The following is a 122607-nucleotide window of genomic DNA, read 5'->3' as shown; positions in this document are numbered from 1 at the left end:
CTTTGACAAGGCAACTGGAATGAATGAATCTTGCATTTGTGCCATCAGAAACACCAAAGCCTAAAGCTTTCACTTCGTTTGTACATTAGAACTGTTGCTTGGGTCACATACATCCTTCCAGCTCATTCACAGGAAACCAAGTTGCCCCCAAAGCCACCATGGTTCCTTGGTCAGAAAAAGCTTTGCTAAAAACCATATGCAACGGATAAACAAAAAGAAATGAAATCTTAGAACCATAAATCCTAAGAGTGAAGTCACCCAGAATTAGGAAACAGCATGGGACAAAATTCATTTTGATACTGTTTTTACCACTAACTGGCACACAGTTTTTCTATTCTTTTTTAAAGTTTCCCATGCCTGCTAAAGCTGACTTCCCAGAAATAGCAAAATCTCAACTTTCACTATTGTAATAGAATATCAGCACTAAAAACACCTCCATGGTTACTCAATTCAGCCTACACTTATCATCTGGCTTGGTTAATTTTAATTGAAAACCACTTAGGGTCTCACTAATGTCTGCCAGAAGCTTAGAACCTAGAAATTCAAGTTAAGAGATTATGTTGCTTAAAATCATTGCCTTTTAGGGGCGCCTGGGTGCTTCAGTTAGTTAAGTGCCCAACTTCAGCTCAGGCCATGATCTCCCAGTTCATGGATTCAAGCCCTGCGTCAGGCTCTGTGCTGACAACTCAGAGCCTGGAGCCTGCTTTGGATTCTGTGTCTCCCTCTCTGCTCCTCCCCCTCTCACGCTCTCTTTCTCTCAAAAATAAACATTAAAAAAAATTTTTTAAGAAGTCATTGTCTTTTAAAAATCATATTAAAAATATTTTCAACCACCCCATTATAGAATTCTAATAAAGCTGTAAAGACAATTGTCATAAAATTCACCCTGCAATATTTTTAGGCTTTATATTTTTGTTCCTCACTTAAAAATTTACCATATGCTTTTACCATAAGCAATTTCACTATGCTTATAAGTTTTCAAAATGTCTAAGACACTGAAGAAGTAAGCTCCTAAAAACCAGGAAGTTGCTATTTATTGTCCCTGTTCTTGAAGGACCCAGCATCCTTTGCAGGACATTCACATTCCTTCAGGCAACCAGAATTAGGTAATTGTGTTCTACTAATTTAGGTTAATCTCCTAGACCCTACAAAATCAGACTATATTCTCAATAAGCAAGGGTCTTTTGTCTAATTTGCAAAAATGAATCACCAAAATTCCACTAAACATTCAATCTGAAGCTATCAACTTCCAATGTGAATAGATGACAATTTTATTAACCAGGTCCTAATTCTGAAGTTCAGGTACTATGTACCTGCAGCTGTAACTTAAAAAAACAATGCAAAACAAAAACACACAACATCAGCTCATCCCACTTTCCCCATCCACCGAAAATGGGGCAATTTCAATATTGCAAGCATTTTATACAAAAAGCCATATTCACACAAAGGAAATCACTTACATGTGGTTAAGGAAACAGGAAGTTTTCATATTGGCTTTAATGTTTATAATTTTACCAAAATTTTCCTGAACTTGGTAATCGTTACTAACATTTCTTGTAGTACTAGTCGCTGCATCTTAAAAATAAAAAATAAAAACTAGGCAGAAAACATACAGTTGAAGAAAACTGGATGTCAGTCTATACAATGATTTTTTTTTACTTTCAGCATGACAGACTTTATTTTGGCACTTTAACAAATATTTTGCTTTACAGCAGTGACAAAATATTTGCCAGAAACTTTCTTTTCTTGGCACGGATATTCCAAGCAGTTGTTATTCTACAAACTCAATTTCACTATGCTTTTGCACAGTTAGAGGTATACCCACTACATTCTTAACCTCTGTAATCGAGGGATATTGTGCAACTTTAGAAGGTGCTAGAACTTCCTTTTAATCACTCCAAAGTGGATTGACTCTGTAAGTGATGGGACAGGAATTTGAGAATTAAGGCCATTAAGAATTTAAGTAAACACTGTTCCGAGTGCTGTTTAAAAAAACTTTTTTAATGAGTTATGTGGTAATTCCAGGAAACGGTCTCTAAATGAAGCAGTATTCATACTTTATTAAAAGTACATTATGTATTGAAAGGGTTGCTGTTTTTGCGGTGTTCTTCCTACTTGGGCGGCTCACACGTTAAAACAAAACTTATGGTTAAAACAGAAAAGGAAATGTTCAGTTCGAAGGAAATACCCAGCCGGGTACCCTCATACTTCCATCTCCTCCTCAGGAACCCCTGCTTTGCAGCTATTTCAGTGTCCAGCAGTGAGGCCCTCCTTTTAATGCACAGAGCCTCCCTGCCCTTCTTCCCTTCCCTATGGTGTGAACTATGGCATTCCGTCTATTGGTTCTTCCGTTAAGCTTCAGGAGAGATTTGGAGCACAGTTTCCAAGGTAAATCAGTCTTCAGTCTATAGGACAAAACCTTAGATACTGACATCAGGAGAGTCCCCTTCGGTTCTTTGGAATTTAACTCCTAAAAATTATTTGCAAAAGCAGGCATCCCTCTCAACGTTGCCGTCAGCTATCCTACAAAGGCTGCCAACTTCACTATTCCTTCCCTGGCAGTCTTCCAATATCTACACCCGAACACACACAGGATACATTCAGATTTCCTCTGGCCAATTCGGAAGTGAATCTGGTAATAAACAGCCTCATCGATGAGCTCTTTGGTTTTGATTTACAGACACTCTATGGAACACTCAGAAATCAAACCCACATCATCCTTGAGAGCAGATGGTCATTTGCAAAGGGTAGATGTACATTTGATCGAAAATGTACAAAATTTATAACAGTGACATTTTCAATATTAGGCCACATGATTTATTCAGTAGTTTTTATGTTCCCAAATTACAATTGATGTCTATTCGTAAGACTACAAAAGTTACCATTAGAATTGTCTGTGCTTATAAAATACCAACTTTTTTTTAAACTGTTATATATACTCATTAACACCAGTCTGCAACGAGTTACATAGAATCATAGGCACTTCAAAGGCTTAAAAAGACGTTTACAACTTAAATGCATTTTTAAGAACAAAAACTGATTTTTCCTTAAACCCCTACTCGTACCTTCAAATTGCAAGAAATTAACAAATACAGTGGCCAAAGGAATCTGCAGCAACTTCTCAAAATACTGTTAGCATCTTTGGGTTTGCTGAGGCTCGTCAGTAACTCACATCAAATCCTCCCAAAAGAAGATCTGATTAGATAGCTATGACTGAACAGTTTTGTGGTAATAATCCAATTTTACACATTAATTTGCTGTTGCAAATCTGCCTGAAGCTACAGGTAATGAAAAACAAAGCAAGTGTAAAATGGATAGTCTGACACTTAAAAATTTATACAAAGTGGAGGTTAAAGTTTACATATCTGAAAATCACATATACACTAAATTACCATTATCTGAATTATCCAAAGACAAATTGCACCGTAACAGCTACAAAAGGCATAGAGTTTTGTTTTGTTTTCAAGGGACAAGAGGGAAAGTGCAGAGGAGAGGGGAACAGATAAATTAACAAAGTAAGACCACTTGGTAAGGTCAATCAGAGACACGCGGACACAAATTAAACAGCTTTCATCTTCGAACCGTAGGATAAAAACGATCATTTTGTATTTGCGCATAAAAGTTTAAACCGATTCCATGAACATAGAGGGTTTTCATAACATAATATTTTGCCACTGCTATTCACAGAACACTGCAGATGTTAAGTTTTAATTTTATGTTGTTCTAAAGAAATACATGAAAAGTTTTAAATACAATGGGATTTTATCATTAAAGTGCCAGAATGGCTCTTTAATGAGAAAAACAAAAAACAAAGATCTTCATTATTCTATGCAAAAGCTTTATTTTTAAAAGTTCAGTGATCTCATAAATAGAGACACTAAGTGGGAGTTTCACGCGTAAAACTCCTTAGTAGGTGCCTTCTGATAAGCAGCACTGGATGGTTTACGTTCTCCAAGGTCGTAACTTCCTTCATCCTTCTTCCTCATGCGATACACCAACAGCAGGATAAGGAAAATTGCAAAGAGAAAGCCAATAACTCCGCCAGCAATGACAGCTGAAACACGCCAAAAAGGAAGATTACTTTTAGGACGGATTCAAAGGTTGCAGAAATTAACTCTTTCAGGCCCAATCTGTTTACACTTTTATAAAAGGCTCCATTTGAAAAACCCCAAAACATTTAGAAACGACATTCAATGAAACAACCGGGTCATTACACCAATCTGACATTCCCAAGGAAGGTACAATACTTTCTTTGATTAGTATTAATATCATCCAAAAGCCTCAGCAGGAAAAAATCTGGCTGGGGCCTCAAATGACTCCATACTCTAAAATTCCTTAGTGTTCTCAGTACTCACATTTCATAGTCTAATCTTCTAATTGCTTTTTCACCGAAGACATATAACAGGATATAACTGACTTAAGTTTTGGAAGGGTAAATATGAAAAAAAGCGAGCAAATTTCCTTTCTAGTCTTGGCTTTGGGACTACCCTTTCGAGGACTAAGTGTTCTTAAATCTTGCAAATCTTCCCCTTTAAAATCAAATAATACTTCCATCAGGTAAGCTCTGATTCGAGATAGCATTCTTGATGCCTTGGGCATTATCTGTGTCAACTGCCCTCCCCATAAAGAACTTTTCCTTCTCTTGAATTTATTTTGGCATCAGGATGACTTGGAGCAGGACTGATAGAGCTGCAATCCCACCATCTCCCACACCCGGTTGTTCTGGACCAATTCAGTTCTGAACTTTCCTCTTCTTGCATCAGGCGGTAGGATGAAGGAGCTGACAGAAAATAAAGACAACATTTGCCTAACTCCTGTCCCTTAAGACTGCTCTCAGCAGGAAGGTGACATTCAGCAAGCTTGGCCTACACCTCTGAATATCACTTAGCCAAACAGGCCTATTTAAGGACCTTCCCACCAGGCCCCCACTGGGTTACTCACCTGCCAGGACTTCTGTTCGTTTAAACAGATTGTCTGAGTGTTTCTCAGTATACACATTTGTATCGTCTTCAGCTGGGTCCATCTTCCTTTCTGAGTCAGACAGGTGAACTTTTTCCTTATCAATTTCTTCAGGTGACTGATATTGGAAAAAGGAAAAGATTAAAAAAAAATCTGTATAATGTGCTGGAAAGAAGATACAATAGATATATTCCAAGGTTTGAAAAAAAAATGTGGGAAATAATTGGAATAAACACCAATGGGCAAGTTTTATGATGGACCCACGCTGTTCATGGTTTCATATAACACCCATCACAGGTATAGGCAAAGACACTCACTCATAAGATCTGTTTTCTTACCACTCTTCAGGCTACAAGTCTCTCTCGCTACACCAACCCAAGAGCATGGCCCCAGGCCTCCTTATTCCTTCATCTCTTTGCCACATGGGGCTCTGTGATGACAGCTTCCTCCCAGGCTTTCTCTCCAGGTGTTCTCCAAGGCTCTCCCTGCTACCACTCTGCAGACTAGCTCCCCAGGCTTACTCCGTAATGCTCCCCTCTACTTATTCACTCTTACACTTTCAGCAAACCCTGAACTAGAACTTCAGGAGTCTGGGTTCTATAAGCAGCTCCCGTGTGATCCACACCAAGTCATACCACTTTCTCGCACCTTGGTGTCCGTGGCCGTTCAGTGACGTGCACTCCCAGCTTCTTGGGTATCCCACAATTCTAAAGCTCAAATCCAAGATGGTAACTCTCAGAAGCTCATCTCCAGCCAGCATTAATCCCAACCCCCCAGCAGCCTGCAGGACACTAACCCCTGGCTGTAGCACTGAATAACACTGATCTTCTTTTCTATGTCTATTAATGGTACCAGCTATTCTTTTGGGGCCCCCAAAGTTATTTGAGCACATTTCAAATCCTATGTTTTGCCATGTCACAGTCCTGCCAACTTGCCTTTCACCATTCTCTCATATTAAGTATCTTCCTCGGCTCCCCATTTCCACAGCCCTGTTCAGGTGTTTATCACATCACACCCACGTTCTTGCAGCAAACTCTACCTACCAGGCTGAAGTTCTACTTGACCGACACTACTGATGAAAACACTGTCAACTGCATTGGCTATTATTATAGACAATAATCCTTATCAGCTCTACTAGTCTGCCTACAAACAGCCAAGTCCATGTTCATTAGGACTCTCAGCTATGGTCCAGTTAAGTGACTGATTGCTTTCTGAAGGCCAGAGTTCATCCAAAATGGGAGCCAGCTACTCGTCTACTCAAGTCTAAATATAAAAAGGAAAGACCTCACCTTTGTGGGATGGCTTAAGGTCACTGGTATATCCAGGAAGGACCACTAACCAGACCAGGTAGATCCATCTGAACTCCAGAGTATGTGAGGTCATGGGTCCCTGCCTCAGTGAACTGAACACTAGGCTTCCAAAGAAACTAAACTGGGGCCGCCATCTTCTTACAAGGACAGTCCATCAGTGCACAAACTTCCAGGTGTTCTGGATGGAACATTTATCCTTTAAATTGAAATGTCTTATTGTATAGAAGGAGGGGTTTGATTCAGAAGGATTATTTCTACAGGATGGAACTAATCTGAAATACCTTAACTCTTGTGGATATGTGCAAAATGAAATTACAAAAAGGCAACACAGATGATTAAATGAAGTCAAAGATCTGTTGCATCCACGTCTGGTTGTTGGGATGCCTTGGAAATGTATCCGAAGTAAAAGATGATGAGTAATGCTCTGCTTCAACAAACACCTGGGTTCTTTTCATTGCTGTCACATACATTTACAACAAACCAGATAGGATATCTGTAACAGTGACGCTGATGCCACTGTCAGACCCATTCAAAAGTTGACATTAATGGTATCCTAGAGGCAATGCTTAACTAAGCCGTACCATGGAACTATAAGAAAATTAAATCATTAATTATCAATAGTATCATTATCAGTACCTAGGATGAGGAGTAGCATGCCATAAATCTCTCATGAAGCAATGAATAATCACTCCATTGAACATAAATGATACTAGGAATATACATATATTAAAATGTTTGGAGATTCTTAATTTCTGAGCTCATCTGCCAAACATCTATCTATCTTCTTTATCTAGACCTGACACAATTAATTCCTTAAGGCCAATTTTTAAAAATTGAAATCAATTTTAAATTCGTTCTTGTCAACTGACCAGAACTCGATTGTCACATTAGATTTTGTTTAGGGTACAATTTTTATCACTGAAAGCCAAAACTGGGTTTCTTGCCTCAAGCTAGTGGGTCCTAATGGTCACAAGAGATTCAGCCATGACAAGCGGTCAAATAAAACCGCGGAACGCCAAATGCATCTTTCAACAGTCACACTGGAGAACTGTGCCACCCACACTGAGGGCCCCCTCCCCATCCTCCCATCAATGGCAACAGTTACCCTGCATTCCTCCCCTTCTTCCTTCTTCTCTCATTCGTTCAACTCCATGCACTGACAGAGCAGCTCCCGCACATGGAGCCAGCACACACTAGTATGTCTGCCCGTGTTCAGGGACCTTCTTTTTTCCTCTCGCCTGGCCTGTGAAGTCAGTCTGCTACTGACAGTATTTGGTTCTTCTTAATCCTACAGAGCATCCTCCAGTGTGAGGAGGGTTGGCCACGGCCCCTCCACATCTGCAGAAACGCATCCAGCTCTGTCACTCACTGTCCTATTCCCATGCAGCAGGGACACAGAGGGAGGGACATGAAAGTGTGGGAAGCTGTCATGCGTTCCTGCCTGTAGAGGGGCACTTCTTACTCCAGACGAGACGTGTCACTACCTTCAGGGGACAGCCCTCTACATCTTGTCTCCTACTAAAGCTTGGCAGCAGCTCGTTTCTGACCAACAGATGGAGGAGCTCTCAAAGGGGACACTTGTGTTTCTAAGTTTTCATAAGCAGTCTGCGAGCCCTGGGCCATCTACAAAGCCTCCTACTGCAGTTATAAGGCTTATCTGGTGATTGCTCTAACCAAATTCAGTCAAGGCTTACAGAATGCTTCCTGGGTCTCAGGGGCCATACTATAGGCACCCACCCACATTTAATCTTCTCACGGACCCATGAGGAATGGCTCAGAGAAGGTAAGAAATTTGACCAGATCCAGGATTTAAAGCCTAGGCCTTCTTCAGACTTTCATATGCATTTTCCAACTTAAATAGCTTACCCACTAGTAGGTGGTCGGCTAATTACAATATAATGATAATAAGGCCAAAATCACCAGTCTCATAGTTTTCAACAACTAGTACTTTGGCTCTAAATCCAAAGACCTTATTTCTTAATAACTCAGCCCTCAAAATGAATATATTGAGATGCAACCACGTTCATCATCCCTGAAAGAGGTCAAGTCTGTATTCTGCCGATGACAGGCCTGAGGAGACTTTAAGAAGTAACTGAATGAGACAGCAACCTGGAGTTTCCTTATTCCAGAACCTGTTTCATCATGTGTAAAGTTCACAATGGTTTTAACTCAGAAAAAAATTCTTTATGAACTGAAAACAAATTTTCTTAGCTTAAGCCCAAATAAACAGAAAAAATTTTGTTTCTTAACTGGGTTTTGAGACCCTTAGCACCCTATAAAAAATATCCATATATAAGCTAGGCCGGGGTGATAAAAGTAGTAGGTAGTAGTAGGTAGCTGAGTGAGCTACTGAGCTATGAAGAGACGCGGAGGAACCTTAAATGCATATTGCTAAGCGAAAGAAGCCTATTTCAAAAGGCTACATACTGTATGGTGATAACTCTATTACATTCTGGAAAAACCCAACCATGAAGACAGTAAAAAGATCAGTACTTTCCGGGGGGGGGGGGGGGGGGGGCAGGAGAGATAAAGAGGCAGCACAAGGTACATCTGTCAGAACCCACAGAAGGTACAACACCATGAGTGAATCCTAAGGTTAACTATGGACTCTGGGTAAAAATAATGTATCAATTAGGTTCATCAATTGTAATAAATGTACCACTCTGGGGGGTAGGTGGTGTCTGTGTGAGGGCAGGGGGCACATGGGAACTTTCCACTCAATTTTGCTATGAACCTATAACTGCTCTGAAGAAAAACGTTTATTTAAACAACAATGAAGGAGTCGGTGGGTAAACGTCAAAACGATCATAAAGAGTAAGAAAGAGCCATTTACAGCAAGATGATGAAAGACCATTTGTCCTCACATAATTTTAAGTGGGGCTTCTCAAAAGGAACATTCTGTGCAATTTTTAAACTGAAACACTTACAACAACCCGGTAATGCAATGCAAAACAAACACACCTTCGTCTGAGCAGGTATCTTGTTCTGGATCTCCCATGTCGTGGTTTCCACTTTGGGAACAGCACTAGTGAACCCTATCTTTGGAAGTGGTCGGGATGTGGTCATCTCCGGGCTCTCTACGTCCTCATCAGCTCCTGGAAAAAAACAAGCAAAGAGAAGCTGAGCACATGAATCACAACACAGATTTCTATATCATCAGATGGTACTGTTGAGGATGGACACTGACAGGGCCATGTGTTTTCAAAATACCTGTTCCTCAGGAATTTGGCATTTAAGGGATGCCAGGTGGCTCAGTCGGTTGAGCCTCTGACTCTTGATTTTGGCTCAGGTCATGATCTCATGGTCAGTGAGTTCAAGCCCCTGCATTGGGCTCCATGCTGACAGCACGGAGCCTGCTTGGGATTCTCTCTCCCTTTTTGTGCCCCTCCCCTGCTTGTGCTCTCTCTCTCCCCAAATAAACTTAAAAAACGAATTCCACACTTAACTTTCCTGCAGTTTTCACTGCGATGAATTGATTTCCAAGGGATCCATGGACAGCCTGGCATTTTTTGTAATATTATCCTGAACACTCTCAAGGCTCTCCTCTTTTACTTGAATGTTCAAACTCTTCTGTGCATGAGATTTCTTCCTTTCCTATGTTGAAACATGCTACATTTTCCATTTCATTTTATTTAAAAATTTTTTTAACATTTATTTTTGAGAGAGAGAGAGAGAAAGAGAGACAGAACACCAGCAGAGGAGGGGCAGAGAGAGAGAGGGAGACACAGAATCCGAAACAGGCCCCAGGCTCCGAGCTGTCAGCACAGAGCCTGATGCAGGGCTTGAACTCACAAACTGCGAGATCGTGACCTGAGCTGAAGTCGTACATTTAACCGACTGAGCCACCACGCAGGCACCCCTACATTCTCCATTTTAAAACACAACAAAACAACAGAGAGAGAAGACTCTCCCACAGTAGGCCCTTTATTCTCTGAGGGGAACTGCTGCTCTCTCTCTCTGCTTTTTTTACAGCCAAGACTTTTCCAGTGGTGCTGTGGGTCCTCATCAGCATCCCTGCTCACCAGCTATCTGTACCCCCTCTAGTCAGACCTTCCCTGTCATCACGCTCTCAGTGCTGCTTGTTAATCAGGTCACCAGTGTCCTCCACGCTGCCATATCCAAAGGCATCTTCCAGAGTGGTCCTCATATAATTGAGCCTCCTAGCACCACTGGACACTGGTCAGCTATCGTCTCCTTCTTGATATACTATCTTTGGGCTTCTAGGACTTGACTTCCCGGCTTTCCCCCTCACCTCTTGGGCTATTTCTAAGTCTCCTCTGCGGGCTCAGGCTTTTTTGACCTAGAGTTTAAATATCAGAGTTCCTTGAGCATCAGCCCCAGGCTGCTTCTTACTCTACACTTTCTGCCTCACCTACAGCCACGGCTTCAATTACCATCTAAATACAAACAAAACCTAAGTTTATATCATTAGCTTAACTGCTCCTCTGAAATTCAGACCTACACATCCACTGGCCTACTTGACATTTTCACTCCAGTGACTCGAAGATGCCATCCACCTCTAACGTGTTCAAAACAGAGCTCACAATCTCCCTCTGCCCCTACAGACGTGGCGGTCATCTGGTGTTAACGGGCAGCAAACAGAACCCCCCATTCCTGGAAGTCACCACTCTGCCTTCCTCTTCCTTACCCCACACTGAATCCATCCCCTAGTTTTACCAATTTTATTTTCTTAATATGTCTTCACTCTAACAGCTTTTCACAGTCCCAGGGCCACCACTCTCATCCAATGCCACCATAAACTGTCCACAAGCCACCGTACCTGCCTTCTTTCTGAGAGCCCCCTTTTCAGTCCACTGCCCACAAAGTGGCTGTCACCCCATCATCCTCCTGTTTAATATAATGCCATTATAATGGCACTCCACTGCTCAAGATGTATAGGAAATGCCTCAGCCCAGCCTTGCAGGGTCCAGCCCTGGCCCACTTTTCCAGCCTCCTTGAGCCTCATTTTCCCCTGTTGTCCCTGATCTCTTGGCAGAAGCCCTCACCTGGCTAGTTCCTAATTCACCTCCAGACATTAGCACCAAGGTCATTCCCCATGTTATCCTCCCTCTCTTCCATATTACCTCAGTGTCCTCTGTTAAATGGTTTTTAGTACCACTTTTCTTACCGTAATTGCATTTATCACAAATTTGTAATCCTGCATTTATTTACACAACTATTGATTGAAATCTCCACTAGTAGACTAGAAGCTCTGTAAGGCCAAGAATTGCAACTGTTTGCTCCCCGATTGCCTAATAGAATCCCCAACAGCCACAGGCTCCAATCCAGTATTTGTTCAATGAGTAACTAACCGCCAACTGCCTGCGACCTGGACACTATTTTTATTTTTATTTTTGCCTTTTACCAGAATAGCATTTAAGAATTTCTGACATTCAAATACAATATTCTTTTTTAAGGTGATCATCTGTCAAATGTGTAACAAACTCAAACTCAAAACTCTGCAACTCTAACCTGCTTCCTCAGACAGGAGCGAAAGACAAATACCTCTAAATTCCTCACAGGATCCTGGTAAAATGAAATAAGTAGTTCGGAAGAGGTGCTGTGTTGGAAACATGGCAAGAGGCTAGGACGCTTTTGTTTTTGTTTTTCAATTTTGCATTTTAAAATATTTTATTCTATCAACTATCTCCTTCAACTTTAGCACGTACACTCATCATACAGAGAAGAAATGGTAGAGTATATCTGAAATACATATGGGATTTGGCATTGAAAACAAACCTAGGACTGGTTCTGGCATCTTTAGCTTTGACCTTTGGCAAGGAATGCTGGCGTCAGTGTCTTCGTGTGTGAAGTGGGGACAGGAACGAACTCTCAGAGGTCTGAATGGGATATATTTTGGAAGCACCGTACATATAAAATGGTATGTAAATGTGTCATTAATAATGATGGTTCTAGAAACACACTTCTCGTTTCTAACAGCCTACCTGATTTTCTGTCAAAGTTTGACACATAATATGCTTGATTTGCTCCTACAATGAATCATTTCCTTGCAAAAAAATGTTTTTCAATGCCAAATGAAAAATTTTCCATTAACGGCTTTCAAGACCCCCCTTTGTTCACAGCAGTTACAAATATGACTCACTGAATTAGGAGAATCTGTTTTGAGAAGAGAGGAGATTGTGTAAAGTAGAAAACTCCCTCAAGCTAACACTTCTTATGTTAGAGACAGAGGAGTGAACTGCCTCGGGTGGTTCTTCTACTGTATTTATTATCTTTATTAAAGTACATTGACCCTCTTGCCCGAACCAGAGACCCGGGAGCCCCCTTGATCACATCTCTGTCATCCCTGACTTTCAAACTCTCACTGTTCTCTCTGGCCTGAGACATCCCAGCCCAGAGCCCGTTTCCACCTGGGAAACTACTGCTCACACTGTCTTTCTCAGAATCAACATCATCCCCTCTCTCCATTACAAGACCATCTGCTTTCCAGCTTTCAAAACATCATGGCTATTGTCTCCTCTACTGTTTTATGTGTCCTTGTGAGTTAGGACCAATTCCTTTATTGATGGTTTAGTTGGACATTGGATGGTATGTGTGTTCCCTTGTTTTTTGTTGTTGTTTTTTGGGGTGTTTTTGTTTTTTGAGAGAGGGAGGGAGGGAGGGAGGGAGGGAGGCAGGCACGCAGGCAGAGGGGGAGAGAGAGAATCTTAAGCAGGCTCCAACCCAGGGCTCAATCTCACCACTCTGAAATCATGACCTGAGCTGAAATCGAGAGTCAGACACTTAACTGACCGAGCTGCCCAGGTGCCCCAAGGTACGTATGTTCCATAGCACCAGAATACTATGTTTACCTCTCAAATTTTTGTTGTACAGCATTTTCCTATATTATATCACTCCTGACATGGTGTTATAATTGTTTTTTTCTCATTTTTACATTTTTCTCAGGCGCTTGGTCCCCTGAAGACAGGGACCAAGTCTTCCTCATCTGTGTCCCAAGAACAAGGCACTATGTCTGGCATACAGTGAATGCCTATGAAATATTTAAGTGAGTGGTCGGAGTGTTCATATTCATTAATGCCCATTCTTGAGTCCACACATATAGCATGGCCCCATCTCTTCATCTTTAGGCCCTTTAGGCCTCCAGCCATTTCCTCCAGTCCATTTGCTTTGCCATTAGATAGTTAAGATAGGAGTGAGGACAGAAGGAACAATGGCCAAAACCCTGGAGAGGATCCCAGTTTCCAGCTGGGATTGGGCATCAGCTAGGCAGGGTGGCCTAATTCTAGAGTGGGGTATTATGACACAAGAAGGCAGGACAACAAAAGAGCAAAAAAGAACACACTCTCAAGCCCAACTCCCCAGTCCCTACCCCAGCTCCATTACTCTGACAGTGCGATCTGAGGCAAGTTACTCAATCCTTCTGTGCCTCAGGCTTTCTCATGTGAAAAGTGGAGACAATAACAATCTGCCCTTACGTAGATGTTGTAAGTATAGGAACAGCACCTGACACACAGGAAGTGCTTTATAAATTTTGGTTACAACTTCTACCACCTTTAAGCTGCAAATCAATATACCTTTAAGCAGCATAAGGAGGTTTCCAAAGTCCAGAATGATGCACTTCTTTGCAGCAGTGATCTGCCCGGGGCTGGAGCCGAGGTGGAAGCAAGCCTTAGCTCGATCCATCTGATTAATGTATTCAGGATTTCAAATGACCCACTCCAGACCCCTTTCATCTGCAAGGGTGGCAGAGAAGCAGGACTATGTACCTGTTTTCTTTACATTAAACTTCAGCACAATCTTGGCAGAAGTCAGCAAAGTGATTGAACAATAGCTACAAATCTAACAACTCTTGGGTTCTAAGATCTGTGAAATGGGGGCAAAAAGGGGTCCATAGTTATTATTTCCTGGGATACTCTGATGATGACAGTTACAAAGCACTTTTGAGGTGCTAGAGGAAAAAAAGAGGTGCCATGAGTGAAAGATATTAATAGTGTTGTGGGCCATGGAGAACAACTCTTTCCACACTCATTCTGCATGTGTGATATATATCACTTCCCCAAGAATAACGAGGGCTATTTTTACATTCAGATTGCATTGTAAGCTCATTGTTACTAGGTCAGCCACCACCTCTCTTGTCTTTCTCAGATTTGCTTTTTTCCAACTTAAAACACTCACTCCTATATAGGTAGATCTCTACCAAAGATACAATTGATTTTAGTTTGTTCTTGGTCATTCTGAAGCCCAGGCTAATCTGATTACAGACATCCACATTCAGGGTAACTTTTGCCATCTGTTGAACCTACAGTGAAAACTCAAAACAAGAAGGGTCTTGGAGAAGACTTTTCTAGCATACTGCTGACCACAATTTCCTGACTTGATTGTTAGTTGATATATGCACAAGCTCTTCCTCCTTCCCAGCTTCTTGGAGGGGGGTGCATTCCTGGTACAGGTGAAACATTTATCACTACGGTAGATTGCAAAAATGGCCAGAATCTTTTACTACCCACCCCCCCACCCCATATCCACATCCTCTGCAATGTGACTTTGTACATCCTTTCATTAAGCGTTGGAGTCTGGCCTGGACCTATGACTTACTTTGACCAATAAAACGTGGTAGTGATGCTGTGCCAATTCTAAGCTTAGTGTGCAAGAGGCTTTGCACACTTGTACTTGCCCTCTTGGGATCTCTGCTTCCTCCTCTGAACAAATGGCTGGCCCACTGGAGGATGAGAGACTGTGTAGACCAGAGCCAAGTCTGCCCCAAAGACATGTTAGAGCCCAGTGCAGATCAGCAAAGCTGCATACCCAACCTACAGTTGGCCACTGACACATGAGGGAACCCAGTTAGCCCAGCCTAAATTGCCATCTACAGAATAATAAGCTAAATAAATGATTGTTGTTTTTAGCCACTATGCTTCGGGGTGGTTTGTTATGCAGCATTACTGAGCTACTAGATAACTGATACACCAGAGGAGTAAGGATATCACTGTATCATGATTTTATTTGGCTGCCACATTCTCCCTCCCACTTTTGAGTAAGAAGGCATAACTCTTCTTGGTCCCGCCCATAATCTATAACACAGGATTGGTAGTTTCATGAAACTAGCATTTGAGGGATTTAAGGGTAGATTCCACTTTTATCACTCTGAAAGCCTTCATAATAAAATCAAAACTAATGTTAACAGGACACTGACTACTTGCCAAGCACCAAACTCCTAGAGCTGTAGATATGTTAACCCCGTTAATCCTCACAACCTACGTGATAGAGCTATTACTACCTCCCATTTTATGAATGAGGAAATGGAGGCTCAGCTAAGTCAAATACGTTCCCAAGATCTCACAGCTTAAGTGGCAGAGAGCTAGAATATGCTGCCAGGCATTTTGACGTTTTAACCACCCTGCAACCTGCCTGCCTCCTTGAAATGAGTTCCAGTAGAATGTGTGTGTGTGTGTGTGTGTGTGTGTGTGTGTGTGTGCGCGCGCGCGCGCGCGCGCACACGTGTGCACCTATGCATGTGCATGGGTGTGGGTGCACGTGCAAGCACAAAGAATGGAGGTGGGCATGGAAGTAGCCAGCCTTACCTGAGCCTGATGCAGAAGCATAGTCATCATCATCAATAGGATACACTCCTGAAGCTTCTTCAACAGAGCTGTTGTCGAGGTACATGTCTTTATCAGATGTCGGCTCTGCTCTCTGAGAGAAGAATGAGAAGGGATTCAGGATGGTGAGAGATCAAGAAACATGCTCATTTATCTTACTTGTTCAGGTTTACACCACAGTGACTATCTCTCTCTCCTCCATTCCTCTGAACCCGCATTTCCACCCTCCCCTTCCTCAGGACATCCTGGTAAGTCACAGGCTAACCACAGGCAAAAGCCCCCCAAGGAAGCAAGCCTATGTAGCCTAAAATCCAGGAGAACCAAACAGCTCAGAGACCTAAGCACCTATCAGGGGCTTATTTCATTATATTCCACTAAAGCTGCCTGAGTTTGGTGGTCCCAGGGCTAGTTATAAGCCAGCTCAGGCATTCTCTTTGTTACAGGGTCACCAGCTCAGGCATTCTCTTTGTCACAGGGTCACTGTGAGGCTTCCTTACCGGGAAACTTACCAACCATTCAAATTATTTAAGACTTTCTTGGGGATGAATACAATAGTATTACCACACTTCTGCCAAATCATGACCCAAGGATCCATCAAGGCCCTGCAAATATTCGCAGGCTTGGCCACACTCAGACCTTTATCACTACACCCAAGAGCTTCCCAGTTGTCCAGGCAGCCCAGATCCATGCCGACGCCAGGCAGGACACCCTGTGAGCAGCAGTGCCTGTGGGGTTCATCTGACAAGGGCAAAAGCCGCCACAAGCCCGCTTCTAGGGCTCACTGGCTTAGCAGAGCCTTAATGACAAATGCAGATAAACCCACACGAGCACATTCTTTTTATATTACTGGCACTTGGAAACAGCAAATCACACACTTCATATGGAGAGGGATCGTTCGCTAAGTATACCAGCTCCCCAGCTTCTTAGCTCTTCGGTAAGAGTTTTAGTATTAAAATTCACCCTAATCTTGCCAGAAGAGTACTCGCATGAATTGGAGGCAGAGTAGACGTATAATTTTTTTTTAAATGGTTTCAGTAAACTGATATTTTACCACCAGTATCTCATGAAAACCGAGAAACAAAGCAGACTGTCAGATTCTAAACAACATTTGTGTTTAGAAACGGGCAACACTCGTTATTGTCCTATTTTTAAATATAAATTGAATGTTCCTAACAGGAATTATAAAAAAAAAAAAAAAAAAAACGTTTCCCTTACTACACTGGCTTTCATTAGATTTCCTCTTAAAATAAAACTTTGTGTTCCAGCGGTCGCCGTGACTGGAACCTTCCTAAGAGGGCAGATGGGTCCAGCCCTCCGTAACAGGACCAACTTTATTCTCTCGGGTTTCAGCGGCTGCTTCAAGAAGCTGAAGCATTTTAAACCTGAGCCCATGTTCTCCACCAGGCTTCAGTGCCAACTGATGGAAAAGTATGGGAACTCGTTTTGTGTGAGCCACAACACCGGCACATCGAGAACTAAAACCTTAGGGACTGGTTTTCCAGTGGGTTGGCTTGTAGGCATCGAGTGACCACCCTGAGCCAAGAGCGTGCTGGAATTTTTCTGGTAGAATGGTCAGAGCTGAACTCTGCAATCTGAGGCCATCCTGCATCCTACTGGCTTCCAAGGCCATCATCACCCTTCCAGGCAGTCATTCCCAAAGCTTGTGAAGCGTGTCAGGAGGCCCACATTCCTCAGCTCTACAATCCACCCAACTGACCCCTATCAGACTCTCGGCGGCTTTGAGGCAAGGGCAGTGCCACGCTCCTCTTTAATCCACCCCGGCTCCCTGCAATCACAGCTCCTGGCATACACTAGGTGCTCAGCAAATGTTGCTTAGGCTGTTTGTGCTCACACCGAAGAACAGTTTTCAGTCCTGCTTATGTTAAACTCTGTCCTGTGAACATCGTCTGGAGGACCCTCTCATTCTTTCTCTCAAATCCTGTCTATGAAAAAGGTTCTGACTTCCCCGTCCCTGTACGGCATCTAGCTAGAAGCTGCTAGAGGATTTTATAGGGTATGAACAGTTTAAGCCCTAAACTCTTACTGCCATTTCTCACTGTTTCATGTACACTTTCTCTTGTGCCTCAGCTGGGTCCAACTTGCTGAAGGCAGGTCTTCAATGACCCAGCATGCTCCCTGCCTCTCTCAAAGTACATGGGCACTCAATAAATATTTGTCCATTGAGATTACCTAAAACAAATTGGCCTTTGACTCAGGTTTCAGAGTTTACACATGTCACAAGACCTCCAGGATTCCTAAGGTTAAAAATCTCTCGATTCTAAGCCTGGGCGATCATCTGCCCCCAAACTTCCCATACATGTTGCACTGCATCTACTTAAGTAGCCCAGAGTCTAAAAAGTAAGTAAAAGTATCTTTTCACATCTTAGAGACCTGTCTTTTGTTCATATTGATTTCATTTTCCTCTTGGCTCTGTCAAAGAAGTTTGATGGGGCATGGGTCACACTAAGATATTTAACCCCTATGGGTAAACTGCGTTTCTATTCATTAGGTGCGTGCGGTGGCTGTCCGGACTAATACATCTGTCACAACGAACAGACAGTTGGGCCAAAAACGTCTCCAGGGGATTCTGGCCACCTCACAGTTCAGCCACACTGGGTACCCTGACGAGCAACAGACTTCCCCAGGACAACCCTTACGAGGAAGTTGTCAGGCCCGAGTCGCCACAGGACTTGGGGTAGAAGTCTGGGCGCATTTGGAGAAGCTGGCTTGCCTTCAGCCAATCGGGGTCTGTGGGGCTCCAGCATGGTCGTGGGGCCAATGGGATGTTTAATGTGCTCGAGGGCAGCTACGTGTATGTTCTCCTCCATCCTCCAGTGTGGTGCCCGTAATTATGACAACAAACTAAAAGTTATCACCTGCTCTGATGTCAGGGGCGCCAAGCGCATAGGAGGAATTACCAAAATCCTTCCACAAAGTCCACTGAACAATAAGCAGGGCCCTTTTCACACTGCAGCAGATGATGCTCAAAGAATACCTCCACTGTCTTTCCTTTAAATAAAAAACACCTTCCCAAACATGACAAATGTCTTTTGTGAAGACTCCACACTGCAGAAGACTTCCGCAGTCAACATGCCTGGGGAGAGAAATGGATTATGCACCACCACTCCCCTGGGGCAAGAAGATGTGCATCTCTCGAAAGCCAGGGAAAGGGGTCACGTGACTCAAGAGGACTTCTTTTTACACCTAGCCAAATGTGGTCCGCCTCACTAAGCAGAAAACCCCAGGACATACTCTGAATACTTTCTTGCTCAACGAGACAGAGCCACTGGACAAAAGGAATGGGGAGAGAATGTACGTAGACACAGCCCGGCAGCTCGGAGCAGCCGGCCAACTGGAGGATTTCATAACGAGGCTGTTTAATTTGGGACTGACCATTTCTGTGAGGCTGTGCCAATGATGTTGGCTAAGAGGGCTCAGAGTACGAGCTGCAAGAAAAATAGAGCTGGTCTTTCAGACCTTTTCCCCCTCGGCTGATGCAAGATGTGAACACAGGAGAGCAAAGGGAAGTTGTGGAAAGCCGCCTGGTATACTGACGGGGGGGCGGGGAGTCTACTGCAAACCGAGATAGAGGTTGATACTTTACGCCACCTTCAGCCACCGAACCTGGAGCACCGAACTGCCTGCGGAGAGGAGGCAGTTCTTCCCAGAGGAGAATGCGCATCGGACTCCGTTTTGTATCCCCAAAATGCCTCAGGGAAGGCAAGATACATACCTGCCTCCACCCTAACTCCATCCCTCCCCTGGCCCCCACAACACAGCAACCTCATCATACCAGGCCTGGACCATTAACTACTAAGGCCTCCTTACTTGGTCACTGCTTATGTCTTTGTGTTTGGATCCATTCTCTGCAGAGGGACCACCCTTAAATGTGACTGTGTCACTCCCAGCTGAAAACCTTTTATTGGCTCCCTGTCACCTACAGGATGAAATAAAAACTCCTTAGCCTTGAAAGAAGTGCTTTCACCACATGGCCTCACCTGCACTTCAGTATCAGCTGCTGCCACTTCCTCTACCCAACCCCAGGCTCCACGACATACTCAAGAGACGCGGTCACACCGATTTCCTTTAGGTAACGCCTCTAAGAGGAAATAAACTCCTTTCAGGATGGCAAATCGAGGAAAGCAATGGTGACCTAGGTCTTACATGCCTGAGGATGATGAAAACCAGTATTTTGAGAACACGATTCAGCCCAAACTTGTAACTGTATCTAGAATATAAATGAACAGAGAAATGTTAATTCAACACATAAAAGACCATCCAGTGGACCAGTCTTGGTTTTAGTAATATCACCAACCTGTCTACTTTCTCAGCAAAGAAAATTTGTGACATAGCAACTGAACAAATCTACGCACTGGATTTTCTCACGTAGATAAAGCCTACTTTGAACAAATACTACGTTTCAAACTGCCAGTGTGGAAATCAGTTATTTAGAAATCTGAGGTCTTCCTTGAAAGATACACTGCCTTATCTACTAGATGAATGTTCTCTAAGTACCTTAAACTAGTGCAAGCGATAAACAGGGGTCAAGATAATTAGAGCTCAAAGCAGCAGGTGTTAAATTCACTTTACGGTTTAAACTTAGGTTAATACCAAAGTCAGAAAGTAGAAAACCTGACTATTCATGGATACCAAACATCCCAGAACTGACCTTCAGAAAAGTAGCCTTCGGATATAAAAATAAAATATTCATGTGGCCTAATATTACATTCTGTATCATACCATAGAAAACAAACACTTAGATGATACTCTTAGTTTTAGGATAAGGGCACATTTGTCCCAATTTAGACTCAAATGTATATTAATTTTTATGGTGACTATAAAGTGCCAAACTGGCTGTTAACTTTAGCTTATCTTTCCAGAGATGACTCAATAAACTATTTTATTAATAGCTAACAAACACCGTAAATGAAATCATAATTAAAATTTTCTCCCATACAGTCACTCAGAGATGGTATACTTGTCCTTAAGGTGAACTTGCCAATTCTGGCTTAGGTAAAGCCCAAAGGGACATTAATCTTAGAGCATGACTGGACACTATAGGCATCAAGATCATCTATTTGCTTCAAAAGTGAAGAAACAGAGTACCACAGTGGCAAAGTAGCTGAAAATCGTTCAGTCTAGTTGGTGGCCAAAGATAAATCCAAGACTTCAGACACCTAATTCTAGGTTCTTTCTATTACACTGTAATTCCCCAGAACATGAAGATATCAGACCCATTCAGCCTGGAGTTCAAAAGGATTAGCTGTAGGTGACTGTTATGTGTTTATTATGTGCCAGGCATTTTGTGCTAAGTTTTTTTTATAAGCATTGGCACATTTAATCATCTCAACAATCTCCACTGCAGACCAAGGACCCGAGGCTTGCCCAAAGACCTACAGCTCAGAGGTGGGGAGCAGGCTTCATATCCAAGTCTGGACTTCAAATTGTATGCTGAGAGTGCTGGCCATGCTGTGCCTAACGTCTCACCTGCTTTTCTTGTGATTCACACCTAATCATAATAAAGGTCACGAGAAGAACTCCAATAGAGTCACGTTGAACCCTGCTTGATCCGGCACTTACAAACCTTAGCCATGGAAATCCTCCCTCCAGGGTATCTATTTAACATCTTTCAGAACTAGTATTCTTGGCATCATAGATAGGGAGAAAATTCTATGTTAAGAGTTAGAGTTCGAGCTTAACAGTTTCTTCTCTGCCTAATGTCCTGTAAGTTTCCCATATGAAGGATCCCTGGAGTCGTGACCATCAATTGCCATTCATTTTCAGTAATACCTTCATCTTCCTCAAGTGTCCCATCCAAACCAAAGATGTAATAGAAGGAAAGAGCCCTATGTTTATTGTTGGGAAAAGATACTGCTGTCCTTGAGTATGTGACATTTGCTTGTTACATAAGCTTACAAGCAAATACTGTTGTATTTACAAGCACTTATTTTAAGGGTTTGTTTACAGACAACTAACTACCTGGTACCCAATCATGTCCCGTGCTTACTCTACAATCCTGTATATAATTCATACAAAAGCCAAGGTTAAAGGTGAGGACACACATGAAAGAAAATTCGTAAATCCCCTACTTAAGAAATCCTTAAGAAAGGTCTTTAGTTTAGAACTGCTTCAAACACCTATACTAGTCCTTAATTACTTACCCAGAAAGCTAATGCCTTTTACTTTAAGAAAAACCTTAGGGTACCTTCCATAAAGTGAGGAATGGATTCACAGACATACCTCAGAAATATTGTAGGTCCGGTTCCAGACCACCGCAATAAAGCAAATATCACAATAAAGAGAGTCAAATGAATTTTTTGGTTTCCCAGCGCATATAAAAGGTTTACACTAGAGTCTAGTAAGTGTGCAGTAACATTATGTCTAAAACAATGTACATATCTTAATTACAAAGTACTTGATTGCTAAAAAATGCTAACCATCATCTGAGCTTTCAATGAATTCTAATCACTGATCACAGATCACCATAATAATAATGAAAAGTGTGAAATATTGTAAGAATTACCAAAATGTGACAGGGACAAAAAGTGAGCAAATGCTGTTAGAAAAGTGGTGATGATAAATTTGCTCAATGCAGAGGTGCCACAAACTTCGATTCATAAAAAAACAAAAACAAAAAACCCCGTAATACCTGCAAAGCATAATAAAACAAGGTATGCCTATAAATTATTTACTTGTGCCTATTAGGAAAATAAACCCAAATTCTGAAAATCATTAGCTTTTATGAAGGAAGAATCACATGAAGGTATGAAGTGTGAGGCAGGATGTTGCTCATAAAAATGGCAAATTTAAAACAAATTAACGTAAAATCATAGACAACTATGGAGAAATCCAACTTGTTCCATGAACCTTCTGAAACAAACCAAGCCATAGCATATGACAGAATTCCTACGGTATCTATTTACAGTTCTTCAAGTTCCAACCACTCATTTGGAATTACCACTCTGGTTGGGATTTTCCTGTTGGATGCCTCACAGAGTGGGAATCTGATCTCACTCCTTAGAACGTACATTCCTTGAAGCCGTCTGAGAATCGGGACCCGGTCTGCTGTTTTCTGCATCCTCTACCAGACCTATCATTGTGCTCCAAGAGACAACACGTGATAAAGGCTCAACAGAGGAAGATGTCACATTTTTCAGAAAGGCTGAACCCAAGCTTACAGCCACTTGGGGAAAGGAAATAACCATGCTTTTTAATGACATTACCTGGTTACCTCACATCTGGGAAAACTAGATCAACATTCTCTTACCTGGTTTCTTTAAAAATGGCAATCTGCACTTCTGCCTTATACTGTGAGAAAAGCCATAAAGGTTAGTATGACCTTAGAAGAAACCACCAACTCATTAGGGATGCCTCCAATGAGCCAGAGACAGTGTTGATCTGTGGAGAACATTTAAAATGGCTGAAGAGCATTTAAAAAGTAACACTGAGTGGGGCACCTGGGTGGCTCAGTTGGTTAAGCTCCAACTTCGGCTCAGGTCACAATCTCACAGTTTGTGGGTTCAAACCCCACTTCGGGTTCTGTGCTGACAGCTTGGAGCCTGCTTCAGATTCTGAGTCTCCCTCTCTCTCTCTGCCCCTCCCCCGCTCATGCTGTCTCTCTCTCTCAAAAATAAACATTAAAAAAAAATGTTTTTACAGTAACACTGAGTTCGTGTACTTAATGGTAGAAATTTTCTTCTTAAAAAAAAAACAAACTGAAAGTGGTTCAAAGCAGTTAGATTTTCTAGCTTTTGAATTCTGAAACACTGGAATTACAAAAATTCAATCAATATGTCTTTAAAAAATACTCTTCCTGCAATTGGTTTTTTGCTAATGCTAAACAAAAACCAGTCCTCCTCTTAGGCAACAAGGAAGTGAAGGGGGGCACGGCAGAGGAGGGGAGGGAAGTCGGACACACCGACAATTTTTTTTTTTAAGTTTTTATTTTAATTTACACACCAACAATTCTTCCTTCTGTTTGTGGTAAAGGGTTCATATTCCTAATCCAGAGAGAGAAGGGAAGAAGCTTTGTCCTGAATTAAATCTGTTGGCAACAAAAATAGGGCTCTACGAAGCAATGTATATTAAAGCAATGCTGGGATTTTGAGTGGGATTATGTTGAATATGCATGATACACAAAAGGAAAATGTTCATTACTTACAGATGTGTTCCAAGTTGTACTTTCTTCCTTTTTTGGAATATCAAACAGAGGAAAGCAAGAGGTTTGTAGCCATGTTATTATAAGCATTGCTGCCTCTCCCCCTCTAAACTAGAATATTCCAGTATTTATTTTGTTATCCATATGACCACAGTTTAGACTAGAGTAAAAATAGAAGCCGTGTGATCCTAACCTGAAAAGTCCCAACTGCTGGAGAGGGTCAGTATTAATATATTCTAACTGAAATAACGAGATTCTGTTTCCTGGTGGAGTTTGGCAAGAGACGGGGAAAAAAAGATTTGGAATTTATTTCTTACTCAGAAGTGTTTTGTAAAAACTACCATAACGAAACAGACTCCCAGTCAAGCACAAGAAGCCAACAGGCTCTGGTTTAGATTTAATAATTCACTCTAAGGGTTTTCAACTGTTACAATTTTAGGTCCCAAGGCACAAACACATATATTCTCCACCCTACACGGGGGCTGACAGAATGCCACAGGAAGCCTATGGGACAGGAAATTGGGAAAGACCTTTTGTCCAGAGGGTAGGCCACACCCTCCCAGGCTCCAGCTGATGCCCAGGACCAACCTGCATTGAGGCTAGCTAGCAACAGCTGATGGATGGAATTTCCAGCTCAGCCTGTACTTCAGAGGGCTCACCTAGCCCTGAGTTTGAATGTTACTAGGAATACGGGACACTTGAGTACTGGCCTGTAAAGAGACACTTTGACGATTTAAAAGATGCCAACCAACAGGGGTGTCTAGGTGGCTCAGTCGGTTGAGCGGCCAACTTTGGCTCAGGTCATGATCTCACGGTTCCATAAGTTCGAGCCCCGTGTCAGGTTCTGTGCTGACAGCTCAGAGCTTGGAGCCTGTTTTGGATTCTGGGTCTCCCTCACTCTCTGCCCCTCCCCCACTCACATTCTGTCTCCCCCCCCCCCTCAAAAATAAACATTTAAAAAATTAAAAGATGCCAACTAACAGAAATTGGCACAGGCCCTTTGGGAAGCACACAGGTAATGTGTTTTAAGAAGATAGAAAATCTTGGGGTGCCTGGATGACTCAGTTGGTTAAGCATCCAACTCTTGGGTTTGGTTCAGGTCATGACCTCATGGTTTGTGAGTTCGAGCCCCATATTCGGGCTCTCTGCTGTCAGCGCAGAACCTGCTTGGGTTCCTCTGTCCTCTTCTCACTTTGCCCCTCGATTGTGCGTGTGTGCGTGCACACACACACACACACACACACACACTCTCTCTCTCTCTCAAAAGTAAACATTAAAAAAAAGATACAAAATCTAGATATTTCTCCTCTCAGGCATTATCCTAAGGAAATATCCTAAGAAGAAAAAAAGTTAGGGTGTTTACTACTGCATTAAAGGTAAAATCACTGAGACAACCTAAAGGCCAACTGTAGCAGGGGAGCTCTGTAAATTACGTGTGCTAGATTAACTTTCTCAGCATAGCCATTAAAAATCATATACCACAGAGCAACAAAGAAAAATCTTTAGACAACACATTAAATTTCGAAAGCACATATTGTTTTAATTTTTCCTAATATTACAACTCCGTTAAAGTTTCATATCATTTGGCCAAACACTGGCAGGGGAATGAAAAATGAAGAGAGTTCATTGGTGAGAGTATGGTGGTGGCTTATGAGTGATTTCTTTCCTAAATGATATTATTGTGCATTTTTACATATATATGTATGGTGCTAAGTGCTCAGAAAGCACAAAACCAGTGAGTCACAGTCACAAATAACCAGGGGCTAGTTTCTAAACATCAATACTACAAATGAACTTCTGAAAACAAACTTATTACTTAATAGTTCACGCATTCAAACATTGACAAGTGCATATGCATGTGTGTGCATATATATCTGTATATCTATATTTAGAATCTAAAGAAAGAAACATGGAATTATATAGGTGTATAAGTGACAAGCATTAAAAAGAAAACTTCACACTTCAGAAAAGTGCCACAGAATGACACAACAGTGCTTGGTCTACACCCGATCCATTTCATCAGGGGTCACAATAGCAAAAGGTCTAGCACAATGGATATTCAATTACAAGATTCCAGGTTCTAAAGTTTCCTGGGTTTAATTACCCATCTCATTAGCTACTCTTGGCTCCTAGGTTAAAGCAAGGAAGCCACTCCATGTCAAAGTGAGGTTGCCCAGCTTCCCAGTGCACAAGCTTCCATTCCAGCTTAGGCCCTGCCTATGGAGGACAAAACCTAAACTTGGAACACTGAGCCCTGACATGCCTACGGGGCCGACAGGCCAAGTGCACCCCTGAATATTCCACATCGCTCCTGGTTTTCAGAGTCTGTTCTACCACACTTGTCTGTCTGTCTGTAAGGGAAGCCTTGCATTCTGCTTCTCCTGCTAATTCCAGAAAGCCTTTGGGTTGACACAATGATTGCCTGATCTAGGAGGACTTTTTCAATAACGACATTTGTTGCTGGTTTCTTATCTTGGAAGACTGAAAGTGTGTCCACACTTCTCTAAATAAAAGTAACAAAACAAGAAAGAAGGGGATAAATCCAAAGGCGGTAAGACCACCGATTTCACTCTAGAGCCAAGCTGTTCTGAATAGCTGGCTTTTAAGACCCAGGGCCAAGTTCAAAGCAGCAGCTGTACTGTATGCCCAAGGGATTATTCACATTCCTGATACCTGCTAGAAAAAAACACCCTGATTCTGCCCAAGACTCATAGCCCCAGGCCCCATATTTCTTTTTATTATATAAAGGAATTGTTCTTGACCAAACTTTTTAACCAAGTAGGGGGAAAAAAAAAAAAAAAGCGAGGGCCAAGCAGCTTTTAAAGAAATGGTTTCCTTGACAGAGAAACCAGGATAAGATTTAAAGATATTGGGGCGCCTGGGTGGTTCAGACAGTTAAGCGTCCGATTTCAGCTCAGGTCATGACCTTGCGGTTCGTGAGTTCAAACCCAGAGCCTGAAGCCTGCTTCAGATTCTGTGTCTCGCTCTTTCTCTGCTCCTCCGCTGCTCACTCGCTCTCTCAAAAATAAATAAATGTTAAAGTAAATTTAAAAAAAAGATTTAAGAATATCATCAGAGTCTATTATGAAATCCGTCATAGACCCTGCATGAAATTTTCCAAGAAATGGAGCCTCCCCAGGCTATACCATAGCACTTGAGGCAGGAGCATGAGCTCCTGGACACAAGCATGTGCCTCACGGAGTGCGTTTATGTGTGTCACATGACCTGCACCACCTCTAAGCAAACACATTTTAGAAAGTGCTCCTGTTGGTATGCTGAAGTGTTGTATTTGAGTCATTTACGTGAAGATGACATTTGCGGACTTGCCAAATGACGAGGAAGAAAGAGTCCTATTCTTTCCCCACCAACAATAAACACTTTATTGGCTTTGTAAACGGACATCTGACCAAAGCTCCCCAAATTCCAAAAGGTAACCTAGAGCTGCCTTCTGTCTTTCTGATCTACGTCTATGAGAATCTAGATGGGAAAAGACATTCTGACATTTTGCTGATGGAACTGTGCACTACTGTTCGGAGGGGTGTGGAAGATGAGGCAGAAGACAGCCTGAAGGACGGTTAAATTACCTGCTCAATTAAAAAATAATATTTAAGAAGGGCTTTTGTATCTATTTAAAAAGAGCATACCGTTATTATTTTTTGCCCCCACAGGAGGCCGATTCACTAGTGATCATTAAAAGTCTCAGCTGGAACACACATTCATAAGCACCATTTCATAAGAGACATAGCACTTAGTTTTCTAAAAATATGGTAGATAAAGAAGAGAAATAGTTGTGAGTTAAAATACATCAGACCATCTCAAGGAAATCTGTTTTTTCTCCAAGTGAATCCAGTAGGAAAAGCAGCCCACCAGCTGATTCCATCATTCCAAAGCAAGCCATACCAAAGGCCTCTGTGGTGATTTAGCACCCAAGAATACCAAATAAAACTTGGCATTCTTGATGATGCTACACCTAATACTAGTTTCTAAAAATTCCCACATTCCCCAGGATCTTCAAGTCTCCCCAAATTAGTGGACCACCCCATTCCCATAAATGCCCCTGTAAAACAACCAATGACAAAGTCTATATAAAAAGTCTGTCCCACTCCTTTCAGGATGCAAGCCACCAGGGCTATCTGTACCTCTTCATTTCCTAGAGAGTGTAGTCTCACGGACAATGAAAAACACCGGGGGCCGGGTCCACATTAATGGTCTCTCACTTGGGTTCCATCACAAACCTTTTGAGATGGGACCAATTTCTAATAGATTGGACTGTTCCAGGCACCCTGCCTCCAGACCCTGCCTCTGCCCGCAGAGTGTTTATTATTTAATTGGTAGGAGATCCGTGTGCAGTCCTGGAATAACTCAGTCATGGCACATATGTATAGATGCCCAATGAAGACATGTCCATGGGCCTCAGGGAAACAGCTGGGGATATGGAGTGCTGTGGAGATCTCAGTTTCTATGATTCCCAACTTCAGCTGGACATACCTGCCTTTGGCCGGTGCTCTGGAATAAAAGCAGACCTGCTGATTCTCTTTTTCTGATGCTTAACCTTACACACCACTTGTCGAAAAATTACTCACTTCTTGCCCCTCCTGCATTGGAGGCTGCAGAATCCAGGCCTGAATGACTGCAGCTGCCGGGGCAACCTCTTTGGCATGCATGCCAGCAACTCCTCACCTAATAGCCTTCCTCTGCCTCGCTGCCCTGGCCCGCCGGGGACGGCCACAATCCCTTCAAGCAGTCACATTGCAGCACAGCCCCCATGGAAACCCATTTGGAACTGTGCAAGCTCGTACCAAAGATGATGTTTTTAATACAGATTGTTCTTTTTAAATCTCTTACAAAAGCAGCTGTAATCAATCGTGCTGCGGGGGGGGGGGGGGGTGCTCTGTAAAAAGCTGCCACTCAGAAAGCCCTAATATTGATTCCTTCCCCTTTCACGGCTTTTAAGAAAACAATCCTGTGCTAAGAACCCATAATCAATTTCTCTAGACTTGGCTAACATGAAACAGTATCTAAATTACAATATATTTTTTCAAATTAAATAAAAACCATAGCAGATATAAGAAACCCATCTGTTATCCTGCCCTTCATTCTAGGGCAAACATTTTTTTTTTGTAAAGGAAAGTCAGTTGAACGAATTTGATAATTATTAAATACTGATTAAACATCAGGAACTAAGAGTCTTTTAGCAGGTGACACTAACTTAAAGATTAAAGGGAAATCTGTCTTCATTTGAGTTCTAGCATTTCCCAATTCTTTATTTGCAAGACAATATATGCTGTTTTCCCTATGCCTATTCTTAGAGAAAACTATCAATTTTAAGCCTGTGTTTATAGACAGTCATGATTCCAAAGCGGTCACATCCTGACTGAACTTCCAAATACCAGAATATTTCAAGTCTTTTCCCAGGAATTATGGTAGATCTATTATTCTGTCAAATCTGCCTTTCCACATTAGGCCTCTTAGAAACTCAAATATTCCAAAAAATGAAAAGTCAATGTTTAGAACTATAATGTGCAGATAGGACAACTTGGCATTTCATTTAAAAATTATATTAAAAATTCTCAACAGCCAATTTCTAGATTAGACATTAAGGAAAAGCACAGTTTAATGTAACATCCTGTTATCTGTACTTCTGTTTAGAAGGAAAAAAAAAACCCCAGACTTTATTAAAACGCCTTACATAAAATGAATACAGAACTGGAATCCAAGCAGACAGCCCATAACACTGTGTCAGCGTGGCACTTACCACGTGAATGAAATGAGATCTGGTCAAATCCAAAGAGCTGGCAATAAAGCCAAAAAAACAAGAAAACTTAGCTGCCCTTTGCTTTGCTCCCAAGGAAGTATAATTTTAATTTCAAGGGAGTGAACCATGATTCTGTGGTAAGTATCTGATCTTCATTCAGGTTTCCTGTTCCCAGCATCCAACGACCACAGGGGTTTACTGAAGGGATGGGTATACGCTTTGCAAATTTATTAGTTGAGAAGTTTACCTCCCTCTCCACACCCACCCCAACCCTTCAAATTAGAGAGGGCCCCTGCTTTTTCACCAAACTAAATAAGCAAGAGCTGAGGGTTCTGTAAAACTCCTTAACACTGGCTGATCAAGGGCCTAAACCTTTGTCAAGCCATACCTCCCAGGCCTTCCACACAAGGAGGGTCTCACAGCTTCACTGGCCTGGGCAGCCTTTTTATCCCCAGTCTGTTATTTAGAGCAACTTTCCTCCAGCAAAGAAATCTCTGGCCTTCCTCTCCTCCATTGTAAAACCGTTGCAGCACAAAACACTCAGGCATTAAATAGAAACCAGAATTAGAGTCAGTCTCCTGGTCAGCTAATGCCAATCCCATCCTTTTATTTGGATGTCCTAGATTAGGGCTATCTGATGAAATTTACTACGGTTAACAGAAATGTTCTATACATGCCTGGTCCGAAATGGTAGCCACTAGCCACACATGGCTATCAGGCAGTGGAAACATGGCTAGTGCAACGGAGGCACTGAGGGTTTTATTTTATTTACTTTTAATCGATTTAAATTCAAATAGCCACATGTGGCTAATGGCTACCATATTGGAGAGTGCAGTTCTAGACAGAATTTTTAAGCTGCTGTTGGAAGCCATCTACTGCTGCCAGGCTAAGCCACTGAGGGACAAGTGCTCTCCTTAAATAATCACTGCACATTAGGAGAAACCAGGGCCCTAACAACATAATTGCCTTTTCCATCACGACTCTCCCTGGGCACTATACACCTGTCAGAAGAATTAAGGATTCGCTCTAACTAGGTCATTTAATGACTATTTATCAAATACCTACTATGCACTGAAATGTGTTACCATTTGTTTAAAAATAGAACATCAAGGCTTGTGAATGGATAAACAAAATATGGTCCAGCCCAACAATGAAATGAGCTCTGAAGCCACTAAAAGACATGGAGGAAACTTCCATGCATATTACTAAGGGAAAGAAGCCAATGTGAAAGGGCTACATACTACAAGATTTCAACTATAGGACATTCCGGAAAAGGCAAAACTATGGAAACGGTAAAATGATCAGGAGTTGCCAGAGAAGGAGGGAGGAAACACAGGGGATTTTTAGGGCAGTGAACCTATCCTGTATGAATGTAGATACATGATGCCCTTATGTATTTGTCAAAAGCCACAGAACTATAAGACACAAAGTGTGAACTTTAGCATAAACTGTGGACTATAGCTAACAATAACGTACCAACACCAGCTCCATGATGACTGCATACACAAAGGTACCCAATAATAAGGTAAAAGGGAAGGCTGGAGGAGTCTGTGCACCAAAATTATTCTACAAATTTTAAAGAGTCCTCCCCTGCCCCCTCCCCCTAAATAAGAAAGTCTATTAATTATCATGAAGTCCCTATCCCTGGAGAACTCCTGAAGCCTGCCCAAATATTCTGCCCGGAGCTAAGCCTCCTGCTAGAGTGACAACAGGTTTTTGGCAAACCAGCACACAAGAGATGGCTCCTAGTTGCTAACAATGTGTGTACCTGGCTGCCTCACCCCCATGGCATCAAACTCAATTAGCTTCACCAAACAAATGAGACATTCCCAGATTTCTAGAAGTTATAAGGCCCATTCACAGTAGTGACAGTGTTATGAATTCATTCCCATTCGTCCATTCTTGCCATCAAGCAAGGAAGCAAACTGCCAAGAACAGGCGGCCAAGTGCAGTCCTCTCCTGGGAGGATGGCTTGTTTGTGTTCATGTATTAAGTAATGAGCTGCACCATTTCGCCCCTGCCCATCTTCGTGGTCAAAATCATTGGGGTATTCTCTGATGCATTAATAAATTGCAGGGGATAAAAACTCCAATGCATTCTGGTTTAAAAGCAAGAACTGAAAGAGACATACTTAGGGCAACTGGGGAAATCTGAATCCAGACTGGCTATTAGAAAATAGCCTAGACTCATCATTAACTTTCCTAGAGAAGATACTGTCCTTAAAGGGGCTGAATGCTGAAGTATTCAGGGGTGCAGTATCCAGATGACTAACATTTGCTATCAACAGCACAACTCAGAAAAATCTCTATATAAAAGAGAGTTTAGCAAATACGGTAAAATACTACCAATTATTGAATGTAGGTGGAAGAGACTGTCCTACTCTTTCAAGTCTTCTGTGTGTTTTAGAATTTTCATAATGAAAAAGTTGGGGAGGAGAGGGAATGCTAACTGAAAAAACTTCCAGGGGATACTAAGGCTGATCACAAGACAAACAGTTCTTCACTAATGGGACAAGAAAACGTGCTTTTCATGCCAGACGGAAGAGTGAGCTGAACTTCACTGAAAATTAAACCAGCCTGTTTTTAGGTGGTTTAAACTACCTGGATCCACAAAAGACTACACGGGAAGGGAGACAGGTGATCAGACGGTCTTCTAGAAGAAAAGGCAGCTATGAACTTGAAAGATAAACTACAGTTCCAAAGGGAAAGGGTTTCCACCTTTGAAGATATACGAGTAAGGGGAGAAAACAAAACCAATCAAGGTAAGGGACTTACCAGAACAGCATGTACAGCTAGACTCTTAGGTGATCCTTCACTGGACAAATAAGCATCTGACACACAGAGATGGGAACAGGCCATTTTTACGTGTAAGGATTTAATGGAATTCATTCAAGAAACAGGATTGGAGGTAAAAATTACAGGCTGTGAGTAACTCAGATATTACCACCAGGAAAACAAAATTCTGCCTCTTGAGCATGTGAATAACAGGAAAGTCGCTGAACAGTTGTGTCAGAAGAACAGAATTCAGAACTTCCTTCCTATCTCCATTCTCACAGCCCCTTATTAATCAAACAAGAAATTGGTGGTAGCACCAAACACTAAATGATTAATGTATTACATACTTATATGTTAAAAGGGCTCCTTGAAAATTCAAGCCATATACTCCTGATTTGTGTACTTTTCTGATTATGTTCTACTTCAGTAGATACTACATAAAGGGAGCAACAAACATAAAGGGAGCAACCAGAGTCTTATAAAACCCTTTTCCCTGGTCACATCATTCTCTGTGACACAGGTTTGCAGGTACGTACATTTACAAGACACAAAGCCAAGGTCACGTGGCTTTTTTTCAGGCACATCTATAATCTGAGCACTAAAGTCAGATACATCAACACTCACCCAGGAAACATATTTAGCAGGCTTTGCATCTTATGGGAGCAAAGCAAATCCCCCAGGTTTGGATTTCGAGTTGTTTAGAACATACATGTAATGCAATAATTTTCCCATGGTTCTTGAGTTTCCCCAAGAAGTAAAGCGTAACATAGAGATGGGAGGTGTTAAATGTCCTCTCACAGAACAACAGTAAGACCAGACTAGTGCCTCAAAACCTTCCACAGAAAGCTGTCAGATGACTAGAGACAGGTGTGGTTCCTAGCACAACAGGATAGGACCCTACAGCCTGTGTGGACAGTAGGTCAGGCTTTGCTACTTTTCAGCTATCAGAGCTTTTGTACCCGGTAACCACAGATAACCACTCTTAGCTGGATGTTGCTTGGGGGGAAAGACGATTGCTTTTGCATGAGGTATTTAGGGGCCATTATGGTTTAAATTTTGAATAGCCACATGGCAACTCTGGATAAATCCCTGATGGGACAGTTGCTGCTGATAAGGCAAAGTGTGGTGACAGTCTCGTTTCTCTTCACCTCAAGTTCCTGAGTGCACACTCCACATCTCCTGGTGGCTCAGCCACCAACCCAGAGTCTTCCCCTGAAGACCCAGACTGTGTCTACCCTAGCCAACCCTCCAGAGAGGCTACAGACTTGAGACGCGGGGCCCATGAGGCTAAAGATGCTGGCCACTCTGTATCTACTTAAGCCAAGAGTTAACTCATTCACTTACTGAACACCTGCTACGTGCAGGGTGCTGTGCCGGGTGCTGAGACCACAGAGCTAAAGGCGAGTTGGTCTAGCTAGGCAGAAGGGAGGAGATGCGGAGGGAATGAGGAAGACAGGAGAAACAGGCACAGAAAACACTGGCATTTAAGAGTCCAAGACAGGATGGAGAACCCAGGGGAGTCCCAGGCCTGCACCATGGAGGGGAGAGTATGTGTGCTGGAACAGAAATGATAGCGTGAGAAGAGGCTGTAGAAAGGGTTGATCATGGAGGGCCTTTGGGGAGCAACTAGGGGATTTCTATTTATTCTGTAAAGGAAATGAGGGACTTCAAGGAGAAGTTTAAATCTGTGCTTTTGGAAAGATCTGCCTGGTGTATTGTAGACAATGCACTGGAGGGCCTGGATTGCAGTCAGGGTGATGAGTTCGATTATGGCAATAATTTGGGAAGAGATCTAAGGCAGACGGACTGCAAAGGAGAGGACGAAGTCAACAGTATTAATGTGGATAAAATCTACAGGGTGTCCAAACTGGCAGAATAAGGGGTAAGTGAGGGGACGTAAGGTTGGTTTTTTTTCTTTTTATGACAACATTAGCTTCTGTCCTTATAGAGTATTTGTGTGTTGATAAGACCCCAAAATAATCTCTATACCCAGCAAGGCAGGACAATCATATTATCCTCATTTCACAGCTCCCTGAGCCTTGGGATCACATGGTTTGCCCACCATCAGCCACATAAGTAAGTCTGAGAAGAACACCCAGGTTTCTGATTTGGACCCCCAAGTAAGGGTAGGTCCTTCACGGACTCAGGAATGTAGGAAGAGGCAGGGGTGTGGTCAGACGTTAAGTTGTGTTTGAGACATGAGACATTTGGAGAATGAGCAAGGAGGATGTGCCAGTAGGGGTTACTAAAGTAAGAACTGGAAAGGATACTTGAGAGATGATAGTTTTCTCCTCTTTTGTTGAATGACTGGGTTCATGTAGCCCTTTGGCCATGTGCCGGAAAGTTCGGCAACGTGGTAGCAGTGGGGAGGTGGAAGAGAATCCATGTGGACTGAAACTCTGAAGACAAGTCTCCTTGTGGGTAAAAGGAGAAAATAATCAAGCCACCAGTGCCGGGGTTTCACGGGAAGACCAAGGAGATGCACTCTGTGAAACGGCCAGTGTAAGCCGACAAATAAAAACCCAACACAAATGATTATTTATGTTTGTGTAGACGCATTCGCTCTTTTGGGAAGGTCAGGTGCCATGTTAAAAAAGCCACTGACTGCTCCCCAAATACAAGCCACCTGCAGGAAGGTCACACAGCTTTGTTAGTCAGTGTCACAGCTAAGCCAGTGGTCACAACGATCCGGCAAACCTTCGCTAGAGCAAAACCAAACAAAAACAAACGAAGCTGATCAGGGCTGAGAAATAAATGAAGAAAGGATTTGTAGGCTTTGTAATTAAGTCTTAACCTCACTCCACCTCCATAAAAAAACTCTCGGAATAAGGAGTTCTTCATGAGATTAGGAAGTGTTGAATTAATTAATGACTTCTGTTAATTGACCTTTTGATGGTAAACAGATAACAGTAATCCCACAGAAATGGAACACAATATACACAGAGCTGAAAAATCCAGAGAGATTTCTGGTTTGTGGCTCAGATATCAATAATTACACAATAAAGGGACAGAACACACCTCTACTAGTTTTAGAAAATCAGCCCACATGGCACCTAGGCTCTCGGGAAATGAGAGGTCTAGTCATCTCAGGGGAGCACAAAGTATCCAGTCAACTTTTAAACTCCAAACAGCCTTGGGAAGCCACAGTCATGACCTCCCCTCCTCATGCCACCTGAGATGCCCAGAGCCACTAGGACCATTTCACTGAGGAGTTCAAATAGGACACAGAACTCCTCCACCAAAGAACAGAGCACAAGGTGATAAATCATCATCACTGGCTGGACTCACTCCCCAGCAGGTGGCTAGAGATGTTTCAAAGCCCAGAAAATGTTTCCATGAAAGATTTTAGGCATTAACCACCTTCCCCTTTAATATGAACAAACATTTTCCACCAGGGGCTCTGGAGTCAAGGACTATTAAGAAAAAGATTCATTCTGCAGCACTTCCAATGGGGTCACCTCTCATTGTCTCAGGCCCCCTGCTCGGGCAAAGGCAGTAATAACACACAATGAGGCTGGCAAGCTGGACCTGGGAAACAGAACACGGCCTCAAGACTACCTGAGCCAGCACCGATGGCCTTTAAGGCAAGGACAACCCCCAACTTACCTTCCTTCCTAACGACCCTCCCCCTACTGAGAATGCTAACCCTTCCATTTGTCCTGAGCCAAAACCTTTCCAGAAGAAAAAGTCTACCTGTGCAATAATAATAAATGCCGCCGTGACCTGACAGAGACAAGATCCAAACGTGCTAACAACACTATTATCTCTCCCTCTGGGTTCCAAATAACCACCAAGCTGACAAAGAGGGAGGTTTATGAGATAGGAAATGTTCAAGGTACTACAAGATTTTTTATTATTTTTGACAGTTTTAGTTTGTGGTCAGCTAGGTTTTCTTCTGTTTCAACACAGATTTGTTGCTAGGCATGGTGATCCACAAGCCAATGGGGTGGGGGTAGGGGGTGCTGTCTTCTGAGATGCCTAGCAATGCAAAAATTATTAGAAAACAATAAAGTGTGTTCTTTGCTAGCAGACCAGGCATATAAAAGATCAAATCTCCAAACTACAAACACAATATCAGGTTTAATCAGATGAAATTGCCATTTTGTAGGTCAAAAACATCAGCAATTCTGTATGATTTAGTTTATACAGAATTTATGGTTTGTTTTTTTTTTTCATTGCTTTGTTCTCAAGTTGAGCTGAAGTAGTATCTGAACTCTTCACCATGGCCTGTTAGACTGCATTATCTAGAACTCCCCACTTTCCATCCTTTTCTCACCCTATCTCCCCAAACATACAAACTTGTTCCCACCCCAGGGCCTTTGCAGCAGCTCTTCATCTACCTACAACTTCCCTCAAGCTTCTGTCTGCTCAATTCCTTCTCAGTTCAGAGGACTCATTTCTCTTTTTGAGGATATCCTCAAAAAAGCCTTTCCTGACCATCTTACCCATCCCTCTTTCCCAGCACAGTCTCATAAAAGTAGAACACAAGCCACATCTGGAATTTTGAGTTTTCTAGTAGTCCAATTTTAAGTTAAATTCATTTTTTGTTTTTAAGAATTGTGGTAACGCATACATGAATTTTACCATTTTCACGTTCACAATTCAGTAGCATTAAGTACATCCATATTGTTGGGTAACCATAACCACCATCCATCTCCGGGACCTTTTTCATCATCCCACACTGAAACTCTACCCATCAAACCATAACCCCCGGGCACCTGAGAACCACCATTCTACTGCCTGTCTCTAGCAATCTGACAATTCCTCCCATAAGTGAAATCATACAGTATTTGTCTCCTAGCTTACTTCACTTATTTCTTGTAAGTTTTATTTAATCTGATATATAAAAATTTAATTTAACACAATGTAAGAACCGAGAGATTTATAATTTTCTTTTCATACTAAGTCTTTGAATTCCAGTGTACTTTTTACACTTACAAAAGGCTTCAATATGGACTGGCCAAATTTCCAGTGTTCAATGGACACGTGTGGCAGGCAAGTGGCTACCGTAGTGGATAGCACTACGTAACAGGATATGTACCTACCAGGTTACTTTGTCTTTTTCACTTATCTTTCTCTATATGAAAAAAAAAAAAATTTTTATATGTCTGTTTTCCTATGTCCCCTTAGCAGAATAGAAGTTCCTCAAGGGCAAGACCAGTGTCTGTGTGTATGTGTATGTTTTCCTTCTAAACCAACCATAGATTAAATAGAATATAATCACATATATATTTCTAGACAAAGATCTGTGGAGCAGATTCTTCTGGAAATGGAAAGATCGGTCTCCAAAATATCACTGAGATCCTGTACTATCTGTGATGGAAACATCACCAGCGACTACTTAGTAATCATTCCCTTTAACAAGACGACTCAGTGGCAGCATGAGAGAAACTGGGTAAGAGCCTGGAACCAGACTTGCCTGGCCCTGCCACCTCACCCACCAGCTGTGGGGCGTCTCTGAACCTCAGGTTCCTCCTCTACAAAAGGGAAATGATAGTAACCGTGCCCACCTCAGAGTTTAATATTTGCAAAGTCCTTGGAACAGTGTCTGATGCATAGTAAGTGCTCTGTTAGGTCAATAAATCACACTAATATGTCTTGTCGTTGCCATTTTAGGAGTGACTTCACTGCTCCAGGCATCTCTCTTCTTCGAACAGTTCATCTACACAGCAATACCATGATTACTTTACCACAGGGGGCATGGGCTCACACACTCTCCTGCTTACAGCAGTAACAGCCCCAACGCCTCCAGAAGCCGGTCTAAATTCCCCCGCAGGGCAAGCCAGAGACTGACAGGAAGCCAGAAAGAGCCAGATTCCAGATCCAAATGGTAAGGGTTGAGCCAGGCCCTGCACTTACAAGCTGAGTGACCTTGAGAACACATTCAACTTTCTGTGCCTCAGGTTCTTCATCCATAAAATGGAATGACAACACTTATTTTCCAGTTTGTTAAAAAATTAAATGAGTTAATACCTGCCAAGCACTTTTTACAGTGCCTGGCACATAGTAAACTATCAATAAATATCTATTATTACAGGGCCCTCCCTGTAATAACAACTAAACTTCACCCTTAAGAGCTTCATTTCATTTAGCCAATATTTTAAGCACCTATTAAGTGCTGGGCGCTGTGTCAACACGGTTCTTCCACTCATGGGAACTTAGGTAGGAGCCAGTTATAATCGAGGGGGTAGATGATGTGCCAAGGGTGACCCATTGTATGCTCTGACCCACAACAGGAGAACCTACCCCAGTCTTGGGGCAGAGGTCAGGGAAAGGGCTTCATGGGGGAAAGACTATCTAGGCTGAGACTACAAGAAGGGGGAATGGGCATGAAAGAACATTCTACCACTCTTACCCAAGCACCAGCCACATGAAACTTCTCACCCTTTCGTGCTTGCATAATGACTTTTCCCATTTCTCTTTATGCCTCTTACTTGTATTACCCTGTGACTTATATCTGCCTACCCCAAAGAGATGAATGCTTCCCCATGCCACCTGTTTCTCTACTGAGCACAGAAAATGTTCAATAATTGTCTACTGAATGAATTTGCTTTTCTCCTCCTTTCCCTTGTGACTAAAGACCCACATTTTCAAAATGGTGACTTGAGCTATGGTGCTAGACCAGGGCTGTACGAACCAGCTCCTGGCTCCCGCAGACCCAGGCTCAACTCATAGCATCCGATCAGTTCACATTCTACAAACTTGCAGATACAAGAAAAGAGGGCTCCAATTCAGTCCCTGTGGAATTCATTTCCCATCTATGAACCGGGAACCGCAAGCACCAGTCCCACCTCCAGGTTTTCCCTTATGCAAGTCATTGAACTTTCTGACCCACATGTATTACCCACCCCTCCGGCCACCTTACCTGCCTAGCTAACACAGGCGGAGCTTCAGGGCTCTAACGCCAAGTACTAATCCAACCGTTTCAGCAACCGGACAATTGTTTAGGATCTCCAAGAGGTTCTGGTTATGTTTTAAAGGCCCATTATGAAAAACAAATTCATTCGCACTGCTCCACCTTTTGTTTAAAAACCAACTCTTTGGGCTGGCCAACAAGTTTATTCATTACAGTTAACATTTCATTTTCCACCCCCACAAGATGTATTCTTTCACCACAAGATGTGCCAGGATTAATTAAGAACTTCTGAGGAAGAGAGGAAAAACCCACATGCTTCGCTGCAGACAGAGGGTTTACCTGGCTCCTTTCTCGATAACTCTGTAAGACAAAGCAAAGAAAACAGAGGCAACCCTAAGTTTAGAATAAGCTCCACTGGCATGTTAGATAAGAGTCAGTAATTATGCCTCTATAAGGAAGCAGTGGGAAAAACATGGACTTTCCAACGTGCAGCAGACTTAGGTTCAAACAACTACACCACCTTATAGGAGTTCCTTCTTCTAAAAAGCGAAGATTAGACCACCCATCCAGGAAATAACGGTGCCTAGCACACAGTAGGTGTTCAATAGATGTTATTCCCACTCCACTTCTCAGAATACAGTTGGGTAATGAGGCTTTTTGGTAAAAATAAGTTATCTATGACAACTAAATTATTCTTGTGAATACTCTTAAAGATGACAGAGAACATGCCAAAACTTAAGACTTTCATAAGACTCCATTTTCTCTTCAAAGTGCAATTGAGAAATAAGAATTCTTCCTGATCTTCTTGCTACCAGAATTCTGGGAAGTCAGACTTTGATGACATTCGATACAACGTGTTATAGTCATGAGGTCTTACTGAAACATTTTCAGTTGTGTAAACTTTAGAAAATAAATAGACACACTTACACACACACACACACACACACAGCCCTCCCAAAATATAAATGCTCACAATGGGATTAAAGTATAAAAATTATGAACATGCTTCTCATATTGCAAGGTCAGAATGACTTAAGAAAAAAAAAAATAGAGACCACCAATCTCAGGGAAACTAAGCACAACCAGCTAAAACACTTTTTGGTATCATATATATACTTGTTAGTTGTATCTCATATAAAAGTAGTGAGTACAATAGTTATTATAGGAACTTCTTTAGACAGGTAAAACATGCCCAATTAGAACCTGTTACGGGGGCACCTGGGTGGCTCAGCCGGTTGAGAGCGTTTGACTCCTGATTTTGGCTTAGGTCATGATCCCAGGGTCGTGGGATCTAGCCCCACGCTCAAAGTGGAGCCTGCTTGAGATTCTCTCTCCCCCTCCCTCCCCTGCTGGCTCTCTCTCAACAGAAAAAAAAAAAAAAAAAAATCTGTTATTATTCACATTTCATTATTTTCCCAGAAATACTGTGAATAGAATTCTTGAAAACACTTTCACACGAATCCTTACCATTCTAACAAATTAGCTGCAGCCTTTGCTTCTGGAGCTACAATACCATTAACGGTTTCCTAACTCTACAGCATTAGGACAAATTAAACTCCCTTAAATAGTCAGGAAATATTTAAAGGCCATGAGAGAGTTTAAGTGTTTAAGTTCATTTATCAAAGTCAACTCCAATGTTCTTGCACGAAATGTGTTTTTAAAGTAAAATTCCATATATTTTTAAGAGAAGAATCTAAGAAACCCACAATAAAAATTAGTCAATATAACAGTCAAAATAATAGAACTATGATAATCATGATAAAACACCAGACATCTCCTTTTGCTGCTTTATGTCTGTGACACACGTTTATGTCATCCGGGGAAAGTGGGTGCTCACTGCACCCAGGTAAGGTAGACCAGGTAGTCAACATTATCAATGTCAAAAAGGATGTGAGTCGAGGGTCCTACTCAAGATGACACAGCTACTAAGTGGCATAAGGGGGCATAAAAGAAGACTGAGGCTCAGTTCTTGTGGTTGGGATGCCCACTGCATTTTCACTAACAGTATGACTCTTTTGTGGGGTAGCAACTCAGGCATTTCAACCGGTTGCAGAATTTCAACTCCAAAACTTCCAACTCATCGATTCCTCAATTATCCATCCCTAGGCCCCTCCTTCCCACCTGCAGGGGAAACACCATTACATTTCAAATGTCTACAATTTCTTCATAGCAGTTGGCCGTGTGTCCTTTCCAATCAGTTATTTCTAGCCCTTGTTGAAGAAAATGCAGTATTTCCCAATCTATGTGTGATGTAGGTATTACTGGGGTCAGGGAAAATTGAGACACAGCCACGAGGCACCACTCAACACTGTAGTCACAGAAGAGGCTGCTGCCAGGGTCACAGATGTTCAATTCTCTACCCTCGCCACCCTATTTCCCACTTTGTCTCTATCCTCATAGACAAGACCACATATGCATACACTTGTTGAGATTTATATGTTATATTTTTACATATGTATATCTATCCAAAACTTACTAAGACTTAACATAAATTCACTTCTTCAGCACAGAAAAACAATGAAGATTCGATATTCCCACAAGACCCCAAGATCTCCTCTAAATCAAAACCTAAGTCAGATTCAAGGTGGTTTTGGGGGTCGGTATGATTTATCAGGACCTCACTGCTCTCACCTATAAAACAAGAGATTGGATTGTAACATCTCTAATAAAACTTTCATCTCTAGAAAAAAATGAAAACATTTTTAAAAAATTGATAATTCACAAATGGCAAATATCGACTCACTTAACCAGACCAATATTAAATGGGCATCTCCTTTCTAAAACAAACTTCAGAAAAGAGGGCTTAGTGTATTCATGCATAATATTCATATAATTTGCTCATATGGTATCTGTTCATAATGAACTATAACTAAAATACCTGATACATCTCATACCTTTAATGCACATGCTTAATGCATTACAATTTTCCTAAAAATTCCTTTGCTCAATGCATGACTTTAAAAGAATAAATAAATACGCCTGGGCAGAAAAGGATATCTTATTGTTAACTTATCGAAGTGTATGATGCAGAGTGAAGAAGGTACAGAGAATGAATTCAGATATGGCAACAGACAAGTCAGTTCCAGCTTTCACTTCAGAATCCTTCACGAAAGAAGCCCTGTTAAGTTACAGGTCCTTTCCCTCTCTGAGGCTAGGCCATAGGCAACCAACACACGGAGTTCTGTGTGCAAGGGGCTGTAGTTGAGGCCAGGAGAATGCAACCCGAATGAGCACAGAAGCGAAAGCTCTTCTATGAGGTACTGATTACCTTCTAAGGAGTCCCAAATGCCCTACTCAAATCACATTGATGCTTGAACATGCCCTTGCAAAGTTAAAAAACACAAAAGTGCCTCTAATAGCCTATAGGCCTAGGCAGGAGCCACGGACCTATGGCCACAGTGCCCTCCCGGCCCTCCTCTCCTAGCCCCACTGGGGGGTACAGGTGGCTTGCATTTCCATTTTGAATGAGACAGGGAAATGCCGCCTACATTTAACAATAAAACTACAATGTAAGCCTTCTCACCAGGACAACTGGGGACACCTGAGTCTTAAAAAAAAGGTCATAATTACCAAGTCATCAAGCTACAACATGCTACAAGACTATGCCTAGGCTGGTCACAGAAGGAACCACCAAGATGCTGGCACAGGTTGGCTAAACCGCTTTTGAAACACAGGCCTGTAGTTTGGTAATTGGCAGTTGACTGGCTGTACGGCCCATTGGTCTGTAATGACAGAGTGTGGTCATCGGTGGCTCACGGATAAATATGGCAAGTATCCTCATCCAATATGTAGAGAGGAAACACAAGTATAACCCTTAATTTAACAATGCTTTTACAGGCAAAGGGCCTGTCAGCTGGCACAGATTAAGAGCTTAAAGTATATATATTTTTTTGAGCTCAAAAACATAATTTTAGCACTTTTGTACATAAACTCCAATGCACAGATCTGAATAACTAATGGCCTCCTTAGGAATTAAATTTATCCCTTAGCCTAAATGTATTAAGTATGAACTATCGTACTTCTACATCCAGCTTTGCAAAACTGCTTAGAACAGCGGTTCTCAAGATGCAAGGTAGGGTTACTGGACCACCAACATCAGCATCACACAGACACCTATTAGGACTTAATTCTCAGACCCCACCCTAGACCTGCTGAATCAAAATCTGGGGATGGGGCCCAGCCATCTGTGTGGTCATAAGCCTTCCATGTGGGCCCAATGCACACTAAAGTTTGAGGACCACTAGCTTAGAAGTCTGAGAACAAAGATAGAAGAGTGAAAACACAGAAGATATTTACAGGAAATGGAAGGACTATGAGAACACGAAGAGAACTTGGCTTAGTTAGGAAGCCAAGAGCATGAGGGCGGAGGGCGGGGGGCACTAGAAAAGATGAAGGTTGCTGAAAGCCAGGAGACTGAGTGCCAGCCTGGGAACCCCAAACTTTAACTGGAAATTTTGAGCTCTTGAAAATTTGGGGAGCAAGAAAGAGACCCTAGAAGGTTGGGTTTGGCAGGCCAGATGGAAGACTGTCAAGACGGCTAATCTAGAGCAAGGCAACAGAATATGGCCAAGGGAGAGATTTATAAAATGTCAGCAGTGGAAACTCCAATACGACTTGGCAACAGAGACTTCTTGCTGATACCATTTACAGACACAGCAATGGAAATTAAGTTTGGGAGAAGACGGGCAGATTTTTGCATTTGGTATTTGAGGTACCCACAGGGTGTCCAAGGGAAAATGTCCATCAGGTGGCTGGAATGGTGCGAGAGAAAAGAACACAGAGCCAGAAAAACAAATTGGGGTGACAGGTGTGAAAACGATGGTCTGAAGCCACAAAGTTAAGTGTTATTACCGGGGAGAAATATAAAGAAAGAAAGGAATGGAACTCTACTGTGAACATGTCCCCTCTCCCAGTCACTAACACATCACTAAATTAACCTTGGCCTCTACAGGAGAACTATCCAAGTCCCCCACTGGGAAAGAGGGAATTTAGGTTAGCCTACAGCTAAGGAAAGAGAAATGGGGTAATTTAAGCACAAAAGCTCTGCTTGAAAACATCCCTAATTTTATTGTAGGTTTCACTAGAAGGAAGAATTGAAGGTGAGGATTACCAATTATATTTGTTTCAATGGAATCCCTGGTTCCAGTGGTTACACAAAATTTTGCTCTAATTATCTTATCAGTTAGAATGAGTGTTTTAGGGCCAAGGAACCTGCAGAAGAGGAGGAGGTGAGGACTGGACTCACCGTTATTCCAGTAATGCAGACCCTCTCCCTTTCACTCTGAAAACAAGGACTCCTTTTCTCAAACTTGCAGAGCTACTGACACCCACAGGGAGTGCCCTCCATGCCAGCCCCCTACCATCCAGGCTCCCCAGGCAGACCATCACCTTCAGAAACCCTGCCAAGGGCAAGCGAGGCAGCAGCCCCATTGGAGATGCCACCTCTGTCCAGTTGGTAATCTTTACATCACGAAAAGGCTGCGGCCCAGGCATGAACCCACATAAACACAGTCAACCAATCTTTGAGAAAGGACTAAAGGCAATATAATGGAGAAAAAAGTAGTCTTTTTGACAAATGGTGCTGGAACAGCTGGACACCCACTTGCAAAAAAAAAAAAAAAACAAAAACAAAACAAAAACCCCCAAAACAAAACAAAACACCAACAAAACAAGTCCAGATAATTTTTATAAAGGGTGTAAAGTCTAACTCAAAATGGATCAAAGACCTAGGGGCACCTGAGTGGCTCAGTTAAATGCCTGACTCTGGATTTCAGTTCAGGTTATGATCTCAGAGTTCGTGAGTTCAAGCCCCCCAAGTCGGGCTCTTAGCTGACAGTGTGGAGTCTGCTTGGGATTCTCTGTCTCCCTCTCTCTGTCCCTTCCCTGCTCGCACCCTATCTCTCACTCTCAAAAATAAATAAACATTAAAAAAAATGGATCGGGGTGCCTACGTGCCTCAGTCGGTTAAACTTCCAACTCTTGATTTTGGCTCAGGTCATGATCTCAAAGTCATGAGATCAAGTTCCACATCAGGCTCTGTGCTCGTTCTCTCTTTCTCTCAATAAATAAGTAAACTTTTTTTTTTTTTTTAACGGATCACAGACCTAAATGTAAAACACAAAACTATAAAACTCCTAGAAAATAACATTGGACAATATCTAAATGACCTTGGGTATGACAATGACATCTTATTTTTAATGTTATTTAAGCATAGTAGACACACAATTTATATCAGTTTTAGGTGTACAACATAGTGATTTGACACATCTATAATGTTATGCCATGCTCACCTCAAGTGTAGCTACTGTCTGTCACCATGCAATGCCATGACAATATCACGGACGGTAGTCCCTATGCTGTGGTTTATTCCTGTGACTCAGTCATCCCACAGCTGAAAGCTTCAGCCTCTCCCCTTCACCCATTTTGCCCAACCCTTCGTCCCCCTTCCTTCTGACAACCATCAGTTTGTTCTCTGTACTTATAGGTCTGATTCTGTTTTTTGTTTATTCATTTGTTTTGTTTTTTTTAGATTCCACACAAGTGAACTCATATGGTCTAGGATGATGACTTTTTAGATACAACACTAAAAGCAGGATCCACTGCTTAGGAATAACTGATAAGATAGACTTCATTAAAATTAAAAACTTCTGCTCTGCAAAAGACACTGCCAGGAAAATAAGAAAACAAACCACATACTGAAAGAAAATATTTGCAGAAGACAGATCTGATAAAGGACTGTTCTCTCAAGGCTGTGCAGCATGTGGGATCTTCCTTCTTATTTGACAGGGGCCACCTGGCCACTCTTCGTTTGGCTTTCACCTTTTCTTCCTGTCCCAAACCTCTGAGATCTGTTCTTAGTTTGATCCTTTTACCACGGGTGCCCAAACAACTTCCCATAACAGTGCATTTCAAATTAAGGAAAGTAAGCAGGAAACCAGAACTGGTAAGGAAGAAATCTGCTTTGTAGACACGGTAAGAACTTCTCTATTAAATCTATTGAGAAGGGGCGCCTGGGTGGCTCAGTCAGTTGAGCATCTGACTTTGGCTCAGGTCATGATCTCACAGTTGGTCAGTTTGAGCCCCACATCGGGCTCTGTGCTGACAGCTCAGAGCATGAAGCCTGCTTCAGATTCAAGGTCTCCCCCTCTCTCTGCCCTCCCCCCGCTTGTGCTCGGTCTCTCTGCCTCTCAAAAATGAATAAATGTTAAAAAAAAAAAAAACAACTTAAAAAAAGAATCCATTGAGGGATGCTGCACCATCGGGCCATTTAACAGGTATGAGATAAAGAGCAGTGTTATCGAGTGGCCTGTGAGTAACAGCTATCTGGAGAATCAACTCAATCAAGGCCATCCCACTCACCTTGTAAGTGAGGCTGTTGTGAATTCCCACTTCCCACTGGTCCTTTCGGAATGTGATGCTAATTTATACAAGGGTTCTAAGATGTGCAGGCTGGAGGGGCATTACCTGCAATATGAAAGATACTCTGGTTGCTTGTTCTTCCTCTTGCCAGCTCTTCCAGAGATTACTTCTCGATGTGAGATGTAGGTGCATTTCTGTGCCTCGATCAGTATCCACCTTGCTTGGCCAAACACATGTACGCTTTTACATGGATGTTATGAACCGGACAGTAAACAAACACACTTCTGGCTGATGGCTGTGTTTTCCTGTCAATGTGCCGGACTGCTCGCTCCAGCTCTAAAGCGTCATTTTATCTCTCTTTTAAAAGACCAAGGGCCCTTAACCTGGTAGGTAGGGAGTGGAGGGATGGTTTTAAGGGATCCACGAACCTCCTGATTTTTAAAAAATAAAATCAAGTGTGCGTGCATAGCTTTCATCAGATTCTCCAAGGGGCTTGTGATCCAAAAATAGTTTAAGTACTACCATCCTGGGTTATACCTGGAAACACAAATATGTCTTCCATCCTGAAAGTCAAACCCTGAAGTCACAGGAACAACAACAAAAAATCTACCCCGTCACATCCAAACATTTGTTATGCATTCTATTATGTCCCACCAACTATTTTAAAGGATTAATATTTGATACCCTTTAATAATTCAGTGGAACAATTAACTGTGGAGCAATTAACTCCTGTAGCACTTCACAAAACACACCTACATAAATATCCTTTAGTCTTCACCAATTGGGAAGTAGATATTATCCACATTTTAAAGAGATGCAAGCAGACTTCTCAAAGTTAAGAAATTTTCTCAAGGTCACGGTACTAGTAAACTGGGGTTTGAACCTAGGTTGCCTGATGCCAAAGTCCGTGGTAACATTTGGTATACTGGTTAAAAAAAAAAAAAAAAATCAAGTGGACTATAGAAACAGAAATTTTATTAGTGGTTGCCCAGAGCTAGAGGGGTGGGGGGAAAAGAGGTGAAAACTGCAGGGCGGGGTGTGGGGGGCAGCGACTGCTAATGGATACAGGGATTTGGGAGGGGTGGGGAGGGGAACTTTGATGGAAAAATTCTAGAATTAGATTGTGGTGATGGCTGCATAGCTCTGAATATATTAAGAAACACTGAGTTGTATACTTTTTGAATGGCGAGATTGTATGGTATGTGAATTATATCTCAAAGAGGCTATTAAACCAACTGAAAATTGAGTGGGGGGAATGAATGATACTTTGTCATCTTTAAGATCAAAACTAATACCAACTCAAAAACTCGCATTTGGTCCTATGTGAAGCTATAAAGGCTTCATATAAGTCCAGGTGCTTTGTTTCCCCAAGTATTTGATTCATTTCACACTGGAAAGTTTGGTAATAACTGGAAGAGAAAAGTTGGCTTAGTAATCCGGGACTAGAGCCAACGTGGTGAGAATTCAGCTGAAGAACTCTCGAGTTTCACAATCTCCCTTCCTATAAAACAGGGATGATTGCACTGCTTATTTGCACTCTAACTTAGAGAAGTATGAACCATGGTTTCATTCTCCACTTCTCTCTTCAGAGATCTTCAATAGCCTCTTATTACTTATCTTATTAAATCCCAAACCCCCTCCCTGGCCCCATACTCCACCTCATTTCCCACCTTCTACCAACAACTCCACAAGGTGGTCACCCACGCTCACTGTCCACACTCAACTGCATCTCCAAGTGAACAGAGATTCTCCAGCAGTCCCTTCCTTTCTCCCGGCTAGCTGTCAAAATCCTAGATCCCTTAAGCCCCACCTCAGATTTCCCCTCCTCCTTGGCCATTCAGCCTTGACTCCCCTCTCCTGTCATCATATCCCACCTGGTCCCCACTGGCTCTTGTGTCAAATGATGCAACCTTGTTTCCACTGTTATTCCTTGGGGAGACCCCACATAGCAGCAGTTACCCCCAGACTGAGCATAAAGTAGATAACTTTAGCCATTAGACTACCATGAGGAGGTTTAACTCCACAGCTCCAAGAAGTCATGGAGAAACAGTCTAAAAAAAAAAACCAGTTCCTCCACTAGCAATTCATAAAATACTCTGGACGTTGCCTTTATATGGGACTTTGAAGATAATGAATGCACTGATTTCAGAGTTTTCCACTGAACTGCTTGACTAATTTATATCACTTAGTTATTCACACAGTAAGAAGTTTCATTAGATTTGTGGAAATGCTTCAAAAATGGGTATTTGGTTTACATGGACTTATCCCATTGAAAAATTACATTCAGTCATTCAGTCACTAAATATTTCAGAGCACCCACTAAGTGTCAGGAACGTTCATCAACAAACCCTAAGCCCATCTCAGGAGATAAAATCCAGAAATTCTTTGTCATGTTTACTTTGAAAAGAACTCTTCCACACACGTCAAGGGTGTAGGTGAAGACCACGGCCAACACAAGCATTCATAGAGGCAATGATACCTACCCACTGAAGGCCCGTCAGTTGTCTGCCACAAGACCATCAGCCATCTCTTTAGCCTAAGCATTGTTCCTACTTACCCAACTCTTGAGCTGGAATTGCAGATTCCCTTCTCCCTTCCCAAGAACCAGGGCCAATCTAGTTATTTTCCTCTCAACCCCATCTCCACCCACCAGAAAAACAGCATGTCTGAACCCTAGCAAACCATTTCTAAATGACACACAGCTCTACACTACACTTATAATCTCTTCAACCGCCAAAAACAGAATGGTCCCTTCTCTCAGACGGGTTTCAAGCAATTAGAACAGCTCTAACTACTCATGCATACCAATTACGGGCTTTATTTACAAAGTACACTGAGTGTAGAAAAAGTTTAGACATGCCCTGACATCTATCCTCAGGATCAGTTTAATGTATTTGTATTCTTCCTGTACTTATGTATCTTCTTTAAAAAAAAAAAAAAATCCAGCCTGGCATTTCAGGACCTTCCTACTACACAACACAGGTATCACGTTCTTGGTTGGGTTTGGGGCAAGTATCAAACAGATAAAAATACCATGCAGCAAGAAACAGCACCGTTCTTCTATGAAGACACCAACTGACCAGACACATGGCAAAACCGATACTAAAATAATCCTAAAATTGCTTAAAAGTGTGTGTGCACGGGGGGTGGGGGGGATTGCATAACCAAACAGGAAGGAGCATTTTTCTTTTAAACATAATAAAATGTCTTACCACAGCTGGTTTATATATAGTTAACTTCTCAAATCAGCCCCAAAGAAGAGAACGTAATGGCGAGAAATCGGAAATAACATTACAAAAATAACTCACATCATAAGCTTTCTAGTTCAAGTTGGATGTCCACGCATGTCACCTAATCACATTTGAATATATGTGTATGATAGTCTGAGAATTCACTCCAAACAAACTATATTTTAACAAGCAAGCCCAGGAGGAAGTTGAGAGGTCTAGCTTTTACTAGGTTTGACGATTTATTATAGCTCAACCTGGAAATATACTATTCTTAGACCAAGAGAAAACTTATACTATCTCAAACCTTTCTTTGCAGCAAAGAAGTATGCAGATTTGTACAGATGCCTCAACTTGTAGGGTCAATAAAGGGAGTTTGAAAGATGAACAAAGGAAGGTGACTGGTGCAGAAAATGCTATTAAATCTGAAGAGTAAGTTTTGTCCAGAGTAACTGAGAAGTGGCCTCATTCTTGAAAATTTCTAAGACTGGAAAGCATTATACACCAAAGAGAACAACTTTAAGTCTAGCCCACTTTATTAAACTCCACCAGTGACACACATTCACGTTTCAATGTTTATGCAGCTGCCCTAAATAAATACTAATATTTGTTATCTGTGTGCTTTTACCTGGGGGCTTCCAGTAACTAATTAAATCATCCTCGTTGCTCTGTAAACATGAAGCAATGCTAAGATGGAGAACCAAGAGCCACAGCACTTCACGCCCTGTCCCCCACTCAATAAATATCGGTTAAGTGATTGGTATTAGGACTAAGCAAAATAAAGGAGTTCTACTTTGGTCAAATCTGAGTGTTCTACCAGTTCCTCTTAATGGACATTAACGGAAGCTCACAGGCTCCCCATTATTCTAATGGCTTAAGAAAGGAGACAAAGTCTCTATCATTCATTCATCGGTCCATTCATCCAGACACGTGAGCCCTCTTATGTGCCAAGTACCGTGCCAGGGTTGAGAACAGAATAGGAGTGCACTGTAGATTTTTAAAACTAGAGTTTTGTTTTCCCCATGCTTCTGCATCCCTACAAATAGGATGTCGGTATCCTGGCTCAGGCGTCCAGTGAAGAGTGTGATGAGGCTGGTCCCTGCCACAAGTTCTCCTTCTTGCATTCCACTCTGACCCAGTGACATCCAAATGCACCAGTGAAATCTCCTCAAGCCTTTGCTTGTACGCTCCATCCTGAGTCCAATGAAGGCGCTTGCCCAGGGGACCTCATTCTCTCCAGCTCCCCACCTGCTTGGCTGAGCTTGCTTCCTGGGCACTCACATGGCCCTCTGCATGGCACGTCTTGCCACCCCTAAGACCCGTGAGTGTAACAACTTCTTTAGTTGCATCTGTATCTCCGAGTATAATTTCTGTAGTCACGTTGGAATGAATTTCATTTACAACACAGGGTGCAAAACTGGACAAAGTCCCCATGGTTCTCAAGCTTGCTCTAATCAGGGAGGCAACCAAATGCCAGAAAAATAGCCCATAGAGGTAACTGCTTTCATGGAGAGAGGCGTGGAGTTAAGACCATGCAGAGTGGGGGTGGGGGGCTGGAGGGTTGGTCAAAAAAACATTTGCAGAGGCCTGAAGGACAACCAGCCTTCAGTGGGGGAGGAAGGAAAGGGAGAAGGACGCACAAGGAGAGAGAAGAGAGCTACAGGTAGACAGAGCCACTTATGCAAACCACCCTTTGCCCCCTTCCCCCGCCCCACTGGAGGAAGTGGAATCTGCAGGAGAAGCTCAGGAAAGCTGTCAGGCTGCCCCTGGCTACTGAATGGCGGGAGGGCAGGGTACACATGGGGTGGGGAGACAGGGACCAGTAGTGCCTTGAGGATATGTCTTTATCTTAGCATTAAAAAGAGGAAAATCAAAACCACAGAGCTTTGCAGGGCACATTAGAAAGTGGACTGGATCCCAAATCAACCCAAGGCCCAAGTTTCAGTTCAAAAACAGGCTGGTGGCATTTAACCTGGCCTCTGTCCCACTCAGAGTTCGTGAAAACACGAACACCCATATCCGAGCACCTCTGTGAGGAATGAACTAGGTAAAAGTATGTGAAACTGCTTTGTAAAGTATCTGGAAAATTAACAGCATTGTAAGATTAAAGATTATTTTTAATTAAGGGCTGGAACATAAACCACGATCTGCACAAAGTCTACTTTTTTCCTTTTAATTAGGAAACATGTGGCCAAAGATGATATCATTTTAAGAGTAATGCTCTCATATTTGTGCTTCAATGAAGGGAATGATATTCACAGAACTCAAGACTTTAATAAAGTTTGGATTTTAATCTGCATGATGACCCTTTACAAATGGAGGGCAGGCTGCTCAGATACTCCTATATATTATATTTCAATACACCAGAATCTTGTATCTTAAATAATCACCACGTAAAGCTCCTTAGGAAAAATATCCTGGGTAAAAATCCAGAATTGTGGGTAATCAATCAATTACCTCATTATATAGAGAGCTTGGAGCCAAACCAGACAGATTATGAATCTTTATATAAAATTAAACGCAAATAAGTTGAAAATACAAGTAGCTCTCATGGTCTGAAGGCAATATTCTAAAGTAGAGCAATAAAGCATAAAGAGAAGAATAGATTTGTGACTCTTTATGATGGACAAACGGCTGTATTATCTACTCTGTTATTGGTGTGTGCAGTTCTTGCTTCCAAAAAAATACCAAGGGGGAAAAAAAAGAGGAAAGTGCTTTAAAACTGATGTTGGTAGAAGTGTAGCTTATCTCTACAACTTCCTACTACCCTGATCTCTTCTGAAAAGGAAGTTACTAAAGCAATCAAACTTGGCAAGAGTAATGACTCAAAACACAAACAAAAAACAAAAACAAAAGCAAGAACTAGGCTACTTATATATTAAAACATATACCTTCCAGTCATTTATAGTTACAACTGCTGGAGGTCTCTTCAATTTTAAAAATTTTTTAAATTTTAAATTTTAAATTTTAAAAATTTAAAAATTTTAAAAATCAAAATAACCAAACCGTATACAATTTTATAAAAATGCATTCTCCTATACAACCTATTTGGATACATATACTTATAGATTACTTATATCAAAATCAAATGCCTGTGATATTTTCTGAAATTCATCCTGGTTTATAGGGCTTGAGTCTATTTTCAAAGGATGCCTCACAAAACACATTTTTCTCCCAAATATTCATCAAATGAAACTTATTTTATGTTTTTTGGCAAATTCCCCCCTCAGTGTAAAAGCATTTTAGAAAATCAGGCTGTCAGATGTCTGCATCATTTTAAAATCTGAAACTTGTAGTTTATACAACCCCCCCAAGATGAGAACTGGTTTCTCTTCATCAGTCTGATTATAAAAATAGCTAATCAAGAATTCCTGAAATACCTACAATTCCTTTTCATTCAATACCAGAAAACTCTTATAAGCTTAATGACTAGAGAAGCATTACTCCGTAACAAAGGCAAGATGCTTCAAGACTCCACAGGAATTTCATCATTCCAATTCTCTGAACACGGCAGGGAGGGGATACCATGCTCTATGAAAAGTTAACCAAATATACTAAACACCTGTAAAGTGTCTCTCCTAAAGAACAGAACCAAGAAAAAAAAAAATGGAGAGGGTTCAAAAACAGTAGAACACTATTTTTAATCCCATTAGAATTCAGTGACAAAAACCTAAAACCTCCTTTGTCCTTTTCAGTCTTGAATGAAGAGGAAGACAGTCTGTAAGTGGAACTACTAGAAAAGTCTGTTCAAGAAAAACTTACGACTTGACAATGATACTGAATCAGAACAGACATGGCGCACACCAAATGGATTGAATGAATCAATCAATTTTTTAAAAAGGCAAAGCACAAACTGATTTTATGTCAAAAGACTGGCTTGATAGGATTCCTTCCTTGGAGACGTTGGATAGAATTCAAACAAATGTACAGTAACAACAAAGCACCATTTACTTCTCTCTCAATTTCAAAACCCACACTTGCCAAGATCAATAATGTGGAATATAATTCAAGAACTTTAATATATCAAAACAAAAGAGGGAAAGAAGTTTCTCGGGGCTTCTGGATAGAATATAATCCCAAGACGGAGCTCAGAGTAAAAACAAGCCAGTTACATATTAGATAGTAGAATCTGAATCTCATTCCTCATTTCACCTAGAGCCTCAAACATTAACTGGAACAGGGTCTGGCTAAAGCAGGGGTTTGGGCCACACCTAGCGGGAGAAGCAAGCCAAAAGTACATACCAATGTGGCCCAGCTTCTTTGATTTTGATATAAACGGCCCAGATTCTGAAGTAGGTAATTTGTTACTTTCCCCCAAACCAGAAGACATCCAAGCCCTCCAGGGAGGCAGCAAGAACTGGCATCTCTTCCCACCAATCAAGTCCTGACTCATGGGGCATATATCCTGCACCCTAAGAATGAACACAGGCTGATCTTGTTCAAGAAAAAGGAAAGAGGAAAAGAAGATTTGAAGGAAGATGAAGATATCTGAGAACACCTATTCCAAGAAAAAGGAAATGGTCACAAGAGGGCTTGGCATCCGAGCTCACAGCATTGGATTCAGAGGGCAAGAAGAGAAAGTCCCAGAGCACTAGGGTCTGCCAAATGCCCTGTGTAAGTCATCTTTTTCCTTGGCAGCTCTCCTCCGAAGATTCAGAAATGACCTTCCTATCTCATAAATGATGAAATTCAATCACCTGAAAAGCCCATCAGAATCCAAAATTAAGCACCCTGAAACTAGCCTACACTTGCTAATGAGAAGTACAGTAGGTAAAGGGCCAGATTTTGGAGCCCTTTTTAGATGGGTTAATTTCTGGTTCCATCAGACCTGGGCGAGTTACTTAACCACTCTGTGTCTCTCTGGTTAATTCACCTATAAACTGGGGCTAAAAATAGTATACCTGCCTTCTAAGATGGCCAGGAGGACTCCATGAACTAACAAACACAGATTGCTTAGAATAGCAGTTTGGCACAAAGTAAGCAATACATCGTGTTAGTTATTAGTAACTACTTACTGAGGAAATGGTCTGTTTTAAACTGTTTTATACTGTCCCATGAAGAAGAGATGGGTTTAATTAGGAAAATTATAACCACGGGCAGATTTGTTCACTTAATCTCAATTAGTGGGTGAGATGTGAATTTCTGGGGGCTTATAGAAAGAAGGTGATGCAGACCAGAGCAAGGGGATGACAAGGCTCTTCTGCATGTACACCACCTGCCTAGGCTAGGAATAGGCCAAAGAAACGCCCCCTGGGAGAAGGGCCTGAATGAAGTAGAAGCTCCCCACGGACAGTTAGCCACCGTTCCAACAGCCCTGCTCACCTGCAGGACTTGGGTGAGCACGGTAATCCCCGGCTGAGCAAGTTCCAAGTCTTCCTCAACAGGGACTTGTGAGCTGTGTACACCTGGGGGCCTTGTCAGACACAGGATCATGGACACTGTGGGTAGGAACCAAGAGCTGACTTGTCAAACCAGGACTAGAAAAAAGATCAGGACACCCATCAACAGGAAGCAATTGGACTCTTCTCACCCATCAGTGAAAGCTACACACGAGGCTTCTGGGGGCTCTAGAGACTGAAGAGGAATAATCACAGAGGGCACTAGATGGTCACAATTGGCCAGTTTAAGAATCACGGCGGCATACTTCAATCGAACATTTTTTGTTTTCTAATAAAATGTGCCTAGAAAAGGGAGGTCAGGGGCCTTGTTTCAGGCTGTCTTACTAAATTATTTCCCCTGGACCTGTGTGTTGGGTGGGAATCAGCCCAAGTCAACAGACATGTGATACACACGTAAAGGAGGAGTATTGAAACTCCTTTTTCATGAGCATTTTTGACACAAGTGCTGTGTCAGTAACGATGAACTGTCAGCCATTAAACATTCATTGTCAGTGGAATTTCTCTCTCTCTGGGAATGATGGTCAGCATTCTCCATACATCAACTGTTTGAATTAAACTATCTTCTATCCAAAATCCTAGACTCAGACTGGGACAGCCATCCAATCTTCCACTTTTATTTCAACTTTTACATCATACGGCATATTTACTCATCAATATTGGTCTTTGCCGAACTTTTTAGGTTCCCATTTTCATATAAACAGAGAGGTCCCCACACCGTGCTGCCTGTATCTGAAAGTACCACACTGGGGAGACCCAGAAAGCCCGAGTGTAAGTTTCAAACCTAAAAGAGAAAACCATCTCCAAAGGGGAACCGGATTTCAAAACTGATGAATTTGAAAAGTTATTCTATTTTCACCTGAAAGGATAGTATACGTGTCACTACATTTACAAAGGTTTCTAGGCTCTGGTTCCACATAAAGAAATAGATATTGTTTTTAACAATGCTCATTAAATTTCGAGAAATCAAATTCAATGGTAAACACTTCTTGAATCCCTACACAAAGGCATTTCAGGGTGTGCAGACATGTGACTGATTGTTCCAGCTCTCAGAAGAGAGACTGACAGGATTTTTAAAGCCCTATTTTCCTTGACGGGAGGCACAAAGATCAGCCCAATAAGATCCTCTAAACAAGGAGAAACAAAGGGCCAATAATAAACATCCCCCCAAATTACTGGCTTCAAAGACCTACTAGGTGAAGAACGACTGGTTCTATCTGCCAGCTATAGTAGTTATATACCTATAATTGGTTCTATTTCCTACCTAGAACTGGTTCTGCATACCAGCTATATTAAGCTAGATTAGTGCTTCTCAGTGTTCCTGTTACTAGGAAGGAACTTCCTCTCTCTCAGTAGCTGATAGGCCACTCATTTCTCTAAGAGCTGCTCAGTTCCTGGCAGCTGCTGGACAGTTCTCCGAGATCAAGGCTTCAGTCCCATATTCAGAGTTAACAGGTACGATTTTTGTTATTCACATCAACCTCTCCCATATCCTGCAAGACACCCTCAAAGTCCGAGTCTTCAGAGCTTCTCAGGGGGCTTGTAATTCAAGAACAGGAAACACAGGCAAACCTAAGGGAAAAAAGGTTGTGTCTGTTCTTCCCCCAACTTCCCCCCCCCCATCACACACACACCCCCCTATGTCAAGTCCTCTGGTTGGAGGAGGGTGAGCAATGCAAAGAAGGAAAATAGGGGGAAAGTTTGGAAATTCCCCAAATTGTTCGTAAAGAACACGTTTTCCTAAAATTTGCTTAAGAAACTAAGTGTCTCGATTTCAGTATCAGGGTGTTCTGTTAAACACTCAGTTTTAGATTCATATACTTGGACTACCAAAGAAATGTTTCTGACAGATGTAATTTGCTATATGTGAGATAAAAGATACATAGGCACATTTGATTTCTATTTGCCAGAACGGTGATAAGAGAAAATTTTATACAAACACAATCTGCTGCAAAAACTCATTAAATAGAATGCTTGCTTCACATGTGCACTGTTTTCTAGGACATTCTAGGAAGTTATGTCTCCCACGCAGAGTTGGGGTCAGAGCTCTTTTACTGCCACGGTCCTACTTACCAACCAAAATGGACACCAAGACAGTGAGGTGCGCAGCCTTCAAAGTCTGCAAGTTCCTTGTTTTGTGTTCGCTGCAAAGCAGATTCTCAATGCTAAAACTGGCAGTCTATTAAAGAGAAGGCTCAGACCAGGAATTTCATTCCTCCATTTCTAGTCCTAGCTACTTCCAGTAGGTCCTTAATATTCAGGAATATCCCTGCCACTTCAAGAACTAAAAAAGGAAGCCCTAACATGAGGGGCTAAAACAGAGGTTAAAGCAGGTGGAAGGTGACACCAGGCTCACTCCAGTGTGAAGACTGCCTTGAGGTGAGAAGAATTCCCTCGGTCAGGATGAATCACATCAGAAATCTGCAACAAAAAGCACTTGGGACTCTTAGAACTTTCTTCCTCCTTGACCTTTCATGTTTGGGGAAACACAAATACTTCATATCTCAACTATCTTTATTACCACTACTAGTAATAAACATCTATAAAAGCTGCATTAAAACTTTGCATAGAAATTCAAACCAGGACCCACACCAAATCCACTGAGATATTAAGAAAAGAAGGCATCTTTTAAGCCCAGACGCCACACTTTTACGTAACAGTCACCCTGATATCCTGAATCAGCAGGCAAGAACCATACTCTACCCAGATACATCTGACACAGTTTATCACCATCTGCAAGTCTTAAGAAGAGCCCAGATTGGCTGCAGGACTGATTAGCATGGTGAGGCAAATGAATCCAGGCCCTGTTGTCCGGGCTGACACCTAACAATTGCTGTTGGCTTCTTCCATAAATAGCACAGTGGAGCGCGTTGGCGGGGAGGTGGTCCCCAAGTGTATGGGTGAGCTTGAGTCATCATTAGGCATTCTAGATCCATACATACTGACTGACTCACACTGTGTAAGTGACTGTAGAAGTCTTTTAGAGGTAAGCTAATGAACCAGATTTTTACATGTCTAACCAAGGCATAAGATGCCAGTAGACCTCTACTGCCACTGAAACATGGTCAAATCAAACTTTTAAGACACAATAATAAATTGAAAATAGGCTGCATTTTCCCCTCAACTCAGATATGAGACCATTCAATCTGACACAAAAAGGTTTTGCAAATCAAAAGGCCATTTCGAAATGGCCCATTTTCATTCTGCACTGTGGCTTTTTAAAAATGGTCACACCCAATATAGCAGCCTACAGGCTGTGTGGAAAGTGCCAGTTCAGGAAAAGCGTTGCTCTTTGTGATGGTTACCATCATCAGCAGAGGGAATTCACAGCAGGATACTTTGCTGGGCCCATTAATCAATATATGGAAATTCAAACAAAAGGCTTGTTTAGTCCTTCTTCCCAAAAGCATTTCTTAATTCCACAAAGGAATCAGAAGGAAGAAGAGGCTCTAGGATGGTTAGAGGGCTAACCATTCCGACGAATCTTTAATGAAACACTTGAGAAATCCATTCACACGTAGCTCTGTTTCACACACCAGCTTTTTTCCTCAGCTCCAAACTTGATAGTAATAACCGGTAATTCGCCTCCTTGCTGTTAAAATAGCCCTTTCTTTGTACTTCGGCGGAGACCACCGAAATTGCTCCATGAGGAACAGAAAAATTCATCACACATTCTACAGAAAGCTCCCTGTTCCTTTCTTCCTCTGATTTATTATTAATGATGGCATGCCCACCCACACAAAAACAAATGGAAGGGCTTCTGTAGGTAAATCTAGGGCTCCACTATCGCTCCATCCAACAGACTTGAGCCTTCTTTGTTCTTCTGGCTAATCTTTTCCACTACCAGGAATTGGTTTTAGATTTTTAAAAAGAGACAGGAGAGAGAAAGCAAGCCAACCCATCAGCCAAATATTAAATTATCTTACCCAAGATCCCAGTAAGGGCTCCTTTGAGATTGTGACCAAGACTATAGACCCTCTCCCCAGAAAATGTGTGTCCACACAAAACACTGCAGTTTCTGGGAGTTGATATGTGAAGTCCTTGGGGCCATTCAGGGTTCATGGATTCCAAGTCAAACCCCAAGACTCTACCAGTCTTTGACTGGGCTATTTTGGATGACTATGTGGAACCTCCTACAGGGGTAGATTAAAAAGGCTAACTTACTAAAAAATTTCAACAGATTATTTAAATGGAAATTTTCTCTACAATCTCTTAGCGGTTTACAGAAGAGGAAACTCCTTTTAAAGCTGTCTGTGCCTTCTTGTGAGAAAAGTTCTACCCTTTAATTCCTGATCCTCCCTTCTCCCAGTCCCCTCAGGCATGTGTCACCACACCAGGGGCATCAGTGACCAGCAGCCTTGGACAGACGTTCCAGCTGGAGCTCTAGTCTCCCCACCATAAATCCAAAAATGGAAGGACCGCCTAAACGTAGTCCCCACCACCCTGCCAGCTTATCCTCTTTTACTCCATGAAGCAAGGGTTCCATCCCTCCGGGGTGTTCAAGATCAGTGGGATGTTTAGAAATGCAGATGCACAGGCCACACCCTAATCCTCAGAACACCCCAAATTGACAGAATTTCAGGGTGGGGTAGAATGCAGGAATATGAACATTTCAGAAGTTCACTGGACACTTATGTACCCACAGTTTGAGAACCATTGCTCTCAAGCAGTCTTCCATGGAAGCCTGGTTAGGATCCTCCTTGCCCACCCTCACTAACAGGACACACTCATTCTCACCCTAGACTTTGTTCTATTTCTTACCTGTACATGGAAATACCCACCTCTCCACCTACCTAAATCTTACACATTTTAAAAGGTCTATCTCTATACTCTGTCCCCGACACTGATCAATTCTGGGATCTCCCAAGGAGAATTCTTCTCTGACCTCAGATCAGAATTGCCTGGTTTTTAAAAACACCAGTTATTAGACCAATCCAAGTTCTACTGAATTAGAAGAATGTGGAATGAAATGCAAACATGTAAACGTTAAAAAAAGAAAAAAAAAAGTCTACATAAAACAGCGGAAACTCCCAAAACCACCCAAAGGCTGTCCACTGAGTTTTCCAAAAGTCCTCCAAAATACTTCTGAATCTGAGGCCAGGCAGAGGAGAATTAAAGTCTTCAAACTTGTTCTCTCAGCCAGTGCAGTGAACGCAAGCTATAAAAGAAAAGCTGGTCAGGCGGGGACAGCTGTGCCCCGGCTCAGCCTAACAGGATATGCAGCAGCTTGAGCAGCCAGCTCACCCAGCTTCTGCAAAGGACCTCAACTCTACATGTCCTCTCTCCCTTCACAGCAGCATTCTGAAAAACACCTAAGCAATGTAATGAAATAATAGGCCCATAAAAACTAGGGCAGACTTAAAACTGTACGTGATAACCTACTGCATAAAAACACGCAATTACTTTTTCAAATTATGCACAAACTAGGTGATAATTATACCGATAATAAGGCTCCACGTAATATCCATGTGTTTTAAATTTCTGCAATCCTCAAATCTTATCACAGTGGGCATAACCATCTCTAAAACTCTCCTTTATCCAAAACAAAACAAAACAAAACAAAAAAACAAACCTAAGTGCTAAGTGCTATGGGGACACCAAGATAAATAAGAAATGGTCATTGCCCTTGAGGAGCTCAGCCCAAGCTTGAGTGAGGAATGTAATAAAGACAGATAGCTAGAGTGCAAAACTGTGTGTGTGTGGCGGGGGGGGGGGGGGGGGGGGGGTGGTAAGCGTCACAAGAGAAAGTCAAGACACTACAATAGGAGCTCAAGAGAGGGATTACTAGAATAGAGAAAATAGCATTGAGGCAGTAGCATTTCACTGGGTTCATGTGGAACGAGTCTGTGAGGTAAGAATGGACAGGACAGTCCAGCAGGAAGGGCAAGAGCTAAAGGACACAGATGAAAAAAAAAAAAATCCCTATTCCATTCTTGGAAATGCAATGGCAATGGAAACAGAGCCATCAAGAGGATATTTGAACTGAGGCCCCTAGCCCCTCTTGGGTATGCCCACAGGATGGAGATAATTTTGCATTAATACCGTGATTTTGCTGATGGGGAGACCACATCCAATCAGCCCAAAGGCACCCAGGTTATTTCTTTTCTAAAAAGGAACAGTGTGGCACAACCTTAAACTAGGCCTGAATGGAAAGCCAACTGGAAAAAAAAAATCTTTCTGAAATAAACTGGGCGAGAAGAAGTCAGAGGGAACATCATGGCTAGAGCAATGGACATAAAGTCAGAAGACCTGGGTTGAAGTCCAAGTTCCTCCTGCCAGCTGTAACACCTTGAGTAAGTCACTCACACTTTCCTTTCTTCACATGCAAAATACAAATGGTAATTCTTCCATGAGTAAGACTTTTTGTTGATCCAACAAGACGTATGTGAAGATCCTTGGTAAAATTGCAAAAAGCTCTTTTCAAAATATAAGGGAATATTACTGGGTCTGCTGAAAATTAAAAAAAAAAATAAGTACACACAGTCATTATTAAGTAAAATTCAATACGATGACTGCCCACAATGAAAGGAGTGCTAGGTTCGGGCTGAAGCAGATGCCAAAGATGCCAGAGCAGAGAAAGGAAATAAACAGAAAAGTGCTAAGGCAGTTGGGCTACTGGATCAACAACCCTGAATGCACCTTGCAGCTAGACTGTCCATTTACTTAAACAGGTACATCTCCTTAAAGAAAATTAGCCCAAACCTCTTTAAACTGAAACCTGCAACAAAAAATTGCCTAAATGATACTTGCTTAAAAAACACTTATTTTGAGGGCCCTTGGGTGGCTCAGCTGGTTAAGCATCCGACTCTGGATTTCAGCTCAGGTTGTGATCTCACGGTTCGTGGGTTCGAGCCCCACATCGGGCTCTGCGCTGGCAGTGCTGAACCTGCTTGGAATTCTCTCTCCCCCAACCCCTGTCCTTCCCCTGCTCGCTTATCTTCTCACTCTCTCAAAATATATAAAAAAACATTAAAAACTTACTTTGTTCAGTTTACACGGTATTCCCTTAACAAATATAAAGATATTAATATGGTCCTACGTAATTTCCTTCATGACCAGCTTGGCTTTTCTTAATAGCTAAGGTCATTCAATATTGACTATCCACTATACAATTATCTTAGTTAAATACATACACATAGAAAACAGAATTTCAGCAGAGTGGAATTCATTTTCATAGTTAGGGAAATGAATGCAAGGTATATACTCACATTTGTACATAGCAGTGAACTCTTCTGCCATCAGCCATAAAAATGTTTAAAGCTCTAAGTAAACACATTAACCTGTTAACCTGCACTAAAGGATTCTATAGTATGACTAATTAAAATAAATCCTTTGATCCCATGCTGCCCTCAAGACTTTCAAATTCTAACATATTACACTAGCATGCATATAATTTAAAAGCCAAATAATTTTTCCCATCCAAAGAATATCCAACATGTGAGACTACACAGCTCTTTCTTAAATTCCTCACCTCTTGAGCGTCTGGCAAGCCCAAGTTACTTCTCCCCACCTTCCCCTAATAACTGATTCTTCCTACATATCCCTTCTTAGAGTGATAATATGAATTATCCAAACCAGGGCATTTTTGAGAATGAGAGGGGGGAGGTATTCATAATTAAAGCAGGAACTGGGACATATGGTGACCCTACTTACAACTATTATTCTGGGGAGAAAGAAAAGCCTATTCACTGAGAAAGAGAAAGAAAATCTTGTATTTAATGAGCTGAACTAGAATATAAATATTCAGACCTACCCCAGCCCTGAGTTCCCATCCTTGAACCCTGCACAAGAAATAGAAGCTGTCCCACTGCCCCATCACCCCTCTCTGGGATGGGGAGTCCAGGCCAGCATGTACTGGGGTAATACCTGACTGTGAATTCTTTGAGACCACTGGAAAAAGCTTGGAGGGCTCATTTGTTCCCTGCTGGAAACAGAACTATCCTTCACTGCTAAAGAGGCATTAATAACCTTCAATTAAATAGGCATTAGCAATGTCAGCTTCCAACTTCAGGGGTTCATCCTCGTCCAAAACATTCATTAAGTATGGTTTACTGTGCTCGGTGCTGCAAAGGTCAAAGTACACAGCCCACGTCCTCTCTGAATTCATAGTTCAAGAAAGAAAACGATGCGGGCTGTAAATGGGAGATACACGCACATCAAATAGGGGATTTAAAAGCACAGGCCAGTGAGGAAGAGCCAAGCTGGATTGAGAAGCAGAGCAGAAAGCAAACCAGTTAAAGCAGAAGCTGGTTAAAGGACCCAAGGTCCTGGTTTAGGGATACAGCATAGGGGGCTATGTGTTGTGAATAGAAGGTGGGTAGAAAAGGGAATTCCAAAGAGAACCATTTCATGTCCTTTTTCATGGCTTGGGTCAGGGTCACCCGACTTTAGGACCAAAGCATCCTTAACCGTGACATGACCTTGGATTCCCCATCCCAGCAGCTTTGCACCCTCACCTCTCATTGACCTGTGAGCCCCCTCAAGGCTGGGGGCTTTTGGGTCAGTCACAAGTATAATCAACTCCCCAAACCCCAAAATCAGGTGCTCATAAATACCTTTTAAAAACTGTAGTTAAGATCTACAGAAAATTTACCATCTCAGCCATTTTTACATGTATAGGTCAGTAGTGTTAGATACATTCACAGAGGACTACAACGATCAACACCATCCATCTCCAGAACATTTTTCATCTTGGAAAACTGAAGCTCTGAGCCCATGAAACAGCTTCCCTTTTTTCCCCCCGCCTCAGCCACCGGCAACTGCCCTTCTACTTTTCTGTCTCTATGACTTTGCCTATTCTAGGTACCTCAAATTAGTAGTCATGCAATACTTCTCTTTTGAGACTGGTTATTTCACTTGGCATAATGCCCTCAAGGTTCATCCAACATGGTAACGTGTGTCAGAATTTCATTCTTTTTAAAGACTGTAATATTCCACTGTATGGATATACCACGTGTTGTTTTTCCATAGTATTTTTTTTTTAATCAATGAACTAACTATACTTCAGAGACTAGGACACAGTCTCTTCAAACTTGAGAGAACTTCAAGTCTCTTGTTCGGGCTAGAATATTTAAAATGTCTTAAGAAAAACAGACAAATTGGCAATTTAAAAAAAAAAATCTGGTAAGACAACACTTCCCAAGGCTCTCTTCTACTTTCTACCATGCCAGGAGAATGCATAACTTGGTAACTCACTTGATGATCTGGGATTTTTCCCCCTAAACTATCTTGCTTTTATCAGCTTTTATTTTAACACTACAGGTTCAATGCATGAGTAAAATCTATTTTCATAAAGGCGAGGAAGATAGCCTCTTTATCTGGAAAGAGAAAGTCACTACAGAATGAACAAACACTGCTAAACCTTTTCAAATCCTGGCTTCCAAAGCCACAGAAGTTTAAAAAAGAAGGGGGAAAGGCCTCTGGGCAGCAACTGTCACCACAAGGTGACCTCCCAAGATGGGCTGGTGGGCATAGGAGGCCCCACTGAAAACCACCACTGTGTACAATTCTGATAGTCTTCAAGACATTACTGCTGTAGTTGGCAGAAGCTTCCATTTTCTTTCCTCCCGCCATCTTGAGATTCTGAACGAACATCAGAAATGCATAAGCACGCATGATTTTCATAATAAAAACTGTACTCTATCTTCTTATTCCCTAAAACTTCTTAGGGGCTTAATCTAATTATCTCAATAAGGTTGAATATAATGACTTGTTTTAAAAGCATGTCTGCTGTCAACTCTTGCTGTCAACATGGCCCCATTTTCCCAACCACATTAACCTGTTAGAACTGCTTCTGTTAATTTCTATCATAGGATGTCCTAAGGGTAGGAAAGGGTTAAATTATACCTTGATCCACATATGACACCTTAGAAAATTGGAAAACTTGGGCAATGACCCATTAGACTACGAATTCCAGAAATGTTATGCAAAGTAGGAAAACTGAATGAGTGAAAAGAATGTGAATAGAATGCATTTTAGTGAAAATCTAATTTATGTACTATTGCTTTTTAATCACTAATAACTGGCCAGGAAATCAGACCAGGCAAATAAAGGGAGCAGGGATCATTCCTCATATTTCCTTTTGATCCCTGTGGTATATAATGCTAGGTAAATATCTATTATACTTAACACATATTGATTTATAGATTGAGGTTTACCTGACAATGAGCAATAAAGCAAGATTGTTGTTTCTCTTCCTTTCTTAAGCTAACTCAGTAATTTTTTAAATACAAATTCAATCAGAGTCAACATAGCATGAATCCACAAATACATACTCTACCAGGTATGCAACCCTATAGAGTACAAAATCTAGTTGAGGTCAGTAAGCAAAAAAAGCCAGTGCCCCAAAATGTTTGAAGAAAACACTTTCATACCCTGTCATTCACGTTTAGATGTGTTTCATCTTTGAAAAGATGCGAGATAAAAGATCTTCCTTTAATGTCTTTTCGGCAGGAACTCCAACAGCTCATGTAGACATAGACACATGCTATTCTATGGTCGGTACTGGTTATTATGAGATAATGCCAGGCACCACCTTGTCCTCTTGTTTAAAAGAAAAACCAGAAAATGGTCTTTTAGTCAAAATTTGTATTTTGCATTCTTTCTTAAGACACAAACACATACAGATTAAAGGAGAACATCTTAATGATGTTTGGGGAGCAAATTCCAAAGACAGCTTAACTTGCAACTGTCTTTCATGAGAGCCACACAGGGATAAGCAAAATGGATGGCAATCAGGCCCACGAAGGACTACATCCAAAGTCAATGCTTTGGTCAGTGGACTGGCAAGGCTGACTCTCAGCTGGGGACGGTACAGACCCAGATGTCTGATCTAACTATACTTACGGCAAATCAATTGCTTCAGCAACTGCTCTTTGCATCTTGAAGACTTGATTGAATTCTTAATATTTCATTCAGAGCTCAGCTAAGAAGATCCTTCTGAAATATCAGAGCATGGGTGGCTGAAGAAGTTGCCATGGCAACTGTCCCTCCTTCAACTTTTAGTAATTAAGAAACTTAGCTGCATTTCTACACTTTTCATGCACAAAACAATTTGAGGCAGATAACCCTATTATGTGACAAAATTTAAAGATCCTTGAAGCAATGGAAAAATACCTACATTTGCTCTAGGGAGATTTAAACATTGGACTCTAACAAGCTTCAGTCAATTCAGCCTAAACAGAAAAAAATTCCCCCAAAGTAGCATTTACAGAATGTTTTATGATCTTCAGTATCTTTGGCATGAAATATTTAATGAATATTTGTTTTAAAAAAAGTACATTTGTATATTTTCATATGTATTTTTATATCACAAAACAAACTTCCAGGAATGGAAGCCCAATATAAAACATAAGCTTTACATTTAACACAGCCTACAGGAAATAAGAGTTTGTGTTATGGCCATGCCTCAAGACTAAACGTTCAGGAACCAATTAGGCCTGAAGTCGGTGGTTGCTTTAAATAAAAAGAGTTTAAAGACGAAGCTGACAGATATTTTTAAGTGCATTAGCCCTCAAGGAATGAAAGAACGGACTTTTTTCCCCTAACTTATCCTTAAAATTCATGGCTATAGGTTATATAGCCCCACTACAAAGTACTGGACTCATTAAAATAGCATTTGAAACCAGAAAAAATAACCAACATGTCCCAAAGAAAAATCTTTAAGTCAGTAATGTTTTTTTAACATCCCTGAACGTAAAGGCACTGATTTCTATGCAGTCTTTTTGACAGGACACCGTATGACTGCCTGATTTGTTATGTCCCCCAACAGAGAACCCTGCTAGCCCTAAAGGGTACCCCCACTGCATGCATTTGCTCCTTAAGTATATTCTTTTCAGAATTTCCTGAGAACTGTGTGTCAGCTCTGAGATACCTAGACACCGTGACATTAGCCATAATGACATAAACCTTAGGCTGGGGATCCCGAGCAACCCAAGAAGCTTCTAGGACACAGGCAAGATTTCAAATTCCAAGGGGTTTAAGATCAGATTTATTTTTTCTTCTTAATCTTAAAAAAAAAAAAAAATAGAATTGCCAGACCACTAGTCCTCTTTCTTATTCTGTACCATTTATAAATTATTTTGATAAGGAGGAAAATTCTTACTGTCACAGACAATCTTTTCAGCCCCCTAAAATTTTAACAGTGTCCCCAGAATTAATCACGTTGTATTATTTTTCATAATAGAGCCCCACAAAGGTACTGATGACATATACCTTCATTATTTCATAAAGCATTATATTTGATTAACTAGCTCTTTTATTACAGACTGCCACGGTCAGCTTGGACTGGCTACTGAAGATTCTGGTATAAAATTCCTCAGTGAGGAAGACTGAAGTCTTGAGAGCTTTTCAAAAACACAACACACAGTCAGGTTTCCAGTATTCTGACTGACGTCAGACTCTTTGTCTAATCACCACAGAGGGAAAGCTCATAGGTAATCAATCTTAAAGCAAGCTCCCAGAGGCCAGGAATCCCTCCTGACTTGGTACATCTTCATATTTCTCAGAGTATCCACAGAGATTGGGCACAAGCTCCATGAAGCCAGGACTGTACCTATGTCCCTGCTGCATCCACATCATCTAAAGCCCTGCCACGCATACACTAGGCACTTAAATATGATGGTGTCCCCCATCCAGCAGATACTCAAGAAATAGCACTGAGCCATTAATGCAACCTCTAGCTGGGAGCATCCATGTTTCAGAGTGCAGTGAAGAATTATCCTTCACTTGATCATTCCTATCCATAGCTGTGGCAGACCTAGTTCTGCCTCTGAGAGAGGGAAATTAAATGAAGAAACAAAATGAGAAAGCTGGAATAAGCCATTCTATTTTCAAATTTCTCACCCATAAATTAAATTTCTCAAGGGGCAAGTCCATATCATCAGATTACTGCAGTACTCCTCATGGACATTTCCATAAATGCTCCTGGTTGACAAACACAAATCATTCCTGTTTGCGTTTTGCCATTTGACATCATGCCTTTAAGCTGCATGAAAAAGCCATTCCTAGGTTTCATAAAGCTGCCTAAATGTAATACTTAACTGGTAGAGTTTGTAGTTCAGTCAAGGAACCGAAGGCAAGATGCCATGTTCCAGTATGCATCCCTCTCTCAGAACTAGGTCTGCCACAGCTATGGATAGGAATGATCAAGTGAAGGATAACACATGTATGTATGTAAGACTGAACCAGGCTACCATTACATAGAACTGGTAAATCATATCATGGGGTAGATAGAGAACTTACCAGAACTCAATGATAAAACCATGCCAGACAACCAGTTTCCTAGTGTTCTTAAGGAGTTTAAACAGTGAGTTTGAAAAGCAAGACAATTCCCAAGCGTACAGGTTTTATACCTTGAGCACATTCTTGATTTGTGTAAATATTTGGTTGTTTTTTTACACATACTAGGCTGTTTTTAGTTTCATGACCTTAGTTTTGTTGTTGTTGAAAAACAACCTTTTAGTCTTCAGGTTGTGCGAAAGAAATATATAATTTTCGACTCTTAATCATATACGTCTCTGTATAAAACATGCCAAAGAGATAAACCTTCTGGGAAAATATGCCCCATAAAATGTTTTTATGGTTCTTAATGTCCTGGAAGAAGACCACAATGAGGCATCCGATGTAAAAGAAAGTCCTACTGAGACACAAGTTTCTGAAATGCTCAAATTCTAACTACTCTAACATCGCTAATTCATTATGTAACCTTGAACGAGCTACTTTATCTCTCTGTATCTCCCGTGTAAACACAGAGGTGTCTCACTTATAAATCGGGAGGGTTAGATTAGGTTACAGTTTCCCAGCTGCACCAAGATTCTGACGGCCCTAGGCCCTCAAGGCAGCTGGGCAGAGCCCCCAATGGAGGCCCAGATCCATCACCTTCAGCCAAAAGAGGTCATTTGTTTTCCGCACAGTTAGCTATGCAAACCTTTTCAAGGTACACCATGATGGGAAAATGGCTGGGAAGCACTAGATGAGAGGGACACAAGGTCCATGCTAATTTAGACATTCTGTAACTCTGTAATTTTAAGTCGGAGCTACTGCCTGGGCCAACTAGGTGATTCTATCATCTACACTGCAGAGCATACTTTATAATTAGGAGGCACTCAACAAATTTGTCACAATGGCTCAAACTGCCCTGGCACCACTATAAGAAATCAACATTACTATAAAAATTAAATCTATAATTACAATGTCGTTTACTAGCATTCTACCAATTACAAATTTCTATTACTTAATAACTTAGTTAACATCTATATTCAGAATGTCAAGGCACACTACAAGATCCTAAGGTATTATATAAAAGAAAGTTATCTGTATTCAGCATAGTTTTAATACAAACACCAGAGTATATTCTAACTTTTATAAATAAGGACCATACATCATTATTTATGCTGGCCTCACTATTAATCACTCTAAAATTTTGCTAAAGAATTATAATGGCACTTCTAATTCCCCATGTGTCCACTACCTCCACCATCTGCACAAAACAATCATAGGTTTTAGACACTTAAAATGTTTACAGTCAATGAAAAGTACCGGTTTGAGAAGCCAGAAAAAAATAGGGTTTAAACACCTTTACTGTGTATAGTGTTTATCCACAGAGTAAAGCAAAACCAACAAAAGGGAGGAAAAAAACCTACACTCCCTGCCCTCACCACTGCACGCCCCCCTTCCCCTTACAAGTCTGAAAGTTGTAGGCAACTCAATACCAGAAAGATGCAAATAAGCAAGAGGAACCTGGAAGAGGAAAAAACAATACTGGAAATAGAAGGGTGGTATGTAAGGGACAAATTAAAAACAGAATCTCCGTCGCTTAGCTAAGAGGGCACAAGGGACATCTAACTCTATACACCCTGGGGATCAAGGAGAGCAAAGAAAGAAGGATTATTCCCTGATTGGAGGGATCACTGGGAAGGGGAAAAGAGGGAAGAAAGCATTTGGGAAGAAAACCTGGGAGGAAGACAACTTTGGAGATAAGGTATCCTGAGTAAGGAGAAGGCTTCTAACACACTCTACAGATAGGCTTTCTGCTCAAAGGTTACTGCTGATCTTAAAGCAGCCTTGAAAATAAGCACTGGGCAAGAAACCAGGGTATGAAAGTGCCCCAGGATATTTACATGAGAAGTAAGTCCAGGTTTGGCATTTTATTTTTGTTAGAATCTTAACACTGACAGCCACAGTGGTCACTCATGGAGTTCTGAATATGGCTACAAGTGAGGTTTTCAATTACAAGTCTTATTTTAAACTTAACCCACTCTTAACCTAGTAAATCTGAAAGATATAGGATATTATAAATAAGAAAATAAAAATTACCCATAAGCCCACCAGGTTAGTGATTACTGTAATTACTGATATATATATATATATATATATATATATATATATATATATATATATATATTTTTTTTTTTTTTTTTTTTTTTTAAGAGAGAGAGAAAGAGTATGTGAGCAGGGGAGAGGGAAAGAATCTTAAGCAGGCTCCATACTCAGCACAGAGCCTGCTAGGGTCATGACCTGAGCCAAACTCATCAGTCCGATGCTCAATCCACTGAGCCACACAGGCGCCCCTTACTGATAACATTTTGATGTATTTTCTTCTATTCATTTTTTAATATGGCTATTGAATATTGAGTGGGAAAGATGAGAGGTTCATTATATTTTAAATTATCTCCTTTTCCACCTAGTTTTCACCTCCTGAATTTAAAGCAACTCACCTCATACAGGCTTCAAACATTAAGTGTGATTTGTGGTACTATTTGCACAACTCCCTGGGGGAAACAAATGGCTGTTCTTGGCCAGAGGTGATAGATCTGTGGCCTCCTCCCCATGCTCTCACCAGCTACCCCTAGGCTCCATCCAGCTACCCTAAGGGCCAAGGAGCATCTGAATCTTGGCACAGTGTGCAAGGGCATCCCAGTGAGTAAACTGGAATCTAACCCAGTAAACTGATCTAACCCAACTCTCTCCTTTTACAGATGAGGACATCAAGGCCCAGAGAGTATCTTGTTCAAAGTCACATTGTGAATTATAATTTGAGCATTTCAGAAGCTGGAGTCTAACACAGCTTGTCTCTTACACAGGATACCTCATATGGTCTAGGATATTAAGGATCATAAATCCCCTTGGTGAGGCATGCTTTCCCCAATGGTTTATCTCTTTGCCATTACTGTATACGGAGACACGTATAATTAAGAGTAGTAAATTATAGGGATGCCTGGGTGGCTTAGTCGGTTAAGTGTGTGACTTCGGCTCAGGTCATGACCTCCTAGTCCATGGGTTCGAGTCCCACATAGGGCTCTGTGCTGACAGCTCAGAGCCTGGAGCCTGCTTCAGATTCTGTGTGTGTCTCTCTCTGCCCCTCCCCCACTCATGCTCGCTCTCTCAAAAATAAATAAATGTTAAAAAGGAAAATATAATAAAAATAAAAATAAAACATTTAACTCCGATTCACATGACTGATATTTTGGCATATGACCTGAGGCAAGATTTTTTTTTTTTTATGGTATTCAATTTTACAACCTTCTTTACCAAATAATCTGTACCTTTCCCCCAATGACTTATCACCTATTATTCTATACACTGAGGATTTGAGACGTGCTATTTTGTCTGATTGCATATTTTTTACACTCCCATCATCTTTTATTATTATGGCTTTATAATATGTTTTAATCTCCAGTGGTACACATCTTTGCCTCATTCTTTCTCCAAATTAAAATGTGTGTGTGTGTGTGTATATACATATACACACATATGTGTGTGTGTGTGTGTGTGTGTGTGTGTGTATGAACCTATACACACACATGTGTTCTTCCAGATGAACTATAGAATCAGTTGAAAAACAAACTTTTTATTAAACTGATTTTTGAAGGCTTACATGCAAAGATCTCTTAACATCTCAATTTTCCCTGGTTACTTAACATGAATTATTCCACTCCTGTTCCAAACATTCAATGCAAGTTCTAAAATCCCCTGGTTTTAAAACCCCAGGACTCTAACTCCACCTAGTAGATTAGAGCCCCCACTTGACCAGCCGGCAGGGCTGCACACACTACATGCAGGGTGCAGAGAGACTTTGGGGTTTGATGCTGCAGAAGCATGCAGGACCTGACCACACGGGGCCCCGTGTGACCCACTAACAAAGTATGGATTTTATCGGAAGCAACAGGGAGCCACGGCAGGGCATTTAAGTAGGAGAGTGCCCTGATCAGATTTCTGTCTTAGAAGGATAAAGACAACGATGAGAGCTGGACAGCTGGATTAGTGTTAAAGCACTGACAGAGGCAGAACAGTTAGGACTCTCCTGTGGTAGACAAGCAGTGACAGGGATGACAGTAATGGAAAACAGAATGATTCTAGTGGTATTTATGCTATTAGAGTCTTGCCTCTATTGCTGTAGAGGGTGGGTTCCAACACATCAGAAGCAGAAATAGTAAAACTCGTGAACCTATCCCCAAGCATGGTCATTCTCCCCACATGTCACCAGGCCTCCCTCTCTACCCCTGGAGGTTACATTCAGTCAACCAATATTTACTGAGCATCTACCGTAGGTCAGGCATCATACTAGCTGCCGAGATAAATCGTGGATGGGTCGATGCCAATAATCAGCAGCAGTCACCAAAAATGAAGAATAGGACTCTGACATCCAAAACAGGCCCAAGTATTAGAACTGCAGTCACCCAACCTTCAGGAAAAGACTGTTGTATGGAGCCACCACCTTTTCAAATGATACCTGTCTCTCCCCTTCAGGCCAGAGGCCAGTCCCACAACTCCCCCAGCAGATTCAGAAGGCTCAGGAGTAACCTTGGATTAAAAAAAGAAAAGGGGCGCTTGGGTGGCGCAGTCGGTTAAGCCTCCGACTTCAGCCAGGTCACGATCTCGCGGTCCGTGAGTTCGAGCCCCGCGTCAGGCTCTGGGCTGATGGCTCGGAGCCTGGAGCCTGTTTCCAATTCTGTGTCTCCCTCTCTCTCTGACCCTCCCCCGTTCATGCTCTGTCTCTCTCTGTCCCAAAATAAATAAAAAACGTTGAAAAAAAAAATTAAAAAAAAAAAAAAAAAAAAAAGAAAAAACAAGGGGGAAAAAAAAAAAAGGATCTGGGGATCCAGTAGGGTATGGTCTTAGACATGTCCTCTAAAGCTCATATGGAAATCTAGGTGGCCTGTTAAATAACGGTCAAAGTCTTGTCTCGCTCAAATTCTGGTTCCATAAAAGAACAATAATTGTTAGAAAGTTCTCAAACATCACATCGTTGCAAGATTGAGCAGTAAACCACACAAAAATAAGAACCACCCACTGAAGTGCAGAAATGACACTACATTAGGTCCCATTCGATAGCCCAATGGAGTCTGCAGTATTTATGAGGTGTAACCACAGCAGTGCTCTGACTTCTATGGGAAAGGGGGAAGATGGAAGAGGAAAGATTTTTAAGTATCACTCAAGCGTGTTGATAACAAGCTTTGCGGCACTGGTTCATTATTCCCAGCCACCCTGCAATCATTAACCCGGGGCAGCAGTGGGGCAAGCTAAGACAAAGAAACCCAGTTCCCTGTCCAAGGAGACTTCCTGCCTTCAACCATGACTTTTAAGGAAGCTATAACTTCTGCATCTGAAACCAAAAGAGCTAATACCCTAAGCTGGAATATCTAACTGAAGTTACTTCTGACTGGTTTTCATTAAATCTTTTTAGTCAGTTGTCAGTGTGCTTCAGAGGGGGGAAAATTTACACACACACACACACACACACACACACACACACACACACACACACCATTTCACATGTTCAACAGATGTGGGCCAGAATCAAAGCCGAGCTGAGTGGAGCTGCACAGTGAACAGCAGCTCCCCCAAACAAAAGGTCAGCCATTCATAATGACATCCCCAGAGTGATATATGTGCACATTAGAAAGTTAGATTTCATGAAAAGAATGTCCAATAAAGCCATCAATTTTATTTTTGGTTCATCTGGCTGCAATTTCTGCCTACAGTCATTTTGCTCCAGGAAAACAGCACCATGCAGGCACCTGGATTCACTTCAGGGTCCCTGGTCCATGAACTATGACATTCCACACATAGTTTCCCAACACAAGTACTGAATGCCTGCTCCCTACTTCTTAGCTCACTGTCTGTAGAACATTCCCCGCCCTTTGATGTCAAAGAAAAATACTCCACTTTATAACATGACCCTGCACTGGGCTTTTTTTCTGAAAGAGGCTAAAACACCACCACCATTGTGGCCACCCTGAGTGGAGCGACAACTGTAGAATGACGGTCTTAATGTTACAAACACTTCAAGTGAGTTTACTTCCCCTAAATCCTGTTACTATTTTAAGGAAAGAGAAATCACTAGAATTCCCCACAATTATCCTTGAAAAAAGCCCACCTCTTTGTGGGGATAGATTCTTGTCCCAAATAGTTAAGAACTCCTCTTACCTTCTTACGCGGTAATTTGTTACTGAGTGCACGTTTAAACCACGTTTATAATGTTGCTGGTGTTCTCTCAATGAGTCTCCTCCCCTTCCTACCAGGCATTTTGGACTATAATAGCCATCCCACAGTCACCTCCTACTGGATAATTATAACACTGGGCCAATTAAACTAATCACCTTTCCACATATTTTTATCCGGCTTACAGATGTAAATCTCCCCCAGAATGCCAAGAATGAAAGACTCCTCTCTCAAAGCACCTTGGAGTCCAAACACTCCCCCTGGAAGAGGCCCAGCCCACCAGGACAAGCTTAACTCACAAGGCACATTCATAAATAACATTTTCAAATATGTGATATTCATGTATATTCACCAGATATTCATCTTTCTTCTTCAAGAGAATCTAAAGGGTCTTCCGGTTATTAATCCTGAACCACTTCTACACTTCAAAAGCCTAAAACTTCATGTTAACGTAGTTGAGCTCAAGCAGCAAAACACCACCAAATCTTCTAAAAAGAGATTATAGAGAATGACAGTGCTATACAATGTGGGATTTTTAGCTGCTCAGAAATGCATTGTATGCTTTCTTTCTTTTCTTTTTTTTTGAAGGAAAAAAGATATTTAGAAGAGATTTCAAATTCAGAGGTTTATCACTGTAGTGTGAGCCCTATACTATGGAGAAGCTGAATTAATAACTCCACGGAGAAATTTTTCCTGATGAATTAACCAGAATCTTCTGGCTCTGAAAGGAAGGACATATTTCCATTCAAAAGCCAAGTGACAAGCAGTGAAAAGGAAAAATTCCAATCCCAGGCAAGAACAGCAGGAGAGAACTTCATTTGTGTAAAACTAACCCAGAAACAGACCTATAGATCCTCTGCCTAGAGAAAGCTACCACCTGAAGACTGTTACTTCTGGTCAAGGTGAGGATTTGGAAGCAGTACACACAGAGGATTTATCTTACACCCTATATCCTGAGACGGCCCATTTTGCTAAACATCCAATTGCACACATTCATAACTATGAAATAAACACAGATCACAGGTCCTTAATCTATTTTCCCATCCACAGCCGTCCAAAGGGCTCTCCAAAAAGTTTTATAATAGGTCATATAAATTGGAGTAACTTCTTACAGAGAAAAATCACTTTAGTTACTTCTTTTGACATCATTACAACATTCTAACAGCATTGACACAGTGTTTTTCAATGGGGGCAAAGAGCCACTGCTATCTTCCATTAAGGGAAACAAAGGAGGAAAGGATTAACCAACCACCTTTTGATACCTTCACCAAAGGTATCCAAAAAGTTGGTCTTTGGTGAAGAACAAAAACAACAGTAGCTTTCCCTTCTGCCCAAACTCGTCTCCCGCCAGAGAAGAGGATAAAAGTATCTGGTCAACACTTGAAAGACTCAGGCCAACAGGACTTCGAAAAGCTCAGTCACTAAGCAGACATGGGTATATCCTAATTAGGCCACTGAATAAAAAATATTACCCGAAGCACAGCTCTGAAAGAACTCTTACAACTGCCTGTTTGAGAGGTCTCCTCCTTCTGTGCGCTCCAGACCTCTCTTTTCCCCTTTATTTATAGCTAGAGGTCACCAAAATCTTAGAAGAGGAATAAATGCAGACAAAGACATTCACCATATCTCAAAAGAGTATCCAAAATGTAACATTTTCTTTTAAGCTTCGTAGAAAGGATGGGGGACACAGAAGGACACTCAGCTCACACTCACCTTTGAAGATGAATAAAGCAATTAAAAACACTGCTATTAAGAAAAAAAAATCCCACTGTTAAAACATGTAACAACAGATTCCAGATTCACTTGGAATTTGAATGAGTAAGAGCATCATGATTTTTCTCTCTTGCTTAATCAATACCTTTTAGGTCAGCAATGGTAAATAGTTCCATTATATCAAACAACTCAGCTCAACTGGCAAGAGCGCTTCCCCCATTTGAGTGATATCCTTGGACTTAACGTATTCTTTTCCAAGAGAAATTATCTTCCCAACCTTTAAAAGGAAGAAAACTGGGGATCCTGCTGACCACAAAGCAGGGAAAATTTTCAATTCCCGACACAGACGTGGAATAAACAGCAACACATTACTCTCAAAGAATGCGAGATGGCCATCTTCTTTGACAAAGCCTTCTGTTACCTGGACAAAGCCTTCTGTTACCTGGACAACCTTAGGCTCAAAGACCCCACACAGGCTCCTCAACACAGATAATGTGAGCCCACCTACCTTCTCCAGACTGGAGGCCATAAATCTTCAGAGGCTGCAGCCCTGCTCCAGACCGCCATAGTTGAACAAAAGATTCATTACACCAACATCCTTCCTAGTTTCCAGAGCGGTCTTCCCATTTCCAGTTTTCCCTCCCAACACCTCTCTCCAATATGCTTGTTCTGCCTCCCAACACCTCCCAACATGATTTAAGAATCATGCACAGAATTTACTGGAATAATGTATTTGCTGCTCACCTAAGACTTACACAATGATAAAACACTACTGCTTGGAAGGAAAACCTGAATATGCCTGGACAGTCTATAAAAGGTGGTTAATACAGAATTCCAAAATGTTTTTTTTTAAAGTTTCTTCCCTTTCGTCCTCAGTTTTCGAAAGGGTAGGGTTTGTATTGACATGAGAATTGGGTCATCAAGAATGTGGTAGGATGTAGAACAGCTCTAACCAGAGAATGAGGAGTCCTGAATTTTGGTTCTGACTGGTTCTCTTTGGGCAAAGTCACTCAGCTTCACCTTTGCTTCCCCACCAGTAAAATTAAAGGGTCTTACTTAAAAGGCACTTGCAAGCCCGAAATTCTACAGCCTTCTTCCTAGATTGTTCTCTCAAATTCAATCTTCAAAAGCTCCACCTTCTTTTAACCTCCACACTGTTTTGGCTTTTGCCCTTGGGTGTCCAGGGGAAGAGTCTTTTGTTGAAAAGACAGCCCTGATGTTCCCCAGGGGCCCCGAGGGTTAATGCAGGTCTCCCAGAGCAGGATGTGCATAATCAAACTCAGACAGCAGCTGCTGAGTTGGAGATAATCCTAAAAGGACTGCTTCAGACCTCCTCTTTCTCTCACAGTGAAATTGCCTGGCACCAGGCCTGTTCCGGCTGTTTGGACCTTATGTTTTCGACACATTGCAAACAACATCTTCTGCGGATTCAACTCTCAAAACGCCAATGGATTTTTCTGTTTTGCTTTTTCAATCTGGCTCTCCAGAAGCAAATACTTAAAACATAAGCATGCACGGTGTCCACATGCTGATCATATATAAACAGTCTGGGATGGGAAAGGAGGCTCTTTGAGGGGCAGGGATAGAGAACTCCTTATTAGTGGAATTATTACTGCTCCTCTGTTCACTCTGACAAACAAGATTTCATGAAATTGCAAAAGTGAGGAAAGTAGCAAAAACCACCCTTTTGGAAACTGCTGAATTTATAGATATCACACTAATTTCTAACACTGATTAGTGTTTCCATGAAGTCACAGCCTCTCTTCACTGAAGGGCCATGGCCCTAAAGTAAAATAATTCTATCTTGTTTTCCTGGAAATATAAGGTGACTTAAACAGGTTAACCTCGTAAAATGGGTTTCACTTGTGATTCAAGAGAGCTTTTTACAAGGTGTGCTTCCAAGTGTAAAAAGGTTGTCACTGCAAAGTCTCCCTGGCAGGATTCTTCTATCAACTATACCTGACAAAAGTCATCTTGTTCCAGGAAGTCCGGGGAGAAAGGTAAAGATGATGTATTAGGAGAATCACTTAGTTTCAGTTAATAACTATTTACTAACAGCCAAATTAGTGGCCAGCATTAGTTAGGAAAAGTACCAATTTGTTCACACAAATAAGGTTATATGACTACTTCTAAAATAATGTAAAGTTAACTGCGATCAAAAATTTGACATAAGAAATATAAAGTTGAGCTTTTTCTTCTCCCCAAGTAGCCAAGGTAATAATTTGATACAATTACATGTTCCCATAAGACATCTATTTTGTTGGGGCACCTGGGTGGCTCAGTCAGTTAAGCGTCTGACTTTGGCTCAGGTCATGGTCTTGTGGTTCGTGAGTTTGAGCTCCGCGTCAGGCTCTGTGCTGACAACTCAGAGCTTGGAGCCTGCTTTAGATTCTGTGTCTCCCCCTCTCCGCCTCTCCCCTGCTTGCTCTCGCTCTCTCTCTCTCCCTCTCAAAATAAGTAAACATTAAAAAGAAAACATCTATTGTGCTGTTTTAAAATTTCTCAGAATACAACTTCAATCCAAATCATTCTTCAAGAACACATGCTATTTTTTATACTTACTCTCTAATAAATATTGATCATTTTGAAACAGGTCTCTGACGAAACATTAAGAAACCATGGGAAGTAAACTCTTCCAATAAACTGTATTAATACTTTGGAATTTGAGGATTTTATAAAAAGGGGGTTGTAAATATCTTGTTTTATCAGCTTTATGATTTTTAAGACTACTATCAGAATTGAAAGAGTTCTTCTTATCCCAAGGAAGTTGTGAGGGCAGCACCTGGTTCAGCCTCCATTCACAAGAGCCTTTAAAGCGAAGGCTCTCTTCCCTAACAAGCCCAAGTTCCTCCAGCAGAAATGGTCCTGCTGCGGAGGACCACATCGGAAGCTACAAGTGCCCCATATACTTTGATGCAGGCTGATGGTACTTCTTTCTGGTTTCCACCTAACGGGGGTCTGCAGCGAGGATGTCCAGATAAATTCTGTTAAGTGTGGGTTAGCTTTGTGTGACGTGTGCTTTTCGTTGGAAGGCATGAAAATCAAACCATCAAAACCCTTGTAACAAATTAGCAAGACAAAGCAGATTTGCATACTTCCTGACCAAAACCTAGGATGGACCTCCTCCAAATATTCCACTTGAAGACTCTGCCAGACTTCAAGACTTTGCCAGACTTCAAGACTTCAGATCAAAAAAATTTAGGGGATTAAAACTAACAGCTTAAGAGGTGAGCCATTTTATTCCTAATTATTATTACCACTCTATTCATGCACCAGCTGTGAATAATTAAAAGCCTATATTTCTAAATTCCCAGGAACCCAAGAATAAAATTAAGACATTTCTGAAGTAAGTTTCACTCTTTATCTGTAGTTAACTGCTCTCAAGGTAAGGCAGTCTCTCCAACTATGTCCACAAGGCAGAAGCATACTGCATACAGCAAAATCTTGTGTTTTCCTTTCGCCATGTCATGCATTTCGTCTTTAAACATAAAGATAACCAAGAAACATTAAGAGCACATGACTAGTCTTTTTATACCATTACACTAAATAACAGGAGGGCTAGTCACTCATTCCCACTATTTGTTTGTTTCCCAGCCTCTTCCCACCAGAATCAGCAGGAAAATAGGAGTAAAAGTAATAAGGGGTCTTTATTCCTTTGGTTTTATGTACAGAGGACAATGATGAGATGTACCACTTTTTAGGGGCTGGCCAGGCACACAAATCACAGAATTTCAAGTTGATTGGGGTATTGGGGGAGAAGCATTAGAATCTAGTCAAGCTCTTTCATTTTACAGCCAAAGGCTTCAGGCCCAAGAATCCATATGCAGGGTGAAGGAGATTCAGATCTCCTGACGATCACTTAACCGAGTCCTGACCGGCAAGGCTAAGCCAAGACCAGAGATCTAAAATGTGCCCCACTCCAAAACATTCCACAACATATTCCACTTCAGGAGGAAGGGGGAGAAAGGAATAAAAAGAGAAGCATACCAACCACCCAGCTACCTACTCTCTGTATCCCTGGCAAGTGGACTCAACAGAGGCTTGAGGGACCTCGTGGCCAAGTCTCCTTATGTAGTTAATGTCTGAAATTCCTACTTTTTAAATTTTGTTCCATTTCCTATCCGCCTAAATTGAAGCCAAAGGAAAGACAGCATTCACAACCAAGTTTAACATGCCCTTGTGTTTGTGTACATACACACACACACACACACACACACACGTAAATAAATAAGCGGAATAAAATTGAGACTCCAGAAATAAATCCTTACATTTATGGTCAATCCTTACATTTATGGTCAAATCCTTACATTTATGATTTTCACCAAGGGTGCCAAGGCCATACAATCGGGGCAAAGAACAGCGTTTGTAACGAAACGTGTTGGGACAACTAAATAACACATGCAAAAAAAAAAAAAAGAAAGAACGTTCATTCCACAACATATGCAAAAATTCAAACTGAATCATAAACCTAAATGTAATAGCTAAAAACCACAAAACTCTTCGAAGAACACACAGGAATAACACTTTGCAACCTCCAGTTAGACAATAGTTTCTTACATATAACACCAAAAGCAACAGAAGAAAAAAACTGATAAATAGGACTTGATAGGAATTGAAAACTTCTGTGCTTCAAAGAACACTATCAAAAGAATGAAAACACAACCCACAGGATGGGAGAAAATATCAATGAATTGTCTGATAAGGGACTTATATTAAGAGCATATAAAGAACTCTTAAAATTCAGTGAGAAGATAAATAACCCAATTTTAAAACAAAGGATTTAAAAAGACCTTTCTCCAAAGAGGAAACACAAATGGGTAATAGGAACACAAAAAGATGCTCAACATCATTAGTCATTAGGTAAGTGCAAAACCACAATGAGATACCGCTTCACATCCACCAGAATGACTATAAGCAAAAGGACAGACAGTAACAAGCACGAGCAAGGATGCGGAGAGACTGGAAGCCTTGTGCACTGTGGCGGGAACGTAAAATGTTACAGACACTTTGGAAAAGTTTGGCAGCTCTTCAAAATGTTCCACATGGAGTTACCACATGACCTAAGGGAAACGAAAACATACATCCACACAAAAAACTTGTACGTGAACGATCAAAGCAGCATTACTCCTAATAGCCAAAATGTTGAAACCACCAAAATGTCCATCACCTGACGAATGGGTAAACAAAATTTGGCATATCCATACAACGGGGTGTGGTTTAGCAATAAAGAGCAATGCAGTCCTGACACACGCTCAGACGTGGATGAACCTTGAAAACGTCATGCTAAGTGAAGAGAGTTGGTCACGAAGACCAACCACCGGAGGATTCCGTTCACACGGAAGGTCTGGGATAAGCAGGTCTACAGAAACAGAAGGTAAGTGGGTAGTTGCCTAGGACTTGCTGGGGACTGGAATGAGAAGCGGCTGCTAACGAATACAGGGTTTCTTTTGGGGATGATGAAAATGCTGTAAAATTAGACTGTGGTGACCGATGCCTCTGTGATAATACTAAAATCCACTCAACAGTACACTTTATTTAAGTGGGTGACTTTTTGTAGCATGGGAGTTAAATCTCAAGAGAGCTGTTAAATATTAGGTACATTAGCTGCAAGTAGCATAAAAGATACTGTTTGACATTCAGCCTATTGCATGACCAGATAAACTGCACTTTTTTGAAATGACCGCTTTCCCAATAATGTAGGTCTTGATCCGGAGCTCAGTGGCAAATCTTGCATTTTGTAGAGGACCTCAGAGCTGGAACTAAAAGCACCAAAAGAGGAGCGTAGAAGTGGGGTCCACAGAAACTTAGTCCAAGCTTTCTGGTCACTCAGCCAGAGCAGTTATTCTGTAACTTCGGTACATTTTGACCACATTCAAATACAGGGACTAAGGTCAGAACCAAGAATGTGCCTTTTTAACAAATCCATCCCACTGCCACCCAGAAAATTCAAATCCAGGCAGGGTGAGGACAGCACTCTGTACTAGGCCCATCAGCCTGGAAAAGCTCCTTTCCTCTGGCAGCCTGGGGCTAATGAGCTGGAAACTGGGAGTATTGGGGGGGGGGGTTAGATCACAGGTCATGATCACATTTTTCACCTGCTTCATAATAACTCTTCCCATCAATTTTATAGGCATTTGGGAAATTTTCTTTTAATGTTTATTTTCAGAAGAGAGAGAGAGAGCATGTGTGTGCATAGGAGGGGTGGGGGAGGGGGAGAGAGAGAAAGAGAATCCCAAGCAGGCTCTGTGCTGCCAGTGCAGAGCCGGACTAGGGGCTAGATCCCTGGAACCAAGAGATCATGACCTAAGCTGAAATCGAGAGTCAGAGAGGAAGGCCAGCTGCAAGAATCCAAGTCTTTTGGCTACCTGTCTGCTATTCCCTTGCTTCACCCAGGATAAAGAAGGAAACACACAGTGCATGCTATTTGGGCAAAAGAGGTAAAGAAATGGCTCCTAACCCAGAGTCCCTGTGCACCATTTGTTTCAGTCTTGTTTTTTCACAATGGCTGCTTGAGCCTCACGAAGAAAGCTTTGTGCTAGGAACCATGGGTCATGTGTGATCATGGCACGACATGACTGCCCTCGACCAGTCGGTCTGTGTGGTGTGGCAAACCAGTGGAAGAATGAATGCTTACCAGGCCAAAGGTACCTCCCAAACCTCTGCCAGTGGCCCCTTTCCCTGTGACCTTAGAGACCCTGTGCCTCTCCACCTCTAGAGGCTCTCTTCCTACCCCCTCAAGGCCACCCACTGCAACTTTATCTCCCAGGTACACATCTCTCTGGCTCACATCAGTCAAGCTGGCTATTCCACCTGATTAAGTACCTGTCAGGGCCACTTGAAGTTTGGAGAACACCAAATTTCAATAATTACACCGTCCCCTGAATTGGGCAAAGAGAGGTTTTGTGGTTAGTTTACAGAAAGTTTGTCCCAGAATGCCATACTCCTTCAACCAAGGGCCAAACCTGATGTCTAGTTTCAGTCAGGCCAAGTTATCAGGACAGGAAACAAAATATATTTTAAGTGGCCCAGCCTTCAACTTTAACATACGGTAAGAATGACAGAATCTAAGGTTAGTAGGAAGCTGTAAACATCAGCTAACCTCCCAGCTAGCTGAGGTTTTGAAGATGTCAAACAGCCAAACACACGCTTGCTTATTACCTCTAGGTGTGGGGCCTCGCTACTTCTGAAGTGGTCTATTCCCTCTGTGACCACTTTTTAGAAAGGTCTTCCTTCCATTCAATCAAAATCTGCCCCTTTAAAAGCCTCCACACCTTTCATTCCTGATTGTCCAAAAGAAGGAAGATCCAGGAAGACAAAGGGTCAAATGTAAGTCATTACATTATATCTTCCTGGTGTTTCGTCAATGATGATGCTTTCCAGAAAGTTTTTTTTTTTTTTTTTGAGAAAGAAAGAACGAGCAGGGAAGGGGCAGAGAGAAGAGGGGGACAAGGATCCGCGCTGACAGCAGGGAGCCCAATGCGGGGCTTAAACTCAGGAACCATGAGATCATGACCTGAGCCGAAGCCAGATGCTCAACCAACTAAGCCACCCAGGCACCCCCAGAAAATCTTTTTACTCCTGTTTTTGAAATTTCCAGTAAAATAAAAACTGAACCTCTTGCACTTCTAGAGTACTAAAAGAAAGTAATTTTACATTAAATAGACTAATTCTCCTGAATGAATACTAAACACATCTGCAAATAGTTTATGGTATGGAATTTGTTTGAATCTTCCGGGTTCTCTGCCTCTATTTATACCTCAAGGCACAAAACAACAAAAATAGTCTGGTAAAGACTCACAAGAGTAGTTAATGCCCAAGGAGAGAAACAGCAAACACCAGGAGGCAACTCACAAATGTTCTCTTAATATTAAACCAACAATAGTGTTTTGGGTAAATCATATTAACGTAATACACAAAGTTCTGGGCAAATGAAATTTTTAATTCATTTACATCAAATGTGCCTGCAGTCCACATTTTTATTAAAAGGACAATAAGCATTCAGTTGAGAAGCTTGGAAATAGCATGTTATTTTGAATATCATGTATTATTTTTCTGTCATTTAAGACTGTTAAAGCTTTTTTCAAAAAACATTACACGGTAAGCTTTTAGAAAGCTCTGGTTGCAGGAGTATAATTCAACCATTTATATAATTTCTTCTAAAGGTTGTGGAAAAGGTATGCAGTCATGGAAATCACCTCAAATCCTCTCTGTAATGAGTAAGATACATATATATATATATATATATATATATATATATAGCGCAAATATATATAGCATATATACGTATATAATATATACACACACATATAGATTTTTGAAGGAAACAAAATCTTGCAAATGAGAGGGTAAACACAGCAATTCATCCTTTGTGTAGCACTCACCATTGTTTGATGTGCTAAAGGCCTCTATTTATACAATCTTTAGCAGTTAAAGATGCAAACCACTTCACTGAAAACATTTTAAAAGAAAAGCACTTACCAATCTGCCAAAGATAAACAGATTTATCTTTTCCTTTATTCACATTCCTGGACTTCCCCCATTACCTGAGCCACAATGTTCCTTTTGATTTCTTCATGCCAATCTGCGTTGGGATTTTTGCTGCTAGCACCTGCAAGTGTCTTAACTGCCATCACTCCCTTGATGACGGCTTACGGGCTGTTGTTACACCCGAGGGTCCCAGGTCCTTTTAGCAATAGCTACCACGCCAACTGTCTCCCCCGGATCGATGCCAGCTTCCCTGAGTCAACACCAGGCAGAAGCCAAACAAAGCTGCTGTGCTGCCTACCTCACAAAACTTGTAAATGAAGGGCATTCTAGAACCGGCTTCTAGGAAGAAAACTCACTATTTCTATATTGTTTTCACCAACTTTAATGTGCTTATGAGTCGCCGGAAGCCTTGTTAAAATGCAAATTACAGTTCAGTAGTCTCAGGTGGGGTTGAGATTCTGTATTTCTAACAAGCTCCCAGGTGATGTTCATGCTGGTCCGGCGTCCACATTTTGAGTAGCGAGGCCCTAATGCAGCGGCCCGCAAGCATGGCTGCACATTCGAATCACCAAGGCAGCTCAGAAAAAAAAGACAAAAACAAAACGCTGATATCCGGGCCCCACAAGCAGGGGCTCTCATTCAATAGTGTCTGGGACAGCAGGGGTGGGAACCACTCTCAGTAGCTCTCAATCTCTAGTAGCATGCAGCAGAATCACCCGGTGGGCTTTTTAAAGCAGAGTCCTACTCTCAGATTTCTGACTCAGTCAGTCTGGAGTCAGGCCCTGAAGCTGCATTTCTAACAAGTTCCTAGGTGATGCAGATACTGCTGACCTGTCCACACTTAGAGAACTGACCTAATGCCTGGGTTAATGACTCTCCCGATAGACTCCAAGTTCCACTGAGGACAAACACTTCTTTAATTTTTTTTAATGTCTATTTCATTTGTGAGAGAGACAGAGAAAGAGAGAGAAAACCGTGAGCTGGGGAGGGCCAGAGAGAGAGGGAGACCCAGAATCTGAAGCAGACTCCAGGCTCTGAACTGTCAGCACAGAACTGCACGCGGGGCTCGAACCCACAAACCATGAGCTCATAACCTGAGCTTAACTGACTAAGCCACCCAGGCGCCCCATGAGAACAAACACTTCTATGTACAAATTGTATTATATCAGCGCTCTGCAACATCTATGTGTCAGGGACACACTAAGGTTGGAGGGGGTAGAATTCACATTTCCACTCCCTTAAGTTCTAAGATTAGTCTACATGTATGCTTCATACTTTGGAAAGACATTTACACCTATTGTCCCCCCCCCCCCAAAAAAAAAAAACAGCAATGTTGAATTTCATTCTAGATATTACAGACTTACTAGGTTTAAAAGCATATGAATCCTAGCAAGTGGTTTATTTTAACAGCTTGCTCAGAATAATCCTCCTTCCAACTCCATTGTGGGATAGATACATGTTGAGTGGCAGTTTCTAAAGGGTGAGCACTTTAATGTTATCCTGCAGAGCAATTTTTAAAAGCTTTGAAAACTCTAGAACTCTTAAACAAGGTTTTTTTTTCCTGAGTCAATTAAAGATAGCCCCCTTTATTCAAGGGATGGAAAATTGTGTTTCAGAATTGAGTGAGGGCAAACATGTTCCCAAATTAGATATCTGAACAAAGTAAACTATGAATAGATTAGATAATGGGCCGCTGCTTTTTTACTGAAGCAAGAACTAAAGACAACTCAGACGTCTTATTCACAGGATAGCCAAAAGCACTCGCTCTTCCCTACTTCAACCCCGGAAACAGTAGACTTCCATGGAACTAATTCAACTTGAACGAGGTCCAAGTAGCTGAGCTGAAGTATAAACTGAAGAAAAGGACCATCATTAAGACACGTGTGTGGGGCTTATACATGATCAGTAACTTCAGACAAGTTCTAGGACACATTCCCAATCAGGAAAACACAATCTCTCTGTTCAAAGCATGAACTCAGGCAAATCTAATAAGCTGACCAAACATGCTTTTCTGCAACCAGGCCAGGAGGACAAGCATCCTTTGTTCCACTAAGGAAAGTTTTTGAAAGGAAAGGGAAATGTTTCCTTTTTTTAAAGACATCCTCAGAAAGACTTAATTTATACGTATATAATCTTCTGTGTAAAGAGCATGTATCATAAGGTACCAACATAAACTATCAGAAAAGTATGAGCCAACAGAAAAAGATGTTGAAGAGAAGAGTAGAAAAGGAAGAATCCCAAAGGGAGCAAGCATATGCTCTTGTATACAGCTTTGGACTGTGACGGGCAGCAGGGCAGTCCTGGGAAGCCACTGCAATCCATGGGGCTTGGTCACAAGCAACAGGAAACATGGTTTAAGAGGACAAAACCTTGGGGTGCCTGGGTGGCTCAGTTGGTGAAGCATCTGAACTCGGCTCAGGGCATGATCTCACAGCTCGTGGGTTGGAACCCCACATCGGGCTCTGAGCTAACAGCAAGGAGCCTGCTTGGGATTCTCTCTCTCCCTCTCTCTCTCTCTCTCTGCCCTGCCCCCACTCATGCTTTCCTTCTCTCTCTTGCTCTCTCTCAAAATAAATAAACCTAAGAAGAAGAAGACAAAATCTTACCTGCTAGACTTGCCTCTAAGCTGGAGGAGTCCATGAAGGCACCCAGAGCAGTAGTTCTCAAACCTTCTGGAAGCTAGAATCACCTGGCGAGCTTTTACAGCCAGCTGGGCCCCACCCCCCACGGAGTCTGATGTCCCAGGTGGGGCCCAGGCATACAGAGCTTTTCAGAGTTCCTCAGATGAGTTTAATGAGCAGGAAGGGGTGAGAGTCAGTGATCTAGAATATGCCCCTCGCTCTCCAGAGCTAAGAGCTGGAGAGGCTAAAATACTTTTTCTTTTCACCAAAACACAATAGCCACATTAAGAAAAAAGAAGAAAGAAATCAGCCTATCCTTTCTTTCCCATCTGGTCCATGGCACCATCATTTTTCTCAGTCTCAGGTTCAAAACCTCCGAAGAGGATCCTCTCTTCTTTGATCAGCACATCTAATCAGCCGTCCATTTCAATCAGCATCAACAGAGACCAGTGCTGACTCCACAGCGGGCACGCTTCTAAATGCTTGACATGCAAGAACTCCCTAATCCTCACAGCATCACCAGGAGGTGGCTACTGTGACTAATCTCTTTTTTACAGATGAGAAAACTGAGGCAGAGAGAGACTAAGTAATCTACCCAAGGTCACACAGCCAGACACTGGCAGAGCTGAGAATTTAAAGAGACCCTGTGAATTCTACTCCTTAGTTCCCCCATTACCAGACACAAGCTTATGGAGAGAAGCGATCAAAGCAATAGGCTCCACGTTGGTAAAGAAATCAGAATACGGGTGGGGCACCTGGGTGGCTCAGTCAGTTAAGTGTTCAACTCGTGGTTTCAGCTCATGTCACGATCTCACCGTGTGTGGGTTTGATGGGTTCGAGCCCCACGTGGGGCTCAGTGCTACTGGTGTAGAGCCTGCTTGGGATTCTCTCTCTGCCCCTCCCCTGGTGACTCTCTCAAAATAAATAAATAAACTTAAAAAAAAAAAAAGGAATATGGGTGATCTAGGGTATTTGGACAACCAATGCAAATGAAGTGTGACACTTCATTTTTCTGAGCTACACCTGTTAGACCGTATTAAAAACTGGTTATACATTTAAATACTTTCACTGCTCTCTTGAAAGATAATAGTATCATGTCAGGGCTATTTAAAGCTAAAAAAAAAAAAAAAAAAAAAAGCCCCCAAAACGCGAGGATCTAACTTCTGCTAGGCCACATAAAATGCAGTCGTGGCAAAAGCCGCCTGGCAGTTGTGAGACAATTACAGACAAGAATGGAAAGTACCTATCATGGCTCTAAGTACATAGTAGGACGTCTGTGTAGTAATTTTCAATGTTAGTGTCCTTTAATAAAATTCATTTCTTAAAAATATCACCCCACAGACTTATTTTCTGAAAAACTATGAGGCAAATATATTTATGTTATTATGCTAAGATTTACCAAAAATGTTTTCAAGAGAAAAACGTTGGGAGAAAAGATGACCCTACACCCAACACCAGCAAAAGGAACTGAGCAAAAAAGCACTTCTACCTGGATCAGAAGTGCCTCAGCCTCTCTTTTCCAGGAAAGCACTGACATATTTTTAGTATAAAAATCTAAGGAACGCTCTTCTTCCCTCAACCTACCATGGCAGCTTTTTTTAATCCCATAAAATGTGGTATTAATTCATGAGGACTTTGCTTCTAGTTTTGATTCTTATCTCCAAGAACCTTTCATCTCCTTTTCTGTCTACAAGTCTCCACAATCTTCCTAGGATTTATGTCAGCCCCTGGTATCTCCAAATCCTAGTGCTTTCTGTTCTCCTCCCTGAATTAGCCAAAATGTTTGTGGATAATAATTGAGTCCACCAGAGCACAAGTTTTGCTGCAAGTTAAAAAATTATCTAAACATCATTTTAAATTATTCATTTTGCACAGAACACATTAACCACACTGATTCAGAGCATATAACATATAATGTATGTTCCATTTGATATTGCATTTACGTACCAACCATGGGCCAGAAGTAAGTGTATTAGGTGCTAATCATTAATGTGCACAATGAAGGAGAAGAAGGAGCCAGAAAGGGAATGTTTTATGGTAAAAAAAAAAAAAAAAAAAAAAAAAAAAATTACTAACAAATCAGATGGCCTAGGTCCAATATATAGCTCTACCACTAACTATATGATATTGGACAAATACTGATGGGTTTCCCTTTAAAAGTCAATTCCAGCTCTAAATCCATTGTTACATAATGAAAAGGCAGAGTCCAAAAGAATAAAATAAAAATCATCCGACACTTTTATACCTCTTTCATTCATCAGTTAAGACTATTTGATCTTAGCCAAACATATAAGCTCCAGTTCTCACCTGTCAGAGCCCCAAGTTTATAGAGTATGGAAAATTAGACTATATGAAACATAAGGTTTCTTTCCCCTCGGATACAAACACCAAGAAATTATTTAGGTTCTAAACAATTTCTTAATCTTTGTGTCTTTCATACATCTTAATACCCAGATGTCTTTCCTCAGAGAACAGATGGGGAAAGAGAAAAAAAATTGAACATCAAATACCTTCAGGTCATGAATAGAATTATTTTTCTCCAACACATCATGCCACTTCAAAGAAGGTTTTGTTTTTGCTTTTCTGGGAAAGCAGTGACTTCTCTTCTACAAGGGGTTCTTCTTATCCCTCTCAATGGTAGATATAGTTCTTTGGCAGTTTTGATTGCTAGGTATGTCTAACTAGATTCAGACTGATACATACAATGCACGTGTTATCTATGGGCCCAATACATCTTCAATTCCCCTAAATAATCAAAAGGTAGGTGATAGTTGCTTAAAGGTAGGTATCATGTCATAATTTCTTTTTTTTACCTTGCAAGACCAGCAAAGAGCTTTGCTCTTGGTCGATGTGCCAAGATGATTTAAGTCTTAACTGATTGACTTACCAAACATAAAACTTCATTCAATAACCAATCAGAACCATTACAAAATCTAATCAAATCTAATACAGTTTCCTCCCGCTATCCGAAAGCAGAGAGTTCCCATGAAACCTTTTGTAAGCCACAGTGGCTGAAAGCGAAGAAGCAATTACCAGTAATTTATACGGGAAAACCTTTGAGCATTCCCAGACCCAAAAAATAACCTCCCTTAGGCTTTTCTGGTATCTTAGGACACATCTTGCTAACGGATACACAAAATGAATCAAGATAAAGCACAGATGCTCACACAGTTCAAAGCTGCAGTGGTTTGATGCGGATGCTGTGTGTAGTTCCATAGGAAGGAGACTGGCGGTGCCCCTCTTGATGCTTAGGGTACATGCCACCTCCATAATGGCTCACCACAAAACAAACGCTCAACGTATTTTCACTTCTTGCCTTGTTTCGTAAAAGCGAAAATTCTCTTCAGATTTCTTTCAGTTAGTGAAAACAGGTACTAAGATAGGTCTTACAGAAAAATGCAATAGCCTAATATGAACTTCCAAAGAGCAGGGGGATGCCCAAATTATGAAATAAAAATACTCACCACTCTTATCTAAATGAGTTCAAAGCGGGGCAGAAATAAAATTAAGATTTTAATTCATTAGCAAACCTAACAGATAAATCAGGGTTTACAGCATAAGATTCCAATACTGACCTTCTGTAAGCATTTACAACGGTAATCCCAAGTACTATGTCAGGTTTTATGAAGCTTTCATGAAGTCTTAACTAAATTTTCAACTTGTATGCAAGTCACTTTTGAGCTTTAGCTGAATGTAACTGAGGAAACAGATGATGGCAGAAAGAAAGTATAATTCGGCATCACACCCTGCCTGGTAAAAAATAAACTGGTCATAAATTTGTGAAAATACGTGACCCTTGGTGTCAGGGGTCAAAATGCAAGTGAGAAACAAAAAAAAATATGCATACATATTTATGCACGTAGAATGTATTCTAGAATCACAAAATTTAAAGCTAGAAGGAAAGAGAATCAAAGGTGCTTAAAGCACCTATTATGGGTCAGGTTTACGTTAGAAGTTTTCGGTCATTATTGAAGCTAATCTTCAAATAACCAAAAAGCAAAATATTATAATTCTCGGTCTTACACTGAAAACACAAGGTCAGAAATGATAAGACATTTCCTCGAGGTCACATGGATTTCAAGTGGTAATACCGAAAACCAAACCCCAATACACTGGATTCCAAAACCCTGAAGACCATCTCCTGTGTCATCTTAATTTGGGGGAGCACAAAACTGAAACTTGGCAAAGCCAGAACTACAAGTTCATGTGGATTAGAATCTACATATGTTATGACCCCACACTTTATTGCACTGTCACACACCTGTCACCCAGGCAACTAGACACTGTTGCCTCACGACTCAGTAAACAGTGATCTTTTGGTTGCTAAACATGTCAAGTGAATCGAGCCATCAGCACAGATGTACTAACCCTAAATAGTAAACCTTCAGTTAACCAGAAATTAGAGACCCTTGTATTAACATTTTTACAATCTTTTCTCAGATGTTTCCTGCATCTATTGAGATGATTATATTGTTATCTCCCTTAAACTGTTGACTGCATTGCTTTTCTGATGTTGAAGCATTCCTTGGATAAACTCTATCTGGCTCCATCATTAGTTTTTTAGTAAGCTGCCATTTTCAGTTTGATAATGTTATACGTAAATTTTTGGCATCATAAGTGAAGCTGGCCTGTAGATTTGTTTCCTATGCCCTCCCTGTCTGATTTTGACATACAGTAATGCTAACCTGATAAAATGAAGAAGAACAGCCTCTATCATTCTGGAAGCTCTATAACAACAATTATTATCTACTCCTTCAAGGATCGGCAGGACGTACTTGTAAAACTCTCTGCATCTGGCGCCATTTTTTTAAATTGATTTTTTTGTTGAGATAATTACAGGTTCACATGCAGTTGTAAGAAATAATACAAAGAAATCTCTTCTACTCTTTATCCAGTTTCTGCCAATGGTAACATTTTATAAAACTATCATGACTATCACAAGGATATTGACATTGACACAATCCACTAATCTTATTCAGAGTTCCTAAATTTTACTTGTACTCGTTTGTATCTGTGTGGATGCATATATTTAGTTCTGTGCATTTTATCATATGTACAGATCTATGCATACACATATAAATTTATTTAATATAACCTTAGTGTCACTATATATAGCTTTTTATCAGACTTTTTGTCTATTATAAACAGTTTCCAAGTTATAAACATTCTTCAAACATATTTTTAATGGCTGTATGATATTTAATGTATAATTTAGAATCTTTTATTTAACTAATCTATTATTATACACTCAAGTTGTTTCCATTTTTTAACTATTATTAATAAATCTTCAATAAACACATTTTACCCAGCTATGACTATTTCCTTTGGATAGATTTGAAAAGGTAAAATTACTGGAAAAAATGGGCATTCACATCTTAACACTCACAGCTTCATCTAGTTCCTGCAAAGACCCTTTCAGAAATAACTAATGACATATCCTCTCACATCACCCATGTTTAGAGAAAAACTGAATCCAAACATATCTCCAATGTCTCAACATAGAGCTAGGCCTCCTCAAATCAGCAAAGAGAACCCCAGCTATGAAAGAGCAGGCTCGGGGCACCTAGATAGCTCAATCGGTTGATCATCCGACTTCAGCTCAGGTCACGATCTCACGGTTCTTGCTTATAGCTCAGAGCCTGGAGCCCGCTTTGGATTCTGTGTCTCCCTGTCTCTCAGCCCCTCTACCACTCGCACACTGTCTCTCTTTCTCAAAAATAAATAAACATTAAAAAAAAAAGAAAAGAAAAAAAAAAGAGCAGGCTCAATCGTTCATCTCCTGGACCAGTCTCTGGGCTGGAGCTGATCAGATAAGCCCATGTAGTGTATAAAGCCCCCACTCTTTAAGGAGGCAGAAAAACCATGAATCAGAATAATAGTAACTAACACATGACATAAAACATGAACATGTGTTAAAAGCTCCTACATATTCTGTCTCACATAATCCTAAAAATCTTGTTTAGAATATTCCATTTTATAGAGGAGAAAACTGAGCACAGAGTGGTTAAGAAAATTGTCTCAAGTTACACAGTGAAGGGGATTCAAACCCAGGCAAGTCTGACCTCCAATGACCAGTCTCTGAGCCGGTCTACCATACTGCCTGCTCATTTAGATTCTTGTTTGTGGTGACCACAGCACTTACACTGGGTTCCAGTGCTACAGAGAGGAGCTGAGGGGAAGGCACCAGTTAAAGTCCCCTCTCTAGAAATGGGCATCTAGGCCAGAAACCAAATGAGAAGCCTGAGACCCGTCAGTGACTTATGCCTTAAAAAGCCCTCTAACGGGCGCCTGGGTGGCTCACTAGGTTGAGCGTCCAACTTTGGCTCAGGTCATGATCTCATGGTTCATGGGTTCAAGCCCTGCACTGGGCTCTGTGCTGACAGCTCAGAGCCTGGTGCCTGCTTCAGATTCTGTGTCTCTTTCTCTCTCTGCCCCTCCCCTGCTCATGCTCTCTCTCTCAAAAATAAACATTAAAAAAAAATTTTTTTTAAAGCCCTCTAAATTAGGGGCGCCTGGGTGTGTCAGTTGGGGTGCTTGGGTGGCTCAACTGGCTAAGTGTCAACTGTGGATTTTGGCTCAAGTCATGATCTCATGGTTCATGAGTTCGAGCCCCATGTCGGGAGGCTTTGGAATATCTGTCTCTCTACCCCTCCCCCACTCACAGGCTCTTGTTCTCTCTCAAAATAAATAAATAAACTTAAAAGAAAAAAATCTCCCTAAATTATATCAACAAGTTATGTTTTCTTCTGTCGAGACTGAAAGTGAATTCCATCACATCAACTTCATGCTACACTGGCTTATATCAGAAAATATATGAGAAAACACTAGATCATGAACATTCAGAGCAACGTATATAATCCCAGTACATGATGAACACTCCATTCAAGTTAACTGATCACCATCAGCTCTTGGAAATGACTTACCTTTCAGTAATGTGAATGAATTCCTTGTTTCACTAATAAAATAGTAAGTATTTGGCAGGAGCTTAATAATTACTTATTGATTAAGTTAATCTTAACATTTCTCCAATCTTACCCGGAAGCATATAGAAAAACTAAATGTTAAAGACAGAAAATTCTTCTAGTTCACTCCATCATTTTCTACACAGGGAAGCTGAGGTCCCACAGGGATTAAGATAATGAACTGCATGTATGCAAAACCTCACTTTTGCCCTAAATATTGTACATTTATTTCTGCTGTCTTTATATTTAATAATATACCACACAAAACTAATATTTGACTTTTACTCTTTCTTGGTAAGAACTAGAAAAAAATAAGCTTCCCTTAAGATTAAGAGTATCTCATTCCATGTGTCATCTTATCATGAGACTAAACTCTATTAACTGCACATACTCCTTAAATACCAGTACTATTTGTATTTAATATACCTGTATAATCATCAAAGAAAATAAACATCCAAATGCTTTGTAAAGGGCACACTTTCTGCATCTTTGTGACATTTTCGACAAAACGAATTGAACAGCAGAGGAAAAAAATGTAAAAACATGTCTTGTCTTTAACAACATTTTCCATAGCTTGAAGTCCAAGACCAGGAGCTGGCTCTCACATCACTGAGTGCACACCAGTTGGCCTCTCTCTGCTGATATGAAATTCAAATGGGAAATCTCCAAAGACTTCAAGGTTTCTCCCCTTCTCCCAGTCCTACCAATTCTTTGAGATAATCAAGAAAAACATTCACAATTCTATTTCAACAGCGTTCTTTGCTATTCAGAGGCAGTCACCCCTCCAGCCTTGTTGCTAAAACTAATGCGGCCCCAGAAACAGACTTGTCAAAACACAGTGAGATTTTTTAATAGTAGGAACCGAAACTCAAATTGCTAAAAGGAGAAATTTCATGCATTTCTACTCTCAAAAAATACTCTCTTTCTCCACTCCCCCCACCCCCACTGCCCAACATTCCCTCACCAGCCCTGCTACCTCCTTTCAGATGACCAGCTTCACTCCAGCATGCAATACAGACATGACTCTCTCCTTCCAGTCTGCTAGAATCTCAATGGAACCAAACAGGGGGAAGCATGGATGTACACCAATGACTGCAGGACTTGACCTCGTCTTGTTTACTCTTCACGCCAACACGGCAATGTTGATGAAACTGAGGTCTAGTGAGTCAAAACTGGCAAACTAGCCCAGGTACACCCATGGGTTGGTGGATTCAGTTGATCCCAGACACACTGCTTTCAGTGGCCAGGGCAAAGCTGAGCTTCAGCAGAAATGATGGATCCCGACTGCCCTTGCCACAGGCACCTGCATTTAAGTATGGATCATTAACAGTTATTTACCAAGCTCAGCACTGAGCAGGGGTGAAATGTGTGAAAAGAGGGCCCTCCCCTTATATGGCATCAATCTCAATGGAAGAGAAAATTCACCTCTTAGAATGTCAGAGGGCTTAAGAACATCTTATACAGCTCCCACATTTCATAGACAAGAAAACAGAGGCCAAGAAAGGAAGAAAAAAACCACTTAGTACTTTCTGTGCCTCAACCACCATTCCTATGCACCCTCATTTTATGCCCACAATAATCATGTCATAAAGGCATTCAGGTCCAAATTATACACATGTACATATGTATTTTTTCAAGTGACTTGGAGTTGTAGCATCTTGTCCAAGTACTATAGTAAGTGGCAGAGTACCAGCATGTGAACCCAGCTTGTCCGCCTCCCATGCCAAAGCCCTTCGTGTTTACAGTGGTTCCCAAGGTCACACAGCTATATACTGCCAGGAGCCCACCAACCAACACAGAATGGCATATAAGAAGGGGAAAAGTATGTGACCCAGACCAGTGGTTCCCAAATGTGGCTGATTCACTAAAATCATCTGAGATGCTTCATAAAAATACCCCACTCCCTTTCAGGCTACTGATCATGTAAGTCCGAGATGAAGCCCTGAAATCTGTAGTTTTACACGCTTCCAACGATTCTCATCATTAGTCTGCTGTATCGTTTACAGAAAGATAAAAACAAGGGCCCGGGGCGCCTGGGTGGCTCAGTCGGCTAAGCGTCCGACTTCAGCTCAGGTCACGATCTCACAGTTTGTGGGTTCGAGCCCCGCGTCGGGCTCTGTGCTGACAGCTCAGAGCCTGGAGCCTGTTTCAGATTCTGTGTCTCCCTCTTTCTCTGACCCTCCCCCGTTCATGCTCTATGTCTCTCTGTCTTAAAAATAAATAAACGTTAAAAAAAATTTTTTTTTAAAAAAACAAGGGCCCAGTCAAACATGAAAGGCCATCTGGGGCTTGGGTCTGAATCAACAGAATGTTAAAGGAGAAACACTAAAGAGGTGGCTGTGTCCCAAGAGTGTTCATGACAGTGAGGCCAGCGGGCAGGTGCTGGGAGACATGATGGGAGTGATCAAGGGGGAAGAAATAGGAAAGAGCAATATTATGAGCATCTTCTAAACCTGGCAGAGATATTTAGTTAGATTCCATGCCATGATAACAAGGAAACACGGAGGTTTGAGGACCATGGGAACACCATCAGAATGGTACAGGATAAATCAAACAGCAGGTGAACATCTGGGCAGGAAGGACAGCTAAAAAGCTGCTGACATAAAGGCACAGGTCCCAAGAAAGACAAAACTAAAGAGGAAGCTACCTGGATCACTAGAACGTGAGCTCCAAGAACACAGAGGAGTTTGCCTGGTTTGTTCAATGCTTTCTCTCGGGCATTCAGTAGGCGCTGAACAGTGTTTGTGGAATGACCACATAGGTGGATTTAACGTCCAACTGGACATGGACGTCAACAAAGTGGAATGAGTCAAGGATGTCTTCAAAATTCAAATCCAAAAGCCTAGAATGAAGATGATGGTACTGGCACAACTAAAAAAAAGTAAATAAGACTAGCTTATTTTCATCAAAGCCTCTTCCTCATTCCTTCCTGCTTTTTGGGGTTTTTTTTTTTTTCCTCTAAAAGTTTATTTTGGCTTCTGGGCCATGAAAGAATTAGGTGATTTTGAGATACTGGAGTGTACTGTTGATGGTGGCAGAAATGGCAGGTCTTCTTCCATGGTAAGAACGAAATGATGAGGGGTGCCTGGGTGGCTCAATCAGTTAAGTCTCTGACTTTGGCTCAGGTCACGATCTCACCGTTTGCTGAGTTCCAGCCCCGCGTTGGGCTCTGTGCTGACAGCTCAAAGCCTGGAGCCCGCTTCGGATTCTATGTCTCTCTCTCTCTCTCTGCCCCTCCCCTGCTCACACTCTGTCTCTGTCTCTGTCTCTGTCTCTCTCAAAAATAAATAAACATTAAACAAATTTTAATATTAAAAAAAAGAAGGAAATGATGAGCGAGATCATTTAGTTTGATTTTTGGCAGTGTTGAAAAGGGACTGTGTTGTGAGAATCTAAACCCAGATGACATTCCTTATACCACCTATTGGATCACTGCCAGCTGACATGCCAAATAGCACAGTGGCTTGACCAGACTCCTTATAAACCTTAATGACAGAGCTGTCGGGATTCTGGGTGGCTGGATCAGCCTCAGGGCTTTGCCAACCTGAGGAGACTCCAGGCCACCTGTGGCTGACCAGGCAGGTCTCCCAGGGCTTCTGGAGACTTGAGAATTAGTCCTGCCCAGAAAAAAAACTAGGTAATCTTTTGAAATCCTCTCCAAACTAATGATTATTCAAGGTGCTATGTGAGTAATCATGTTACACAGCCCTTCAAAACTAGATGTACCAGGCCCCAGGAACAGGAATTGGAGAGCAAACTCTAATTCCTTTTAGGACAACCATCTTTCACAAGCCTGATCTTACAAGATCTTTCTCCAATGATGTCTACCTACTGCTAACACCCAACTAAAAGAGAAACAGAAATTCTATAAAATTCCCCAGCAAAAGTAATTTGTTTCATTACTAGAGCAGCCAAAGTATATTTTTTTAAAGAACTGAAAAAGGTTATACCGTTCCAATTCTATTTTTCTCTCTAATGCAAACTTTCCAAAGCCTGCCTTTTATAATGCACTGAGAGGTAACGCACGGGTCCAAATGACTTGACAGTTTCTTTTAATTTACACACACTGAAACATGTGTATAAAACTCCACTAGTTCAAAACACTTCCTCTTCTTAAACATATTTCTAGTTCCAATTATGTGTTTATAGCAGTCTGCAATATATTATTTCTAAAGATAAACAGTCACATTAAAAAAAGAAATGGATAGAAAAACAGCAGCATATCACTACCGCCACACTCAGTCAGTCTTTCCCCTCACATGGTGTTCCCGCAGCGAAAGCCCTAGCCTGCTGGTGCAAAGTATGAATGCATCACCACTGCTGTCTCCAGCATCCAGAAAGGAAGGGCCACAGTTTCTTCTCACAGATAGCTTTGAGCCTTCATTGCTAAGAACCTCTTCGCCCTCACCTTGCCTTGTGCTTAGTATAAAACTCAAGAATTCAATAACTGCAGACATTTTTCCTTTCCTCTTTACAAAGACAGACTTAAAGCTCGGAAGACCTCTACTTCTAATTCCCAGGAAACTGCTGCAGTTTTCAAATTAAAACACGAGGTACTGGAAATAACGTGCTGTAATAGCTAATTGTTAAAAAATTAAGTCTATCAACTTCACCTACGTTGATGCCGCTATACATGAAACAGAAACTAAAAAGTAATTGATATGGACTAGTGGCCATCCTGGGCTTTGAAACAGCCTGACAAAGACTCTCTGCTAGAGTCTCCAAGTTGACATTTTAAAAATATCTAATCACCCTTCTGGATGGTAGTCCAATTACTGAAAAGAGTATCAACCACAGTGAAGGAGCTCACTGCGAAAGCATCTAATCCTGGTAGGAAATGAAAAATAGATCCACAAAGAGAGTTCAGGGGAAAGGTGTCACCAGGTAGGAAAACAGTTCAGCCACAAAGCTTCCTTAAGGAGCAATATCAGATTTATGCAAAAATCCAGAAAACCAGAAAATAGAGACATTCTTTCTGGAGAATCCCCAAACAGTAACACTTCCTGGCAAATCCTGAACAGGATTTGACCAAAAGAAGGACTTCCTTACCCCTGTACAGCCTTTTAGGCAGGCTTCTCTTGAAAACCTTTAGAGGGAGTTCTCCCTTTGCCCTGTTTTGCAACAAGATGAGCAATAACGTTTTTTGTTGGTTTTTTTTTTTTTTCCTGAAATAAACAGAGAATCTCTTCCTTTTTGTTTACAATGAGTCAAAGTTCATAACTGGCTGGGAGATTACCAGTCCCAACGGATTAGCCCATCATTTGCCAAAGAGAAATACTGATAAGGCTCGCAGTTCTGTTTTACAGCCCAAGCACCCAAATACCCATCTCTTCTGTGTACAGTGTACAATTCTACCTGCTTTTCAATCTCAAGTAACGTTTGGGGACCTGCTGGCACACACAGCGGCTCCCACACTGATGGAAAACGCCCATCTGCTGCTCAGTGCCCAAGAGGTTTTCAACTCTTGAACTGCTGCTTCAACTCCCAAAAAGAGGGAGAAGGAAGAGGGAAGTAACACTCCAAAGGCGAGGAGGAAAAATTCACAAAACCATCCCTGGACAAGTTACTAGGTGCCAAAAGGAGGAGGTATGGAGAGCTACTAAAAAAGGTCAGAAACAGCTGCACTCCGTCACCGAAGCCCCGGAACGCACTGAGGCTGCAGACAGTATCTGGGTGCTCAGGCTTCCACCTTAGCCTGGCAAAGCTCGGGGCGCCCAGGTAGGGGCCGCCACCGACCAGAAAAGCCCAGGAGGCAGATCCCTTTAGAGGGCGCTCATCGGGCGACGTAGGAAACAAACTCCAGCCCCAGAAACTCGACCCAAAGGAGGAGAATCCGAGTTCCCATTGCCGCGGCCGGAGGGAGGCTGGGTGCCCGCAGCCGACCCGGGCAGGAGAAGAAACTCCACCGGCCCTCGGAAGCACCCCTGATAGAGCCCGCGAGGACAAGCGTGGCAGGCTGAAAGCCTCGGTCCCCGATGGCCAGGCGACCCGAGGCCGAGCTTGGTGTCACCCGCACCCGGCCAGGTCCAGCAAGCTGCACTCCAGGGTAATCCGTATTAAAATGTCCTCCTGCCCCTAAGGGCCCGCGGGGCCGCCCTCCGCCCCTCAAGGAGGAGGGGTCGCCGCAGGACTGGGATTCCAGAGCCCCGGGCCCCAGCATTTTCCGGCGCGTTCCGCGCACCTCGCGGGACCCGGGACTGGGCCTCAGCGGGGGGGTAGCCTTCCCACGAAGTGTCTGCTACCTGGCCCCAGCCACAGAGAACATCAAACAAAAGAACTTCTGCAACTTTCCTCCCCGGACACTCTCGGGTTTCTTAAATCGGAACCCCACCTCCCCAGAACTTGCATTCAACTGAGTAGGAAAGCTAAGCTAGCGTGGGGGGTGATGTGTGGAGGAGAGGACCCCAAAGTTTCCAGGTTGTCCCTGGGTCTCGCCCAGCGCGCGGAGGGGACGGGTTCCCTCGCCGGCACTCCGACTGTTCTGCCCCCCCCCCCGCCTTTCCCTAGGTCCTTCTCGGGCCAGGCAGCAAGACCCCTCGAGGGCGAAGTTGCGAGTGACTCCACGGGCCTCTGCGGTTAGACAAAACTGCGATTCTCGCACCCTCATCCCCGGGGACCTCGCGGCAACTCCGGCGAGCAGCGCTTTTCTGCGGGAAGGGAAGGCAAGGGGGAAAGTGGTGGAGGAGCGAGCGCATTTGTCCCAGTAGATCCCCGGGGACCAAGCGCCAGGTCCGGGTGGGGAGCGGGGGTAGGGATCCCCCAGGAGGCGCTGCCCGATTGCCCGCGGGCGCTGCGGACTCCCCGCGGCCCCGAGCACCCGAAACGGCGCGCGCTTCCCCCTCCTGGCCCACTCACCGACTCCGCCGACACGCAGGCCACCAAGCCCAAGGTGAGCAGGATCCAAGCGCGCCGCATATTCCCCGGGGACCGGCTGCTCCCAGCCGCCGCTTGCAACGAGGACGAAACGAAGCCTACTGCCTAGCGCCCGGCGCAGCCGGTACAGAAAGATCCGGGGCAGAGCAGCCGCAACGACCGCGGCTTGGGCTCGGGGACTGGGGCTCCCGGCTCAGGGGCGCTAGCTGGCTCCTCCTGCGCCTGCTCTCGCCGCCCGCGGCTGCGCCCCGGGAATGCGGCGCTTTTCTCACTTGTTGGTTTCTACACTCCCGAAGCCGAGTTGTTGCTCCTGGGAGGCTGTTCTCTAGAGCTCTTCTTGCTCTGCTGCTGTTTTACTCCTCCGCGGACTCCTTCCCAGTGTCGCGGCTCAGTTGCTGGTTTTGAGGAATAAATTAGATGGCTTGGAATGTAGCTGCAGCTGAAGTTTGGGGGCAGAGCGGTCAGGGCGGGCGGTCCGCGCGGCTGGAGCTCCGGGAGTATCTGGAGAGAAGCGCGTCCGAGCGGGGCTAGTGGCTCAGCGGCTGCGCCCCTCCTCCTCTCCCGCCGCCGCCTCCCTCCCCCGATCCGATCCTCCTCCTCCTCCTCCACCTCCTCCTCCTCCTCCTCCTCCGTTCCTCCTCCTCCCGCTCCCTCCCTCCCTCCCTCCCTCCCTCCCTCGCCTGCTTCTCCCAGCTCCTCCGGGCGTCAGGGGGAGAGGAGGCGGCAATGTGACTCCCAGCTAAACCCGGGAGAAATTCCTACAGGATTACGCCTCGATTGGCAGCTTTGGGGACCAGTGGGCGCCGGTGGCTCCGCGCTGTGGCCGCTCTGGATCTGCTGGTCCGCAATCAATGCTCCAGCGCTTCAGTGCTCCTTCATTTTTCTCCTTCCTTCTCCTCTTTTCCTCTTTCCACCTTCATGCTCTTTTCTTCTCTATTTTCTTGTCCCCCGCCCCCTTTCACTTTTCTGGCAAGAGATAGGGGAAGCAATGAGAGACATATTTTAGCTTTTCTGCCTGCGAGAATTAGACCAGTAGAAAGAAACTGCTTTGGGAGTTGGAAAAACATACACAAACTTTACAGATGCCTTCAAGCAGTGTGATCTGCTCATAAATCACAAGTTCATGAAAATTGTATTTTAAAAGAGAAGACAATAAATGTAATAAATGTGTAGTAAGAGTATTCCTCACCCTTCCTTAACCGCCCTCTGCAAAAGAAAAAAAAAAAGAGGAGTGACCCCTGTAAACTCAAAATGCAACACTTTCAAAGCTCATAATTTCATTAAGGACTTAAATACCAGTTCTGCCTCACACACAGTTTAAGCCCCTAAGTCATTTTATAGGCTTCATTTCAGCATTGAGGTGTTAACGTTTGGAAGCTACAAATAGGGCAATTTAACGAGAAATTGGATAGAGACACTGAATAACAACAGATTTAAGAGAACTTCAAAGAAAAGAGGGAAAAAGTAATTTCTAGTCTGAAGAAAATAATGAGCATGTACTTCCTGAATAGAAGTAATTGAAATATTTTGTGATGAAAACTTTTTTTTTCAAATCTGTGGCCGTGGTATGTGTACTAGAGAACAGGGAAAATACCTATTCCCTTCCAGTTTCTAACACTGCTTTTCTCTCTGACTTATGGAGTAAATGAATTGTGGAACCCATTCTCCTCGAATGCCCACTCCAGGAGACCGGGGACCTGTCTGTTTTTCACCACTGTATTCTCATTCCTGGTATGTAAAGACACACGATAAATATTTATGGAATAAATTTTGATCTAAAACCCAATCTATACTGCGTAAGATTTGTCAACTTTTAAGATACATAGATGTGGACACATAGATACGAGGCCATGGTAATTTTTGAATTTAGAATAAAATACAGTCATATTCTGAGAATTACAGTGTCTTAGTAACCTTTCACTGTAATAAATCTCAAAGAAAAAAACTTCAGAAAACTGGAGAGTTATAGCTCAAACTCAGAGGCATCCAGCCCTTTGCTGCTGAGTGCCATCCACGAAGCTCCCCATGGGCAAATCTAGGGCACTGACAGTCCAAAAGGTAATGTAGAGAAATACAAGAGTGGACAAAGGAGGGGGGAAAAAAAAAAGAAAAAAATCAGGAGACTGGAAGTTGTATCATCAGATGCTTCTGATTCCATAGAAACTGAGCTGGCAACTGTGGGGTCAATGTGGGTCCAGCTTGGTTTTTGGAAGAATGAGCTACAGCCATATTTTTAACATGGATTGTGGTTTGAAGAATTTCATGAAATGGGGGGAGAGAGACTGCTGAAAGGAGTTTCCAAAGGAAAATAAGCAGTGTGATGGAAATACAAAGAGCCACAAAATGTTACCTCTACCCCCAACAGAGATCTAGCCTGCTCTCCAGTCTCACACCTCCTTTCTCCCCACTAGTTACAAACATCAAATAAATTAGAACTCTAATGAAAGAGGAAAATGCACTCAGTTACTGGCTCTCTGAGTTATTGCTGTTTATTGGGGCATCTACCTAACAAGAAACACAGTGGCTGCTCTCTGATTCAGCTTGGGCACACAGTGATAAAAATAAATAAGCACATGCATCTGTTCGAGGGACATATACACCTAAGCTCTTGGTGTTTATGGGAGTCTCAGTGATTTGTTTTTTATAAGTGATCCTGAAGCATTGAGAGCCTGTGTGGTAAGGGGAATGGTACACTTTTGAGAGTCACACAGTATCAGGTATTTGATAACAAATAAATATTCAAATCCTGTGTGCAAATGCATTAACAGATCTGGCCAGAAGGATAATCTGGAGGCATAAAAGGCACTAATAGGAAAAGCACCTACCTAAGGGCTGAGTACAGAAAAGCTGCCTCATGCTGAGTGGGGAGTGATGGGAGGGGACAAGGGATGTCTGATGGTGTTAGGAACATGTCTAAACTTGGAAATGACGAATGTCCATGTCTTAGTCTGTTTGGGCTGCTATAAGGAAAATATCATTGACATAAACAACAAACATTTATTTCTCACAGTTCTGGAAGCTGAGGAGTCCAAGATCAAGGCACTGGAAAATTCAGTGTCTGGTGAGAGCAGGCTTCTTGGTTCACAGATGGCTCTCTTTGCTGTGTTCTCACATGGTGGAAGGGGTGAGGGAGTTCTCTGGAGCATCTTTGATAAGAGCATGAGAGCCATCCAGGAAGGTACACTCTAATGACCTAATCATTTCCCAAACTCCTATCACCAAATAACCATCACCTTGGAGATCAGGGGGTTGGGGGCTAGAGCCAGGACACAAACATTCAATCTATAGCAGCCTGTTTGTGTGTCTTGCTAACTGTAATTTTTTTTTTAACTGAATAAAATTCAGTGGAATTTTGTGGCATATATCTAATACACTAAGGATAGCAAGTGGTTAAAGCCAAAGGCTTCTCCCCCGTGTATGTTTTCATGCCCTCCTTTCGAGGGCTGTGCTTTAAGGGGCACAGCAAATAAAATAGCAAAACCAATCACTTCCCAAATAGCTCACTGATTGCTGAAAGAATAAACAACCTCCCTCAAGAATCTCACAAGAAAATATAGAAGATGAATAGAATATAAACATAGAGATGCAGGGGTGCCTGAGTGGCTCAGCCAGTTAAGTGTCAGACTTCAGCTCCAGTCATGATCTCAAGGTTCGTTGAGTTCAAGTTCCAAATGGGGAGCTCTGCTGTCAAAGCAGAGCCTGCTTTGGATCCTCTGTCCCCCTTTCTCTCTCTGGCCCTCCCCTGATCAGGAGTGTGCTCTCTGTCTCTGTCTCTATCTCTAAAAGAAATAAACATTTAAAAAAAATTTTTTTTAAGACAGCGATGCAGACATGTAAATAATGGGGGGAAGGGCACTGTGAACTAAAAGGAACAGAACACATGAGATGATAGAAATGAAAGCTACTAGAGACATATTTTTAACCTAAGCTGACACACTGGACCTTTGTCATTATGGTACCTAATGACATCACATTATCGCCATGGACAGGCAGGTGCTGTGGCCCAAGGTGAGCTGTCAGAGTAGGACACTGCAAAGGGAGAAAGATGCCACTTTGTTGTCTTTGGTTGTTTTTCACTTGCCATTCCCTGGAATGTACCGGGGTCTAGGTGAGAAATCTATTCAGTAAGATCAGCCCTGGCTAAATTCACTTGAAAGATGACAGAACCTGAGAATAAGAGGAAATCCAGCCAGCCGTCTGTTAATTACTCAGGCTAATAATGGCAACTGAACTAAGGCCATGATGAAAATCTACAGGCAATCCAAAAAAATCTCTTCTTACCCTCAGCCTTTCCACTCTTCTCTCCATTCACTTGCATCATTCCTTTGCCAGGGACATTGGCTGACTTTTAACTTAAGAGTTGACCTCAAATTACAAGTCTGTGACTAAGGTATACGTCAAATTGCATCGTAAAATCCAGGATGGAAATTTTAAAGAAAGCCTCATTTATAGACTACATCATTTTGGGGCATCAGACATTTACCTAAGAGTCATACTTGGATATATGAATTCAGGAAAGTTCCACAAAGGTATCTTCAAGTTACTCGCATTGCATTTGCATATATCCAGTTGAACAGGAAAATATAATCCCAGCTGATTTTATGTAAAATGCTACTACTCTTGTTACTACTATCTGGAGGCTATGATTTTGAGGGCAGCTAGCTCTAACCCTCCTCACTGTTCTTAGGGATCCACCCTCTCCAAGGCCCTGAAGGAGAGCCTTACACACTGTATACTAAACGGTCTCACACCTCCTTGATCACAGTTGTGTGGACCAGGGCCCTGTGTGGGGAGAGGCAACTTATTAGTGACCACTGACCAATCAGATCCACCCTTCAGATCCAGGGAGCCCGGAGTTGAACTCAACTGTACATTGACCTGGGAATCATCCAAAACTGTCAACGGCTCCTTGTGCCATGAAATAGAAAAGGCTGATTGATGTGCAGTGGAAAGAATAAAGTGGGTAAACAGAGAGAAGCAGAAATAGAAGATACATGGTTCCAGAAAAACGGAGGTCCCTGACTTTTGCTTTTTCTGTTCCTTTTCCAGCTCTTTTGAGACTCCAATTAAATTTGTTCTTTTAGGGCCTGTGAGATAGCCTTTAAGGTAATTTTTTTTATTTTTCTTCAGCTAGTTTAAGAGGACTTCTGTTCCTGGTCAACAAATGATCCCAGACAAAGACAGAGATGAAAATGAATCAGAGTTTGGACACTCTTCACTCTGAGCAAAATGAATTCCTCACTATTTAGTGCTTTATAAAGCATATATATATATGTAAAGAGCAGTTTTTTTTTCTTTTTTCTCTTTTTTTAAAAAACAGTCTTAATTAAGGCAAACTACTATAAAAATTATTTTTAAAAACTAGATTGGTAGGGAAAAACATTTTTAAAGAAAAGATGTTTTAATTATTGAATTTCCTTAGGGGAAATGCTTTCCATGTTCAGGAGAGCTAGGTATCTTAAAAACTCTAAAAGCAGCATAGAATACATTGATATTTCTCTGAATAAAATAGTATTCATACTGGGATCACCTACAGGTTAATTCAGGGAATTATTTCATTGAATATTTTTCTAAGATATCTAGAAGGCAAAGTGCACAAATTTCCAGGTATGCAAATGTTACCACATTCTTTCAGATAATGAAATGTGAAACAGGTCAGATGCTCGGGTGAGCTGTTAAGTAACCCCATACAGTAAGGAGACGTAAGGCATCCTCTTACACCTGCTGTTACTGGAGTCCATACACCACAATCCATAGTAGCTCAGGCTTTGTTGATAGCCTGGGGTTTGAATCCCAGTTCTACCTCTCACTGTGTTCTACGAGGGCTTGACACCTGAGCAAGCCTCAGTTTCCTCACCTATCGATTGGAGATGATAGGGTGAATGTATGGAGTGCGTGAACTAATTCATGTGAAGTATTTAGCCAGTTACATTAGTGAACTCACAATAAATGGTGGTTGTCTCAATAAATGCCAATTGTTATAAATGCCAGCTGTCATTAGTAGTATTTCCTCTGTCTGGAATGACCTGTAAGTTCTCCCAGTTCTCTGCCTGGCTAATTCCTACATATCCTTTCAGTGTCAATTTAGAAGTGTCCTCACTAGCAAGTAGCTGAGTGCCTCCTGTGTGTCACACACCTCCTCCAGGTAGCCTTCCCTGAGTCTCCTAGACTGAATAACAGATCTTGAGGATAATTAATGCTCACCTATGAAGTATAATCTAGTATAGAATATTTGAGTATTGGTAAAACTTGCTTGTAGAAACATGTTATGTTGTGGGGCTAAAAAAATATGAACAAAACAGACCGAATAGCATTAAGAGGACATAGGAAACAAAAGTACCCATCATTCAGTCTTCAAAAAAAAAAAAAAAAAAAAAATCAAAAAAAGTGCACTTTCACAAGTTTAAACCCAAATAAAAACCTAGAGAAAGAGTATAAAATTCCAACATTGCAAATCCTCAAATAGAAGTGAAGAAAATTAAGTTGTGAAAACAAACAAAAAAATCATCCCTTTGAATTAAGATAGAAATAAGAAAAATGCTGGGGTGCCTGGGTGGCTCAGTCGGTTAAGCATCCATCTGATTGGCTCAGGTCATGATCTCACTGGTCGAGAGTTCAAGCCCTGCATCGGGCTCAGAACCCGGAGCCTGCTTCAGATTCTGTGTCTTCTTCTCTCTCTGCCCTCCCTGGTTCACGCTCAGTCTCTCTGTCTTTTTTCTCTCTCTCTCTCAAAAATAAGTAAACATTAAAAAAAAAGAAAAATGCTTTCTTCTTATAGCTATTAGTAATGCAAGGATAGAAGATGGCAGGTTCTCTGCAGAATTAATCCCAGTGCTGCACTGCAAAACCAGCTGGTCCTTCCCCCACCACCCCCCCACCCGTCCCGACCCCTATTCACCACAGGCACACCCAGCGTGACCTATGTGAATGAATCATCTCCTTTCTCTCCCCTCTCATGTAACCCAAATAGACATACACACACATCCATGACACAGGAGTTTTTTGTTTTGTTCTTATGTGTTTTACTATTAAACACCTTCTTCATCTTGTAGAAATTCCTCCAAGTCACCTGACAGAACATTTATTCATTTTTTTAATGGCTTCTTATTTCCCTTTGGTGTGGGTATTTCATACTTCATCCAGCCGTATCCCTGCAAAGGGCATTCTTTCTGTTTCCAGTCGTTTCCTACAATCTTACAGGAAATACCTTTTATATATTTCCTCAATTAATGGTGATTTTCTTTCTGTGGGCTAGATTCCCAAGAGTAGGGTTGCCGAGTTGGAGAGTTATAAATGTGTTTAATTTTATGAGATGTTGTTTGACAGTTTTACAACAACAACAAAAAAAGTTCTCATATTCCTACTAGCGATGTTTGAGAGTATCCTTTTCTTTTTTCCACTCCTCGGCCAGCAATTGGTATTAATTTTCTTTTTGGCCAATTTGATAAGTATGAAGTGACAGCTGAAAGCTAGTGCTGTTTACATTTCCCTGCCTACTAGTGCTTTAGAGCATCTTTTCATGTGTTTATTATACTTGGAGTCGGTCTTCTGTAAACTGTCCTTATTTTCTTCTCATTTTTCTACATGATAATATGACTTCTTGTCAGAGCTCTTGTATGACTGCTATTAATATATCCATCGACAACTATGGTATTAATGCATCTTACATGTATTCTTACATATAGTGCAGTCTGCTTCCAATTCTCTATTCCACCCACAGACCTATGTGTCTATTCTCAGGTCATGCCATATTCATTTGATTACCTTGATGATATAGGACCCTGGGATATTTCCAGTCTCTGTATTCTTCCTCACCAGACACTATTTTCTTTTTTCTTTTCTTTTTTCATGTTTTTCTTGAATATTTTGGGGGTACCTTTTTATCCATATAAATTTTAGGATATTTTAGACACAATAAACCATTTTAGAATTCCATTTGAAATCCACCTAAGCTTTGCAACAATTCACATTTTTCATGATAGTATGGCCTCTCAAACCAGAAAATATTACATTCAACCTTGTTCAGATCTTTAACTATTATTTAATAAGGTTTTATCATTTCTTATAGATCCTGTTAACTTCTTTTTATATATATTTCCATTATTTATATATACTTTGTAACTATTACAAGGAGTAACAGGGAAACAGGATTTCCCCTGTTTTCATTTAGGAACTTTTTGCTACAGGAAAATTGTCTTATCTTTTAATATTTACTTTGTATGCTACCATCTTAAAAATTCTTTAATCTAGTACATTTTTTTTACTAGAGTTTCTTGGATTTCTAGGTGTACAGTTATATCATCAGCAAAGAGTGTGGTTTAATATCTCCTCTAATGCCTATCTATGCTAGCTATTTAACAACAGAAGTGTTATAAAGAAAAATGGTGATAACAAGTATCCCACTCTAGCTTCTGATTTTAATGAAAACAATTTAGTGTACTGTGTTTTATCATTTCAAATGACGGTTGTGGCTGGTTTGGGGTAGTCTTCAATAGACCACAATTTTTGTTACTTATAATGAGTTTCTATTAGAAATAGTTGTTGATTGGGGTGCCTGGGTGGCTTAGTTGGTTAAGTGTCCGACTTCAGCTCAGGTCATGATCTCACAGTTCTTGAGTTCTGAGCCCAGCTTAGGGCTCTGTGCTGACAGCTCAAAGCCTGGAACCTGCTTCAGATTCTGTATCTCCGTCTCTCTCTGCCCCTCCCCTGCGCTTACTCTGTCTCTCTTTCTCAAAAATAAATAAACATTAAAAAAAATTATTTAAAGAACTAGCTGCTGAATTTTATCAAAGCTTTCCCAAGATTTATTAATATGATTCTGTGGGCTTTATCCTTTAGTTGGTTGATGTACTAGACTGTGCTGATGTTCCCTGAGGGTGATTTCTAAGAGCAATCCACTTTCATGTTCCTTTAATAACACTTGCTTGATCTTACTGCATCTATTTTTGAGAACTTGCTAATATTTGCTAATATTTTGCTTAGATTTTTGTGCATCTTATTTGAAAGTGATAATAGCTCTATAACTTTTCCATCCCACTTTCTACTTGATCAGGCTATGGCATTAAAATTGGGCTGACTATATTTCCTCTCTGGCCTGGGATAATTTGAACAGCACTGAAAGAATCAGTTCTTTAGAGATTAGATAGCACCACTCCATCAACCCACTTAATCTTGGTACCTGTTTAGACGTTAGCTCTTTTACCACCATTTATTCTGCCATAATTAGTCTTTTTAAGATTACTATTTCTTCTTGGGTCAATTCTTCGTTCGTATTTCACCACAAAGTCATTATTATCCTCTAGGTTTTAAAATTTGTTGCCATATATGTGCTTCTAGAGAGATGAACATTCTCTTATGATTCTTAAAATTTCTCTTGCATTCTTTTTTCATTCCTTACCTTGTCTCTGACGATTCTCATCTGGCTCTGGAGATTTATCTTTTCTGTTACCTATCTTCTTTAGAGTAACTTTTACATTTACTTAGCCTTACTCTTTTTGTATTTATTTGCTTTCTCTTTTATGTTTATTCTCTCATTCCTTTCTTTTGTTTAAAAAATTGATCTCTTTAAATTTCTTAAATGGAATTCTAACTTATTTTTGTCTATTTTGTAATAATAAAAGCACTTGAGGCTATGCATTTTCCCTTTAGGTAAATTTGCTCTTTCAGTTTAAGAGCTTTTAAGATTTTCCAGTTATCTTGAGAATTGAGGAGTTTTACCAGGATATACCTACATCCTTGTGATTTCTCATCAATATACCTTTCAGTTTTCAGATTTGGGTCTTTCTGCTCAAGTAAAAGTTTCCTTGTTTGTTTGTTTAATTGTGAATTTTTTATTTGGTTTTATTTTGTTAGTTTTATTATTAAAATTTCCTCACTTTCCATTTTTTTCTTTCCAGAACTCCTTTTTTTTTTTGTCTGTTATTCCTACTATTTGTTTGCTACATGTCCTAAATATATTCTCCAAGTCTCTTATCTTTTCTGACATGATTTCCATATTCCCATGTTTTTGCTTGCTCCTGTTCATGAATTTCCAGACTGCTATTCAGATCTTAACAGTGGTAAGCATTTCTCCTTTCACTTACCTTCTGAACTTTTTATCAGGAAATCTTATGTTTTATTACTAATTAATATTATTTATTTGCAGATGCAATTGTGTTCTTAAAGTACATTTTAAAAAAACTAATGTTTTCATCTGTTTATTCTAGGAGTTTTATTTCCTTAGGTATATGATCTGGTAGGTTTTCCTCTCTCAGGCTGCTGAATACCTACTGCTTCGACAGGGTATATTTCTTTGTTGGCTAGTTTGGTCTCAGATGTAGCTGATCAGAGAATATCCTTATGATGGAAATCACAGGTGGAGGAAGGCAAAGGGGTTCTGCTCATGTGTCCCTGCACTGACTGGCAGGCATGCCATCAGTTCTCTTGCCTTCCTGCCAGGCCACCTGAAGGAAGCTTCTCTCTTCCCTGGTCCTCAGCCTCAAGATCAGGAAAGATTTACCCCTCCTTGGCCTCTGCAGAAGGGATCAGAAAGACCTAGCATGCCAACACGGAGCAGAAAGTGTCTTCTGCCCTATAGACACTCACTCTATGGCCCATCTTCTGGATTCTCCTTGGGGGAATCAAGGGTATAAATGGGTGTGTGTGTTAAGGACTGGCACTTTGGTGGCCTCTTCTAAGCTATCTGTTATATTTTCTAAAAGGAAATAAATCACTGAAATTATAACAGAGTGGCTGGTCTGGGCTGTGACATCAGACCAACAGATCCAGGTTTTGTTGCCCATTTAAGTGAGAACAGAAAAGGTTTAAGGAGCAAGAGTTATTTGCAAGGTGAACATTTCAGGGAAAATATCATGCAAACCAAGGAATGCCTGTGTATAACAGACTAGAAACCGTGGCTCTAGGAGTACCATCATTTGCCCAAATTGATCCAACTCGTGAGTTTGAGAGCCAGGATTCCCAGCCCAGTGTGTCTGGAAGTTTTAAGTCTTCTGAAATTTCTTCCATAGTTGAGTTCTTCCATTAGTTACCTGTTAGCTTTTTTTTAAGGCTTAAGCAAAATTTATAAATATTTCACTGAGGGAGTTTCCAGTTTTATTTTTAATGTGTTTTTTCAGTTTCCATATTTGTAGTTTTTTTTAATCTTTTTTTTTATAATCAAGTGCCAAATGACTAGTATTGTCATCAGAGAACATAATTGGGATATTTTTTATCTGTCATTGCTATGTGTCTCAAGCCAAAGAGGACCTCAAGGTAAGCTCAGAACCTCCTTGCTGGGTGATGTTTATTTTCTTCTTGTACATATCCATGGTGGATGCTTGCCTAGAGTATCAGATGCAGCTAGGGTTACTATGCTTCTGAAAGAGGCATAAAGAACATCTGAAGGTTCTATAGAAAAACAACAAAATGACCACAGATGTAAGAGCTATCAAATGAGGAGAAACTAAAGGAAATAGTAGAGCTCATATAAGATAAAAAATGGTGGGGGGAGCACCTGGGTGGCTCAGCTGGTTGAGTATCCAACTTGATTTGGGCTTAGGTCGTGATCTCACAGTTCGTGAGTTTGAGCCCCACATCAGCTCTGAACTGACAGTGACGAACTTGCTTGAGATTCTCTTTCTTTCTCTTTCTGCCCCTTCCCTGCTTACATGCTCTCTCTCTCTCTCTCAAAAATAAATAAACATTTTTTTTAAAAAGATAAAGGACAGTAGGAAAGTGACTTACGTTTATACAGTAATGAAAGTAATCTTTGAGAGAGGTCACACTTGTTCGTCAAATTCTGGATTTGGAACCAAAGGGCATTATTTAGTTCTTGGAGGATAGTTTTATGACCCTGAGAGAACAAATTAATGAGAGAGAATTGTGAACTTTTAGAAATTTATTTATTTTTGCTATATTTTGTTATAAAAAAATTCTAAATATACACAAAAATATAAGAATTGCATACTGGAGATCTTTTCTCTAAATAGGGCTTAGAATGAAAATATGAACAGATTCAAGAAGCATTTTCATAATGCACAAATGGTGACTGGACCCTGGACTTTTAATTTTTTTCTAAACGCTTACTTATTTTTGAGAGAGAGAGAGACAAAGCACGAGTGGGAGAGGGGCAGAGAGAGAGGGAGACACGGAATCAGAAACAGGCTCCAGGCTCTGAGCTATCACAGCACAGAGCCCGACACAAGGTTCAAACTCATGAGCTGTGAGGTCATGACCTGAGCCAAAGTTGGAGCTTAACCAACTGAGCCACCCAGGCGCCCCAGGACCCTGGACTTTTAAAAGCTCTTAAGGATTTGGGGTATTCAAGTTTTGAGATGAATATTTCAGAAGATGTGGATGGTAAGACATGTGGGGTAGGGTCCCTAAAGTGGCATGAGAAGGGGAGCACTGCGAGTGGGGGTGGAGGAAGGTACAAAAGTCCCAGAGAAATATTCTCACATATGAAAGGGAAAAAACTTACAGCAGTTGGAGATGTGACAGCTTTGCAAAAACATGAGAAATTAGATCTCTGAACTGTGAATGTTAGTCATAATTCAATTTGCTTTGCAACACCATAAAAATTCGAAATTTTTATTAAAACAAAATGAAAGCTTATAAAAAATCAAGTAATGTCACTTCTTCTTCTGTCCAGAATGGAGTAATTGCTACTGAATTTGCCCACCTATCATGAGCAACTATAAAATTGAACAAAATATATGAGGTAACTAGCTGTTTTAAAGTATTGCATAACAGGCAGTGCAGGATTGTGAATCTTGGGAGAAATGAAGCAGACAAAGGGACGCTCATGGCTACCCTGGCTTTCTGTGTAGGAGAAATTTCTGGATCACGACTTAGGGAGGGAAAGCCCAAAGAGAGTCTTGTTTTTTTGTGGAGATGAGATGAGAGATGGGGCTCCAAAAGGCTGAGATATGTGAGCAGGGTACTGGACAGGATACAGCTACACAGAGGATGACACCAGAAGTCTGTGTGGAGATTCATCATGGATCCTTGGAGAGTACTAGTAGCCTAGTAGAAGACAGCTAGTGTGAAGCTAAAGGCAGAATAAAGATGCTAGACATCCTACAGTGATGGAAAATGTTGGAGTCCTGGCCCAGCCAGAGTAGGGATGTCATTACAATCAGTTAAAACCAGAGAAATACCACATCTTCAGAGTAAACTCTAGCCATTCCCTAGGACTAAGGATAAAATCAAAATAGAATCACTCTAACAGAGCATAAAATCAAGCCTGACAGGAGAATGAAGATCTAATAATATTGTAAATGCCTGCCAGAACAAAATTCAGCGCTCTTTGAAGGAAGGCAAAATAATCCCTACAACATATCACCCATAATATTCATAATACTATTGATAATGACTAGACATGCAAAGAAATAGAAAAAAATGTGATTCAATGATTAAGAAATATATATAGTTAATAAAAAATAGACTCTGAGGTGACCAAGATGTTAGATTTACCCAATACAGGCTTGAAAATAGCTATTATACATATTTCAAGGACTTGAAGGAAAAGATGGACATAATGAATAAATAAGTAAGGAATATTAGCACGTAAATGGAAATCATAAGAAACAGTGTGATGAAAATCCTAGAACTGAAAAGTAAAATATCAGAAAAATAAAAATCAAGTAAAAGTGAACAGAGCCTCAGTAACTTGTGGGACAGTATCAAGTGATCTAAAACACACATATTGTGAGTGCCTGGGTGGCTCAGTAGGTTAAGAGCCCAACTCTTGATTTTGGTTCAAGTCATGATCTCATGGTTCATAGGATCGAGCCCCAGGTCAATACTGACAGCTTGGAGTCTGCTTGGGATTCTCTCCCTCCTTTCTCTCTGCCCCTCCCCCTGCTTGCACACACTCTCTCTCTCAAAATAAATAAAAATTTTTTAAAAATAAAATAAATAATAAAATACATGTATTAGTGCCCCCAAAGAGAAGAAAAGGAGAAAAGAGACTAGAGGGGAGGGGAGAGGATGTAATGGGGATGGAGGGAAAGAGAGAGTAGGAGGGAAAAAGAGAGATTGAGAGAAACAAGCAAGGGGTATAGAAAAAATATTTGAACAAACTGCGGCTGAAATTTTTCCAAAATTGGATACAAGAGGCTCAACAAATAGCGTGTGGGATGAATACAAAGAAAACCACACTTAGATACATTATGGTCAAATTGATGAAAACAAAGATAAAGAGAAAAACTTTAAAAAGTAAAAAATAAGGGGCATCTGGATGGCTCAGTCAGTTAAGTGCCCAACTTTGGCACAGGTCATGATCTCACGGTTTGTGAGACCGAGCCCCATGTCGGGCTCCATGCTGACAGTATGGAGCCTGCTTGGGATTCTCTCTCTCTGTCTCTCTGTCTCTCTGTCTCTCTGCCCCTTCCCCACTTGTGCATGTGTTCTCTCTCTCTCTCTCTCTCTCAAAATAAGGAAATAAACTTTTTAAAAAAGTCAAAAATAAAAGACCCATTAGGCACAGAGGAGTAACAATAAGAATGTAGGATGACGTCTTTTCTGCAACTTTGGTGACCAGAAGACAGTGGGAGATTACCTTTAATGTGCTAGAGGGGTGAAAGACAACTGTCATCCCAGAATTCTATAGTTAGTAAAACTGCCTTTGAGAAATGAGAATGAGATAGATATTTTCAGACAAGCAAAGGCTGAGAGAATTCATTGCCAGCAGACTGGCACTGTAAGAAGTATTAAAGGACATTTTGCACGTTGAAGGGAAATGATACCAAATGGAAACTAAGTCTACAGGTGAGAATGAAGAACACCAGGAGCGGTAAATAAATGTACCATATTGAAAAAAGAACTTTTTTTCTCCTCTTGATTTCTTTAAAATACACTGATTGTTTAAAGCAAAAGTAAGTATATATTTAGTTTGGAGTGTATAATGTATATGTAAGTAAAATCCGTGAGAGCAATAGCAGAAAGAAGGGAGGAGAGGTAGTAAATGGAATTATAATAAGATTCTTACATTTTATATGAAGAGGTACAATAGTAATTTGAATTAGAAATTGATAAGGTAAGGATGCATCTTGTGATCCAAGGGTGACCAACTCTTACGGTATGCCTAGGGTTGATGTGTTTCCTCGGATGGTCGTCCTATCTCACATGTGTGACAGATAAAATAAAATTGCAAGATGGTAAACTTAAGCCCAACTCTAGCAACACTTATATTAAATTCAAATGGACAACACACACCCATTAAAAGCAGAAATCAGTCTGGATTTTAAAAAGTAAGGCTGGGGCCACCTGGGTGGCTCAGTCGGTTGAGCATCCGATTTCAGCTCAGGTCATGATCTCATGGTTTGTGAGTTCGAGCCCGGTGTCAGGTTCTGTGCTGACAGTTCAGAGTCTGAATCCTGCTTTGGATTCTGTGTCTCCCTCTCTCTCTGCCCCTCCCCTGCTCATGCTCTGTCTCTCTCTCTCTCTCTCACGAACAAATAAACATAAAAAATTTTAAAAAGTAAGGCTGAACTATAGGCACATTATAAGAAATGCACTTTTATATATGAAAACTCAAATAGGTTATAAATAACAGTATAGAATAAATATACTTGGTAAACAGTAAACCTAAGAAACTTGACTTGGGATAGCTATATTAATATCAGACAAAGTGGGCTTCCGACAATGTTACAAAAGACTGAAAAACATTAAAGTGTCAATTCATCAGGAATACATAAATATATATGAATTAATAACAGGGCTTCAAGACACAAAGCAAAAACTGACAGAACTTAAGGAAGACGATCATAGTTGGATATTTTATCACTCTCTTCTCAGTAATTGATATAATAAATCGATTTAAAAATCAGTAAGGATATAGAGGTTATAAACAAAACTACCAATCAGCTTAGCCTTTTTGGCATTTGTAGAACACTGTACCTACCAACTGTAGAATATATATTCTTTTCAAGTGCACATAAGACATTCACCAAGGTACACCATAAACCGAGTCATAAAATAAGTTTCTGTAAATTTCAGATTTAAATCTTACAGAATATCTTTTCTGTCTACAGTAGAAATGAGTTTAAAACTAATAACAAGTTAGAAAGTAATAATAATAAGATACTTAGAAAAGGCCTAGACATTTGGAAATTAAATAACATACTTCTAAATAACCAGTGGACCAAAGAAGAAATCACAAGCTATTTTACAGAGATTTTTAACTGAAATTAAAATGAAAATAATGTATGAAGTTTGTGAAATATAACTAAAGCAGTATTGGGAGAGAAATGTCTAGCTTTAAATGATTATATTAGAAACAAAGAAAGGCTTAAAACCAACTCCCTAAATTTCCAATCTTAAAAATGTATAAAAGTGGGTGCCTGAGTGGCTCAGTCCTTAAGCATCAGACTTCAGCTCAGGTCATGACCTCAGGGTTCACGAATTAGAGCCCCACCTTGGGTGAGCCCCTCCTCTCTCTCTCTCTCTCTCTCCCTCTCTCCCTCTCTCTCACTCTCTCTCTGCCCCTCCTGGGATTCTCTCTCTCTCTGCCCCTCACTCACTTGCGCCCTCTCTCAAAAAAAAAAAAAAAAAAAAAAGGTATAAAAGATAAGCAAAGTAAACTCAAATAGGTAGAAAGAAGAAAATAGTAAAGTCAAGATTAATAATATAGAAAATAGACAACCAAATAGAGAAAACAAGCAAAGCAAAAAGTCAGTTCTTTGAAAAGATTAATGGAAGTATTAACCCCCTAGAAAAATTGATTAAGAAAAAAAGTAGCCCCATAGGCAAAAATGAAAAACTCAAAAGAACTATGCATGTAATTGCTGCTAATTAGGGTGAAGTGTGCACCGGTGTTTTGTTGGATATAGAGATAAAATCTAGGAAGTCATTTATCTGATTTTCGAGAAAAACATTTAAGTATTTTCTCTTCTGCCCATTTCTCCAACTGTAAGTTAAAAATGAAACACTAAGAAGAGACAAAGTCAGAGGAGGTGGGTAAAAATACTGTTATGTAATTGTAGCATCTACGGATTGAAACTTGTAGTAATCGTTGAAATATTATAAATGTACAAATAAGACCAATTATGAAATCACTATTTTTATTTTTATTTATTCTCTTTTGGGGGTTTAGGGAGACCTCATATATATAAAATCTGGTTAATCATAATCCTTGGTGAATGAACACTTTCATCTTTGGTCTGGGGTTAGCTATCTTTTCTTTTCATTCGTTTATTTTTTTATTTGCTTTTGTTTAGTTATTTAATGAAAACCTATGAATCTGCCATCCAATCTAAGAACACCTATCCTCAAAATTAAACTTACCAATGTGTTATCAACCTCAACTCCAGAAACATCCATTATCCTGCACTTTGTCTTTATTATTTTTATATGTGCATGAACAATATGCTGCTTAGTTTGCTTCATTTTATATCTTGGACATGCTTTTCTCACTCAACAATATGTTACTAAAATTCATCCATATTGTGGGTAGTTATAGTTTACTCACTCTATTGGGTGAATATGCCACAGAATGATTTCTGCTATATCATATCATATATCATGTATACATATATAAATCATATCTATTCTGCTAGTGTGAACATATTTTTGGGGGTATTCTTAAAAATAAGAATGTTTGGGTGGTACACAAGTGTGTGCCTAGGAATAGAATTACCAGGTCATGAGATATGACTTTACAAGATAATGCCAAATTATCTTCCCAAATGCATGTAGCAATTTATACTCCTACCTGAAATGTATAAGTATGTTCTGTTGACTCATATCTTTTCCAACACTTGGTACTGTCATATTTCCTCATTTTTGTCAATTAAATGGGTATAAAATGGTTACTTCCTAGTCTGGATTCGCATTTCTCTTCTTACTAATAAGCTTGAGTATCTATCTCTTCAAATGTGTTTTGGTTATTTACCTCTTCCATGAAATGCCTCTTCATTTCTTTTGCCTATTATTTTATTGGATTTTTTTTGTCTTTTTCTTATTAACTTGAAGGAGTTCTTTATATGCTCTAATAATAACATTGTCTGTTAAGTGTGTTACAAATACCTTCTCTCGGTCCGTGGCTTATCTTTTCAATTTTGAAAGGTTTCTTTCGATGAGCAGAAGTTCTTTGTTTTAACATAGTTGAATTTCTCAAGCTTTTATTTTATTTTATGGCCAGCACAATCTGATGGATTGTTTAAAAGATCCATAGTCCAAAAACATATTCACCTACAGAACTCTAAAAGTTTTAAAGTTTTACATTTGACATATAAATCTTTCATCCACGTAGAATTAATTTTTGTGTTGGTATGAGGTAGGGATCCAATTTCATTTTTTTCCCCCCTTTATAGGTAATTATATCTGTCTTCATTGTCTTCAGGCAGGAAGAGTGACAGAGAAGCCTAAGAAGACAATCTCTGAACATACATTTTTTTTCCACTGGAGTCAAAGGGGAGAAGTCCATATCCCCCATTTGTGAGAACACAAATCTAACATACTGCTCTGAGATTTATCATCAGATTGCAGAAACGGGAAGAGCCTTCAGAGTTATATAATCTGTCAGCGTCCAGAGATGTTTCAACTAAACCACTCAGGACAAATAAATATCTGACTCATTTTAAGATATCTCTGGGAAAACAGTTCTCATTCCAACCCTTGACTATCTTTGCTAGACTTTCCCTCTGCCTAGTCATAGAATCATGCTCATTTCCTTATATCAACCCCTACTGGGGACTAATTTATTGTAATAACGGTTTGCACGTGGATCACAAATCTCCCCAAAGATCATAAACTCAAAGTAGTTTAAATTAGTGTTGCAGATCAAGGTTTTGCACCTGATTCCATAAAAAGTTTTACCAGCCTAGAAAACATTTGCCTATCTTTTGGACCATGTCATAGCCCTGATGTGGTAATGCCAGGGGTCATTAAGAGGATAGAGAATATTGATGATTCTTTTTCTCAGTTGAAAAATTATTGCATTAATTTAATTAAATCTAACCCAATCTATTTTTAGCCCTAATGAACCCAGAGGAGGGAATAAATATATGGATGGAGTCAGGAACTGTGGTTGTTTTAAATAATAACAACAGCAGTAACAATCAGAGAATAAATTGGACATAATGAATTTAAGTCTAACTCCTAGGTTTTTTAAAATTTCTTTAAGATAACAGGGAAACGGAAAGCAAAAATAATTAAATAGGCTGTAGTTCTAGTTTAGCTAATTACAAGATGAAAATAGAACACCAATAAAGCCCTTCCTGTAATTCAAATACAAGATCACCCTCTTGGGTAGATATTCTATCTAGTAATAAAAGTGGTAATTGTCTTCATATTTGTAAAGTATTAGAATAAAAATAAGCCAGAAAACCTACCCAAACCTGAAAATTAGGCAGAATGACCATAAATTATTTCATCTCTTTCTACTATATTCTGATGCTCTTTTTCTCTGGTGAAATTTTCTTCTTGATACCTCTTAATTTGCTTGCCTTTAACATTCCCACTGTAGATCCTTTGTCACAGGCTAAAGGACACTTGTTTTTTTAAGGACGGGGTTTGAGTTATGGTTCTCCTGTACAGCTTTAGTGCTCCGGAGGTAAGAATCGAAGAAGTGAGTCATAAAGGCTCACATCAGTGTTAGATGGAAGTTGTTCATGATGTTTTTATTGCCTTTATAGACAATAGGAAATAGCAATGTGCATTTAGGGATGGGGACAGGGAAAAGATATATAAGCATTTAATTTCCTTTTAGTTAAAACAATCTCTTGTATAGGAATGTTGCTAATAACAATCTAAATGAAGGCCTACTTAAGGCTGGTGCTAAAACCATTCAAATGTTGGAATAGACTTTAAAACTCTAAAACTGGAGGCTGTATTCTCTGAGAATTAGTACATGCACTAGAAGTTATATTTGTTTTCATTTTATGTTCAAAGATGAGTACTCAACTTTTCCCCCCATTAAACTGGAAGCTATATATGCTCTCTGGGTTCAGATCAAAGAGTTATTGCTTCCTTGCTTTGCCTCTGCCATGAATGTGATGAGTTTTTAACAAATCACTCCATTTTTCATCTGTTTTCGTTGCTATATTAAATGGAGATGACCAGCACATTTTACAAGGCTTTTGTTGGAAATAAAAATAGTTCAGTATGATTAACTACTACATGCTATATTTACTAGCACAATTCCTCATTTCCCCTTGAAGTAATTTGTAAGGCATCTGGATTCTGGTCTATCTCCATTCTTGGTTTAGAAGTAAAAAGGGTAAAGCAGAAACTTATAGAAAAGACCATACAAAAGTCCCAAAGCACATATTACTGTATATTTTTAAGAGAGAAATGAGAGGAAGGAGTAAAGTATCTTTTCTGTCCTTTCAAGTTTCAACTTAAACCCTAAAACAGCAAAAAGCAAAGAATTACATTGGCGATTCTCAATCTGAAAGTGTCAAAACATGTGTATGCCAGTGTGTTTCTAAACGAGAAGTAGACAGAGAGGGGCAAGTGAGGGCAACCTTCTCTTTAGCCCTCCCCAGACCCCCTTCTCGTGTGTAAGCACCTCTGGTCCTGGGGGAGGATGTGCACCCTTTCAGGGACTGTGGGGGGACCAACCTCTATAGGCCAGTCACCTGGCAGGACTGGAGGGGGTTTGTTCCCTCACCAAGAAAGTTTGAAGGTAGTTCCCACACTTCAGTTTGGTTCATTTGGTTTCTGGCAACTGTCCAGAAAAGTTAAGAAGGCAGTGGATAAGAATGAATGAAATGTTTGGGAATGCAAGCTGGTGCAGCCACTCTGGAAAACAGTATGGAGTTTCCTCAAAAAAACTAAAAATAGAACTACCCTATGACCCAGCAATTGCACTACTAGGCATTTATCCACGGGATACAGGTGTGCTGTTTCGAAGGGACACATACACCCCCATGTTTATAGCAGCACTATCAACAATAGCCAAAGTATGGAAAGAGCCCAAATGTCCATCGATGGATGAATGGATAAAGAAGGTGTGGTATATACATACAATGGAGTATTACTCGGCAATCAAAAAGAATGAAATCTTGCCATTTGCAACTACGTGGATGGAACTGGAGGGTATTATGCTAAGTGAAATTAGTCAGTCAGAGAAAGACAAAAATCACATGACTTCACTCATATGAGGACTTTAAGAAACAAAACAGATGAACATAAGGAAGGGAAGCAAAAATAATATAAAAACAGGGAGGGG

General features: G+C 41.2%; 1 protein-coding gene across 3 annotated transcripts; it reads right to left on the bottom strand.

Moving 5' to 3' along the window:
• Positions 1-2794: 2794 nt before the first annotated feature.
• SDC2 (syndecan 2) lies at positions 2795-102004 on the bottom strand. Of its 3 annotated transcripts, XM_042973105.1 has the most exons (6): positions 66200-66281; positions 65728-65896; positions 15812-15923; positions 9231-9364; positions 4942-5077; positions 2795-4054 (listed from the first exon to the last, which is right to left on the bottom strand). In XM_042973105.1, the coding sequence occupies exons 1-6, from the start codon at positions 66232-66234 to the stop codon at positions 3891-3893; spliced, it is 750 nt and encodes a 249-aa protein (XP_042829039.1). In that variant the 5' UTR covers positions 66235-66281; the 3' UTR covers positions 2795-3890. The 3 variants fall into 3 exon arrangements, with proteins under 3 accessions (XP_042829039.1, XP_042829040.1, XP_042829041.1); XM_042973106.1 differs by lacking the exons at positions 65728-65896; positions 66200-66281 and adding an exon at positions 101436-102004; XM_042973107.1 differs by lacking the exons at positions 65728-65896; positions 66200-66281 and adding an exon at positions 76656-76757.
• Between the last annotated feature and the right edge of the window lie 20603 nt (positions 102005-122607).

Source organism: Panthera tigris, chromosome F2 (assembly GCF_018350195.1).
Source record: "Panthera tigris isolate Pti1 chromosome F2, P.tigris_Pti1_mat1.1, whole genome shotgun sequence".
NCBI classification, from domain to species: Eukaryota; Metazoa; Chordata; class Mammalia; order Carnivora; family Felidae; genus Panthera; species Panthera tigris.
Note: the sequence above shows the minus strand (reverse complement) of the source record. Positions and strands in the feature narration are given on the sequence as shown.

What these genes read in the sequence shown, in the direction of transcription:
- SDC2 (XM_042973105.1), bottom strand. Translation starts at nt 66,234, where the DNA reads ATGCAAAGAGCAGTTGCTGAAGCAATTGATTTGCC. An exon ending in GCTGAAGCAATTGATTTGCC is followed by an intron (nt 65,897 to 66,199) that starts GTAAGTATAGTT and finishes CTTTTAAACAAG; the next exon opens with AGGACAAGGTGGTGCCTGGC. An exon ending in ATCTAAACGTGAATGACAGG is followed by an intron (nt 15,924 to 65,727) that starts GTATGAAAGTGT and finishes TTCTTCTCTCAG; the next exon opens with AGAGCAGAGCCGACATCTGA.